The sequence below is a fragment of the Peromyscus eremicus genome, chromosome 6 (assembly GCF_949786415.1).
Source record: "Peromyscus eremicus chromosome 6, PerEre_H2_v1, whole genome shotgun sequence".
Lineage (NCBI taxonomy): Eukaryota > Metazoa > Chordata > Mammalia > Rodentia > Cricetidae > Peromyscus > Peromyscus eremicus.
The window spans coordinates 74,884,422-75,028,600 of NC_081421.1; the positions used below are offsets into that span (position 1 = coordinate 74,884,422).

The following is a 144,179-nucleotide window of genomic DNA, read 5'->3' on the forward strand; positions in this document are numbered from 1 at the left end:
CACACAGGAGTGTGTAAACATAAGACTGGCCAAGTCTGAAGGAGCTGTGTATTCCAGCAACATCTTTTCCTGGTTTGAATGACGCTGTAGTTTAGTAAGGTAATATCATTTGAGAGGTTGGGTGAAGAACACAGGAACTTCTCTGTACTTTTGCAGGTCTGTGGTAAACACATATAGCATAAAACTTACCCTTGTAGTTAGTTCTACACGCATAGCACTACAGATTGGATCTTGAATGTCCCACACAGGCCCATGTGAAGAAGGCTTGGTCCCCAGCCTGTGATACTACTGGGACATGGTAAAACCTTTGAGGGGTAGAGCCTGATACAAGGAAGTCAAGTTACTGGGGTGCGTTGTTAGAAGGGATGCTGGGACCCTGCCTTTCCTTGTTCTCTGTTTCCAAACTAAAATTTTAGAAAATATAGTCAGAAATCAAATTCATGAGTTGTCCAATCCTTCCCTCAACTTATCACACAAACTAGATAGAGATCATTGACCTTTGTGCAATTTCCCATGACAGATCATTTAAGGGTGTGTTGAATGTGAATTTTTCTGATTAGAGAGGCATATGTCCAAAGGTGAAGGCATGGGGTTCAGGTAATTTGGATCATCCTGGCCCATGACTAGAGGCTTAGAGCAAGATGGAGAGGAAATCCGGGCCCTGTTGAAACTGACAGGCGATTTCAGTAGATGATGGCATTCACGTGGACCTAGCTGTTGGTTGCACAGAACACGAAATATAACACAGCTTGATAATAATATTCAGCAGGAAAAAGAAGTCTATGTTTGGAAGACTTGTTTACATCATGGTTTGACAGTTGGTCTCTCAGACCACCCATATTGAGGTCTTAGGGCTCCATTGTACCTTCACCCACAGCGTGGACAGTACTTCATACTGGTACATGAACAGCCTAGAGTGGCTGAGGGGATCTCCTCCTCTGTAGCCTAAAGGGAGAAGGGGAAGATTGGACTCCATGGGGTTCAGCAGAGGACGCCATTGTCACCTCCCCAGACTTGTCACTGAAAAGTATTCCAGAGGGGTTGCTGACAGAGGTGACATGGCTAAAGCATCGTCAGCTGGGGAGTAGCTTCATTCTTGTTCTTGGAGAGCTAGGGACAGACTTTGAGTGAACCTCTGAACACTGTAGGCAAGACTTCTGTTTGTGCTTTTTTTTTTTTCTGGTGAAGGAAAACAACAACAACAACAAAAAAAAACTCCTTCAAGCACTCCGCATCTCTCGCACCCCAGGATGTGGATGAATCAGCTAAGGAGTATCCCAGTCTTCTCTTCAATAGCAGAAAGCCTCTTTCCCATCACCCTGGGGCTCAACCTGTTGGTGCCAGCCTAAGGGAGGGGACATGGCACCCTCTCCACTCTCCTTGTCTTTCTCCCTGCTTTTCCTCCTTTGTTTCTGCTGTTCTTCCTCCTCTGTTCAAACTTCACTTTCCTGCCTGCCTCTCCTGTGATGCCGATTTGACATATTAATCATTACAGCAGCCACTGAATGCTCCTCTGTGCTTCATTAATCCAGAAGAAAATACCATCAGCTGGTGAGTGCTTATTTGCCCTCCCCAGGGCCCTGGATCCTGGAACTGTCTCCGTTTCCATGAGTAACAAAACAGAAGGCAGCTTTTGTGGAAGGCCACGGTGACCCGGGTGCTGCATGGACACGGGAGGCTGGGAATGGGGGTGGGTTGTAGTCCTTGAAGTTGAAGGCTATTCATCATGGACCCTGGCAGACCTTGGGCTGGTCAAGGACTCCAGTGGAGGTCAACTGGTAAAATCCCATTAGGGTTGCCAAGACCAGAACAATGTGACTTCAATAAGGTTAAACTTTGGCGTTTTTACAACTTTTAGGATGATAAGGTTTTTAGTCACATGTGGAAAAGAGCTAGAGAGGGTCTGTCCAAATTCTCCTGGTCGGACGTTGGGGTGTGGTCGAGCCTGGCCCCTGGCCAGACTCTTGGGGCTACCTGCTGAGCGTGGGCCAAGCTTCCCGGCTACACCTTCTGCCCTGCACGTGGACAAAGCCTGTTCTCCCATCTCTGGCCTCTGGAACTGATAGGAAAATGGATCTGGCAGCTGTTCCAGACAAGAAAAGCCCTTGGGACAAGCTGACTTAGATGGAAGAAAATGCCCTGGCCAAAGGTGTCACCCTGCCCTTGGAGTTCCACCATGCCACCCACCACAGTAACAGCAGGGGACGGGGTTTCATTCCCAAGGGAATCTTTCTATTACTGCCCTCCCACGTGGGCAATACTTTATTGCCCTCCTGGGTCTGTCCATCCTTCCACCTTCTCTGGAAAACCATTCCTAACCACGTCCTTCTTCCCTCCCCGAGGGAGATTTCATCTGCTCGCTTTTCAGTTCCACAGAGCTTGGGACATGCTTCTAGAGCAGTGCCCGCCTCTTCAGGTGGCTCCCTAAGAAAGCAGAATGCTTGAGAGAATCTGTGGATGGGAAAGAAGGCGTATTTGGCTCATGGCGTCTGAAGTTTCATTCACGCCTCCATGGCTTTGGCCCTGTCGTGAAGTAGAACGGGGCAAGAGCCTGTTGTAAAGGAGCTGATGGTGACCAGGCCACAGCGAGAAACAGGAAGAGGCCAAGGTCCCAGCTTCTGAGGACACACCCAGTGACTTGATTCCCTAACACCGGGCTCTACCTCCCCAAGGTTCTGCCATGGCCCACTCCTGTCCCAAGCTGAGGACCAAGGCTTCATCATAGGGTTCTGAGAACTTACCCCAGCTGATCTGCAGAACCCTGTGTAAGTGGAAAAGGATGCTGCCAAGGATGAGCTGTACAGATGCCTTCTTGTGGGTGTGATGTAGCTGGTGGCACAGGCCTATGACCCCATCCATCACTCAGCAGGCTGAAGGATGAGGACTGAGAGTTCAAGGCCTGTCTGGCCTATAGAGTGAGTTCATTTTCAGCCCAGGCAACTTACTAGACCCTGTTTCAAGACTGTAGGCATACATGGCCACCCAGGCCTTGTTTGACCATGAAGTGTGGAGTTGAGTGCCTCGCACATACTGGGACCCATGAGCATTGAATGAAATAGTGATTTGCCAGACTTGGAAGAGGACTTCAGTGTCATGGTCTCCACTCATGGTTCATCCGTACTGATGAAAAATATCATTCTAAATGGGTCACTTATTTCCTGAGGGTGAATTTTTTTTCGTCAGCTCATATATTGCAGCATATGTCATAGGATGTCCATTTATGTCAATTTCAGATACATCAGATGGGCACATCTATGTCTCTGGTATCATCAGGTTGACTCATTTAGAAAATTTACTCAAATTAGAAAACTCAGATCAATAGCCTCAGTGACACACTTGGTCTGTGTCGGAGGCAACATAATGCCCTTCAGAAATGCAGAGATGTAAGCTCTCTGGCCCCGGAGAAGCAATCTCACAGCCAAAGACAGATATTCAAGGGCAGAGAGCACTGGAGTCCTTGCTCACATGCTGCCTGTGCACCACCACGTGGGGCCGTGGAGATACAGGCATGGCGTCTTTCCATCAGAGACTGCAGTCCATCTAGGGTATTTCCTTGACGAAAACCACCAAAGCACAGCTGAGGTGTGTAGAGGTGTACGCAGCCGTGGCTCCAGCACCATGGTAGACCATGGTCTACCCACTGCCGTCTGGCTTTCTGGGCTCACAGGTTGGTGAACAGGCAGTTCAGAGGAGGAGGAGTGGTCCATGGCAGAGCAACTTTACACATGCTGGCGCTCAGGTCTCAGGGACTCCGGAGGTCACTTTCTTTTGGCTACAGAGCTGGAGTTCATTTTCTGGGCCCAAGATAGACCTGAACCATCAGGATTCTAGAGAATGGAGCTAGGTCCCTCGTTAGGCGCTGGGACCACTCCCTCTAGGGATCCGTGAAAGAGGGATATTTGATAGGCCTAAATTCTAGCCCAGCAGATCTCAAGGAGGTCATGACCTCCTTGGTGGGGCGGGGGGTGGGGGGGTGCCAAATGACCCTTTCACAGGGGTTGTATATCAGATGCCCTGCATGTAAGATATTTACATTATGATTTATAACGGTAGCAAAATTACAGTTATGAAGTAACAAAAATAATTTTGGGGTGTGGGTCACCACAACACGAGGCGCTGTATCAAAGGGTCACAGCATTAGGAAGGCTGACAACCATGGCCCTAGCCACTTTGGACTACAGTGGACCCAGATTGTCACCTGCCTCAGCTCAAAACCAAGCTAGAACCTCTGTGACTCTCTAGGTGTCAAGAGTGAAGGGCTGGTCACGAATCGTCAGGACTTTGGGGGTGATTCTACCACCTTTCCTCACATAGGACCCCACTGCCCCCGGTGTTTACCGTATGAGCTCAGCAATGTGTATTCAGGGAAGATGGAGTGCTGGGGTAGAGGGGTGGAAGGTCAGCCCATGTCACTAGCGGGTAGGGCTGTGGGTCTTTTCCGATGCTTGTCAAGAACCTGGACTGGGAGTAACATCGAGAACAGCCCAAGGAGGCACCGGAAGGGGATCTGCTGCTGTGACTCTCAGACCAGTTCTCCGGATCACAGGCTCTCCTTGCCGTGGGGAAGGAGACATTCTTGCATGTGGCATACCTGACCCCCCACATTTCCCTCAGCATGCCCAGATAAGCATTCTCCTTTGCCCTCCTGGCCACTCCTCGCTTGTGAAGGAGGAGTGTGACTCACATCTCTGAGGAAGGCAGTTAGGTGAGCCTAATTCAAATGCCAGGCAGATGCAAATAGCCAGCTTTTCTATGAATAGCATCTCTGTTGTTCCCGGGAGGCCAAGCTGCTGCATTCTCATTCAAAGTACATTTGTGCTCCCCCCCCCCCCCCCCCCCCCCCCCGTTTATGAGCTGAACCCTGGGCTGCCTACCTTTGGCCCCTCAAGGCCAGCCCCGTGTTCTTTGTTCCCTAAAGTCTCCCCAGAGTGAAATATTAACAGGTGGTGGGACTAAAGGGCCTGGGAGCCTCTGAAGGCAGGGCTGGTGAAGAAAGGATACCTGGAGGGTGTGTTGTTCACTGACCTGGAATTTTCCATTCCTCTTAAGCTCACATGACCAGGGCGGTGTTTCCTTGAAGTCACAAAATTAAGATGGCTGCAGGGTTGGCATGTGCTAAGTAAGTAACTGGACGCTGACCACAGCTGTTTACAGCGTGTGGTTACTAAGGAGACGAGGGTCTGTGATGCTGTGTGGTGGAAATGAGTAGGCCTGCATGTCAGGAGGCCAGAGACCTGGCTGTGGCTGGGCTGCCCTAACAGCCCGAGGAGTCCTGGAGATGCCACGAGATGCCCTGTGTTTCCTTGGTGGATGGCAGCCTTGGATCCTGTCCTGCTCTGACTTTAGTGGCTGAGCTCTGTTTATTCTGGGTTCAGAGCTGCAGTTCTTTGTCACCTCTGAGATGACAGTCTTCTTGCCTCTCTGCACCTGTCTCTCCATGCCTGCCTTCCTGTCCTTAATTCCTTTATCTGAAAGCAGAGGGCCCCTAAGCCAGGCTACAAGCTGATCATGTGTCTTTGAGTCTCAATGACTTACCTTTGACACTGTCAAGGGCTGCGTCTTCTGAGCCATGTGACCCAGTCCTAATCACTTGGTTTCTCTGGAGATCAGTGTCCTCATCTGTCATGAGGGAACTATGCTAGGGCTTTTGTGAGATTTACAGGCAGGACCTCTTACATGAGGGCTGTGGGAGCACAAGACAGCATCTGTTTTAACGTGAGGGCAGGCATGCACAAAGAACTTGTTCCTCTACCAAGGATTCCCTCAGACTCTTCCTGTGAATGGCAACCCGATGCCTCATCGGCTTCTTTTTCCTTGTCCCGTGCAGCGCCCGCCCCTCTCCAGAGCTTTCCTCTCAGTTCTGGGGTCCGGGGGTTGTAGGCATGTGACCTGTGCTCAGGGCCAAGAGGCTCCCCTCTCTGCTGAGATGGAGTGCTGCCTTTGGAAATCTCAGTTTTCCAGGCACTCTGTTGGGGAGCTTAGCTCTTAAACCACGATTAACTGACTAGGAGTCCCCCAAAGCGGCTATAACCAGCGCCACAGACCAGACTACGCCAGTTTGGACTTGAGGTTGACTTCCAGAACCTGCTGAGTATAGACTTACGTTCCCTGGGCACTGCAGGTTATTTTCAGAGTGTCACTGTCGTGCAGAATTAGAGGATGTGGGCATTACTAAGTACCCTATACACTACCTTATAGACATTTTTAAGTTTATTTCTGTAGGATGCAAGTCTCTGGGCACATGGCACAGTTGATTGCTGTCTGGGGTTTAGAATGAAGTTGTCCCATTGGCTAGGAATCTTGGTGCGAAGCACAATGTGCCCAACTGAAAGTGATAACTTAAGTCCTAGCACTCACCCACTTTTTCCCAACTTCTAGTAGGGCATGTTCCATGGCTCTTTCACCAGTGAAGCCCCAGAACCTAGCAAAAGCCTGGCATTGCTGAGTCTTGAGTGCCTCTGAATCATGGCAGGGTCCTTCTAACTAAGGACGCCTGGTGTAAGTAGTGACCAGCGGTCTGATGTCAATACAGAGAGGTAGGTAAGTGCTTGGAGCCAGGTGTGGTGGCACACGCCTTTAATCCCAGCACTCGGGAGGAGGCAGAGGCAGGCAGATCTCTGAGTTGAAGGCTAGCCTGCCTGGTCTACAGAGCGAGTTCCAGGACAGCCAGGGCTACACAGAGAAACCCTGTCTCAAAGCAAACAAACAATACTAAAGAAATAAAATAAAATTAAAAAAAGTCTTTGGAAGCAGATCAAAGTTCTGAGTTTGCCCAATCTCTTAGCAGATATATGATCTTACCTTCCCTCTCTCTGTCTCATTTTCTAAGTCTGGAACACAGGAGCCTAGCAATCCCTACACCCCTAGTGTGTGGTTTAGATTCACTGGAACGCTGTGTAGGCGCCTATATCGGTGTTGGACAGCAGGTGTAGAGGAAGTATAGCCTCCTGGACAGCCCTGAGGCTGGGTGTCCCCGGCCCTCCCAGGGTGCCATCACCAGGCTAGTCCAGGCATTCTGGGCAGAGAGAGAGCTTGATATGGATTGAGTGTTTTGTGGCTGCGATGATTTGTCTGCTCCTGGCACCCATCCACACACAATTACTGAGGCCTCAAAACCCATCAGGCACTCAAGCCTTCAGTACTCTTTGCGTTTCCCAGAAAAGGCAGGACTTCTGTAGGTACGTTACAAATGCCTCCTACAGTTTAATGTTTCCCGATACCTAGGGCTTGCTGGCCCCTGTTGCTTGGTCTTGGAGACCTGCCATGTCCTGTCGCTGATCTCGCACTATCAGCAAAGGCAAGGGAAACAATGGCCTCCCCACAGGACTTTGCCCTCCACAAGCTTAGGGACCACAAGGGCTACCAGCCTGGCCGGAAAAAGAATGCCTGCTGCTTTGGAGAATGTTCAGCTGAGAAACTGTAGTATATACACACATGGGTGTGTGTGTGTGTGTGTGTGTGTGTGTGTGTGTGTGTGTGTGTGTGTGTGTGTTTGCTGGCCTTTTGTACTCAATTTGTAGCCTAAACAGTCCTTGAATTTACCATCCTCCTGCCTCAGCCTCCCTGGTACTGGGATTACAGGCCCTCGTAGCCATCAGCCAGTCACCTGATGGCATGTGTCTGGATGGCCCATTATTAGCAGTATCATCATGAATGGGAATTTATGAAAGCCTTTTTCAGATGAGAGAGAGAAAAGCACAGGAGTAAATTCAGATTGGAGGGGGAAAGTGGGAGGGAGTTGGTGGCCCACGTCTAGTTACTCTGCAGCGGTGGGTAGAGTGGACGGAATGGCATGGACACAGACCTGAGGGTCACACTCCAGGTTTAATCTCAGTTTGTCCACAACTTGTCATTCAGTTGGACAATGTGACAGTTCACCAGGGTATTCCTTTCTCTCCCTGTCATATGTGAACAGTGTGGAAATGATGTAATTGTGATTGGAAACAGCGGCACATCTGGTAGTCCTGACCCCTCAGGAGGCAGAGGCTGGAATCTGAGGCCAGTTTGAGCAATACAGTCAGACCCAATTTCTTAAGGAGAAAGGCGGGTGTGTGTGTGTGTGTGTGTGTGTGTGTGTGTGTGTGTGAGAGAGAGAGAGAGAGAGAGAGAGAGAGAGAGAGAGAGAGAGAGAGAGAGAGAGAGAGAGAGCTGGGAGGGTAAGAGTACCTCCTGCTCTTGCAGAGAACCTAATTTTAGTCCCAGCACCCACATGACAGTTCACTGTGATTCCAGTCCTGTGACTGGAATTCCAACTGCCCGTGATCTCAGTCCCTGGGGACCTAGCTCTCTCTCCTGGCCTTTGCAGGCTTCTCCATGTACATGGTATACATAAACTCACAGGCTCACACACATGCACATAAAAATAAATAAAAGCATGTATAAATCTTAGGGCAAAACGAAACCAAATCAAAACAAAAAAGGTCATGGATTAGAGGAGTATAGATAGGACCTGGTGGATGGGACCTCCACAGTCCCATATTCTGGTTCTGAAGCCTGTTTGTGAGGAAGGAGGCAGGAGAGATCTGTAGAAGATTAAAACCTGGTTTCCACAGGACAACAGCCAGGGGGCCTGTCCTTTCCTGCCCAGGGTACAGGACTTCATGGCAGGCATTGAAGAGTTTCTCCCACTATAAAACAGCCTTGTCTCGGGTAGGAGGGTGAGGAGGCTGAAACAGCCCAGGCTATGGAGAAGTCAGGTGAGGTATGAGCCGACGTAAAAGGCGCCTGGAGAGTAGAGTGCAGCAAGTTCAGTTGCCGAAGGGAGAGGACAGCCATGCTGGGAAGAGACCCAGCGAGCAGAGGCCCCTTCAGCTGGGCATCTGAGCCCCAGCGACTCCCCCTCCAGGGGAGCTGAGTGTCCCCTGTAATGTGTATGCTAACAGGCAGACCCCACAGAGCTACTGGGGCTGGGAGTGGGGAGTGCAGGGCGGGGGTGAAGGGCCTTGGTAATCTAAATAAATCATTGTATTTTAAGGCAATTTACATAGGTCTTCCCTGAGTTATGATGGGGCTGTACTCCACTCCGCAAACAAACAAAAAGACCACATAGTATGTTGAAAATAGTCATCCCTACCTCACCACACCTACCCTTCCTGATTCTGGCTTAGCAGCTCACCGCACTGTCCCTGATCTCACTAGCGATCTTGAGACTAGCTGGTGACTCTGGTGTGTCGCCTCGGCCCAGAGCTGCAGAATATGGTGGGGCCATCCAATCACCTTCCAAGAAACCAAAGACCAGAAATTTAAGAACGTTTTCTCCTGAGTGTGGCATACTTCTGCATCACTGTGAAGTTAAAAGATGGCAAATTTTTCTGGACAAGCCTGCTTTATAGTGGGAGAAACTTTTCAATGCCTGCGATGAAGTCCTGTACTCCGGACAGGAAAGGACAGGCCCCCTGGCTGTTGTCCTGTGGAAAACAGGTTTTAATCTTCTACAGATCTCTCCTGCCTCCTTCAAGTGTCAAATAAATCATCAGGAGGGACTATGTGCATTAAAAAAAGAAAATCATGCAATGTAAAAAAAAAATGTAAGTAACATGATGTAAACGAACAGACAGGACTTGAGGGCTGGAGACGATGGCTCAGCAGTGGTTAAAGGCATGTGTTGCTCTTGCAGAGGACCTGGGTTCAATTCCCAGAACCCACGTGGCAACTCAACCACCGGTAACTCTAGTTCTAGGGGATCTGACACCCTCTTCTGACCTCTGCCAGCACCAGGAATGCACATAGTGCTCAGGCATACATGCAGGCCAAACCACCACACATATAAAAAAGAAATGAACAAACACGAACATAAAGTCATCGTCTGATTCCCATTTGCTTGACCAGGCTGCCCTCACCTTAGCCTCACCCTAGTCCTGTTGGGTGTTTTAGCCTGGCAACTGAAAGGCTTTGTTTTGGGTTTGTCTCTTGTTTATTTGAGACAGGGTCTCACTATGTAGCTCTGGCTAGTCAGAAACTTTCTGCGTAGATCAGGTTGGCCTCGAACTCACAGAGATCCGCCTGCTTCTGCATCCCAAATTACCCGAATTAGAGGCTTGTGTTACTGTGTTAACCCACTGGTTTTTTTTTAAAGATTTATTTTTACTATTTTAAAATTGTGTGTATTTGTGTATCTATGTGAGGATGTTTGTATGCATGAGTACAGGTGGCCTTGGAGTCCAGAAGAGGGCACTGGAACCCCTGGAGCTAGAGACAACTCCCATAGTTGCTGGGAACTGAACCCTGGTCTTCTGTAAGATCAATAAGAGCTCTTAACTGCTAAATCATCTCTCCAGCCTCCAGGACAGCTTTCTAATGGAAGCATTCCTAAAAAGTCCATAGTTATGGATCCCCAAGCTGTGGTGGCCCCCAAATGCCTCACTCTTTGTTAGGGTGGAAATGATACCGTTAATAACTCTAGGATTTTTTTCTTTGTACAGGTGTGTGCATACTCCCTCTTCACACAATATGCACACAAAGCATACCCCACAGGAATGTGCTCGGAAAGGGGTGTTGGCTTGGACCTAGTCACTTGCAAATGGTTTCATATATCTTCTGCTTTCTACCTTCTTGTTGGCCAGGTATTGGAGGTTGGGCATTCACTCATGTGTGCAATTAGTAAACATTTATCCTGCTCTTATGCTATCACAGGTATTTGCTTGGTGCAGAGAAAACAGGTCAATTAAACAGGCCCTAAACTGGATGTGCTCCAAACCTGATGAACAACATATTTGAACAAAAATGTGGGTAGGATGTTAGGGGATCATCGGGGGGTGTGGCAGTACACTCAAGCAGAGTCTCTAATGGGCTCTCAATACGGTGAAAGCTGGGGTGACACAAGGGTGCTGAATTCTGCTGAGGGAGAGGAAGGAAGACGTTTCATGCAGAGGCAATGTGTATATTAAGCCGCGGCTCCCTAATGCCCTCTGCGTGCCAAGGGATAATAGGGCCATGCCCTCAGTACCTCTCTCCAGGCTATCTGAATAAATTCCATCCATGCAAAAACAATGGACCTTAGAGAAAAGTAGAGCTTCCTGGCAAGGGCATCTCAGTCCTGGCTGGCTAGATGCCCATGAAAAGTGTGTGTCTAGTAGTCTGCCTGTCCCTCCTACAGCATTTATCACGTGCTGTAATCTCCAGGGTCCTGTTTGCATCCTCACAAGACTATAAGCGCCATGACGTAGGGCCGAGTCTGTCTTGTCCACTGTTGTGCCCCCAGGCTCAGCACAAAGTGGTTCATGGTAAGTGCTCAATGAAATATTTATTCAAGGGATGAATAATAAATAAGTGGGAGGGGGAAACAGCGAGGCCAAGGACTTGCAAGTCACTTAGAATCTAGATTGGCTTCTTTTATATTCCTTTACTGTTACCTATTTGTTGCCTTTAGATGTAACCGAAGCCCAATGAAGACTTCAGCGTTTTATTTTTAATTGACAGATAACAAATTATATTCGGTGTGCTAATCTGATGCACACAGTAGGAAAGGAGCAGTCCTGGGTGATGAGCATTTCCATCTTCTTGACCATTCACCACTGCTTTGCGTTTGGAAACCTTGAACCCCTTTCTCTGTGTTTTAAAATGTATACTAAGCTGCCAGTTACAGTCACTCTATCTTGCTATGGAACACTAGAACAAATTCTTTCAATCGGCCTGCATTTTGGTACCCACTACCCAACACCCCTCTCCATCCCCTCTCCTCCCGCTTCTTGGCCTTTGGTAACCACATTCTATGCTCTTCCTTCCAGGAGATGTACCTTTACAGCTTCCATGCACGGATGGGAACAGTGGCATCTGCCCTTCTGCCTTATTTCACTTAACACGATGTCCTCTGGTCCCATCCATTTTGTTGCGAATGCCAGGATCCCAACAAATCAAAGCCACAGCGAGACGGCGGCTCACCTCTGTCAGAATAGCTACCACACAGGCAATACATGACAAATGCAGGCAAGAAGGCAGAAAAGAGGGCTCTTAGACAAGGCTGATGGGGATGTAAATTAATACAACCATTTATGGAGGCCAGTGTGGAGGTTTCTGGAAAAAAAAAATTAAAAATAAAAATGACCCAGCAATCCCTCCTAGAGATCTATGCAAAGGAAATGCAATCATCATAGCAAAAAGTTCATTGGGTTCTCATGTTTATTGTCCCACCACCCACAACAGCCAAGATATTAAACAAGATTCCTATCAACAGATGAATGGATAAAGAAAATGTTGGATATATGCATAATACACACGTACTAATGACTTTCCTGCCACTGTGGCCACAATACTTGACAGAAGCAACTTAAAGAAAGAAAGGTTTAATTTTTCTCATATTTTTCAAAGAATCTTAGTCTATCATGGCAGAGAAAACGTAGGGAAGCAGCTTGAATGTTGATGAGAGGAGTGTAAGGTGCAGGCTGTTCACACTCTGGTAGGTCAGGAATCAGAGAGGGACCAGATGTCCTAGACCCCCACTAAAGATTACTTCTACCAGTTAAACGCCACCTCCTACAGCTCCACAACCTTCCAGCATATTTATTGTGTGTGTGGCGGGACAGGGCATGAGTATACCTTGACGTCCACGTGGTGGTCAGAGGACCAGTTGTAGGATCCATTCTCTCCTTCCACCATGTGGATCTGGGGCTCAGACCTCAGTTGTCACTCCTGACAGCAAGTGCCTTTACCCACAGAGCCATCTACTAGCCCTGTAAAACCCCGGTTAATTAAATGTATAGATTGGGAGAGCTAACCTCATAGCCCAGGCTGCACCTAAGTAACGAGAGACCTCTCTCTTTGCTTTCTTGCCATTCAAGTCCCTATGGAGAGTCACTCCTTGCGAGCTGAACCCACGAGATTGATTGACCGTTATACTTTATAACATGAAAAATGTGATAGTTAGCATTGCAAAATATGGTGGTTTGAATGAAGATGGTCCCCACAGGCTGATATGTTCAAATACCGAGTCCCCAATTGGTGGAATTGTTAGAGGAAGATTAGGAGGGGTGGTCTCATTGGAGGAGGTGTGTCACTGGGGGCAGGCAGGCTTTGCGGTTTCAGAAGCGCACAGCCTTCCCAGTTAGCTCTCTCTGCCTCCTGCTTTGGGCTAAGGGTGTGAGCGCTCAGCTGCTGCTCCAGCTGCCTGCCGTCATTCTTCCACTCCGCCCTTAGAGGCTCTAACCTCGGCAACTATAAGCCCAGTTAAACTCATATATATATATATATATATATATATATATATATATATATATATATATATATATAAATTTCTTTGGTCATGGCGTTTTGTTCCAGCAGTAACTAAGTTCTAGAAAAGTAACTAAGACACAAATAAAACTGCGAAATGAAGAGCTGTATTAGTCAACCGTGGCCAGTACCAATGCAATAGTTGTAGGATAGATTTAAATATCCCACATGAATGTTTCTTACTTTTCCAAACACTTAATTGATACTGTAATGAGGAAAATGCCCCCCTTATGTGTATGCAGGTGTGTGTGTGTGTGTGTGTGTGTGTGTGTGTGTGTGTGTGTGCGCGTATGTGTGCAGTGCATGTGCGTACAGAGGACAGGGGACAGGTTTAGGCATTCTTCCTCAGTTGCTGTATACCTTATTCTGTTTTTAAGAACATTTTTCTCATTGGCCTAAAGTTCACCAAACAGTCTAGTCTAGGGTGGCTGGCTAGCAATGTCCAGGGATCCAGTCACCTCGCTCTGCCTCCCCAGAGCTGGGTTTATAATCACATGCCACCATGCCCAGTCTTTTATGTGGGTTCTGAGAACTCAAACACAGGTCCTCATGCTTATTCGACAGTTACTTTACCAACTGAGTTGTTGCTTCAGCCCTTAATGAAGCAAATGCTTTAGTTATTAATCTGCAATGTTCAAAGACCATAGCCTCCACAGCACATGAGGCTCGAACAGCGTAGCAGTGAGAGCTAGAAGTCCTGGTAAGAAATAAATCCTGCACATGGTCTTAGAAAAATGCCAAGTGCCAGACGGTGGTGGTGCACGCCTTTAATCCCAGCACTCGGGAGGCAGAGGCAAGCGGATCTCTGTGAGTTTGAGGCCAACCTGGGCTACAGAGCGAGTTCCAGGACAGGCTCCAAAGCTACACAGAGAAACCCTGTCTCGAAAAACAAAAAACAAACAAACAAAAAAAGCTAAGAATGTGTCTCTTTACTTTTTATACTTTTTTATAAATCTCTGGTCAAGTTATTTACTCTCTCTGGGTTTCTCTTCAATGCAATAGTAAGACCTGTTGTGCTTACTGAGAGAGAAACAGACAGACCGACAGAGAGAGACAGAAAGACAGAAAGAAACAGAGAGATCAGACAACTTCACAAACCACAGACACTCCAGAAATGTAAGGAATTGTCTTCATCGTCATTAACTGGCTCCTCGTCCAACAAAGAGATAAGAATAGTAATCAAACAAGGTGCGAAACTGTTGAAAGTCTAAGCACATAGGGTGGAAAAGCAAGTTGCCCTTCTATAACATTTGCTCCTCTGCCAACCCGGAACTGGAGGCCCGAGGAGCTGGGGAACGACAGCCTTCGAAAGGCGATTCTGTCCCTGGTGGATGCACTTAGCTGTCTTTGGTGCATATTTCACCCTAGGCCCTGTTACAAGGCTTCCTGATGCCATCCCAGGAAGGTGAGCCTGACTGTGATGGACGCTTAGGAAAGAGAAACCCTCCAGCTCCTGCTGCGCTTTCCCATGCCAGCTGTGCTGTGCCGCTGCTGTGCCTCTAAAATCCGCAGGTGGGAACTGTTCAAATACACCTCCCGGGGCCTCTGTACCCTAGAATCCAGAGTCTGGATCACACACTGTGAGTTCTAGAACAAACACCTTTTGGATTCTCTCTGGTCACAAGCTGCTAAGGAGCATCTCTTCATCTTAAGGCTAAACCCAATTGGGAAGTTTTCAGTAGAGTAAATAGGTGATTTAAATAGGGTCTGTTTGTAAAGAAACATGAAATGTGCGTATGAATGACTGCATGAAGCCGTGACTATGGTTAGTATAAATATTGGGGAGGACCAAATTCAAGTAGTGGGATCTAGATGTTTTATTCTGGAATCAGACAGCATACATGTGGGTGACGAACTGGTATATAAGCAAGGAATTGGGGCCAGATATCAAAGAAAACATTCTCATAATCTAAAAAAAAGTTAAGGAATTCTTTTACACAGTGAAGTCCACCAAAATATATATCCTCTCCATGGGAGAGCAACCAGCTGAGTTCTCTCTCTCCCGTCTATCTGTCTGTCTGTCCGTCCTTCCCTCTCTCCCACTCTTCCTTTCTTCAGTTGTTTTTACACCTAAAGCTTTGGCATCCTAAGTGCTAGGAATCAAAACGTTTCTTTTGAAGAAAGATTTTGTATTTTTATTATCAATTGTGTGTGCACTCGAGTGGGGGAGGGCAGTTGCCTGTGGCAACCAGAAGAGGCTATTGGATCTCAGGGAGCTGAAACTATGTGTGGCTGTCAGCCTCCTGACATGGGCACTGGGAACCAAAGTCAAATGTTCTTCAACACAGCATTTCTTCACTTCCCCATAAGATTCTTTTTTTTTTCTATTTGTGTGTGTGTGTGTGTGTGTGTGTGTGTGTGTGTGTGTGTGTGTGTGTGTAGGTCAAAGGGGAGTCAGCTCCCCTGGAGCTCAAGTTTCAGGTGATTGTGAGCTACCTTATGTGGGTGCTGGGAATCGAACTCTGTTCCTTTGCGATAACAGGACGCTCCCCTACCCACAGAGCCACCTCTCCAGCCTGCAAAAATGTGTTCTTAATAAGCAATCCTGGGGCTTGTGAAAAGCACTCAGGGCAAGAAGTGAACACTGGAGACACGAATACTTGAAACTGCCCCCAGGCAGCATGGCATCCCTGTGGACCTTGTCCTGAGTGTGGCATGTGTTCCAAAGAAGCTGGTGTCCCTTCAAAACAGTGACCTGCCAGGCCCTGTCGCTCTGACCCGCCCTGGCTGCTCAAGTCGAGGCAGTATTCCCATCTTGAAGATGAGGAAAGGCAGGCTCCAGGAGTCCAGGTTACCCGGAAGTAGAAGCCGGAAACTCCATCTCTCACCCACGTGACTTTCCTCCTCAAGCGGGTTCTGGTACAAGGATCTGTAATTCTCTTTGTGTTGGTTTTTGTTGTTTTGTTTGGGATTTTCTTCCTCCTGTATGTAAAGAGTGCCAAGGTGAGCTGAAAAAGACAGGTTCAAACCAGTTCAGGTATGCTATCAGGAAGCTCTGTGAGAAGTCCCTGAATTTTCTCATTGCAGACCCCACCTTTATCTACAAAAGCCACAGGGTTTCCAATGCTTCTAAGGTATGCTCATGGGGAGTCGGTGGAAAGAGAGGCTATTTGGGGGACCTTTCAAACTGATAAGGGCTACTGACCAGGGACACTTAAAATGGCAACATGCCCCTCCCTTCACAACCCCTCTTCCTTCCTCCTCATCACTATTCTTAACTGTTTTCTCCCTCCCAACAGCATCCCCATCATCTCTGACATCACACCGTCATCACAGCCATTATTAACACCCCATCACTACAGTCACCATGACCGTGTTCACCCCTACCACCGCAGTTACCATCCCATGTACAGAGAACTTTTTCATGTGATGTATTACATTTTGTTTATGAACGTTACCCACGCCTGCCTCTACCCCAAAGAATACTCTGTGCTAGACTGGTCTCTGGTAACGTGAAGTAGATATCAAACTATGCAACATAAAAACAAAAGCAGCTTGACATGGAGGTGCACTCCTGCTGTCTCAGCACTTGGGAGGCTGAGACAGGAGGATTGCAAATTCCAGGCCAACCTGGGTTTGGCCTGAGATCATGGCTAACGGGGCACTCTAGACCATGCCCTCCGCACAAAACCCAGAGAAACTCACCCCATTGGAGACCTCAGGCTTGAGACTCCAATGATCAGCAAGGGAAAGGCTTGGTAGGAAGACAGGAGACTTGTTTTTTGGAAGCTACAAAACTACTCAAGCAACTGTCCTCACTCCCTAATTACAGCCTTGCTGGGGAGGTCTGGAAGGGCTCTAGAGGCCTCGGGGCTTATAACCAGCTCTGCTTAGGTAAGAGCCCTGTGCAAACAAGCCTCTGGAGGCCACCGACATGTAAACAGCTCTGCAGCTGACAGACACAAGCTGGGAATAAAACAAGTGCCTGCAGATCCCGGAGTCCGGAGCCAGCCCCGCCTGGCCTCGGGCCAGGGGACGGGATCCCAGAAAGTTTGCCAATTCACCCGGGACCTGAGAACAAGTGATGTGAAAGGAGAGAGGCCGGTGGGAAGAATGGGTGTGGGACCAGCCAAAGTGACTTCCTCCGTGTAAGGGCTGGGAAGGCTCCACCGGAGGAGTGTGTCGCTTACAGAGCCCAGGGAGTGAAATGGACTAGAGACAGAACACCCCCAGTGTGCGGTGGGGCCACGGGAGCAGCCCAGGCTCCCTAAGGAGCTGGCATTGTCAAAGGCAGGGGATAAACATGCCCCTTTGTGTTCTCCACAATTACAGCTGGCAGTGGATTTGAGGCCTCTGCCCGGCACCATAAAACTGGTTAAGACAGCACATACTATGTTTTACGTATTTTATCACAAACAAATGCTGGGAGTGATTAAAGGGTCTAGGTAGGATGACTCCAGTAATAGGGTGTCACTTAAAGGGATTTATTTATTTTTATTTTATGAGTATGAGGAGGACTTGCCTTTAAGGATGTATGTGTACCACGTTCATCAGTGGTGCCCATGGAAGTCAGAAGAGAGCATCAGATCCCCTGGAACTGGAGTTATAGACAAGTTGTGAGCTCCCATGTGGATGCTGGACATTGAGCCTGGGTCCTCTGAAAGAGGACCCCTTAACTGCTGAGCTATTTCTCCAGCCTCTAAGTACTTTCTTATCTATTAAAAAAATATTGCAAGTCAAGTCTCACTAGGAATGTCGGAGCTGAAAATGCGTGCCCAGCTCTCCTCGTTTGGGTATTTACACAAGTACCCTTGTCATGGGGAATATAAGTAATGGGTGTCTGTTTTATATGCTTAGTTTAGATTTATATATCAAAATCTTTTCTTTTTTTTTTTTTTTTTTTTTTTTAAGACAGGATCTTACCCTGGCTTAGATGAGCCAGGACCTCACAGGAAGCCCAGGCTGGCCTCAAATTTTTGATCCTCATGGCTGAGTGCTGGAATTACAGGAGTGCACTTCCATGCCAGATGTGGCTTTATATCTTGAGATTTATTTTTATTTTGTGTTTTTTTTCAAGACAGGATTTCTCTGGGTTGCTTTGGAGCCTGTCCTGGAACTTGCTCTGTAGACCAGGCTGGCCTTGAACTCACAGAGATCTGCCTGCCTCTGCCTCCCGAGTGCTGAGATTGAAGGTGTGTGCCACCACCGCTGTGCATGGCTTTATATCTTTAACTCCCATTACAGACACCATGGGGGCACTAAGGAAGCAAAGGCAGGTGTATCTCTGTGAGTTCAAGACCAGCCTGGTCTTCATAGTAAGTTCCATGCCAGCCAGGGCTACATAGTGAGATCCTGTCTCAGAACAAAATAACCCAACAGTAGCCATGGCAGCCATAGCAGCCATGACTACAGGACACTTGTCCCTGTGACTTTCACCAAGTCTCCCCATTGCCTTCAATTCTGTAAAAAGTAACTTTGGGTGGTATTTCCCCCGTACTGTGGTTTCCTCCAAAGAAGGGACTTCCTTCCTGGAACTCCAGCTAGGATCCCTGTGGCCACTCTAAAAAGAGATGATTTCTATCCTCAGCCGATGGTGTTTCTGTCACTGACTCTCATGGCCCAGGTAATTTATAAGGAACAGAAGTTGGGCTCCTGATTCTGGAGGACAGGAAGTCGAAGCATGGGTGCTAATGTCTACTGGAATCCGACAAGGGCCCTCCTTCTGAGCTATGACAAAAGTTGTCACATGGTGGAGCAAACCAAAGTGTCACCCAGAGTCCCCCCCCCCCCCATCATTATTGTCATCGTGGCACCCCAGCCTCATGATCCAATCTAGCCCTGATCACCTCCCAAAGAAAACCCCTCCCCATGGATCCTCTGGAACTGGAGTCATCCACAGTGTAAGTCTCCATGTGGGTGCTGGGAATTGAACTCAGGTCCTCTGCAAGAACAGCCAGTGCTCTTAACCTCTGGGCCATCTCTCCAGCCTCTAGAGCAGTGGTTCTCAACCTTCCTAAAGCTGCAGCCCTTTAATATAGTTCCTCATGTTGTGGTGAGCCCCCAAACCATAAAATTTTATTTTCATTGCTACTTCATAACTGTCATTTTGCTACTGTTCTGAATCAATAATGTAAATACCTGATACGCAGGATAGCTGATATGTGATCTCTCTAAAAGGATAGGGTCATTTGACCCTCAAATGGGTCTCCACCCAGGTTGAGAACCAATGCTCTAGAGGTTGTTTGTTTGTTTGTTTATTTTTCAATAAAAAATTTTTTTGAAAGTCAAGGAGTATTCTTAAAACATGAATTTGGGGAACAAGTGAGGTGTTTTGGTGTTTTTAATGTGGGTTTGGTTTTTGTTTGTTCACTTGTTTGTTTCCTTGGTGACACTGGGGAGTGACTCTCGGACATCTTGCATGGGAGACAAGCACTCTACCAGCCCTGAATGTAGGGATCAGGTTTTTAACGCATGGATTTGGGGACATCGACAGACCTTAGCCCTTTCTAAGTGCTGACTCCCTTACACCAGCCTGGCGGCCTTCCTGCCTCTGTTTTATTTTCTGTTCTCACCAGTCAAGCCCAAATGAGAAAAGAACAGGGCTTTTCCAGTTCAGTTAAGAAAAATGCTGTTGATGCTGAGATGGTTGTGTCAGCAAGCCCCCCCCCCCCAAAGCATCCACAGGCATCGCCTCCCCTCCGAACAGGTATTGCCCTGTTTTCTAAAGGGATTATGTATTATTTTCCTTTCAGAAGTTTTACAGTGATCTGTTGTTTTATGCCAAACTAGATACCCCGGGGCTGACGAAGTGAGTTTCTAAAATACGAAACGTTTTCTACTGACTTCATCATGACCACAGATGTGTTCCTACAAGAAGAGAAAAATCTCCCAGTAATCACAGATGCAGCTTTACCACAAGAGGAGGCTAAGCAGAGGCCAGTCCTGTGCAAATGGAATCACCGCAGTTCTGGCAGGAGTCTACCTGCCTGGAATCAAATCACAGGATAGAGTGATTTGGACCCCGCTCTGCTTCTAGCAGCATTAGAATCCTGTGAGGTAAACTAGCTAACCTCTGACCCTTTTCATTAATCATACCTGTTTTGAAGGGCTATTGTGAGGCTTATGTGACTTGGTTGTAAAGTGCTTGGCACATAGTAGGTCCTCATGAGAAGAATACAAAGAGCTTGCTGTGTGCCATCTGTTCCCTAGGGGCTTTCTCCATGCCTGCAGCACACAGCCAGAGGCTGACAACCCTGTGCTCTATGACTTCACTGATAACCCTCCCTACCAGTTCTGCCCCACCCTGTGCAGTTAAAAAAACACAGGCTTGAACTTCCATCCAACTACCCTTCATACCTGAGCCACCGCAGGAGAGCATTCTGGTTTTTGTGACCTGGATTCACAGGTCTCAGGCTTGCCTCCAGCTCCCTATGTAGCTGCCTATGGTCTTGAACTTCTGATCTTCTTGCTCTCACCTCCTGAGGGCTGATGATAGGTATGTACCTGTCTGCAGGGCTGAGGATCAAACCTACAGTCTCAGTACTACCCTTACTGAGCTCCAGTCTCGGCACTTGAGGATTCTCTCCTGCTGGTTGCTTCTCCGATCCTGGGATCATGGGGTTTCTTATCCATCTTAAGGTCACTGTGTTTAGCAACTAAAACCACAACATGCCCAGATATATCTGAATTTCAGATAAAAGGACACAATTTTGATATAAGCATGTCCTGTGCAGTATTTGGGGTGTAAAGGCATTAACTCATCGTCCTGTGCTTCTTCCTGGAACCCCACTCACAGCGTTCTCCCTGTTCCGTTGGAGATGGGCTGGGCACACCAGCAGGTGCTGCTTCCTTTTTCCCTTACAAAGCTTTCTTCCCTGCACTCAGTGCTCAAGCGCTCACTCTCCAGCTCAGGCGGCGAGCATTGACAGGGTGGGTGGGTTTCAAACAGCCATATGTGCATTTTCTCTAAAAAAAATGGAAATGCATGCATTTATTTCTGCTGAGGTCTGTAAATATTTCATCTGCTGCGCCAGTTCAATCAAAGCTCCCAGTTCCATCCTGTTGCAGCTGGCAAGTGTTTGAAGTGTTCCGCTTTTAAAGCAGATATTTAACTTAATTGGCTGCTAGCCCATCAGTTGGAGGTACTTGTGTTCACCTTGGTGAGAATGACAAAGGAACACTTGTGCCTAACTAGCCCACTAGTCACCTGTGGTTTTTTTTTAAAGATTCCTTGGCTTATTGTCCTTCTTATGCTGCCAAGGTCAACGACTCTCAGCAAGTTAAATGTCAACCCCCACTGCACTAAAAATGTCTCATGAGTCTCCATCTTCAGTGAAAATACCTGCAGAAACACTGGAAACAGAAAGCAGGGGGTACTAGAGGGCAGGAAATTGAGGCAAGCTAAGTTCAAGTACAGAGGTTGGACTTGAACCCACTGATAGTGGAACAGATGTCTGGGTTGCCCTGGGGATGTGGGAGTCTTGGGAGAAGTGTTGGACCCAGAGAGGCAGGGAGGGGGGCATCCAGGAAGGGTTAGAACAGTCCTTTCTATCATGAGACATTTGCAGTGTCTGGAGTACCCATTTGCTTGCTTGCTTCCCTGGAGAAACAAAGGAACCACACCCGTATCCAGACTTTCAACCACCTGCCTGGTCACTGCCAGTGTTGTACACTAGAGTCTAATGTACGCTACTAGACCCTGCATAGTGGTTAGGGAGAAGCTTCCTGGGTTTGATTCTGGCTCTGCTGCGTATTAGCTGGGAAAGTTACTTGTCTCTCTGTGGCTCAGAGTCCTGTATAAAATACAGATATGGTCAGTGTCTGCCTCATACGTATGGCCAGATGTGGATGGAGTTGCTAGGAGATCAGAGCTCATGTTTGTCAAGTGCTTAGAGCAGAGCCTACATGTAGTAAGTACCAAGTCTCTGGGTTTTATGTCTGTCTGTCTGTCTGTCTGTCTGTCTCTGTCTCTGTCTCTGTCTCTGTCTCTGTCTCTGTCTCTCTCTCTCTCTCTATATATATATATATATAGATAGATAGATAGATAGATAGATAGATAGATAGATACATAGATACATAGATAGATACATAGATACATAGATACAAAATAAGTATGTATTTATCACTTATAGATGCATGTGTTTGTGTCTGTGAATGTGAGTGGCCAGCTGGTTCGCAGTCACAGTTGTAAAGGTGTAGGCTCTTTGGATGGGTACCTTTAAGGAGAACTCAGGAAGGGCTCTGGGATGTCTTTGATGAACGCTTAGCAGTTCTGTTGATTTTTGCCCTTTATCACACAGGCTACAGTCATGGGCTCAGTTTGGGACTTAGAAGCCAAGTTAGCTCCTGTGTCATAAACGACCATGACACCTGCAGAGTGCCTGGCTGAATTTTACTCACTGTAGAAATCCAGCAGGCAACCACCCAAAGGGAGTGGACAGGTTCCTGGATCTGTTTCCTGCGTCTCTGAAATGTAGCTGTGTCCAGTGTGAAGTAGACGGAGACACCATCAAGGTTAGAGGTGGCTACAGGGATTGGATGGGGAAATGTGGGAGCCCACAAAGGTTTCCTAGTGAGATCTAAGCTTGCTTTACACAGTAGGGCTGAATTAGGGGATGGCTGGACCATGTGCATGGTTACCAGGTCTCTGGGATGGTCTGCGCTTGGCTGTGCTGGGGGGAAGTCTTTTACTCCACCCCTTGGCATTCCTTTAAAAAGCCCCTTAGAAGAGACAGAAGGGCCTGGTGGGTTTGGACCCAGGCCCTCCCAAGGCTATCCTATGTTTCTAACTGTCTCTCTCCTCTATATTTCGATCTATGTATTCCTCATTTCTCCCTGCTCAAGAGTACCCTGGGGGGAAAAAGTGGGGGCAGGTCTCCTTCAGGGAAGAAGCCTCTTTTCTGAGAAGGATCTGGAAAAGGCAGGAAGCATCATCCTCATGGATGCTGTGTGGTGTTCCCAGCAGAGATCCCAGGCTACCTCAGTTTTTCAGGCCCCTGGATCTGACTGACAGCCAGGATTCTGTGTGATGGGTCAGCAAGCCCGGCATTCTCCCTGTTCCCCGTCTGGCCCAACTTTGTTCCCACTGAGACACCGAGACGACTGCTCAAACAACACAGAGGGGAGGCCGTTGTCGCTCACACAGCTGGCCTGGTGTCGAACCAAAGGGCCAGTCTTTGTCAAAAGGGCCTAGAGGGAATTCTGCAGGTTGTGCTAAGATCTTTTAAGTCCAAGAAGCTAGAATGGGGTGACTTGCCAAGTCAAAGAAGCCAAATGCAGATAAAGGATTCTAAATATGGGGTTGGGGAGGTAGCTCAGTTGACAGAGTACTTTCTTAGCATTCACGAAGCCCTAGGTTCAGTCACCAATTCTTAACAACCAGGAGTGATGATACACCTGGAGTCCCAGCACTTAAAAAACAGGAGGATCACAAGTTTAAGGCCAGCCTTGCTCATAGTAAATGCAAGGCCAGTGTCGGCTAGGAGACCCTTTCCCAAAAACAAACTTGGAAAAGGCCCCTGATACGGGATCAGGAATGCGAGAGCCAGATGAGATCAGAGGAAACACCAGGTGAAGTGGCACTTGCCCTCAGTGGCTGTGGCCAGTGCGGCTTGTAAGCCAGTCAGATGAGTTCTTGGCGAGGTGCTCAGAGACAGAAACCCCGGCGGGCGGTGGCGGCACACGACTTTAATCCCAGCACTTGGGGAGGCAGAGACAGGCGGATCTCTGTGAGCTTGGGGCCAGCCTGGTCTATAGAGCGAGTTCCAGGACAGCTAAGGCTGTTACACAGAGAGATCCTGTCCTCGCGGGAGGCGGGGGGAGTGGGGGTAAAAACACCTCTCTTCCTTGACCTGTAGACATGATGACATTTAGCAGGGGAGCCACCACTGTTTGGCCATGTTCTGCAGGCAGTGATGGTTCCTTCTGTCCCTTTCTTGTCAAGGACAACTGAGTCCCTTTGGCTGGTACAAAAAGACCTGTGAGGGACATAGGTTTAGAAGGAAGGGAAGAACCAGCCACATGTGAACAGTACATCAACTACTTTTTTGTTACAGCCCCCCGAAAGATTATGAGCTTCTGAGAGTGAGCAATCAGTGCTGACTCCCCAAGACTAGATGGGCAGATGGGCAGAGGCAGCCGAACATGACAGGGACTTTAACAAGTGCTGTGTGCCCCTGTGATGGTTACTCTTAGTGTCAACTTGAGGGGACTTAGAATCACATAGAGGAGTTGAGTGTAGCTTTGAGGGTGTATCCAGAGATGGTTAATGGAAGGATTGTGGACAGCGCCATCTTGTGCGCTAGAGTTCGAGTCTCAATGAAGGGGACAGAAGACAGCTTCCTCTGCTTCTTGACCACACATGCAATGTGACAAGCTGCCTCACACTCCTGCCAACGTGCCTTCTCCCCTATGATACTCTGTAGCCTTCAAACTGAAATAAACTATTCCTTCTTTAAGCTCTTTTTAAGGTATTGTGGAATATTAGTTGAAGATATGTTACATTTGTTTAGGCTGTGAAACATTTTTTAAATGATGCAAAGATGTGTTGCATTCTTTCATGTTGTATTTGTTTAACTCTGTGAAGCTGTGTTACTGTGCCTGTATAAAACACCTGATTGGTCAATAAAGAGCTGAACAGCCAATAACAAGGCAGGAGAAAGGATAGGCGGGGCTGGCCAGCAAAGAGAATGAATAGGAGGAGAGGTCTGAGGAGAAGAGAGAAAGAAAAGAAGGAGAGAGGACACTGGGGGCCAGCCACCTAGCTACATAGGAAGCCATAGAGTAAGAAGTAAAGAAAGGTATATAGAATAGAGAAATGTAAAAGCCCAGAAGCAAAAAGTAGATGGGATAATTTAAGTTAAGAAAAGCTGGGCTAGAAACAAGCCAAGCTAAGGCTGGACATTAGTAAGTAATAGTAAGCCTCCATGCATTTATTTAGGAGCTGGGTGGTGGGCCCCCAAAGAGCTAAAAGACTAAAAACATCCGATGACAAGGTATTTTCCCAATGCTGGCCTGGAGTTAGTAGGATCATGGCCATGTTGACTTAAAATTTGCCCTCCAAATTTTCCAAGTGGTAGAGTCTGTTTTTGTCTTATTGTTTGCTGATTTGTTTAATTAGATTTTTAATTATGCATATTTATTGTCTTTTAAAAGTTAAAACCAGCCAGGTATGGTGGTACATGTCTTTAATCCCAGCACTTGGGAGGCAGAATCAGGCAGATTTCTGTGAGTTCAAGACCAGCCTGTTCTACATAAGGAGTTCCAGGATATCCAAGGATGCATGATGAGATCTTGTCTCAAAAAATAAAACAAATAACAAATTTAGAAGTCATACTTTATGTATGTCTGTTGCTAGAGTTTTCCTGCCTGGCCCACAGTCAGGACAAATCTCTTTCACCTGCCAGTCCCACAGCCGTTCAGACCCAACCAAGTAAACACAGAGACTTATATTGCTTACAAACTGTATGGCCGTGGCAGGCTTCTTGCTAACTGTTCTTACAGCTTAAATTAATTCATTTCCATTAATCTATACCTTGCCACATGGCTCGTGGCTTACCGGCATCTTCACATGCTGTTTGTCATCATGGCGGCTGGCAGTGTCTCTCTGACTCAGCCTTCCACTTCCCAGCTTTATTCTCCTCCTTGTCCCACCTACACTTCCTGCCTAGCCAATCAGTGCTTTATTTATTGACTAATCAGCAACACATTTGCCATACAGAACATCCCACAGCATATGTCACTACCGTTTACTTATTAACATGATAATAGAATATTTTGGTATAGCTTTAAACAGAAGAAAAATGGGAAATTTTCAGGTTACAAAACCCTGTCCCCCCCAACAAAGAAAAATCACCTTTCCTAAGTGGGCCAATGGGACAAATGGATTCAGTGACTAGTAGTATCTAATGGTATATAGCAGTGGTTCTCAACCTTCCTGATGCTGTGACCCTTTAAAACAGTTCTTCATGTTGTGGTGACCCTCAACCCAAAAATTATCTCGTTGCTACCTAGTAACTGTAATTTTGCTACTGTTATGAATATTGTAATGTAAATATCTGATGTGATATGCGATCTCTGTGGGGATCACAACCCACATGTTGAGAACTGCTGGTCTATAACCTTAGACATTGGCCTTCTTTTAACCCCATTGACCACTAGAGATGCCTATTTGAAGGATGGAGTCTATTTGCTTCTGTGGTGGAGTGGGATTTTGAGGCTCCCATAGATCTCTGTTCTCAGAGCCTTTGTGGTTGCAGGAAGGGTGAGGCTGCTGGGGATGCAGGGCCATCCATGAACTTTCCATAGGCCACTGGTGTCAGATCATGGGATGTCCTTTGTGTTCTCAGGAACATGCGGAGTGACCTTCCCAGGATGTCCTATTGTTGGGCTGTACATAATAGAGATAATGTGACAGAACATTGATATTCCACTGGGTCTGCCCAGCTGCATCCTACGCCATCAGCTCCAGTGTCCCACAGCCTGGGGAGCCACAGATGACAGGCAGCTGTGAGTCATCTGTTGTGTAAACAGTATCAGCTGGCAGCTCATCATCCTTCTGGGATGTTTGCCTTAAAGTTCCACGGGGGTGAGGGTGGGGTGTGAAGGGGGTGTATTTATAGTTTGTGCTATAAATAAGTCATCTTGGGCAGCTGCTGTCCAATTGACTTTTTGAGAGGGTTAGATGATCTCCTGGAAGGGCCTCTTTATTCCATCCCTGAGCTCTGCTGGCATTTCCCCTCACTTCTGTGGCATGTGGAAGTCCCTATGGCACACACCTACCTGCCCCATCCACCCTTCTCATGTACACCTTCTCTTTCAAATGGGTAATAGACTCTCACCAGACCTGCCCCAACTCAGAGCTATGTGGTAAATGTCCCTGACACATGGCTCCTTGGATAGAGTGGAAAGCCAGGCAGGGTCCCAACCTGCCATGGAAGATTCTGGGATGCCCATCTTCCTAGAGTGGTCTTTGGCACTGGCAACTAACTTCACAGATATTTGGAGGGTAACATTTTGCAGCAGTTAATGAAGAAATAGCGGGTGACCTGGGCTGGTATTGTGAGAGCTGAGCTGCTACCCTGGGTTGGGGAAAGTGGCAACAGCTAACACAACCACAACATTGGCCCTTTGGAATGGGAACGCCATGTGTGGGAACCTAGCTGATGATGCTCAATCATGTTTGGAGAGTAGACGGTGGGAACTAATCAGAAGTCCCTCAGCAGGGGCTGGAGAGATGGCTCCGTGGTTAAAGACTGGCTGCTCCCGTAGAGGAGGGGATTCAGCTCCCAGCACCACCAGGGGCTGCCTTCATGGATGGACGAATATGCTGGTGGATTCATAATCTGATGGCGTTATTGGGAGGTGGTGGAGAGTACATGATGCCTGGCTGGAGTAAGTTCTTGGGAGCACACCCAAGAGAGATGTGTCTCATCCCCAGCTTCTTTCTCTGTTCTCTCTCTCTGTCTCTGTCTCTGTCTCTATCTGTGTGTGTGTGTGTGTGTGTGTGTGTGTGTGTGTGTGTCTGTCTGTCTGTCTGTCTGTCTCTCCCCCTCCCTCCCCCAGCCTCGTCTTGGCCTATCAGGATCCGGGGCTTTGATCAAGCCTGCTGGTTCCATTACTGGCTATATTAAAGTATTACTTCTGGAATTTTCTCTAGTTTTTATGCCCAAACTGCTTTTACTCATTCTTATGTCCATCTTGAGATACAGAGATACAAGGCCAGAGCCTAGACTTGGCCCTGTCTGTGCAGGGCCACTAGCCATCCATACATGGCTACTTGTACACTTACTGTCTGCCCATCTCCCCTCTCCTGGGGTTCTACAGCACTTTGGGTACACACCAGGCCTGAACCAAGCAAGATACCACACGTGGTGAGGGCAAAGGCATAGAGACAAGGTCCCTTCTGTGTTGGGCTAGCAACTGTCCTTGAGAGGTCCAGGCCAGAGGTCAGCAGGCGTCATAAAGCCTTACCACAAAGTCGTGTGGAATGGCAGGAATCTGGGGCAGAAAGTCTTCCAGAGAGAAAGGATGTTCTTTTAGCCTGGAAGCATTTCTGGGGGCTTCCTTGTCTATGGTATCTGATCAGGCTGACTCCTTCCTCCCACACCTCCTCAGCAGAAACAGTTGATTTTCCTTCTCTCTCACCCTCCCCTTCCTCTCCCTAACCTCTCGGAGGCAGGATATGGCTTCATCTCAAGGTGATGAGAAGACACTCACCCGTAGGAGTTCCCGCTGACTATTGGTATCGGCAGTAGGGGCTTCACGGGCAGTGTTTACCCTGCCATCACCGGCTGCAGTTAAAACTGTAGAGACAGGAGGAGCCAAGTCCTCCCCCAGTGTCCCACCTGGAGCGTGGGATTTCAGTCTCCGTTGTCCTGGACTCAGTTGTCAGGTGGGGCATGTTTCAGAGCAGGACCAATGGAGTACGTGAGATGAGGGTTAAACCCTGAGCAGAGGGCTTGCTTATGCTAAGCCGCTGGAACCATCACTTCTACCGGATGCTGGCTGTGCATCACCAAAGGCATGGGAACTGGAAGCAGAAGCTTCATCGCCAAAGGCATTTCCCCTCTGCTCCTGCTCTGGCCAGGGTCCCAGGAAGTGGGAGGAAAGGAAGAATGGTGGCATTCTGCCCTTGAGGCCTAGGAAGTCACACTGGTAAGCTAACCTTCTGCCCTGTCCAGAAGATCTGCTTCTGGCCCAGAGCTCACCTGACTCTGACTCAGAAGACGATGTTTCCTCTGACCCCTTTTCATCTGTAAAATTCCTGCCCCATGGAGAGATAATGCCTGTAAGAGGTTGACATGGTTGCCTGGTCCAGACACTGCTTATTATTGTAGTAGTTAATTGTCATTTCAGTGAGCCGAAGGTCTTAAGGGATGAGCATAGTTAACCCCGAAAAAGGAAAGAAAGATTGAAAATAATCTGGAAAGTGCCTACATTTGTGGTTCATGCCTGTCATTTCAACAGGTAGAGGCACCTTAAGAGGTAGAGACAGGAGGATCAGGAGGAGTTCAGGGCCAGCGGTAGCTCTACAGTGAGTTTGAGACCAGCCTGGGCTACATAAAACCCTGTCTCCCCTACACACAAAAGACTTACTTTGTTGTGTGATATGTGTGGTGTGTTTGTATATGTGGTATGTGTGTGATGTGTTGGGTGTGTGTGTGGTGCATATGTGTGTATGTGTGGTGTGTGTATGGTGTGTATATGGTATACATGGTGTACATTGTGTGGCATGTGCGTGATATGTTGGGTGTGTGGTGTGTGTGTGTGTGTGTGATATATTGGGTGTATGTGTGGTATGTGTGTGATGTATTGGGGGTGGTGTGTGTGTATGTGGTGTGTATGTATGGTGTGTGTGTGATGTGTTGATGTGATATGTTGTATGAGTATGTGTGTCGTGTACGTATGTGCGTGTGCGTGCACGTGTGCGTGCGTGCGTGCATGTGCATGCGAGTGTGTGTGTGTGTGTGTGTGTGTGTGTGTGTGTGTGTGTGTATAAGAGAGAGTATGAGACAGACTTTGGCTGTCAGGTATTTCCTTGACTACTCTTCGCCTTATCTTTTTGAGATAAGGTCTCTCTCTTAACCCGGAAATCACCAATTCAACTAGGCTGCTTGAGCCAGTAAGCCTCAGGGATCCTGCCTCCACCTCCCGAGTACTAGATTGCAATCGAGGGCCATCATGCCTGGCTCCCTACCCATCCCCCACATAGGTACTGGGAATCAACCTCAGTTCCTCATGCTTATGCACACACTTCACCAGTGACCCCTCTCTCCAGCCCCAGCATGTTTCTTCATGTGTGGTCTGTAGTCTAGACTTCTGGTTTCTCCGAGCTACAAGTCAGTAAATCCTGCTTGCAACCCTATTGTTAGGAAAAGAAGTTCATGCGTGTTTAGGTCTCCACATACTGCACCCCCACCACACTTTTGAGACAAGGCCATACTGTGTAGCTTAGGCTAGCCTCAGACTCCTGATCCTCCTGCCTCCACCTCTGGAGCCCTGGACTAACAGGCTCACACAGCTATGCCAGGCTTGTTACTCATATTTTAAAGATGAGGAAACAGGCTCATTAGGGTAGAGGCAGCTTGTCCTAGACTTTCCATTTAGCTCCACAGGGAGCCAGGTCTTAGCAAAGCTCCACCCTTCCTCTACCTTGTTGCCATGGTGCCTCACAGCTGCTCCCTGCAGCATCCCTGGGGCCTCTGTCACATTCCCCTGACCCAGTGCCACCCCAGGGCTGGTGAGATCATGTCTTCCAAAGGCGCCACCTTGGTTCCATTTTGCAGTTAGACTGAGACCATCATTTCAGGAACCTCCAAGTGACAAATCCCAGACACCAAGATTATGAAAAGTCACAGCATCTCACTGGGATCTTGATTGCATGAAGTCACCCGGCAGCTGATGCTGGACACAGCCACACCTCTGGACAGGACTCCTGATGATGCTGTCAATGTCGCTGCTTCATCTTCTGTTCCTCTCTCTGCCTCTGTCTGTCTCTGCCCCCCACCCTGTCTATCTCTCCCTCTCTCCAATTCTCCGGAAGGACAATAGAAAGCCTCAAATGGACAAGATCCCATAGAATGCATATTCATCACAAGAAGGCTCAAGGCTCAGAACAGAGCGGTTTTCCTACAGGCTAAGCGAGCCTCCTGCCTAGTTCCAGGACTGTCAGTGGAGCAGTGGGATGCAGGCTAGCAAAATCTCAGGATTGTTGACAATGCTGGAAGGCCAATGCTGGGCCTGACTTCAGCTGGGAGAGTGGAGCTAAGAGCACTGGAAGGAAGCAGTTCTTGGGTCCAGCTTGCCAAAAGTATAGCCCATCACTGAACCTCTGGAGAGACGCTGTGATGGGCAGAAGGGCAAAGGTGTGTGGTAGGCCAGGAGGGGCTGTGCTGCAGTGTGTCTGGGCTTAGCATTTCCCACTATCCAGCTAGTCACATGCCAATTGGCAACTTGTTCTGGAGTGTTCCTTCTGTACTGGTTGTGAGTTTCACAACACTTCTACATCTGGGACCTGCAGGCCCCGATTCCATCCATCCCTGGGGAGCAGTCACCATTGCCACACTCTCCACTGGCTCGAGACGCTTCTGCAGATTGGGGGCTACATCTCAGTCACCTCTGAGTCAGGCATGCATTTGTTTAACATGATAATCAAGGAATCTCTCATGAATAAGAAACTGGCCAATGCAGAGATATTAGCATTTGGTAGGTAGGGAACAAGTACCTGTGATGATCGAGATGTAAGCTCTAGTTTCTCTTTTTCTGAACATTTTTGTTTGATTGGGTTTTGTTGTTGTTACTATTACATGCGGTATTATATATCTCAGGCTTCAAAGTTACTATGTAGCCAGAGGTGACCTTGAACTTCTGATCCTCTTGCCTTTACCTCCCAAGTGCTGGGATTACAGGTGTGTGCCACCATATTCAGATTCAAGTTGGGTTGGGGCTTGAACACAGGACTTTGTAAATGCCAGCCAAGCAATTTAACAATGAAGTCACACCCCCAGCGCCCTAGGCAATTTTGAAAGTTTGAGGAGTTATTTATGCATGGACAACTAAGACACAAATGATTGATCATTCCCACTGAAGTACAAGGTGGTACCTCACTGTCCTTCTAGGAGAGCCAGTATAGATCGACACATCTTAGAGCAGGCTAACCTTTATGCACCCCTCCACCTGGTGTGTGGTGCTGATGTTGAGTCCATCTTTGGATGCTACCCCTTATCTAGAATGATGCAATTTTCTTGGGGAGAACAAACACAATTATCAGAATGACTCTCCAGACACATCTTTCTCAATAGCTTGTTTTCTGCCCTGCATAGAGTGATGAGAAATCATAACCTTGAATAGACCTTTGTCCCGGGTTCTTCCCTTTCTTCCCAATGGGCTGGAGAGAATGGAATGAAACTCTTGCTTATTCTCAGCTACTGAGTCTAAGCTCACACAGTCAGGTAATCTACAAACACAAAGTCTCACCTGGAATTTCTTCAGCATATATACCTTATTAAAAGAAAATTTTCAGAGCTGGGGGCATGGCTCAGTTGAAAAATGTTTGCCATGCAAACAAGGGGACCAGTGTTTGATTCCTAGCACCCACATTAAAAAATGCTAGGTGTGACAGTATGAACCTGTAACCCCAGTGCTGGGGAGAAGGCGGCCAGGGGTGTGGTAGTGGTGGGGGGAATCCCTGTGGCTCATTGGCTCACCAGTCCAGCTCAATCAGTGAGCTACAGGCTCAGTGAGAGACTCTGTCTCAAAAATGCTAAGTGGAGAGTGAACAAGACACCTGTGGTACTTTGACTGGGAATGGCTCCCGTAGGCTCATATGTCTGGATACTTGGTCCCCAGTCGGTGGAACCATTTGAGAAGGATTAGGAGGTGTGGCCTTGTTAGAGGAGGTGTGTCGCTGGGGGTGGGCTTTGAGGTTTCAGAAGCCCATGCCATTCCCAGTTAGCTCTCTCTGCTTTGTGCTTATGGATAGAGATGTGAACTGGCAGCAACTGCTCCAGTGCCATGCCTACCTGCCCGCTGCTGCCATGTTCTCCACCATGACGGTGATGGACACCAAGCCTCTGGAACGCTAAGCTCCAAATAAGTTCTTATTGCCTTGGTCATGGTGTCTTATCACAGCAGTAGAAAAGCAGCCAAGAGGATCACCAACGTCGGCCGCTGACCTCCAAACACACCCGATGTGGATCACACAGAGAAAGGGAATTTCAGAGCATGCTGTGTCACAACTATAAATTAGGTAGTGGGTTTTCTTGGATTTTGCTTTCAACCCTGGGTGAACTGAAGGTCTGTCGTGAGGAATTGCCTCCCCAAACTCATCTTCAACATTTGAGCCTGGTGATATGATGTGTTGACAGAGGTATGGGTATTTTCATCGGCTTTGCTGGACCCCTCGTGATGCAGATATTTGAAGGACATTTTTAGCAATTTCCCCACAGGACAGCAAGCCCTTAGTGGTGGCCACGGAATGAGGGAGGGGTCTCAATGAAGCTTTGAAAGGCAGCCATTCTGCATATTAAGGAGTCCTGTGATGGGGATTTCAGAGAGAGACTTGCTGAGGACCAATGAGAAAAGATGTTCACAATATGGAAGTCCAACTCCTGGGAGGAGATGAGTGACCTTCTGCACACAATCATGTCCTCCTGTCCTGGTTCAGCCTGACCCGGAAGTCACTTTTCCCCTAGCTTCTCCAGTGACATCTGAAGATCCCTTTAAAAGATGTACAGGTTTAAAATGCATCTGCCATTTGCAAAGATGGCCTTCCAGTGATGCTAATGTGATACTTATATCTGTATGGAAGTTTCTAGTAGCATGTAGGTCACTTGTGCTAACTTAACTCATGATGAATGCTTACAGCAATCCATGTAGTATGCCCTGTTCATGTTTTGGTTTACACAAAAAAAGGATCCAGAGCTCTTTCTGCTGTATGTTGGGTATATGTCACACACATGCACAAGCGCACACACCCACGATATACATGACCATTTCAGCCTTAGACCCTGGGTGTCCCAAGAGGACATGGCACACAGGGTAGCAAAGCTGGAGAAGTATAAGGAGCATGCCAGTTGCCAAGTTGTGACCCATTTGAGCCTTTAAGTGGCCACAGGGAACCCTTCTGGTTCTCAAAGGCTTAAAGAAAAAAAAAAAAAAACCATTGTCTGGCTTGCCTGGAGCTGTGGTATGTTTTCTCTTCAGCTAAGCAATAATGGAAGATGGTGAACTCAGGCCAATTCAGTGTCCCTCAGGAGCCCTTCTGGGCTGTGGTGTTTACACAGGCTGAGAGAAGAGCTCTGCTACCGGCCGGGTGGACAGAGAGGCAAGCAGAGCGCCACAGGGTAGGTGGCAATGGTGATGGAGCCTGGTGGTGGGAATATGGTCCCTCTGGCTCAGGTTTGGAAGAATGGCAGGAGAGATGGCCCTGATTTCCTACCTCGGTGGCTAAGAGCAGCTCAGGATACTGTGATTAGTGTTCTCAAAAAGGAGAGAAGAAAAAACAGATGCAGTGTGTGCAGGTTCATTTCCCTCTGTTTGTCCACTCCGTCCGCACACATCTGTGGAGCCATGTGGGAAATGCTGGGGTGTCTCAGATCTTGTCCTAGAAGAGAGCAAGTCCCTACAGGGAAAAAATGTCAACATGGAACTGCAGGCCCGAGTGCTAAGTGCCACTAAGGAAGACTGAGTGAGGCACAGCAGGAGTCGGGAAGGGGCAAGGTTGGTTCTAAGGGAGGGTACTCACAAAGGCTTCCCGGAGGAAGGGCTGTCCCAGCCATCTCAGTACACAAAACTACCCGCAAGTCACGGCATACAGCTTGAGGAATCCAAACAAATCAGAGCAAACCTGGGTGGGCAGCACCCAGATCAGAAAACATGGCTGGCCAGGCATGTCGGTACACAGCTTTAATCCTAGCAGGCAGATCTCTGTGAGTTCTGGACCAGCCTGGGCTACACAGTGAGACGCTTTCTCAAATAAAATGAACCATAGATACCAGTTCCTGGCTGCTCTCAGTCACTAGTCCTCACCTCACTGTCTTAGTTGGCTTTTGTTGTTATTGTTGTTTTTTATCAACTTGACACAAGTTGGAATTATCTGAGGAGAGAGACCTCAGTTAAGAAAATGCCTTCGCTGGGCGGTCGTGGCACACGCCTTTAATCCTAGCACTCGGGAGGCAGAGCCAGGTGGATCTCTGTGAGTTCGAGACCAGCCTGGTCTACAGAGCGAGATCCAGGACAGACACCAAAACAACAAAAAACAAAACAACAACAACAACACAATGCCTTCATGAATTTCCCTTAGGCGAGTCTGTGGGGGCATTTTCTTGATTGCTAACTTACGGAAGAGTTGTGCCACCCCTTGGCAGGTGGCCCTGGGTGGTATCAGAAAGCAGGCTGGGGCTGGGGAGATGGCTCAGAGGTTAAGAGCATTGACAGCTTTTCCAGAGGTCCTGAGTTCAATTCCCAGCAACCACATGGTGGCTCACGACCATCTATAATGAGATCTGATGTCCTTTTCTGGTCTAGTGGGCAGGCAAAATATGCAGACAGAACATTGTATACATAAGAAATAAATAAATAAATCTTTTAAAAAAGGAAAAAGAAAAAGAATGCAAACCGTGCAAACTGTGGGAAGCCAGCCAGTAAGCAGCCTTCCTCTGTGGCTTCTGCTTCAGTTCCTGCCTCCAGGTGCCTTCTTCCTTAGGTTCCTGCTCGCCTTTCCCTTCACGAAGGGCTGTAAGCTATAAAGTGGAATAAACCCTTCCCTCCTCAAGCTGCTTTTGGTCATGGTGTTTGTCCTAGCCACCTAACCATGACACCCACCAAGGTGCAATCGCTCCCCTGACTCCTAAAGGGTTAGTTTTACATTTTTGGAACTTGTAGACAGAAGCCATTATATATGTGTTCCTTGGTGGCTGAGATGGAGCTGGAGGGGCACACGGGAGTCCAGGGCAGACTCTGGGAGAATCTTCAAGCGGACAGAGAACTGAAATTCATGGGCAGCACTTGGCCTCAGCATTGATAAAGCATTGACACCCAAGGTGGAGAAACGGGCATGAGATGCTATAGGGAAGGAGGTGGGAGCAGGAAAAAGAGAGCCTTCCACACTGGCCAGAGGCGCCGGTCTGCCAGCTGGAACCCTGGGAATCCAATCTGCCTGGGCATCAGGTATTAGTCACTTGTTTCTTTGCTGTGAGCAGACGCTTGAAAAGAAGCAACTTAAGGGGGCAGGATTCACTGTGGTTTGTGTTTAAGAGGGGAAACAGTCCACGGTGGAAGGAAAGGCAGCACCAAGACCACGTGGTGGCGAGTCACATTGCAGCTGCAGCCGGGAAGCGGAGAGAGCCGAGTGCTAGTGTCTGTGCTTTCTCCTGCTTGCCTTTTTATTCAGTCCTGGACCCCACTCCATGCAATGGTGCCACCTGCACTCAGGGCGGGTCTTCCATCCCCAGTAAACCTCTCTGTCTGCGATGACATATGTCTGCAAGCGTCTCCTGGGTAACTCCAAATCAAGTTGACAGTGAAGGTTAACCGTCAGTCAGTCACCTAAAGATCATAGGACCCACATCAGTCCAGTTTAGGACTTCCTTAGATGACTCCAATAATAAGCTATGTTTCAAGCCAATTCCTGGGGCCACCGGAGCCGCTAGGGCTTTCAGAAAGAGTCGTGGCTCACATTGACTGCCAACTTGACAGGGTCTGGCATCACTTAGCAGACAGATCTCTGGGCTGGGCATGTCTACAGGGGAGCCTCTAGATTCGGGTACCTGAGATGGGAATACCCACCAGCTGTAGGTGGCATCATCTGATGGGCTGGAGACTCTGAAGGAAGTGAGCTGAGCATCCCTGTTCCTCTCTCTGCTCACATTGCAGACCCAATGTTACCAGCTACCCAAAGCCCTAGCTGCCATGCTTTTGCTACCTTGATGGACTGTGTATCCTCAAACTCTCTCCTGTATTTTGACACAACCACAGGGGAAGTAACTAACATGGCAAGGCCTTGGCAGAGTTTTGAAAGATAATGCTAGCTTGTCTGTATCCACGATGCCAACAGGGAGGGGTTTTAGTTGGGATGCTGTGGTGGTGGTCCAGAGATCTCTTGGTCTGATATGGAAGGGGTGGTGGGGTTAAAGCCGAGAGGAGCGCTTCAGAGGGTGCTTAGGAAGTAAATGAACCAGATGTGTCGGTCACCAATCAGATACAGGTGATAAGACTATAGAAGGACTCGAGGACGATCTGGGCTTCGGGCGTGAGTGGTCTCCAGAGAGGCGAGCAAACTTGTGGGCAGGAAAAGCAAGGTCAGATTTTCGTCGGGTTCATTTATCTATAATAACATCATGCAGGCTTCTCTGCATATCTTTGTGAGATTATTTAAGCATTCAGCAAACACTTTTGAAGTGCTGACTATATATTTGGCACTGTTCCACATCAAGCCAAAAGAGAAGAGAACATGAGAAATTCACTGTTAGTGTGTTAATGTTTCACAAAAATGTTGACCTTCCAATCCTTTCAGTTTACAATATACATTCAAGGCAAGTCTCTTGTTAGGTTAGCTCCCAGAAGGGCAGACATGGGTGGGTCGTGTGCAAGGGAGGAGCAAAGGACGGAAAAGAACCTTCTAGAAAGGGCAGTGGTCACTGTTACCTGTGTCAGTACCACGATCCTTACAGCAACTCTGTATACACCATTGTCTACTTTTGCTGGCTGAGACAGGTTCTTAGTACGTCCCCCTGGCTATCCGGGGACTCTCCATATAGATCAGGATGGCCTCTAATTTACCGAGGTCTGCCAGCCTCTGCCGCTGCCTCCAGAGTGCCTGGATTAAAGGTCTGTGCTGCCACACCCAGGCACGTTATCTACATTTTTATCAAAGAGAAAATGAATCCTGGAAGAAAGCACCTCATCCCGAGGCTCCCAGCTGATTAAGTCACGTTGGTTAAGAGGAAAACTCTGCCTGGTTAAGTCTCGTTGGTTAAGAGGAAAACTGCCTCTCTGCAAACCAGAGTAGGGAGTAAGCAACCCCTCACTGTCATATGAGGAAAACAAGGCTGTGAGTAGCTTGATTCAGGGCCCAGGATGGACTAGCAAACCGGTGACAAAGTTGAAGTGTTGGGACAGGTGCTTGTTTGTGGCTCTGCTCTGAGGACACACTGGGACAGGTGCCTGCCTGTGGCTCTGCTTGGAGGACACACAGGCAGCCACAGCCACCTGGGAGGACCCTGTTGTTAGGATGGGGTTCACAGAGGTCAGGCTCAGGGTCAAGTGTAACTGTGGACTGTTGCCTTGCTGAAGAGCCCGGGATAGGACACGGTGGAAGGAAAAGGAGAAGATAGACCTGGGGCTCTTAGAAGCACAGCCTTGACCTTGAATGCTGGATTTACCTTCTTAGGAGTTGATTTGTTCTTGGGGGAATCTACAAATCCGGAGTCAAGATGAGCACAGATGTCTTTAGCAATGTGTGATCAACAAAGTAAGAGAGATTTGCTTTGAGAGGGATGAAGAAAACATCAAGGAAGGACTGGAGGCCCACATTACACCCAGAGAAATATTTAGCCTGAGTCTCCCTCCTAAGGCCTCCAGAGTCCTTCCCTGGAAGAATTAATTGAGCTCCCAAAGGATCCTATTACAGGGGTTGTCAGCACCTGTGTGCTAAGGAGGACATGAGTGATTGGATTGCCAAAGTCTGGGAACTGAAGTCGGACAGCATGGTGGGCAGGAAGAGCAAGGCTTAATAACCACAGTGCCCACACCTGCTCTCCGAGGGGCCTGGGACTCTTAGTCCAAACTTACAGATTGAACAGACTTGCAGGGCAGGAGAGGGAACACTCCACGCCTGCATCTCCTCCCAGGGTGCCCTGTCTTTCCTTTGTCCTTCTCTGATCGGGACCTCCTGCTGCTGCTTCACACAGCTGGCCACTGAGAGCCCACTAATCTCGCCCTCCTAACCCCCACTACTGACTGGAAGCAGTTAAAATCCTTAAAGGGAATGTGTCCTAAAACACAGTCTAAGAAAATGACTGCAAGCTGAAATGCAGAAGGGCGACTGCCTGCATCATTGTACACACTGGACGGCCAGCCACGAAGTTGGCCTGGTGTGAGCAGAAACCCAAGAAGATAAGAGGGAGGAGGCAAGCCAGCCTGAGCCTGCTGCGGTGGGGCATGCTCCTCTGTGCAAACCCAGGCTCTCATAACAACAGGGCACCTGGGGCTAGAGCTAGCCCAGACTGAGGTCAAGTGTACTCCATGACACTTGAGGTTGGCATTCCCAGGCTTTCTGCCGGCCAAATGGGCCTCATTTGGGTGGGCTGCATCCTCTGGCGCCATTGCTTCTCTCCCAGAACTTGCTGGTGGCAGCCCCTGAGTTTAGCTGATGGAAGCTATGTTCATTTCAGCTCAATTCTGTCTGGACTGTAAAGTCAGCTGGAGGTTGGAGAGTACAAACCGAATTGCATCTTGGGATCCCACATCCCCTGATTCATACAGGGGACCCTTGGAGGAAAGTGGCAAGGGAGAGTCCCACGGTTTCTGTTTTTATCGGCTCCATCACCACCATAACCAGGAAGGCACACTTCTGTGTTCTTTATCCGTTATTCTCATTATTGAACAGGAGAGTCAGGGGATGAAACCCTTCGTGGAGTTTACCATCACAGACATGATTCTCAACAAGAAAGCTGCAAGAAAGGAAAAAAACAGCAAAATAAATAAAGAATTTATGGCATTCTAAGGCTTTTGTTTTTGAGACGGTCTCACTTTATAGCGGTGGCTAGCTTGGAACTCTCTATGTGTAGACCAGGCGACCTCAAACTTGGAGATCCACCTACCTCTGCCTCCCAAGTGCTGGGATTAAAGGTATGCTCCACCACCACGCAACTCTAAGTCTTTTTAAAGCCCAAACTCAATTATGACTTCTTCTGGAGAGGCCTCTAGCTCCCCAGAGCTGGGTCAGGGGTCCCTATAACAGTCCCAGAGTGTGCTCCGTTCCTATTCCGCAGGACTTACTGTCATCTAGAATAAACACCTATTCGGTTGTGTTTCTTGTTTGCTAGTCACTCACTGAGCTCATGGGGGCAGGGCCATTGCCCACCTCACTCACATGTCATCCCAGCACTCAGGGGAACCTCAGTGGATACTCAGGAAACGAGCCAACAGCCAATATCAACATCTCCCAAATGTTGATCTCAGGCAACATGACTGGGTAATTTTGTGGACTCAATCAGAAAAGATGTTTCCAGAGAACAGGCGGAGACAAGGCTGTGGTGTAAGCAGGCATCGGACACTCATCACATGCTCATACAGTGTCAGGCCCCGTCAGCACTGAGAATACAGTGGGTGGGAAGAAGTATGCCCCGCAGTGATTCAGCAGCTTCCAGGATGATTCCAGTTAAACCCAGGGGCCTGGGGAGATGGCTCAGTGTGTAAAGTGTTTGCTGAGCAACTATGAGGGGTATGAGATACCAGGCATGGCAGCACGCACCTATGACCCCAGCCTTGGGGGTCAGAGACAGGCAGATCCCAGGGAGGTTTGATGGCTAGCCGGTCTACCCACAACAGCAAGCTCCAGGTTAGTAAGAAACCTTGCTCCAAAAATAGTAAGGTAGAGAAGCCATTGTGGGAAATATGTGGTCTAAGCCTCTGGCTTCCACATGTACCTGCCCAGGTGAGTACACTTGTAACACTTGTGTACACACATATATGCAAAACACAACACACACACACACACACACACACACACACACACACACACACACTAAAAAAACCAAAACTCATAAAGATCTTCAGCATAAGAAAGACTCAGGAAATGCAAAATATTGTTGGAAGAAACTTACAGAATTAGGAAAGGTTATGGCATGAATTATGAAGGAAGAGTGGGTCATACTCGGGGCAACTAATAGTTTGGAAATCTGGGTGAAAGACTTACCCACAGGATAAGTCAGAGCGGGAAGGCAGAAGGCCCTATGGCCAGCCCTCCTTCAGAGCCACCTCCGAGCAACCAAGGTAGTCATGTAGATGCTCAGGAAATCTGGCAAGGCCTGGACTCCCAGACCATCCAGGGCCACACAGCAAGGCCCTGTCTCAGACACCAACTAACTGAAAACTCTATGTACTAATGTTTATAACAGGCTTTTTGATAGCAGTCCAAACCTGGCGACATCTGAGATGTCCTTCAATGGGTGATGAAAAACAAGCTGTGTCACACATCTATGCCGTTGAACAACACTTAGCAGGGGGCTCTGGGGCAATGGAACATTCTGGATCTTTCTTTTGCCCGTGGTTACTTGAAGGGCCAATTCATACAACTACTTGGGCGCATCTCCAAAGAGTTACACAGAGTCAAGGAAAAGAAAAACAAAACCCCAAACAAAACATGAAATAGAGGGTGGGTTAGTGTTGGCTAGGAGCTAAGGGGTGGTGGGGTGTGGAAGCACAGTCAGTAGGCATGAGGGGGAACGTGGGCTCCTTGTGACTTTTTTGTTTGTTTGTTTGTTTGTTTGTTTGTTTTTGTTGTTTTTTCGAGACAGGGTTTCTCTGTGTAGCTTTGCACCTTTCCTGGAACTCACTCTGTAGCCCAGGCTGGCCTCGAACTCACAGAGATCTGCCTGGCTCTGCCTCCTGAGTGCTGGGACTAAAGGCGTGGGCTACCACCACCCGACATGACTTATAATAGTGTGTTTCTTGGTTGTTTTACAAGATTGCCATCAGGGGACATAGGATAGAGGCAAGCTCTCCACCATTCTTACTACGGTGTGAAGTATGTATTATCTCCAAATACAAGCTTAAAGCAAAGTCGGTCTCAAGGCACTTCCTTTGTGAGGCATTCCTGACAGACACCATGAAGATGGCACATGGATCCAGACTGAAGAGTGGCTTCAGGTGTGACTGCGAGGACAGTGGGAGGGAGATTTTCTGTGCCAAGGGAACAGCCTGAGTCTTTCTTGAGTCTACACTTGCATTAAACCTCATAGATCTGTATACCGAAAAGAGGTACCTTTAATATATAATCGTTAAGAATAAAGAGAAATTTAATAAGGCGCGTACCTCCTTGGTGGTTTATATAGCTGAGCTGTAACAAACACAGCAGTTGTAACAGCTGTCACTGTCATTGTTATTGTCGTGTTTCACTCACATTCTTTGATCTGCACAGGAGCCTGTGAGGGGGTGAGGGCAGGGGCCAGGAACGCCATCTTATCCTGAGCTCAGCTCAAGTCTTCAGGCTTGGCAGCGAGTTCCTCACCTGCTGAGCCCTCTCGGTGGCCTGTAAGCCCCATCTTACGGTGAGAACATGAAGTTAGAGAAGATAACCTCTCTTCCAAGCTCTTATGGTGTGAACTTGTCATCCTTGGAAGGATAAGTGAGTTTTTCCAAGGAGGGGATAAGCCTCAGAGGCCAGGGGAGGTGGCCATTGTACTATTCAAAGGATGTTTTGGTTACATTTAGAGAAGCACTTCCCAAAGTAGCTGAGGCATCAGTGGTCCTGCAGTGTGTCTAAGCAGGACAGCAGGCAACACCCTGGAGTGCTTCATCTGTTGCCCTTGGCTTTGGCACATAAAACCATTTGCTTTGGAAGCCATCAGTCGGGGTTGAGGGTCAGTCTGGTGACAAGTATCCCTTCCAAGGAGCTCCTGTCTTCCTCTGGCTCCTCTAGGGCGTAGTCCAAGGTCTTCGGTGAGGCTGTCAGAGCCTGTACAGTGGGTTTCCTCCTGTTCTGCAGACACACTGGGAGCTCCCTCTGCCTAGAAATTCTGTGCCCCAGACATCCAGCCGACCCACTCCCGTCTCATTCAGATCTTTATGTGCACATTGTCTTCTCAGTGAGGCTACCTAGTAGAAAGTTCACCGCTGCTGGGGAAGGGATGCTGGTGACGGCTCTGTCCCTCACTATCACCTCTCTGAAGTGTGGGCTAGCTCTCAGGGCCCCTCAAGCCCCTGGGTTCTGAAATTCTGACCCTTGTAGCTATCAGAGACTCCTGTTGAGCTCATGGGCAGGGCTGGGACCAGCTAGCCACTCCATCCTTAGTGACAAAAAGGCACAGCCCCAGCAGTGGGTACTAGAGGGAATGCCATATCATCTGATCCATAGCTGCTTGATCTTTTGACAATGCGCGTTGAGGACATGTCCATGAAGGACGTCACTGAGGTGGGGGAAGAATGCAGCCTGTTGTCTGGGCCCAGAACACAAAGGCGGGTCTGTGCACACGTGGGCACTCCCGGCCCAGGCTGGATCAGCTGCTCCCGTTTCCTCCTTTGCCATCACAATACAACTACAGAGATACAGTTTGCCCTTCAACCCCCGCTCCAGGAGAACCAGGCAGTGGGATTTCTGCCCACTGGGTGCCCGCTGAGCACAGCCAGTAACTCCAGCCTCCCGGCCCACTTGGCTCCTGGTGAGTCTAGAATTTCAATTGCCTGCCTCTCCCTGACCTCATTAGCTGTCCCCTCTCATCTTCTCTTTCTCTTGTCCTCCCTGGCACACGTGTGAGGGGCAGATCCAGGGTGATCTGGACTCCGCTGATTACCAGGGAGCCAAGGCTGGAAGCTGAGTCATTAGCTGCTGGGTGGTGGCCAGCTGTGGAGCAGGGTCACGCCAATGGGGCTTTACTCAGGCTGGGAAACAGCAGCTGTCCTGGCCTACCACCCTCATCCTAGGACACTGGACCAGGGACATTCTAGCCAGAGTCCCTACTCTTACCCAGCATGGGGACAAAGCGGTGACAGGATGAGATGGCCTGAGATGTGACAATAGACTCCAACATTACAGGCGAGAGAAGTAGCATAGGCAAAGGCTATAGGCCTTGTGCATCTTAGTTTCCTCATCGATAAACATCCAGGAGAACGTTCTTACACCGACGGACGGTTGTTGAGAGCTTTCTACGGACCCTGAAGCGGTGCTCAGCATGTGTCGACCTAGAGTTAACCCTGAAGCAGTAAGCTGTGCCACCATGCATCAGTACCCAGCACTATTCATGTGCGTATCAACTGAGACCCTTCTATGTGTGAGACACTTCAGAACACTTGATAAGCCAGTGAAGAGACAAAAATCCCTCCCATATGTAAGGTAACCTTCCCTCCCTCCCTCCCTTCCTCCCTCCCTCCTCCTTCCTCCTCCTTCCTCCTCCCCCCTCCTCCTCCTCTTCCTTTTTCTCCTTCTTTTGACAGCTTCTCACTTCTAAATGGAGAGAACTGAAAACTGTGAGCTGTGTTAAATGAAAGGGCACAAAGTACATGAGAGGGTAGTGTGGGAGTCTGCTGGAGTCCAGCTCCGACCTGCTCCCACCTTTCACAGGGTTCTTGGGTGGAGGAGAGAGGAATGAGGAAATGATAGATAGAAAGACAGAGACACAGGATAGCTTCGGGGGAGCCCTGGGTCAATACTCAGCCTCCCAGGCCTTTATTCAAAAGGGCTTTTTATAATATGCCAAGGGGAGAGGCAAAAGACCTCCCCCAAAGATCAAAGCACACTGTACAGCCAAGTATAGACCCTTCCAAACACCTGGTAAACACTCCCCTGGTCAAATCACCCTATTATGCAGCCCTGCTAGGTAAAGCAAGCTCAGATTCTCTGACCCTGAATAAGGTCTCACTAGATAGCCTCTGTGAGTCACCACAAGATAGAGCTCAGAGGTGGGGAAGAGGACTGAACCCTGGGAGTCAGGGAAGGCCCATGTTTAAGCAGGTGGCCTGGGAGAGTCTTAGGAGATGATGCTTATGTAAAGATTTGAAGGAGACAGAGGGTGATGTGCCAAGTGGGTTTCTGGGGGAAGGATCTTGTAGGCAGAGGGGATACCCTGTTGCTCCTTGGGGGTGGCAGCTTACCTGGTGTGTCTATAGATTGGGAAGAGGTCCATTTTAGTGGATAGAATGCAAGAGAGAGTCTGAGGGACCAGGATAAGGACATAAAGGGGTCTGCTCACTTGAGACCTTTGAAATACTATGTCAAGCCTGCACTGAATGCCCAACAGAGTCACTTAGATAACGGAGCACATTGAGTGCGGGTGGCTAGGCTGTCTTACAAGGTGTCGAGGTTCTTCACTCCCTTAACAGGTTCTTCTAATTTGTGAGTGTGTGTGTGTGTGTGTGTGTGTGTGTGTGTGTGTGTGTGACAGGTTCTTCTAGTGTGTGTGGGTGTGTGTGTGAACTGAGTGTCCTCCCTATTCCTACCCTTCCCATCACCGAATTGGAACTCAGCAATCCCTTGTCACTCGCTGGCTCACCTGCAGCATTCCTGGCGGGCCAGCGTGCATCGGGCAGCCCTGCTCCTCCCTGCACTGACGCTGTTGCTGGCTTCCTCCTTGACCTCAGAGGTCCTCTCCTGACTGGGGTTTGCGCTCTCTCTCTCTCTCTCTCTCTCTCTCTCTCTCTCTCTCTCTCTCTCTCTCTCTCTCTCGGCTCTGCCCTGTGTTTAGCAAAACCCACCCCACCCCCTCTCTCTTTTTGTGTTTTTGTTTTTTGAGACAGAGTTTCTCAGTGTAGCCCTGGCTGTCCTGGAACTCACTCTGTAGACCAGGCTGGCCTCAAACTACCCACCCCTTCTCTTGATGGGTATCTTGATGGGTGTACAGAAGGATCATTCCTAAAATCCCAATTCTTGCAAAGTCCAACAGTGATTCCCAGGGCTGATGATGGCCTCCTGTTTCTGGTTCTACCATGCTTAACAATTATTTGGAAAAATAATGTGGCAATGTGGCTAGTGTTAGTAGACTATGATACTAAAGTGCAGATACCCCTTGATTTGGGAACTTCATGTTTAAGAATTTAGCTAAAGAAAATAGACCTGACTAGAGAAATACCCTCATAGGACAGGAGGTATTCAGTTGGTAAAGCACCCACCTAGCATGCAGGAAGCCCTGATTACTCTCCAGTACTGCAAAGACTGAGTATGGAGATACCTGCCCGTGATCCCAGCACGCAGGAGGTAGAGCCAGGATGATCAGGAGTTCAAGGTTATCCTTGATTGCTTAGGGAGTTGGAGGCCAGCCTGAGCTACATGAGACTCCATAAGGGAAAAAGAAAGAAAGAAAGAAAGAAAGAAAGAAAGAAAGAAAGAAAGAAAGAAAGAAAGAAAAAAGAAAGAAAAGAAGAAAAAAGAAAGAAAAGAAGAAAGACAGACAGAAAGAAAGAAAGAGAGAAAAGGAAAGGAAGGAAGGAAGGAAGGAAGGAAGAAAGAAAGAAAGAAAAGGGAAGGAAGAAATAAAGAAAGAGAAAAAAGAGGAGAGAAAGTGAGAAATTAGGAGGAAAGAGCAGGTCATATCAATAAAAATGTGCATCATAGAAACATATATAATATGGAACACAAAAATGGTAGCAATGATTATTATTTATTAAGTATTTACTAACGATCAGGCATCATTAAGTTGTTTATTATGATTATTTCATCCAATCCTTGCCCTATCTCTGTAAGAAAGGAACAATGATTATCTAGCAGCATGGTTCTCAACCTGTGGGTCACAACCCTTTCACAGGGGTCACCTAAGGCCATGGGAAAACACAGATGTTCACATCACAATTCATAACAGTAGCAAAATTACAGTTATGAAGTAGCAACAAAAGTAATTGTAAGGTTGGGGGGGTCACCACAGCATGAGGAGCTGTGTTAAAGAGTCTCAGCCTTAGGAAGGTTGGGAACCACTGATCTAGCAGGGGCTACAACTGCCATGTGTGTAAGAGAGGGTTCTCTAGAGGAAGGGAACCAGTGTGTTTTAACATATTAAAGGGGGATTTGTTGGATTGGCTGCTTGCTGACTGGGGAATGGAGTCCAGACATACAATACCATCTGGGAAACCCAGCGATGACTGTCTTCACCCTGGGGAGTCGAGAATCCAGTACCTGCCAAGTCCATAAGACTGGATGTCTTAACAGTCCCAAGTTGGTGCTAATGGCTGGAGAATTTCTAAAGAGCCACTGGTCTTCTGTCCAAGTTGGAAGGCCAAAGAAGCTGGATCCTGATTTCAGCACGGTGGCCGCGGCAACAACAGGGTTGATGAACTCGTGAACAAGATACAAAGGCGAGGAGGCAAAAAGCCAAAGCTTTCCCTCAGATTTCCCTGCATCTGGGCTGCCTCCAGAAGATGCTGCCCACACTCAGGCTGTGGCTTCCCACTAAGAATAACCTAATCAAGAAAACCCCTCACAGTCACACCCACAGGCTAACCTAAACCAGATTATCCCTCACAGGTGTCTAGAGGCTTGTCTTTCGGACGATTCTAGATCTGTCAAGTTTATAATATCAGCCATCACAAGCCTACCCCTTAGCAACTTCATACCCAACACATCTCCTTATGCTGTGTTTAATTTCCAAATGACGTTTACAGAACAAAAGTAAAACTTCAGCTGGAGCTGCCTGCTGACTGGGGAACGGAGTCCAGACAGAGAAAGAGAAGACCATGGTAGCCATCTTAGTCGAACTTAGCTGCTGTCCAGGCATTATCTTGTAGTGCTTAGAGATTGTAGCTATTTTTGGAGAGTCTGTGGCCAGTACAGAAACTCCATGTATTTGGCCACACCCTTGGCTGAGGTGCGATCAGGTCAATGTCAGTCAAGTCCCTGGCCACCCAAACTCTCAAGTTCCTCTGGAAATCACTCCTAACTATGGCGAAGTGGTCGATACTGTAACAAATAGGACAGTGATAGTGGTTTGTTTGGGGAAAGAGCTGACATGAAATTACCCTTCAGAAGTGAGCTTTATTAGGAGAGAGGTCTCACAACCATGGGAGCCATGATCTGGCCCTGGGATGAGAGATCATCATAAAGGGACAGTACATTATATCAGCGACAGCATGATGGAACTGGGAAGGGAGAGAGGGAGAAAGGTTTTCCTCCAAAACCTACTGGAAGCCTACCTAAGCGGGCAGCTAAAAGTCAAAGAGATGGGGTGATGGGATGATGGGATGATGAGATGATGGGATGACTGGATGATGGGATGATGGGGGCATGGCCAGCAGACAAACTGAGGAGAGCACAGGAAAACACCTGACCAGATCCTTTCAGGGTGGCGGGACAGCCTGTGTCACAAGAGACATAGAGAGTAGAACTATAAATGGGCTGTGACATCACAAGACAGCCTGTGTCACAAGAGGCATAGAGAGTAGAACTATAAATGGGCTGTGACATCACAGGACAGCCTGTGTCACAAGAGGCATAGAGAGTAGAACTATAAATAAGGGCTGTGACATCACAGCATGTCATAGATTTTTACTCTATGTCTCAGAGAGAAATCTGCAGTGGGGCGTGGCCTGACCCCTTCAGGTTTGGGGCTCTGGCTACTTATAGTGAGACACTGTGACGCCAGTCCCCCACATAGTCCCGAGCTGTGGAGGTATCCTTTGCCCAGCTGTCCAAACTCACTGACCCACTCCACTGAAAGCTATCACAGCACCTTTACTGAGGATTTGGTTTTGAACAGCAAATCTACGTGAGCATTCCAATTCCCCTGAGCCTTTGAATCTCTTCACCAACACTAAGCTAGGAGTGTTAGACATCTCCAAATGAACAGCAGGCCATCTTTTGACGTGTATGTCAAAAATAACAGCCAGCCAATCAAATACACTCTTGGCACCTTCTTTTTAACACCACACACACACACACACACACACACACACACACACACACACACACACACTACATACATGTTTTGTCTGCATATAGATTTGCATCACACACATGTCTGGTGCCTGTGGAAGTGAGAAGAGGGTGTTGGATCCCCTGGGACTGGAGTTACAGATGGTTGTGACCTGCCCTGTGGTGTTGGGAACTAAGCCTGGGTCCTCTGGAAAAGCAGCCAGTGTTCTTACCCACTGAGTCATCTCTCCAGCCCCCTTGGCACCTTCTTTTAATTACATGAGCTACAATATTAAACTAGAATCTCTGCTCAATGAGGCCATACTGATAAACTCTTCCTGGTCTAGTTTGATTTTTTCCAGCATTATCCCACTCCCCCAAAATCCGTTTCCACCCATATTCCCTAGATTTCCATTTGAAAGCATTAGGAAACTCATTACATTCTTTAGGGGTATAGTGCAGCTCCTCACGGACCATGCTTCCTATCTCACCGCTAGAGACCTGACCAGCTTTGAGTACGGTTGTAGTCTAGGGGCAAATACGGTTGGCCTCTGTTTAGGCTCACGGATTAATTCTGCTCTCAACATTGGTCAGAGAAGCTTCATTTTGCAGCGGGCATCGGTCAGTGTAGAGACTCAATGGTCAAAGTACTGACAATAAGTGACTGCCAAGTCACGGCCTTAAGTGAGACGTTTCTATCACTTACCCGCCAATGCTCAGGGGACACTGTGGAAGAGAAGGCAACAAGAATGTAAGAGCCAGAGGATGAAGAGGAAGGAGTGCTACAAGACCCTGGACGTGCACGGTCATTTGACTCATGAGCTCACAGAAGCAGTGGTGACCACAGAAGACCTGCAAGACGGGACTGAAAGGGGACAGGATCGGCCCAGGACACCCAAGACCAAGTTCTCAGCACAAAGGAGACTTACTTGCCCCAGAGGGACAGAGGGCAGGAATAAGAGACAAAGACAGGAGACAGAGGATTTGGGAGAAGGGGAAGGGAGGGAGGAAGGTCTGTGTTGTCCCAGAGTGGGACAAAGGACAGCCTCTGGATAGAGAGGAGACAGACGTGGCCCATAGGAAAATAGCAGTTTGTAAAGGTAAAAGGGGATGTATTTAATTTTAGTTGGGCATGTTAATTGGGTGAACCAAAGGGGGCTTTTGATTGCTGGACATTTAATACGTTGATAGCTGGACCTTGGTAGTCAGCCTCAGGAGGAGGAAGTGGCCATAAAGGGACTAGACCTCGGTGGCTAGCTTTGGGAAGGTCATCTAATGGTTGTTAGCAAGGCAGAGGGAATGGGAGAAGGGCACGGCCTACCAGAGCCATGTTTGCCGTGCTTGGGCTGACTAGAGTCCCTTCAGGAACCCACCAACACCGCCGCGTGGATAGAGGGGCACATGCGGCCCCTCTCCTAGGAACTATTGATAATCAATGGCTGTGTGGAGGGCGAGTCATTTTTCTCCAGGGGGGTAGCCGCTGGCAAGGTGCCTGTGACCCCACACCCCTTGGGGGGATAAAATGAAGAAGAGTTAGGATTCAGTTCAATGCTAGAGTGCATGCCTAGCTTTTGTAAGGTTCTAGGTTCAATTCTCAATGAAACAATTAGTAAATAAACATGTTATATTCATAGTGGGACATCACTCATTACAAGGGAACACGATCTCAACACCCACCTCACTGGAGGAACCTTGAAAACACACTAAGTGCAAAAAGCTGGATGATCCCACCTGAGATGCAGAGCTGAAGATCTCTATGGAGAAGTGCCTTCATGGTCACCTTGAGTTAAAGAGGTGATGGGACGGGCTGAGGAGCTAAGGGACACCTGACAGGGAAGGCGTCTCTGCTTTCCAGGTGTCCTGTCTCCTTCCTCCTACAGAACAGCGTCCCACTGCCCAGTAGATCTGTGTCCTTTCCCAACATGATCATTCAAGTGACTCACCCTTCTGCAAACACCCAGGCAATTCCCTGCCTCCGTCCTTTCTTGTGTTCCCTGCTCTGAATGCCTGTTCTTTGTTTACTGATCAAATTGCGCTCTTACTTCTAGATCCAAGTCTGATGCCCCTTCCTCCCCTTCCTACGCACTCCTCTACTCTCTCTGTTCCCCTGAAGGAACATCAGCATCAGAATGTGTCTCCCGTCCTCAGTGATCCCCCTGCACCTTTATCCTCTGTAGCTGAGTGACAGTGTTATCCACTCAGCTTATTGTGGGCAACTCTGTCTCTCCAAGGCCTGTCGACTCTTTGGGGATCAATATAATTACCAGAGACTTTAGGGTAAACACGTTAGGCTTTGCCAGCCCCCACGAGCTGGGCTCTGCCACCCCTCCCCAATAAACTAATTGAAGAGATGGGTAATGATGAAAAGCAAAGAGAAGGGACTTTTTAAAAGAATTTTTAAAAAGTGACATCCTGACCATCATTACGTCAGCTCTGGTCTGGCCTGGATCGTGGTCTGATGAGTCGCTAGACTGTACGATTCATTCCTGGAGGCGAGTTCCTCCTCTGACTGGTACCAGGGCTTCAGCCTTTTCTTCCCCACCCCCAGCATTAGGTTCCTGGGAACCCCTTTCTCTGGGCCTATTGTTTCAGAAGTCTGAAAATTGAAGGGAGAGACACAAGTGTCTCTTCACACGGTTCCTTTGCTGCAGGGTGGTTACAATGTAACAATCTGCTTCCTCTCTGGGGTTCCAGGGAACAATGATGGCCAGGGCATTTTCCTCACTTGGTGGGCTGTGCTCAGCAGAGCTCAGCATGACAAGTTTGAGACTCGAATGTGATTGTAAAGATAGTGTGCCTCTTTACAGCAACGCCCCCCCCCCCCCCCCCCCCCGCCATTTTTTAAGCCTTGTCATCCCTTTCCTTTGCTTAGGGCTACTATACTTACTGGTCACATTTGCATCTCTGCTTCTCACTGTAGCATTCCTCAGATCAGCTCCAACACTGCTAAATGTCAGCAGTGCTGCCCAGCACCCTGAGAGCAGGTTACCTCTGTCCCTGGAAGTGCCGGAGGGCTGGGGAGGAAGCTCAGAGAGTCCTTAGTTCCTACTTTCTTCCACTGAGTCCCAAGTGAGCTTTCTTCATTAGACCTTTGCGCTTTTCTGCTTGACATAAAAACATCCCCACCCTTAATAGCTATATTGGTAAACTGCAGAGAGAAGCAACGGATCTTTGAGCAGAAAACTGGTTTTCTTTCCAAGATGTGACTTTCAAAGTTCTGCTGTCCCTTTGCACAGAATTCTCTGTGTGTCAGGGGCAGATGTTTTCCAGAGGAATACATGGCCACATTTGTGATAAGAGGCCCCAGAAGAGGGCCTTGGCTAGACACGGAGTGAGAGCTAATGTTTGTACAAGGAAGATGACATCCCAAGCCCTGGACCACAGTGTTGGTTTGTCCTCCTGTTCTCGACTAAGACTGAATGGAGAATTCCTGCCTTACTGACCGGTTAGTGAAATCGTGCCGGAATCTTCTAGATCTTAAGTGTCATCCCAGGACTGTCAAGTACCTTTGGATTGTTTACCTTTAGTTAAGACTCTGCTTGGAGCTGATGAGACGGCTCAGTGGGTAGAGATGCTTGCTGCCAGGCCTGCTGACCTGAGTTTAATTCCCAGTCCCTACACAGCACAAAGAGAATCAACTCCTGTAAAGATGTGTACACACACACACACACACACACACACACACACACACACACACACACATTTTTAAAAATTTAAAGACTCTGGTTAAATGAACGATTAATAATTATAACTAATTATTAATTCATTTGACCAAATGGGCTGGAAGAACAGTCAGACCCTCCGTTGGTTAGTTGGTTCTCTGTGTCTCTTCCTAGCCACCATCTAATCTGTCTCTGGTACACAGAGCTGGTGAGTGCATCCATCCTGTGAAGTTCTGTTTATGTTTGAAATTATGTATTTTATGTTTCCCTAATTAACTACTGACTCTGTGATGAAGAATTTCATTGTAAGATATATTCCGTGAAACTTTTTAGATTCTCATTTACTTTAGAAAACAAATGAAGATCTTAATCTAATTTTTATGCCAGAATGTAAACTTTGTAAGGTCCTAGAGCATACCTCCCATGTCCTGACCCTCTCTCTACTCTCATACTCATTGAGATCTCTCTCTCTCTCTCTCTCTCTCTCTCTCTCTCTCCTATCTGAAAGACTCTCTTGCTGTCTCTTCTCTCTTTTAAAAATATTGTATAGTGGCTTATTTATTTATTTTTAGTTTATGTATACGAGTGTTTTGCCTGACTCTGTGTCTGTACACCATATGTTGCATGCAGTGCCCCCAGAGGCCAGAAGAGGGCGTCAGATCATCTGGAACTGGAGTTAAAGTTGTGAGCCACCACGTAGATGCTGGGAACTGAGTCAGGATCCTCTGTAAGAGCAGCAAGTGCTCTTCACCTCTAAGCTATCTCTCCAGTCCAACCACCTTCTCTTTTAATTAAGTTCTCCTTCAAAGTTTTCTATTCTGTGTGGTATCTAATCTCTGCTCCAGTCTCCAAGGGTGCTGATGAGTTAATTTACTTCTGATCCTTATAAGTCACAGTCCATATTTCTTCAAGTCTAAGACGTACATGACTGCAAGAGTCTACATGCCTTATAGACCATCAAGTAAAAACACTTAAGACTTCAAGAATGCAGTGTGTTTGTTAGGGCTTGATTTTAAAGACGTTTTCAGTATGATGCAGTGTGCATCTCAGAATCGTGAACTGTATTTGAATTTTGAAGGGACTCTTCTCCAGGCAATGCCTTGGTGTCTCCTATGGTGGAATGCTGGCCATCTTGGTGGGGAGAAAGGCTTGAAGTCACATGGGGCTTTGGCTATTAGTTGCCTGTCTGTGAGTTTTCCATTACTGCTATAACAAATGATGACAAATTTAACGACTTAAAACAACACAAACACATCAATTTACAGCGTGGTAGGCTGGAAGTCTGCCATGTGTCTCACAGCTAAAGTGGAGTTCTGGCAGGCTTGCTTTTCTTTATGGAGAAGGACTGGGTTCCCTGTCTGTCTTCGCCGGTGTCGGAAGGCCCTCTGTATTTTCTGTGTAGGGTTTATTTCTCCACTTTCAAGGCAGAGGGTTGCATCTCCTGGACCCGCCATAGTCAGGTCTCTCTCTGACTCTCTCCTGCCTCCCTCTTCCCCTCTAAGGATCCTCATAACGACCTTGAGGCTGTTATAGCCAGTATAACCTTCCCATTTGAGGAGCATCTGATTATCAACTTTAATATTTTAATCTCCATAACTATGCAATCCTCACATTCACAGGTTCTGTTGGTAGAACACAGACATCATCTGATGTCATCACACTACAGAAGTCACAGCATGGCAGAGCTTGAGAAAATCAGGGCTGGAAGAAGACACCAAAGAAGCCACAGTCAAAAACTAGCTTCTTTTGAGTTGTGACCTTCTCATATTATTAGACAAGGAACCAGAGAGCAGTAAGCGACTATTTGTGGGGTTGATATCATGGGCTGGGGTTCCAGAAGCATGGACAGAGAAGGCACTGTCCCTTGGGCTCAACACAGCTGGAAGGAAAGGAAACCTGGAGAGGGGGCAGGGAGAACGGGAAGCAATCTCAGCCAGGACTCCATTTGGAGCTTTTTTTTTTTTTTTTTTTTTTTTTTTTTTTGGTTTTTCGAGTCAGGGTTTCTCTGTGTAGCTTTGCGCCTTTCCTGGGACTCACTTGGTAGCCCAGGCTGGCCTCGAACTCACAGAGATCCGCCTGGCTCTGCCTCCCGAGTGCTGGGATTAAAGGCGTGCGCCACCACCGCCCGGCTCCATTTGGAGCTTTAAAGGTGGGCAAAGAGCTGGACATTTGTACCCTGTTAGATGTGGATTGTCCATGAAGGGAGATGTGATCTTGATGGATGGGGGTTCTCTATTCAACAGAAGCACTTCTTGGAGAGGGCTGTCTGCCAGCATGTTCCTGGCCAGTGTGGGGAATAAGCCCAAGACTTCTCAAGAAGCATGGGGTGATGCAATGTGAAGCCCACTTGTGGAAGTGTTTTGGTATGAGTCAGTGGTCAGTGAACGAAAGGGTATTCTCAAGGCTTGAGAATAAACAGGGAGAGTCCACCGGGCATGGCTAGGAGGAGGAAAAAACGCCATTGAGGCAGGGAGGAGATTCAGAAGGTATGCCTTCTCATCTCCCACCTGCACCCAATCCCTACAGAACTCAGGCTTCTTGTCCTAAGCATCAGGAAGACGTTCAGGTAAATGGTGTCGACTGTACCTAACCCCAGGGTGGCAGCCGACCTGCAAAATCCGGGACCTCTCCACCCAACAGCCGACCTGCAAACTCAGGATCCTCCCCACCCGACAGCCGACCTGCAAAGTCAGGGTCCTCCCCACCCAACAGCCGACCTGCAAAGTCCGGGACCTCTCCACCCAACAGCCGACCTGCAAAGTCCGGGACCTCTCCATCCAACAGCCGACCTGCAAAGTCAGGGACCTCTCCACCCGACAGCCGACCTGCAAAGTCCGGGACCTCTCCACCCGACAGCCGACCTGCAAAGTCCGGGACCTCCCCACCCAACAGCCGACCTGCAAAGTCAGGGTCCTCTCCACCCAAGGCAAAGAGGAGTCTACAAGGGAGTCCTGGCTAGGGCTGCAGCATGGATGAGACAGTCCCAGCCAATCCTGAGAAACCAGGCAGAGGACAGTGTGACCCCCCTCCACAGAGAGATTCCAAATCCTTTGGGGGTAAAGATGATGCTTCAGGGTTGTTGAGAGGATTGTTGTTTAGATGGGTTAACCCAGTAGCTGGTATTAAAATACATCATTTTCTCTGCCTTCTCCACTCCTGGTGGCTAGACATCAGCAGCCTGCCTGTGGGTCTCCTTTGTAAAGTGGGACCGACAGATGTGTTGTGAATATTAAGAGAAAACAGGCATACGGAGCTGATTATTTACCTAGGACATGGGTCATGGCATCTGTTCCTTCTTCCCTAGGATGATACATAGGTTGTACCATAGTTGACAAAGATTTTTTTTCCAGCTTCTTATAAATGTAAGGAAACAGAAAGCAGGCACTGTGTAAACAGGGAGCAGAAAGGAGCCAGCCCAGCAAGGCAGCCAGCAAACACAGTAGTGACGTACCAGGGCCTCTTGGGTGTGCCTGCTTTCTGCCCTGCCCGTCACTGCGTTTGTGCACCCCTAAGTGGCACCAGGAAACCCATGCTCAGGTGTAGACACCGTTCAGATAATGCAAGAGAGGCCCAGCACATGCAGTGTGTCTCTGCAAACCGGCCTTGCTGGCCAAGGAAACCCACAGCCTCGAGGTCGGGGGATGGGTGGGGGGGTGGGATGGGCTCTGAGTTAGCTTCTTGTAGACAGCTGACTTCGGGGCCTGCTTAGGTCAGACTTTAGAGAGAGAATGAGAGAGAAGCACATCTATTCTGCTGTCCCAAGGAACAGTGTCTGCCCTGGATTTAAAGGGCACTGCAGTACCTACCGGCCACACTTAGAAGGAAGGCCCTTGCTGTTTGTAGCCATGGTGCCAAATGCCCTGGAATCTCACTTAATCCTCACAACCAGCCGCTCTCACAGTGCTCTGTCCACTTTACATACTGGGAAAGAAAGACTCAGAAGTGAAGAGAAGGTTGTTGCCAGTCACAGGGCGCAAGCGACAGAGCAGAGCGTGAGTCTGGTTCCATCGGAACAGCGTGCTCCCAGCAGTCGTGCTCCTCTGTGAGGTGTGCTCCCAGCAGCCATGCTCCTCTGTGAACTGCGCTTCTCTGTGAAGCGTGCTCCTCTGTGAAATGTGCTCCTCTGTGAGGCGTGCTCCTCTGTGAGGCGTGCTCCTCTGTGAGGCGTGCTCCTCTGTGAAGCGTGCTCCTCTGTGAAGCGTGCTCCTCTGTGAGGTGTGCTCCTCTGTGAGGTGTGCTCCTCTGTGAAGTGTGCTCTTCTGTGAAGCGTGCTCCTCTGTGAAGCGTGCTCCTCTGTGAAGCGTGCTCTTCTGTGAAGCGTGATCCTCTGTGAAGCGTGCTCCTCTGTGAAGTGTGCTCCTCTGTGAAGTGTGCTCCTCTGTGAGGTGTGCTCCTCTGTGAGGTGTGCTCCTCTGTGAGGTGTGCTCCTCTGTGAAGTGTGCTCCTCTGTAAACGCTGTAGTTTCGTCTTTCAGAATCTTCCTGTCCAGGGTCTCTAATGAAACTTTTAGGGAACATATTTTCTAAGTCCACCTGCCTTTCCCCAGTCAAGCTTTTTCTTTTTTTTTTTAATTTGGAGCTGAGGACCGAACCCAGGACCTTATGCTTGCTAGGCAAGCACTCTACCACTGAGCTAAATCCCCAACCCCCAAGCTTTTTCTTAACCTTTTTATTTTCTCCATTTTGTGTTTTGTTGTTGTTGTTGTTGTTTTTGTTTGTTTGTCTGTTTTTCAGAACAGAAGGGAGCTCTGTTCTTTTTAAAGTTTATTTATTTATTTAATGGGTGTGTGTGTGTATGTGTGTGCTCACACTTGTGCCCTGGGATGCACGGGGAAGTCAGAGGCCAGCTTTCTGGAGTCAGTTGTTCCCTTCTACCTTGGAGCAGAGTCTCTCGTGCTGTTTCTGCCACGCTGTGTACTCCAGGCTAGCAGGCCTGTGAACTTGCAGGTAATTCTCCCGCCTCTGCATCCCATCTCACTCTAGAACGGCTAGGATCACAGATGGGCACCACCATACCTGGTTTTTTACATGGGTTTGAACTCGGGACATCAGGCTTGCACCACAAGCGCTTTCACCCACCGAGCCATCTTGCTAACCCCCGCCTCCCGACCCCCGCTTGACCTTTTAATCATTGTATGTCCATAACAGATGCTGTTGTGTGCGCACAGAACCAAGTTAGGCTGGCTTGGGTAAGTGAATTCAAGGATAAGTCACACCCTACCCAAACCCTCCAAACCAAAGCTAGAAACACAAGAGGGCTTGGCTCTGCAGGGTATCATGGTGCCCGTGCCCTGCCACACAGGCTGCTCACCCAGCCCAAAGAATGAACGGATTGTTGTCTATGCTTTCCCCTTTCTGTGGCTCCAGATGTTGTATTTAATTTTCAAAGGTGAAACACTGCAGCATAAATGTGGTCATAAGTCAGGAGAGTGTGTGTGCGCGCGTATATACATGTGCATCCATGTATTCATATGTGAAAGGCAGTCTATCAGCACCAGCTAAAAACGTGAAGCAGTCCATCTGTACTGGAAATTGAGGGCACCATATGCTTGCATTTCTAGGTCTTCCTAAGAATTATATAAGCACCCACAAAGCCAAGAGGGCAGGATCAGGGCCAGCCGTGGGACACGTTTCCAATGAGGAATGCTGAGGAAAGGCTGTCCTTGAGGAGACCTAGCTTGCCAGCCCATGGAATGTTCCCAGCCTTGGGGTTTAAACAAAAACGGCATTCAAAGGTTGAGTGCTCTGTTGAAAGCAATCTGTCTCCTTGCTTTGTCTTGGGGACTTATCAAGGTGAACCCTGGCCCAGAGAAGCACTGGCTATTGAATTGAAAGCTGGGCACTACAGCCAGGCAGGCCCGGTAATCCTCCCAGCCATCTCTAATTAGCAGGCTCTGGGGGCCCTCAGGGTCACACGGTCCAGGCAGAGGTGAGATAAGCAAGAGGTCTAGTCTCCTCACTCCGGGAATAGTGCTGCAGAAAGGCATCCTGGGAGGAGGGCTGTGGGAGGTAACACAGCCCGGCCATGGCCACGAAAACTTATCAAGGGCTCCCTGTGTGCTGGCCCTCTAGAGAGGGACCTATCTGATTGGCGCAGACCCACTGTGGGCCTCTGCAGCATTCTTGTCTAGAAAACCTTCCCTTATTACCCTCCACTCCTGCTCTCTATTCTACTTGAGTAAGGCCCCTGTACAGAAACCTGAGACTTAAAGTTTCATTTTCAAATTATGCATCATGTAATTGGTTTAGTGGGTGATATTCATCATTTAAAAAAATACAGAGAGAAATTAGACTGGAATAGAACAGGGGTGTAGCTGGGTGCACTCAAGATAATAAAGGTAAGCATGGTCATGTGACTGTGGCATTATGATCTAAGAAAGTAACTTTTTGGTTTTTCTTTCAGGACTAGGGATTGAACTCAGGGCCTTGGGCATGCTAGGCCAGCACTCTACTATGTGAATGAACGAAGCCTACAAAATTGTTATAGGTGAAACAACATGGCGTCAGAAAGAAGCGGTGACAGAAAGATGTGAATAGATGAGACAAGATGGACACGATGCCAGCAGCCATTCAGTGTAGACAGTGACTCCGACACATCTGTCGTATTATCGCCTGTGTTTTTGTGTCCTGTCAAGATTTTTTTTAATGAAAAAAGTTTAAAAGCACACATAAACACAGAACAATATTTATGTTGCAGAAATACATTGAAATTAAAAACTAAACATTAAGAGAGCTAGAGAGAGGGCTTAGTGGTTAAGAGTGTTTACTGCTCTTACAGAGCATCCGGCTGGGTTCTCAGAACCCACATGGCAGTTCACAACCATCTATAACTCCAGTTCCAGACGATCCCATGTCCTCTTCCGGCCTCAGCGGGCACTGCCTACATGTGGTGCACAGGCATACATTCAAGCAATACACCCCTACAAATAAAATGAAAATAAATAAATCTAAAAAAAAAGGAGCAGCAAACCACACGTACCTGTAGTTTCAGGAGATCTGATGCCCTCCTCTGGCCTCCATGGGTACCTGCATGCACATGGTGCACATAACCTCATACAAGCGCACACACACACACATATGCATACATCTTTTTAAAAAGATAAATATCAAATCAAAAGGGCTACTTGTGAGGATAGGGAGTGGACATAATAGTGGAGCGCTTGGTTAGCATCTGTGAGGGCCTGGATTTGATCCCTAGCCATGCTCAGCCCCTCTCCCTGTGGGGGATAGGGAAGATTAACTAACTATAAGTTAGCAGAATGGGAGTTTGCCATGTATCTTAGTTAGGATTTCTGTTGCTGTGAAGAGACACCAGGACGAGGGCAACTCTTATAAAGGAAAAACATTCAATTGGAGTGGCTTACAGTTTCAGAGGTTTAGTCCATTATCATCATGATGGGGCACGGTGTCATGCAGGCAGACATGGTGCTGGCTACATCTTGATCAGAAGGCAACAGGAAGTGGGCTGCCTCACTGGGCATGGCTTGAGCATGTATGAGACCTCAAAGTCCACCTCCACAGTGACACACTTCCTCCGATAAGGCCACACCTCCTAATAATGCCACTCCTTTTGGGGGCCATTTTCTTTCAAACCACCACAGCATGACAGGAAAAAAAAAATAGGAAAAAGAACTGGAGAAATATTTGGCTTTCCAACATTCCTCCAAAGCCCTCCCCCATCACTTCCTACATCCAGAGGAACACGGTCAGGTCAGGTCAGGACTAAGTGACAAGGTGCATTTGGCAGGCAGTCAGTGGGGCCTTCTCAGCATCCACCTTTTTCCTTCCAGTCCCAGGGCATGGTTCAGCTCTTCCTTTGGAAGCAGTCTTTCATGGATTTACCATATATCACCTTGAGACATGATCATGGCTCTCTCTTCCCTACCACACTGAGAAGCAGGGGCTGTGCCTGTGTGTCCCCAGCCTACGGCACTAATGTACTCTGTAAGAAGAGCTATGTAGTGAGAAACAGTCTGTGCTGGTGGATTGTCACCTGTGTTGTCTTCACAGAGCTCTGAAGCGGGCAAAGTGCTTTCTCCGTCTGGTCAACAAGGGACTGGGGGCCAGGGAGGCCGAACATCTCAAAGTCACACTATTATATGGAAGTAGAGCTAGGATCCGGTCCGTCCACAGAGACAGTATTCTCAGTCACTGCCCCATACTGTCTTGAGGGAGGGATGGGGGAGAAATGCTGGACACTCCCAAGCCAAGGGCTGAACTTGATGATGTTGGTTGTGAGTGTTGTGTGGCTGAGGAGGGTGGGAGTAATCAGAGATACTGAGAACAAAAGAGACGAGTGTGACGCTGACAGCCACTGATGGTCTCTAAGTGATGGTGGTCAAGGCCAAACATCTCCCCTAAATTGTTCAGGGGCTAAGATGGCCGGGGCTCAGTTCTCTCTCATGAGAACGATAAGGGTCTTGTTCCTTCAATCTCCCCACCCATTTCTTTTCCATTTTGAGACAGGATCTCCTGTAGCCCAGGTTGGCCTCAAACCTTCAAGGATGGCCTTGAACTCCTGATCCCCCTACCTCTGTCACTCGAGTGCTTCTATTACAGATGTGCGCCACCACCTCCATCTTCTCTGACAGATGTGCACCACCACCTCCATCTTCTCTGACAGATGTGCACCACCACCTCCATCTTCTCTGACAGATGTGCACCACCACCTCCATCTTCTCTGACAGATGTGCACCACCACCTCCATCTTCTAAATTGGTCTCAATCACTGGTTCTCAATTAAGAGCAATTTTGTTCTTTAGCATACCTCTGGTAATGTCTAAGATAATTTTCATGGTTACAGTGTGGATAAGAAGCTTATGTGTTGGTCAGTCTTAACTTGACTGTGTTGAGATGTAGGTAGGAGATTGGTAAGTCACACGTATGGGTGTCTTTGAGGATGTTACCCATGGGTAGGGAGAACTGCTCTGAATGTGAGCAGCACCACTGTAGCATGAATCTTAAAAGTTCTTATTAATAAAAACAAACCCAGGGCCAGGTACTGGGGTGAATGCTGGAAGATCAGAGATGCAGAACAAGCCACAGCTTCCTCACCTCGCCAATTCCTCAGCTGATCCTGTTTCCTCAGACTGGAAGCTTCTGAGTCCTCATCCAAATGGATCTCAGCTGAACTGCTGCTAAAAAGCCTAAATGTTTAACCAGCCTAAAAGCTTAACCTCCCTAGTTCCTGGTTTTCAAGCCTTATATACCTTTCTGCTTTCTGCCATCACTTCCTGGGATTAAAGGCGTGAGTCATCATGCCTGGCCGTTTCCAAATGGATCTCTGCCTCCCAAGTGATAGGATTAAAGGTGTGTGTGCCACCATTTTCTGACCTCTATGTCTGTCTAGTGGCTGTTCTGCTCTCTGACCCTAGATAAATTTATTAGGCTGCACGATATATTGGGGAACACAATATCACCACACACCACCTCCTAGTCTGGGGACCCAAGGGGAGTAAAGGGGAAGGAGGAAGAGGGTGCAGAGCACTGGTGTGCTGCTCTCTGTGACTTGGTGGCCATGAGTGAAGAAGCAGCTTGGTTCTCTGTGCCTTTCCATCCCAAAGTACTGCCTTGCCACAAACCAGAAGCAGGGAGCCAGCTGCACCAGGACTGGAACCTCTGAAACTGAGGACAAAACGATTCTTTCCCTCTTCCTCTTAAGTAATTTATCTTTAGGTATTGGTAAGAACCCCTTTCACACACACACACACACACACACACACACACACACACACACACACACACGGCTGATGACATCTAGCAGGTAGAGACCAGGAGTCTCTAAGCATGGCATGGGAACCAACAGGAAAATCCTCAACAAAGAATTTCCCCACCCCAAAATGTTACCAAGGCCAAGACTGAGGAGCCCTCTTTAAACGAGTTTTTCTTGTTTGTTTGGTTGGTTGGTTAGTTAGATTTAGGGAGTTTTGTTGTTGTTGTTGTTGTATTAGGTTTGGAAGATATATCTATTGAAAACAGAACTTTAACTGTAGTAAGACAAAAACTATTTATTGCTTATTAAGCTTTATTTAGTGAGTGCATGCATGCACATGATGTGTATGCCAGGTGCCTTGCAGGTCAGAAGAAGACGTCAGATCTCCTGGAACTGAAGATGATTGTGAACTCTCATATGAATGCTGGGAACTGAACCTCAGTCCTCTGCAAGAGCAACCAGTACTCTCAATGGCTGAGTCATCTCTACAGCTCCCCTCAAACCATTCTTTACCCGAAAGATGCTTCTGAAATTTCATCCACTCTGCTTCCTCGAGTGCCTTAGCTCCCATAGGCTCTGAATCCCGGGCCTTGGCACACATAGGCTGTTGTCAAGTGGTGCCTGAGTGCTGGGCTGGGGAGTCTCACATAATGGCATTTATTTGAGAGCTTGTTAGAGCCAAGAGCCATTGCACCACACTGCCTTTCCACTTTCGGACGCTTACTTCACCAGTGCACTTGTTGGCATTTTAGAGCGGCTCTCGGGGAAAGCCCATTTTGCCCAGTCTGTGGTATTTGACAATTTCCATGGCGCAACTATTCCAACCTTTGCCAATTTTCGTGTTGCCAAGGTGAAGCTTGCTGGTCTGCAAAATCCATAAAACTAAATAAAACAAATGAGCTGCTGCTGGTACAAGCTCTCCCACACCACTGCTTAAGCAGCCCCAGTGTCTCGTCGTCTATATTCTCTCTTTAGCCACACAAAGGCTGTATCCATTGAGTCAATGGCTTGGTGAAATCAACGCCGACTCTTCACTCACACAATAGCTCACACTGAGCATTTCTGCTCAGATGACTATTGCACACATGCTCCCACCTCACTCCTGTACAGTGGCTGCTCAGGATTCAGCCCCCTTCTGTTTGCGGTTTCCTCTCTTCCAGAGCACTGGTTCTCAGACTTCCACCCTCACTGGACTCACCCAGAGAGCTCAAAAGAGAGTTTCCCTTCCTCCCTCCTTCCCTCCCTCCCTCCCTCTTTTCCTCCCTTCCAAGACAAGATCTCAGTATGTAGCACAGGCTACATCTTGAACTCCCTGCATAGCCTACAACAGCTTCGAAATTGCAATCCTCCTGCCCCAGCTGCCTACGTTCTGGAATTGCAGGTGTTCACCATCACGCATGGCTAAGAATGCACCTTTTCTAGCAGGTGCCCAGGTGTTGCTGATGCTGGTAGATTAGATATGGTTTTAAGAGTCATTACTCTAAGGCAAAGGCTCTTAACCTTGACTGCACACTGGCTGGAGTCACCTGGGAGTTTTAATAGGTTCTGATGCCTGGCTTCCGTTCCCATTGCCAAATTTCTCTGTGTGATTTCAGTGTGCAGCCAAAGAGGAAATCATGCTAAGGAGTACCACACCACTGTTTCCTCCATCCCCCAGCTGGTGGATTTTTTGTAACAGTTTGGATATAAGCAACCCTCTAAAAGGCACATGTGTTGAAGATGAGGTCTATATCTGGATCTAGTCATTGAGAGCCCCGGCTCTCAGTCATGAGAACTCTGCCTTCTTCAGTGGCCTAACCTATGGATGGATTCGGAGTGTGGTGTTGTTATAGAGAGGCGATGGAAACTTCCAGAGGTGGGGCTTAGTTGAAGAAATAGACCACAGAGGGTGTGTTGCTTGGGGCTGTATGTTGTCTTAGGCCCCTTCCTCAATCTGTTTCCTGTCAGCTGAGGTAAGTTGGTTTGGTCTATCAGGTACTCCATTCCAAGTGACCTGAACACATCTTTGCTTCTGGCTCACAGCAATGGAGTCAGCTGCAAATGGAGACCCCATGAGCCAAGATAAATCTTCCCTCCTCCATGTCATGTGTCCTGTCACAGCCAAGACAGAAGGAGAGCATAGTTCTGTGTGAATGGGTCTCTTAGCTAGGGTTCTATTGCTGTGAAGAGAAACCATGACCACGGCAACTCTTATAAAGGAAAACATTTAATTGGGGCTGGCTTACAGTACAGAAGTTGAGTCCATTATCATCACGGCAAGAAGCATGGTGGTATGCAGGCAGACATGGTGCTGGAGAAGGAGCTGAGAGGTCTACATCTTGATCTGCAGGCAGCAGGAAAAGAACTGTGAGCCACTGAACCTGAGCCTGAGCATCTGAGACTTCAAAGCCCACCCCTGCAGTGACACACTTCCTCCACCAAGGCCACGCCAGGCCACAGAGTCTAATAGTGCCACTCCCTACGGGCCACACACTCAAACACCTGAGTCTATGGGGGCCATACCTCCTCAAAGCACCACACTAGCAGTGAAGAGACATTATGACCGTGACAACACTTATAAAGGAAGGCATTTAACTGGGGCTTGCTTACAAGTTCAGGGATTTAGTCCACTGTCATTATGGTGGGAAGCATGATGGCACATAGGCAGACATGGTGCTGGAGAGGTAGCTGAGAGTTCTACATCTGGACTGTCAGGCAGCAGGAAGAGATAGTGACTGGGTCTGGCTTGAGTACTTGAAACCTCAAAGCCCACCCCCAGTGGCACACTTCCTCCAGCAAGGCCACATCTACACCAACAAGGCCACACCTCCTAATTGTGCCACCCCTTATGAACCTATGGGGCCCATTTTCATTCAAACCACCACAAAGGGCTTGTGGCTGAGCCTGGGCGTGATGCACACATGTTAGGCTAGCTCACATCCCATGGCCTGGAAGAGTCCCTGGATGGGACCTCCCGTAGGTTGGGAAATGTGATCCAGCCGGCTGCTACAGAAGGAAAGGGGTGGGGCTTACTAAGCAACTCTCTGGCGGCTATCACCATTGCTGTTCGGGGAACAAGCACATGTAGGCAGACCTCCAGATGGGTGAACCTCCAAGTATGTGTGGCTATCACCATTGCTGTTTGGGGAACAAGCACATGTAGGCAGACCTCCAGATGGGTGAAGCTCCAAGTATGTGTGGCTATCACCATTGCTGTTTGGGGAACAAGCACATGTAGGCAGACCTCCAGATGGGTGAAGCTCCAAGTATGTGTGCCGACGTTAGTGTGGGGAGAGTTCAGATTTAGGGCGAGCGTGTTAGGGTAAAACCACCAAGGGCAATATGGGGTGTTTTTATATCCATCCCCCAGATGGAACGTATGTCAAAACTAAGCCCTACAGACAGTGCTCATAGTGCCAGGGCTATGGAATGGAAGTGGGTGGTGTGTGTGTGTGTGTGTGTGTGTGTGTGTGTGTGTGTGTGTGTGTGCGCGCGCACGCATGTCCATATACACACGGGGTAAAGACCTGGCGTTGAGGCTCTCACTGTTTTGCCGAGGGAGACACAGAGACGCTGCTTCCTTCCTGTAGTAAAGGGAAATATTGCTTCAGGGCAGCCGTTGGCATCCATACCCTTCCTGTCTGTCCTGTCACTCCAGGAAAGGTTTGAAACCTTGCCGTGGGTTTTAAATGGAGCTATTATTCATACTATAAAAGGATTCTTTGCATAGTGAGCAGCCTCTTTAGACATTTCTGCTTTCCTACACACAGATTAACTACACTGAGTCAGAGCCCTCCATGCAGAAAGGGAAGGAGGGGACAGAGGGGGCAGGCAGGGGGGGAGAGGGAGGGACCTCTGCTTTCAGAAAAGCTGATCTGAGAATGACAGCGTTAAAAAAAAAAAAAAAGATACCACCATCACGAACCGTGGCAACAACAACAAAACTCTAAACTCTCTGACTGCTAGGGAACAGTTAACAACGCAGAGGCCCAGAAGCCATCCTCCATAACCTGTAGGCGGTACCAGACCTGCCATGGTCACTGGGAAGCCCTGTCCCAGGCAGACTGCCCCTGAGCCCAACAGGAGAGGCAGACTGAGCTGTTCCGGGATTATAGACTTCATGCTTCCCAGTTACACAAGTTGCAGCCTGATAACTCAGGTCCTGGGGCGAATTCATTTGAGTAACTGTTCAACAGCCTGTGCTCAGTTTCCGAGAAACTTTCCATGCTCTGGTTTTAATGCCAGCTCTAACTCCCTGTTCTTTGTTTTTCAGAAAAACACTGCCCTTCTCTGGTCCTTGTCCCCAGCACTGGCTTCTCCACCAGTCAAAACTTCTGGTATGCTTAGGGACAAAGCATTAGCATCCCACATGCACACCCTTCCTAGAGGTATGCGTACGTGCTTGTGTGCGTGCATGTGTGTGTGTGTGTGTGTTTGTGTGTGTGTGTCCAACAGGAGGCCCTGTCCAGTGGATGTCACAACATGCTCTGCTTCAGGCTTGCACCTTAGGGTAGTCACAGAGTGGTTTTGGGGGAAAAGTATGACACACCCCCTTCCCGATTTGCCCTGTCTTCTCTTCTGAGCTACATGACACTCTGGACAAAGGTCTCTTTGCCCTTCTCTTTGAGTATTGGCCATTGCACAACACTTTCTCCTCGGTGAGGCGGAGCTGAGCACAGAGCTCACAGTGCCCGTGACTACACAACCAATCGGGAACTCTGGTTAGAACAGGATGGAGCACAAGTCAGCTATCCGGTGGGCCATCCCAGACTCACTGGGCTTCTTACAGGAGATACCCAGATCAACCACAGTGCTTTGGAACCTGGGCCAGTCCCGGGTATGAGATAACCCAGATGCCTCCATGTCTTGGTAGATCTTGTCTTCTTATTGACTTTGACATGATCCTCCACTCTAACTCCATATCCAGTTTTAGGCACTGCTCATTCTCAAAACTGAGAGGAGGTCCCCTCCATCACAGGCTGTGGTACCCTGGGCACAGATCGGGTGGGGTAAGCCCTTCCCTTTGACAGAGTGACTCCAGTGAGCATCCAACTTAAAATTATGGCTGTTTAGGCATTGTGTGCATGTGTTCTGTTATACTATGTAATTACATAGTATAACTATATGATATACACACACACACACATATATATATATACATACATACATACACAGATATATATACATGCACACTCTTACACACACACATATATAAATGAGGGATCGATCAACAAACAGCCACACTTGGATCTGGGCTATTGGAAGACACCAAGCCTGTGGCCTCAGCCACTTTATTGGAGCCCACACCCTGGTGATTGCCCCAGCATGGGGGAGAGGTCGGTATAGCACCCAAGGGATGGATGGCATCACTGCCCAGACAGAGTACGTTCATTTTTGCAGGTGCTCGAACAGGCTTGCATTTTAGGACTAAGATTCAAGTGAACGGTCTAATTTCTGAATACATGAAGATGTCCAGGATGCACGTGGGTTTAGGGAGGGCAGATGAGATAAAGCTAGAGATCATCCCAGCAGGAATAGAGCCAGGAGAGAGAAGGGCATGAGGCCATTCCTAAGAGGACCAAGGATCAAGGAGCAGGTAAAAAATGAGGAGCTAGAGTGAGCAAAGTTGATGACGGCAGGACAGGAGCTGTTCCGGAAGTGGTATGGCTGGTGGCATGGATGCTGCTGAGGCCAAGGAAGATTAGGAAGTGTCCATTGATGGACAATCAGGCCAATGGTGACTTCAGCTGCATGGTTTCGGTGGACTGGTGTTATGGGGGCGGGGGGAATGGAGGAAGCAGAGTTCCTGGAAAATGAGCAAGGAGAGGGAAGTCATCGTGTGGCCCAGGAAGTGTTCGATGACCACAGGAAGAGTGGGAGCTCAGGATATACAAGGCCAACAAGACTCACATTCAAATGCTGAGAGGACTGGTAAAGCACGCGGAATGTGGGCCAGGGCCTTGTGGAACATTAGAAAGAGTGGTCGGGGCAGGTTCGGAGGCACATCTGTAGGGAACAGAGAGCTGGTCACTGAGGTCATCCTTAGGAGCTGTTTCGGTGATGTGCCAGGGAGATTCCTGATTGGCTGTCACAGTCGAGTGTAAAGAGGAAGAGCTGGTAGCCTAGAGCTCGGTTTCACAAGGTTGGGAAGCCCCAGCCTCTAGGAGAGTTGGCTTTGACATCTGCTTACCCTGACCAAGGCTACTTAGTTTCTTTCTCTATTTTACTAAGGCTTATCCAGTGACAAGTGGTTGTAAAATAGAAAAGGGCAGAGATGTCCTGGCGGACAAGGGCAGAGAGGCTCAGAAGCCCTTCTCCCTCCAAGGTGTTCCCCAGATTAGAACAGTGGAGAGGTTCTGACTGGCAGCAAGCTGTCCTTCCAGGAAGTCCCAAGGTTCCAGACTGACTTAAAAACCTTAAACCTGGCCGGGCGGTGGTGGCGCACGCCTTTAATCCCAGCACTCGGGAGGCAGAGCCAGGCGGATCTCTGTGAGTTCGAGGCTAGCCTGGGCTACCGAGTGAGAACCAGGACAGGCACCAAAACTACACAGAGAAACCCTGTCTCGGAAAAAAAAAACAAAACAAACAAAAAAAACTTAAATCTGTAAATACCCCTGACCTTCATCATCATAGTGTGCTCTCTCTGGCCCACACCCAGGAGTGACAGAAAACAGACACGCCAAGTGTCAGGGTTGGGACAAACAGGCCTGTGGCGGTCTAAGCGCATAGGGAGGACTCCCTCCTGGCAGTCACCCTAGAGGCTCCCAGCAGCCTTTGCCTGGTGCCCTCAAATCCCAGTGTCCTTGGCTTTGTTCCATCCCAGTTTCATGTCGGTTTGAGAGACAACTCTTGTTGAAGATGACTCGCTTGCAAGCATCGATCAGCAAAGAGTTCAAGGCAGGAGATGGACTAAGACACCCCCTTCTCAGTCTTTCAAGGGGGGCGGGGGGCATGTGGCATTTGCTTCCCCCCACCACACTTCAGAGCAGCACATACACCTGACTGATGGACTAAGGCTTCTCAGAAAAACACACGTCATCTGGCAGATGACGGCCACCATTTGGAACCAGAGGTGAGCGCAGCTTGTCATACTTCCTCAGGAGTGGCAATAACAGCCCCGCTTGGGACTCAAGGCCCTTGAAAGCAGTAAGTGCTACTCCACAGGACCCTGAAGCACAAGGAACCTTCTGGCACAGAGCCACATCTGGAACTGCTGTGTGTGGTGCTAATTCAGGGCGGACTCTAAGACCGAGCCCCAGAGTGCACAGGCCAGGTAGGCGCACAGTCTTTCCCACTGAAACAAACTGGGGCTGAGGTTCTGGGAGCTACACTGGATTTGGAGAGCAAGCAGGAAGGCCCGAGGGACTGAGATTTGCGTAGGCCTCAGCTAACTGAGGTCAGGAAATCACTCAGGTGAAGTGTCTGTCCCCTGCTAAGAAGCCAAGAACTAAGGAAGAGGTGACGCCCTGGCTACAGTAACTAGATAGTGCCTAGGAAAACGGGTCAGGGAAGCTTTTACATCCGAAGAAGGGACAGCTTCCTCTTGGCCTCTGGCTCTCCGATGTGGGTGTCCGTCACCTGGGGAGCTTATTAACCATGCTGCTGACAGCCTCATCAAGCCTTTCCTAACAAGCCCCAGGAGATGCCTCTGAGCTGATGGCCTCGGGATCCACACGTGGAAACACACAGCTCATCATGCACAACCCGGTCCCCAAGAAGTGACGAGGACACAAGGCAGACTCCATTATAATAGCCATCTTTATTTGTAAAAATCCAGATATAAAACGTAGTCTTTCAGTCTTTCCAGGTTTTCCTTTTTTACAAAAACAAAAAGGCACATATAAACCTTGCCCACTGTCGTTCCTGTACAGGGTGTTTTCAGGCAGCCCTCCCCCCGCCCCCCATGACAGCTACATGCTTCATTCCAGGACGTCTGGCTCCCCACATGCTTTGGCGCTTTCCTACCAGGGTAGAGTTCCGAGCTCCAAGACTTGAAGTACACAAAGAGGGGGTGGGGGTGGGTGCAGTGTGGCACGATGCTCCACATGCTCCACGGCGTGCAGGGCAGTGGGTTAGTAGTAGGTCTCCTTCTCCACCCAGCCTGGGAGAGAGAGGGGGAGAGAGGGATACATACAGTGAGTCCGCTTTCGGGAAAAACCAGGACAGTGACTCCCTAAGGATAACTCTGTGTGTGTGTGTGTGTGTGTGTGTGTGTGTGTGTGTGTGTGTGTGTGTGTGTGTCTGAGGCCTCAGCTGTAGCTAATTAGCTCTCTCCAGGAATACTGTGTTATTAGGTTTATGTCAAGATTTTTTTTTTCTACGTTACATTATGTTTGGTTTGTACGTTTTAAAGAGAAACCACGCTCTGTATTGACCTTAATTCAGTTCTCTATGTGGGAGACACGGCGGCTGTAACCGACTGAGAAGGCAGGCCGGATGTTCACTTACCGCCAGGGCGTCGCCTGATGATGAGCTTCCGCACTTCGTCATACACGAAGATGAGGAGGGAGTAAGGGAAGGCACAGAACCACCACGTAGGTCTGGAGACAGAATCAGTTACCGGGTTAGACACACACAAGCCAGCTCAAAGGGAGACAGAGAAAGCACACGTCATCTCCAAAACGAGGAGGAAACCATCAGCCGACTCACAGACTCCCCCTCCCCTAGGCCTGGAGCTGCAGAAGCCAGCCTGCATTGCATGAAGGCAGCCCATTTGCCTTGAGCTCTGCTTGCCTGTGAATCGAGTTGAGCTGACTGTATTTTCTGCTGACAGTCTGGGAGTGACTGGACACTTCCTTTCTTCCTTTCCTAAAGTGCTTAAGCTCCCAAGTGCATTTGTCTCCCGCCTTGGCATTTGCAGAGAACTGCCAATGGGGGTCAAAGCCAGTTTATTCAGACCCTACACTCGGTCTCTGGCCATGGAATCTGGGAGGACCAGCTGTGTGTTTTGAGTTCCCAGATCTGGGGAATAATAGAAGTAGAGCCCTGACAGATGAGAAAGGTCTTCAGGGGGCCTGGAGAGGCTGCCACAAGGTCCCCAGCAGAGAGACAGGCTCTGGGCCGCCTCCTGCAGGCACTAGGCTTCCTTGACTACGGGCTCCCGGGTAAACAAAGGAGGAAGGATGCCCTGCCAGCTTTGCAGTCCCCGCCCTTCCTATGTGCCCGAAACAGTGGAAAGGTGACCTCACTGCCTCAGCAGGGGCAGGAGCACCGAGGCTGTCAGGAGGAAGTCAGCTCACAAAAGATCCAAAGTGCCTGGAAGGTGGCGAAGTCCCGAGGCCCTGCTCCTTCTCACCGGGACTTCTCGGCTAGCTGTTTGGAAACCCGTGACCCCTTCTACCCTCTTCCCATTCAAGACTCAGGCAAGAGTCTTGACATTTCTTGCATCTGATGCTCTGCAGGGTACTATGGAACACTGTGACCAAAGCCATAAAGACTATTACCTGGAGATCAGAAATAGCAAGCCAACAAAGAGATATGAGAGCCCAGGACCAGGAGGGCAAGACCACATGGAGATAAGCTCCAAGGACTTCAGCCCCAAAGGACTATTGGGTTTGATGGGTTGGGAGAGAGCATCCTTACCAAAGACATAGGCAGAGAGGGTAATAATAGTGAACTAGACTACCATGGGCTTGGGCAGGCTGGGAGACACACCCTGGATGCCAGCCCCACCTTGCACCATAGACTGACTGTACACACTTGATGTGGCCAAAGGGTATGGTTTCAAAGATGAGATCAGTGGAGGGAAGTGTTGGCAAGAGGCCAGGAGGAGACATGGTCCAGATGAGTCTGAGCAATGATGGGGGGGGGGGTGGGGGTGGAATTCAAGAGACTGATGCTCTCAAAGGACCTTGTGTTGGAAGAGCGCCATGCTCTGCAGCTCAACATGTTTAATCAAGTTGTAGCTGCTCAACCTCAACCAGTTACCGGACAGCAGTGGACACATGTGGAAGTTTCCACTGGCTGCCAGACTTCATGGTGAACCCTGTACGTAAGAACTGAGACCTAAGAGAAGCACAAAGTCATTCTCTAGGCAAAAGCCAGTCTACTTCTGAACACGGAACGATGGAGATCTACTTTCTAAACTGCTCAGCTCCACCCACAACTGCCTGTGAGGTCAAAGGAACCCTTTGGAGCCTCCAGGAAGGCAGAGAGGTGACACGTGACCAGGGCGAGCAAACAGACTGGGGCCTGAGCCTCCAAAGTCCAGAACAGCTCTAGGTGGCTGGGCTATGACTGGGCAGAAGACCCGAGGGTTCAACAGTTTGCTGTTGAGCAATTTCAAGGAACCAGAGCTTGTGCAGTCTCGCCTTAGGCCAAATCCTGGGCCCTGGCATGTCTCGATCTGTTGGTCTGGTTTACCGTCGGGCCTGGCTTTCCTACCTTCCAGCGCAGAGGAACTCTTACACACACACCCCAGAAGCCCAGCAAGAACAGGCACTCACACACGACATGAGGGGAGAGCCACACAAACTATGCCCACACCCTCTGGAATGCAAGAGGCCCAACTTACTTGAGGGGATACATCCTAAGGGCGGCGCCCATCCCAGGGCAGTAGGACAGGAAGGCAGCGAGGGCTGTCTCTTCAAAGAGGCCAAATATTAAGATCTTGTTCCTAAGATTCAAAGGAGACCAAAGTTTACAAGTTGCAAAGGCAGATTTCTCTTCTAATGCTCTGTGAGTGTGATGGCAGATCAGCACCTAATGCACGAGCTGTCAGTAAGATCTGAGGGGCAGGATGGAGAAGGCTGAGCATTCTACTCTGTGGGTGTGTGTGTCCAGCCTTTTGACATGGCAACATGTCTACCAAGGACAGGCTTGAGAACTGCAGGTGGTGGGGAGGACTAGGAAAAAAACAAACAGAAAACTAAAACTAAAGCAACTCTAAGTAAGCTTGAAACTTCAGGTTGGGTTCTATTCATAGGTATCTGGGGTTCGATGCAGGCTGGGCACTCCTGGTGGACAGTTCAGGAACTCGGGCATGGGTGTCAGACGCTCGGCTTATTGTGAAGGTTCGTTTAAAAAGTTACCAGGTCCTTTCTGTGCCCTTTACAACTTACTTCATCCCCTGCTGGAAGACAGAATTCCTTCTGGTCTTGCAGATGACCAAGTCGGCCCACTGCACCACCACAATACTGACGAAGAACGCTGTGTGGCAGGTGAACTCCACGATCTTCCTCTGCTCGTAGGTCTGAAAGGTGAAAGCACGCGCCTCAGCCCTGGCTCTTCCCCCACACGGCCAGTGGCCGCGCTGCCCGTCCTCGGGGTTGGAGGGGCACTGGCTCCCACCCCAGTGAACCCTGGTCCTTACCCACTGCTGCCCGTAGCTGTCTTCCACATCGTTGACCCAGCGGTCATCCCAGGTCTCTCGGATGCCCAACAGGTGAAAGGGGAGGAAACCGTTCTCGGCCAGAATCACAAAGTAAGTGAAGAAGAAGCCCCCCAGGGCCTGGATCATACCTATGGTGGAAAAAGCACCTGAGTGTTAGCCCTCACCCAAGGCCCCCCGTCTCCACACGCTTCACCCCAGCACCCCAGCAGCCCCAGAGCATGGAGGGCAGAAGTGGGGGTGGGTTTCCTGGATCACTGACTGATGAAGGCACAGGAAGACATGCCAGCCACTGTCTCTTGTGGGCTGAGGGCTGGAGGGGAGCATGTGGAACACACTGGGCTCAACGCCCCTCTGCTCCTGAGAGCTGGAGGACACAGAGGTCTTCCTCTTAAAACACTGGCTTCTCTCACACCATTAGCTTTCCTACTTTGTAATCTAAGAAATCATGATCTCTTTCCTACCTCAAGACTTCCACACATCGTCACTTTGCTAGCTCCTGAGGTACCTTGTGACAACCCCTTTTCTCCTGTCATTCAACCCAGCAAGGACACCCCAAGTTCTCCAGAGCAGAGCATCTTTCTCTCAAAACTAGGTCTTCCTCAAAGATGTGAGGCACTCTCAGTCTACTGCTCTGCTGCCAGGGGTTATCTCATGGAAGCTGGTCATAATTTCTGTAAGATGCTAATCCATGTTACCTCTCCCAAGCATTCACAGACCTAACCGCTATTGGGATCAAGTCACTCATGGCTCTCTCTACGTTTTCTTGAAAAAGAAAGGCATTAAAAATTAGGGCATTTGGATGTCCTATCCCTCAGATCTCCTGATGGCTGGTCACTCTGCTGGAGCAGAAACCAGTGGCAGATGAGGGTGGGGAGAACCATCATTTGGAGAAGAACCCACAGAGCAAACCTTTGATGTCAAACTCTATCGCAATGAAACAGAGGAATGCGACCCACCCTCCCCACCCAGAGAAAGCGGCCTGAGTGGACAAGTACAGACCCAGGCACCTGATATTCCACAGGGTGGGTGACGAAAGCTGCTCCCAGTGCTTAAAGAACTACAGTTTGCACAACAATCACCAGTCAGGCAGCGAAGAGTTCCCATGGCAGGGAGACTCCAGTCTGGTCCTCATCTCCCTCTACTGCACACTCAGAATTGAACCCAGGGCCTGACTCTGTGACTGAATTGTGTCCTCATCCGTCCCTCTCCAGTCTGAACCCTGTCACAGCCTATCCCAGACAGAGAACATCCCTTCAGGCCCTTCCTGGCGCCTGCTCTACACTGGGACAAGGCTCACCGATCTGTCCATAGGCCATGCTGATCAGGCGCTCATTCACAAGTTTGTCGGTTTTGGGATTTCTGGGTTGTCTCTTCATGATGTCGCTCTCAGCCTGTTCATAGGCCAGGGAGATGGCGGGAACCTACCAGAGGTGAGGAGGGACAGAAGTGGGTATCAGGAACTTTTATTACAAAGTTCTTGCTCCCTCTTTAAAATAAAAAAAAAATTTTATTCATATGTGCATGTTATGTTGAATGGGAGGCCCAGCAGGCACTCTTAACCGCTGGGCCATCTATCTAGCCTCCTGCCCCCTTTTTTCTTAAAGTTTTTTTTTTCCTGTTATTTTTTGTTTTTATTTTAAATACATGGAAGACTATTAGGGAATCCAATGATTCCCTAAGTAAACTTGTACAAAAGTGGGAACTCTTCTGGTGAGAGAATATGGACAATTGCCCTGATGACAAGTCACACGGAGCCAGTGATGCCGAGGCTTGGCTAGTCGCTGAGAATTTCTTTTCATACACCAGCTCATAGGTCCCAGGAACAACGAGAGCTGGTAGCAGCCTATGGGGACATGTCATCACTACATTCATTCGTGGCCGTGACACTCACATACCATGTCAGTGCCCAAGTCAATGCAGAGGATGGTCACAGTCCCCAGGGGCAGTGGAATGTTCGCAATAATAAATATCAGGAAGGGGGTGATTTCCGGAATGTTACTGGTGAGGGTGTAAGCAATGGATTTCTTCAAGTTATCAAAGATCAGGCGACCTGGAAAAGCAAGATGCTTTCATTAGACGGCTGAAGAGACAGACAAGAAACTGAACACGAGTGTGGAAGCACGCTGCCTGCCTGCTGGGGGGCCCTTCCAAGTGCTCTCACCTTCCTCTACTCCAGTCACAATGGAGGCAAAGTTGTCGTCCAGGAGAATCATGTCAGCAGCTTGCTTGGACACATCTGAGCCAACAATCCCCATGGCGACCCCAATATCTGCTTTTTTCAAAGCTGGAGAGTCATTGACACCATCCCCCGTGACGGCCACGATGGCACCCTGCCCAGAGGAGGAGGAGATGGGTTAATAAAGCCCCATTTCTTTGCAGGGATAAAAAGGGAGAGACAGTCAGCGGATGATAGTTCCCCTCTCTCCCACGGAGGCTGCACGGAGCCTCGGAACTACCTTGGCCCCGTGCTCACACGGACCCCACCCACAATGACAACGGGGAGAAATGACAAGGACAGTCTCCCCATTTAGCCTGGACTACTCAGGGGAATGACCCCGGTGAGTGGCATTGGGCAAGCCCCATTCCTGCAGGTACAACAACAGTTAAAAATTAGGGGAGGGTCTCCTGGCAACCGCCACGTGCACTAAAGACCCTGTGACCCCATTCTGCTCCTCCTAGGGACTCACTGAGGCTTAGCTCTGCACTACAGTACGAACCGGCCACAGGCTTCTATCACTCCTGCATGGCTGAGTCACTCTTCCTATGCCTGGAGCTCCCTACCACACAGACACAAAGAGCCTGTTCTCTCCACTTCGGCCCTGCTCCCACGGGACCGTGGGGCCCGATGCGGCTCACTGACCTGCCTCTGGCAGCCCTCCACGATGATGAGTTTCTGCTGAGGAGAGGTCCTGGCGAACACAATCTCTGTGTGGTACCGCAAAATGTCATCCAGCTCCTCGGAGGTCATGTCCTTCAAGTCACTGCCATGTACGACACAGGCCTTGGCATCTCTAGAAGCAGGGTCAGGGAAGTAACAAAGGTCACCGTCCATTCGGCAGCACTTCAGAAAGGGAACCAAGACCCAGAGGACGCCCCACCACTTCAGAGCTGGTCTCATTCAGTATTTACAGACTGCCACGCAGGGCGCCACACTCAAGGCTCACAGCCACCTGTGGCCGGCCTGCTTGCTGCCTTCCTCTCCCCAACTCCATCCGACAGACGGAAGTGAGGCACACTTTTAGAAATGGCAGAGCTGAGAAAAACCTTTCCTACCGTCTGCTTTTTAATGTGTGTATGTGCATGCGTGTGCATGTATATATGTATGTACAAGCGTCTACACAGGAATGCAGACCAAGCTGTACATGTGGAGGTCAGAGAACAGCTTCGTGGAGTTGTTTCTCTCCCTCTCCCTTCAGATGTGTTGCAGGCAGCGAACTCAGGTCACGAGGCTGTGACAAGCACCATGACCCTCTCTCTGAGCTCTCTCTGAGCGACTCACTGGCTTCGACTATCCACATTTTACTTGAATGCTAGCTCCCTCCTTGCCTGAGTTATCTGAACAATTGTTCTTCCTCATTCACTTTCTCCGTGTGGACCTGGAAACTGACCAGACACTAAGAGTCCAGTGGCGATCAGCGTTGGACCAGAAGCCAGCCCAGACTATTTATTATCTGACTGCTCCAGTTCTGGGCACCCTGAACACCTCTAAGCCTCTACCTCCAAGTTCTGCATGACATCGTTACAACAAGCACTCCAAACAGCAGGCACCACGTGGGTTAGTGTGGCTTTCTCCCTTTGAACAACAAGGTCACGTTCTGGTGGTGCAGGTGCATTCCCCACTCCCCTGGTGCAAGCCAAGAAACCAGTCCAGAGCCGAGAAGAGCTTCTACTTAAGCTTCCTGCTGTACCTGGGGTTCACCTGGTTCACTGGAATGTTGAGGCGGGCAGCAATGTCTTCCACAGTTTCGTTGCCTTCTGAGATGATGCCCACACCCTTGGCAATGGCTTTGGCTGTGATTGGATGGTCTCCTGTGACCATGATGACCTGAAACAGGAAATCGGATACTACGTATCAACTCACCAAAAACATACACATGTATTTACAGAAAGAAACCACAGCCCCAAATCAAGATTTTATGACACATGGTCACATCATATTTCATGTATCATCTCTTTTAACAGAAACGTAAAATCCAATTTTACTAAAACCCCCCAGAGAGACAGAGAGAGAGAGAGAGAAGAAAGAAAACCTAATCTTGGTGGGTGGGACTGTAAAGGCAAAGGTATGTACAGGCAGAGGTGTGTCTACTGCTGGTTAGTACTTACATACTCACACAATTCTGAAGAACAGTTACAGATTTTAACTGTGTGTATATGAGTTTGTGTCGAGGGGAGAGGGATAGCATGGTGCAGGAGTCCTTGAAAACCAGAGGCATCAGACCCCCTGGAGCCCGAGCCACAGGTGGCTGTGAGCTGCGTGATGTGGGGTGCTGGGTTCCACGCAAAAGCAGTAAGAACTCTTAACCACTGAGCCATGTCCCCAGACTATGTTCCTTTTTTTCCAAACTTCAAAAGAAACAAAGCGCTGGGAGAATAATTTCTATCAAGCTTCTCAATGAAGTATTTTCGTAGGTGTGAAAACAGCGGAAGTGACAGGGTAAATACAACACCACGTGAGCCCTTCAGAGAAGACAGACAGAACAAGTCACTGAAAAGTCACGTGAAAACACCAGAGAGGCGTTGTCTGTTCTTTATCCAACACTCTAACAGTTATCTGATCCTTCAGGGTTGCACCTGAGGCTTTGGAAATGAGAAACTGATAGACACTCCGAGAGCGGAAGTAGCTGCCTAGATCCAGGAAGCATCCACAGGCAGGGCACCAGGGCTGTGATGGAACCAATGAAACACCCGGGCCCTACCTTAATTCCAGCGCTGCGGCATTTGCCCACGGCGTCGGGGACAGCAGCTCGAGGAGGGTCAATCATGGAGATCAGACCCACAAAGCAGAGGTTATCCACAGGGAAATTGACTTCATCAGTGTCAAACTGGAAGCCTTCCGGAAACTGTTCGTCGGGCAGAAGGAGGTGGCAGAAACCTGCAAAGGACGGCAGGGTACCCGTCAGGGTTTCCAGTGCTGTAGGCAGCAGGGGACCATTGCAGCCCATCATCCATCATGACTACCTTGGGCAGGGTGTTTAATGAGAAGAGGCTAGTTTATGAATAATACAGTCAGTGAAAGAAAACAAAAAATGGCTGAAGGACAGAACCCACAAGGAAGAACTACCAATGGACAGGAATATTCAACGTGGGGAACACTGGACCGACAACACTAGTCTTTAGTACCAGCCCACCAGGCAGCCCAGTACCTATGCAATTATGTCTAGCTACCTTATCAGGAAAACTGAGGGCATCTCTTCCTGTCTAGACATGAATTACTGAGCACCAGTGTGGGCATTCATAGGAGCTACTTTGAAGATGAATGCAGAACAGACATCCTGCTGTAACTGGACCTAGAGAACTCAACTTGATCAAGTGATTGGTTCTCAATTATCCCACCAGGAAGAATCAAATAATGGATTTGTAGCTATCAACACACAAAATACTGTAAGTGCCACTTGCCCAAATTCAATGGACAGTGGGCAAAATGAACGTCTAAGCCTCAACAGCTGCCTGGCTACCACAGACAGGAAGCATCCTGGCTTTTAGTTTGCTGCTGGTCTTATGAGTGGAATGGTCGCTTCCCATGGACCATGCACAGCCATCCCAGGCATGACTTAGGCACACCAAAAATGGATAGATTTTAATTAAGCTTACAGACCATGGCCATAACAACGAGTTTAGCTAATAAAGCTCTCACCCTATCCCTGACCCAGAACTAACCATCACGTGGCCACAGGTGTTAAATCCAGGCCAGGAGCAAATCATCAAGACTCTGTTTCCCAAGATAACCATTATGTCTCTACCACTTTCTGCTTTAAACAATATAAGACAACAACAACAACAACAACAACAACAAAAAGCAAGATGGCCCCAGAAAGAATTGACACAGAGATAAGTAACTGCTGTGGCTGTCTAGCACCAAGCTGTGCTCTGGAGACATAGGCAATCAATCACCCGCATACCTAGCACTCGCTCCCCAAGGCCTCCCAATTCCAGGTAGGCATTCTGAAAGGCGTCTTTCAGCTCATCGTCCAGCGGCTGCTCCTTGCCGTGGAGGAGGATGGAGCTGCAGCGGTCCAGGATCCTTTCTGGGGCGCCCTTCATTACCAGCAGGTGTTTAGGCTCGGAAGTGTTTGGGTTCTTGTGAATGGACAGCTGTGAAGATTATTTAGGAAGAAACATTAGGTGGCTGCACGTGGCAGTCCAGGGAGAAAAAGCAGGCTCTCCTAACTAGCTGGTATCTACTATAAGACAAGCTAAGTTCTTTCTGAACCCGCAAAGCTCTCATGGCACATGCTGAATGCTACATTAGAAGAAAAGAGCGAGCACTGTGCTGTACGCCTAAGTTCACATGTGAACACACATCTACGTGTGTGCTCACAGAGGCAATCTCCCAAACTCTTGGAGAACGCTGGCTAAGGCTAGTGTACAGATTCTCCCTCCTGTTCAGCCCCCAACTCCAAAGTCCCCAACAGTATTCAAAGAGAGGTTTCATTTTTCCTACTGATTTTCAAATAATTGAAAGGGAGACATTGTCGAACCTGAGCAGAGACTATCTCTTCCTCTAGCTCATCTCCCCCAGCCTCCCCGCTGCCCCGTGAGAAGGCCCCAGATCTACACACCTGGTACTTGTTGGTGGAGTTGAAGGGAATCTCCACTATCTTGGAGTACTTCTCCCGCATCTCCATCACAGAGCCACAGCAGACCTCGATGCACTTTAGGAGTGCCGACTCAGAGGCATCGCCTGCAACTGCCCGCTGGGAACAGAGACACAGTCCGTTAATGCCCCGCAAAGGCTGATTCACAAGGCATCACGGGAAACCCAAAGAACTCTGGATGTCCTCCAATCTTGTCAGTGGTGGAGAAAACAGGCGAGGAGGGACCCAGACCAGGCTGTTCACGGTGCCTCAGGCCAGTCTAAGCACCTTCCCCACCCATGTCAGCTTCAGGTGAAAGGGTGCCGGAAGGCACCACTGGCACACCCTCCTAACCTCCTGCAGTCTAGTTTTACCTTCCTCAGGCCTGCTAAAAAGACTCACAGTCAACCCTATTCACAACTGAACATATCCGGTTCTAAGTCTGAAAAAACCAAAAAACAAAACTAAAGCAAACACTTCTACCATCGCTCACTGGCCCAGACTTTAATAAACAGCTCAGGGTTCAAAGCCAGGAAGACTGTGTCAAGGGCAAGGCAAAGGGCTAGAGCTCTTAACCTAATTCTGTTGTGCAAACAACAACAACAACAACAACAACAAAAACCTGGGTTGACTCTCTCACCAGCTCTGGTAGTAGCATAATCAGCTGGCATTTTATGCAGTCTTCACTTTGGGGACACACACTTACGTTTTCCATGATCTACTTCCTTACACTGTCACACAGCTACCTTGACTTCCTAGGCAGTTAGTTCTACCTGTCAACTTCTACACAGGCGAACATCTTAGACCTCTGACAGGAAAGCCTGGACACTCAGGTGAGCAAAGGGATGCTCACGAGGACATCTGTAACCCATGGTCCTTCTGGGACCGCACTGTCTGTCACTTGAGCCACACAGGCCAGTCCCAGCCATTTCAAAGTTGGTGAGTAAGTAGTCCAGGAGGCCGGTACTGCGCTTGATCTTATTTCTGCATCATTAGTAAGCAAGCTAAGAACGAGTGAGATAAGAGAAATAGCTCAGCTATTTTAAGAACATAAATGGCTTAGGGGATTTACTGGAATCTGGTTATCTGAACATGGCAAACACAATTACAGTCCAGAGCAGTCTCACAGCCCCTTTGGTTAGGTGCTATCACAGGAACGAGGGGAAACCTAGTCTGCTTAGGTTTTCCACCAGGAAAGAATCTCTCTCCTCGTCCCGTCTCACTCAGGTCAGATTTTTACTTTATCCATATGGACTGTGGCCACTGGAAGCACTTGGGGGCTCTAGGCAACACAACGTTTGCGATGCAGAGCAAAGATTCCTACAAAAGACCTCAAGCATTCTGCAATGAAGTTGTTTTTCTACACACAAAGGTAAGGTGCTGTTTAGAAAGGAAGGTGGCAGTTCTTCCCTGGTGATGATATCCTTACCCCCACCCCCACCCAAACCAGCAAGAGCACTTCTGGGGTATACCTTAAGAATAGGCAGGTTTTCTTGGTTTGCCTGAAACACGGCCCTGTTACAGAGACCAGCAATTCTGGACAGAGCGAACCAGGTGGCTGACGTCTTGTCAAAGGAGACACCTGATGGAAACAAGAAAACACGACAGGAAAATGGTGTGTTGACTTTTAAAAAAATTAGTTGATTTATATGTGCATGTTTCTCTGTGTGTGTGCGCTTGCATGCATGAATTTATGCGTCCCATGAGCATGCCGGTCCCTCAGAGAGGTGAGAGGCACCAATCCCCAGTAACTGGAGTTACAGGCAGTTGTGAATCGCCTTGACATAGGTTCTGGGAATCAAACCCAGGTCCTCTGCAAGATCAGCAAAGCACCCTTAACTGAACCATCACTCTAGCCTCAAGACTTGCTAACTTGAATGCTGTGTCATTTATAAGTTCTATTGAAGTCTGTCCCTGCCTCCCCAAATCCAAAATGAGGTATCTCACTTCTTAATTAAACACATTAGCTTGTAGTGGTTCTCAATCATATGCGTAGAGCAAATTAATTTTTCTTCTCTCTCTCCCCAACAATAAATAACAAACTAAAAAAACAAAACACTGTCATGAGCTTGATCAAAAAAAAAAAAAAAAAAAAAAAAAAGACAAGCGGGGCTGGCAAGATGCCTCGGAGGCGTGGCGAGGGCTCTTGCTGCTCAGCATGATGATCCGGACTCGATCCTGGATCCTACAGGACAGGAGAGAATGGCCTCCTGCAAGCTGCCCTGACCTCCACACGGTGCCAGAGCACACCTGGGCCCACACACGCACACAATAAATAAAGCAGGGCAGGCAGGCAGGTGCTGGAGGGGAGGTGGGGCCCGGCCTTACCACTCTGATTCTCCGTGGTGTCAGCTTCGTGGATCTGATTGTCAAACCACATGTGGGCCACGGTCATCCGGTTCTGAGTCAGAGTTCCAGTTTTGTCCGAGCAGATGGTAGACGTGGACCCCAAGGTCTCCACAGCTTCCAAGTTCTTGACCAGGCAGTTCTTCCTGGCCATGCGCTTGGCAGTGAGCGTCAGGCACACCTACAGGCAGGGCGGGCCAGAGAGGACATCACTCAGCCAGGCTGGAGTGCTACAGAAACTCCACTACATCCTAATACCGAAGAAATTTATTTAAAACTCAATGTCTCCAACCTTCTCCTGAAGTCATAATGGTAAAACTTCCTGAAGATGGTGGAGACTCCCTCCCACCCACCCCCAAAACAATGTAATAAAAATAACAGAATTTATCAAGTCAATCCTCCATACTGATCTCCACGTTATTATTTTCCTCCACTGTCCTGAGTTGGGCTACATGATAACTTGAGAACACAATGTTATGTTTTGGGGTTTCTGATAAACCTAAGCTGATGTTTTCTCTGTTACATCTTACGTGATGTGGAACCAAAGACCACACAGACAAATCCAGAACATAAATACAGAAGTTGGAAACAAGAGGCTCATGGTCAAGCCCTGCACCCATACAAGCTGATCTGAGGGATGGTGACTGCTGCGGTCCCGGGCATCTTACCGTGACAGTGGCCAGCAAACCTTCCGGCACGTTGGCCACGATGATCCCAATGAGGAAAATGACAGCCTCCAGCCAGGTGTACTCCAGGATCAGGGAAAGGATGAAGAAAGAGACCCCCAGGAACACGGCCACACCCGTGATGAGGTGGATGAAATGTTCGATTTCTTCAGCAATGGGTGTCTGGCCGCCTTCTAGCCCAGAAGCAAGTGTGGCGATTCTGCCCATCACAGTTCGATCCCCAGTGTACACCACGATGCCACGTGCAGTCCCTTGAGAGAAGGGGAGGGTAAACTGTCAGCCGGAGGCCAGAGAACGTGCTCAGTTTTGAAAGAGACAGAATACACATGTGTAGACTTCTGTCCTTGAAAAGGGCCTAGCTCTCCGGGTAACTTGCTGTTTTAAAGCAGAGTCCTTGATGAAGGGATCGTGACCCACTGCCAGGAGAGCAGGAGTCAGGCTGGGGGGGGGGGGGGCGGCGCTGCTTCCTGGACTTTCAGGTGAAGCTGAGGGAAGCTGTCAGAACAGAGCCAGCAAAAAAGGGAGGAATTGTGCCTATCTTCTCTCTCTTTCTGTTACCACCCACAGTAAATACTAAGCACGCCAGAAAGTGCCTTAAATAGCCTACCTTCCACACAGTTGGTTGAGAAGAAAGCAATGTTCCTCGTCTCCAAGGGGTTCTCGTTGGTGAAATCTGGGGACCGCGTCTGGGGTTCTGACTCACCGGTGAGTGAGGAGTTATCCACCTGTGTGTAAGAGAAAGTGTAGGGTGTTACCCGGGCTCACCACAGGCTACTGTGACCCTCAGCTCCTCCTGCCTACTGAGCAGAGCTGACCAGGAGAGGTCTCCTGGAAACCTACCTTGCAGCCGTTTGCAGAGATGATTCTGAGATCAGCAGGAATCCGGTCTCCACCTTTCACCTCCACCAGGTCCCCGACTACGACATCTTCTGCGTTGATGCTCATTTTCTCGCCATTTCGAATTACAAGTGCTTGCTTTGGAAGGGGAGACAGTTGACACCATTAGATGATTCCCAACAATGCAAGGGTAAAGTTCAAAATAAGAAAACCAAGTTACAAGTGAGCATACCCCAAGTTACCAGAGTCTACAGCAAAGATATCGTTCATTATACAAAAAACACTGCAGCTACAACAGTATTCCCACTAGATACTGCTTAGACAACATCACTTCATACTCAGAATATCTTAACTTCCCATTAATTTATGTTGTGAGAGCTGTCAATCTCTCAGAAAGGAAGGGCAGAGAAGCAGGTACCTGAGGGACCATGTTTTTGAAGGATTCCATGATCTTGGAACTTTTAGCTTCTTGGTAATAGGAGAAACAGCCAGTTATGATTACTACAGCAGAGAGCACCACACCGAGGTACAGCTGGAAGGGAGCAGACAAGACCCTTAGGCCTCACGACTCTCAGCAGAGCAGTGGGAATAGTCAGTATTTCAGACTAAATAAAAAGCAGATCTGGAGAGGTCACGGCTGCAGAAATAGGGAACTCACATCTTCACGTTTATCTCTCTGGAGCTTGTGAACGCGTGTGCATGCGTGTCTGTGTCTGAAATAATTACAGACCTCCAGCCACTAACTTGAGGCTTTTACAAATATTCTAGGTGAATCTCTTTCTCTTGCTCTATTAAAACAATGATACCTTTCCAAGAACTTCTAAAGAACAGACTTTTCTAGGCCAAGCATAACAAACCTAAGCGAAGAGCTGAGCTCTGCCATCTACAAGTGGCAGCTGAACCTAGACCAAGACCTTAGCAGAGCTGCTGCCACCCAGAGCTCTGAAGGACCCAGAGTGGAAGAAGGGGTGAGTGTCAAAGGGAGGACAAGACAGGTCCTGAGGCAGGCGACAGCGCTCCGGGGACCACACAACTTACGTCATCATTGGGCGGCTCCTCTTCTGTAGCACTTCGGATGCCGTAAGCCAAGAAACAAAGAATGGCCCCAATCCACAGCAGCATGGAGAAGCCCCCAAAGAGCTGCCGACAGAATTTGACCCATTCAGGAGTGGTGGGAGGGGGGGTGAGGGCGTTGGGGCCATCCCGGGCCAGGATCTCAGCAGCCCTGGCAGGTGTTAAACCCTGAGGAGCAGAGGGGCACACATCAGACAGACCACACCAGTACTTACCAGCCATCATGCTCTCCAAATAACAAGTCCACAGTAGGATTAGGAAAGAAACAGGCTCCAGCTGCAGAGCCAGGTGAAGCCTGCCTAACACCCCCACCCCCACCTGCTTCCCCAAAGTAAGCAAGGGATTCCAGCAGACAAACAAAACCCATTCCCTTAGGAACCTTTAATACCCTAAGACCTCATTTAAAACTCCTTTTAAAAGGAACTGTGGAAAATCTGAATCAGGTTGATTTTTTTCCCTAAGTTTTAGATTGGAAGGGATCTGTTTTAACTGACTGGTTCAGTTTTGCAAGTTAGGAGCTTTGAGAGTTTTCTGTGCGTGGATCCTAGAAGGGGGAGGGGAAACCTACAAACAGAGCAGGAATAGTTTCCTGCAGGAATAATCCAAGCTGGTACTGAGTTAACAGCCAAGCTGTGACTACAGAACGCCATTCTCACAATGGTAATAAAGGCCCTGGCCTGGCAGTGAAGGGCTCACCCACAGGCATCTTGCAGCTAACTCCTGGGAAACCTATCGGTTGAACAGTGTTCACTAACAGGCCTCAGAACCTGTCCAAGTGGCAGACACAAGACTCACATTAAGAGGAGAAAACAGTATTGCTTTTGTACTACCAAAACATCAGGTTAAAAAAGACAGAACACAATTCTGTCTAAAGTATCTGTTTCTATGTACTTGGTGTTGGCATTATTTTTAACACTGGCGTCAACTATGAAGTGTAAGGAAAGAAAAAAAGCATCGGTTTAGAGAAAAAGCAAGGAATCACTCCACATCCTCATCTACCAAGTCCCTGCTGGGCTATTCACTGTTGGGTTAATAAAACAATGACCTAACATCTGAGCCTAGCTACACCCCAAGCACTGGGCTGGGCCCTTTAACTAGCCTGCCTAATTTCACAACCATCTCTTATAGGCTACTAACCCAATTTATAAGTAAGGGGCACACAGCACCAGAGTTAACTGACTTCGAGTCCCAGATAGCCCGCTGACATAAGAATATAATAAAAACAAGACATAATGGGCAAGACGCTTAGAGAAGAGACGGCCTGGCCCCCACCATTGGCAAGAGGGTCTGAGTGGCGCTGAGGTCCCTCTCCGAGCCCAGGGGCAGGTGTTCCAAAGGCCTCGGACTGTTCCACTGAAACAGCAGCACCCATTCCAGTCACTCCACAGACTGTGACTGTAACAGTGAGCACTACCTTTTCTCAGACTATTCTTCTAGTGGTGGTAGAAAATGTAGTCAAAATCCTTTAGATCACCAAGATACAAAACACATTCAGCGGGGAAGGTACTTTTGAAATTCGTACACGTGTTGTAAACATACAAGAGGGTGACCAATGTCCTGGCACACCACCATGAACCAGGCAAACACGGACAGAAAGGGAAGGGGCCTGGCTTTGGAACCACCTTCCAAACCGGGTGCTCACGATAATGCACTGGTTTGCAGTACTAGAAAACAGGGACGTGAATGCCCACTCCCACGAGGCTTCGGGGAAGTGAGGTGTCAGCATAAAGCCCACGTTCTGGGCATGTCACTCGGCCAATGGTGGCTGTCAGTACGCTAGTCTACAGCCTCCAAGGGCAGGCCCGAGAGATGGAACAGAACACAGTGGGGAAAAGTACAATTCGGTACGGCAGGCTCTGAATGGGTACGTACTCGGCTCAGGTCTGTTCCATATTTACGATGGAGCTCATCAAGGCTGAGCTTATGGTCGTCCTGAAAGAAAACAGAAAAAAAGTAAGTACACACCCCAACACCAACAGGGAGAAAAACCACCCACACCATCCATCCCTATCAAGCTCATCAAAGAAACTTTCTTCCCACAACTGCATAGGCTAAGCATCCATCTAATGGCTTCCTCGGGGACAGCCAAGGCTGGGTGACAGAGGTCCACCATCACCTGCCACATCAGATCAGAGAAAGTCAACAACTCCTGGAAGTCTAGACGAAGACCTCATCTGTCCAGGTTGGCTCTAGATAGGTTAAGCCATAAAAGCCTCCTTAGCCTACCAAGGCTGCAGGTCTCCAGTACTCAGCATCCTGCAGAGAAAAGCCAAAGACTGTGGTACCAACCACACTTCCATAGCTGATGGAGAGTGGATGAAGAACCTGTTTAACCCTTTAACAGCTTTTAGAATGAAGACCAGCATCAAACTCTACAACCGTGGAAAGAAAACTGCTGTAAACAGACGCTATGATTACTTTATGCCAGTTCTCTGATGGATGGTCAGGGTGCAGAAACACACACTCACAGGTGTAAGATGCAATTATTATTACTATTATTTTTGGTTTTGTGAGACGGGGTTCCTCTGTGCAACAGTCCTGGCTGTCCTGAGACTTGCTTTGTAGATCAGGCTGACCTCGAACTCACTGAGATCTGCCTGTCTCTGTCTCCCAAGGGCTGGGATTAAAGGTGTGAGCCACCACTGCCCAGCTTGGGACAATTAATTAAGAGAAATCATAAACCCAATTTTCCTTCCAGCACTTACCATAGAAACTTCCTTCTTAAGTTCATCCATGTCCCTTTCCTTCTTGGCCTTTTTGCCCTTTTTATCGACATGCTCTGATACAGCTGCAGGCTCATATTTGTCTCGTCCAACCTACAAAAGGGAGGAGGAGGAGGAGGAGTGAGCTCTGGATAGCACCTGAAAACCCAAGCTTCTGCATTGTGTGTGTGTGGGGGGGGATGCTGTAGGGACACAGTCGGTGGGCACAGTCACTGGGTTAATACTCATGACAACACAGCCTACGAGCGTATACTGTGCAGTGCATAAACAAGGCCATCCATAGTGGATGACTGACATCAAGACATCTTGCATCCACCCTAGGCCATGAAGAGCAATGGGGAAGTTGTAACAGGCTTCAAAGAGCTTGCCAGCGCAATCTGCATTTGAGGTGAACAGAGGTTACAATGTTAAATCCCTATTCTGCAATCTCCCACCTAGCCCACTGAAGGAATGAAACCATGTTTCCATTAGTAATCTTGAGGCCAGTCCAGTACCTAGGAGTGTTTGCATGGGAATCAGACAGACAGAGGCTGAAGTCCTGGGCCCCACTACCCACCAGTTAAGGAAGTTTGAGAAAAGTCACTAACTCCTAAGGGTCCATTTCCCTTTCCACATGGTAAGAGCAGACAACCTAAGTCAGCATTTTTGAGTTTTTAATGATACATCTATTGCCGGTCACTCTGACATTATGATTAAACTCTCACTGCAAAGACTTCAAGCAATGTTTAAACATCGTTAGTGCTCACAGAAAGCCACTAACCACATTTCATTTTCTCACAGAAGTAAAAAAGTCTGAAAGTCCCTAAAATTTTTAAATAACACACACACACAGAGAAGGGAGGGAGGGAGGGAGAGGGAGGGGGAGGGGGGGGAGTCTCCACCCCATTCTGTAACCTTAAAATAAAATCCCCAAAATGAAAGGCCCTGGAAATGTTTTGACACAAGCAGGATGCAGGAAAAGCGTGTGCGTTATCGCATAATTCACAGGATCCACCTACGCCTCTCAAAACTGGAAGAATTTTTAGAGAAAATGTTGATTCTATAGTTTAAATTTAGATCATTCCACTCCCCCACCCTGTTTAAAGAGCTTGAGGCTATCTGCATGAAACCTGAACTTAGTACTCCAAAACCAGTCCACAAAGCAAGAGGCCTCTCCCCTGCAGGCCACCTCTCCCCTGCAGGCCACCTCCCAGGGGAGGGGAAGCTGATACTCAATGAATGCTTGGTGGCACTTGGTTGCCATTGTTTCATGGGTCTCTCTTCTAATTTTAAGTGGTACATTAACAGCTATCCGAGCAATACCTGGGAACGTTCCTGTCTACATTAGAATCTTGCTGTCCCAAATGAAAATAAAACCCCAAAGCATGTGTTTCAGTCATTATATTGTAAATTCGTTTGAGTTTGGAAGGCTCCATCCAAAGAGAAAGCCTGCTCGGATGAGTGGGTGTCGGGAGACGGGGCTATTTGTGACGAATGACTTCTTCAGAGAGCAGGGCACTTGAGCCCTCCTCTTATCTGTTCAGAGTGGAGCAGGGCTGAAGATAGTCCACATTCCTGACATTCTCTGAGCTCTGGAGCAAGCACAGCTCCGAGTGTGTCCCTGAGGGTGGCTCTGGTGCCAGAGGTAAGACGGAAAGTCACTCCACGTGTTGAATAAAAAGGAAATGGAGGGCTTTCACCGGAGACGAGGCACATTCCTTTACATGTCTAATGGGAAGAAAGCACAACACTCTAAAGCCATTTCACAGACGCTGACTAAGGGCTCCTTCATGTGTGTGGCCAGTCTGTGCTGGTTTTTAAAACACAGCTTAACCCATTTTTAAGCAAGTTCAGTTTCATGGAAATATGCTTACACAAGAAGCAGTGTCAGAGTCCCCCAGGCTCACTGCCTCAGACTTCTAAGATTTTCCACTCCAAAAAGGAGGAGAGAAGTGTTGGCAAAAGCCAGCCCTGGGCATCTTCCAAAGTTTATCACCCGTCACAAAAGCAGTGTTTGCCTCTACCTTCACAGCTACTGAGAGTAAAGTTGGGGAGTCCACATTTCCTAACAGACAACCCCCTTTATAAATTTGTGCTATTTAAGGCACAGTTTTAAATGGGGACATCTGCAAAAGGGACATGGAAAGTATTAACATGTACAATTACTTCTTCAAAAATCTCAATTTTTCCAGTAGGCAATGTTTGTCTAAAAGAACTAGGCAGCTTATCCGATTCAGTTCTTGCCCACAAATAAAAGAATTTAACACTAACTCTTCCTGGTGTGGATCAAGAGATACTTAGGTTCCTAAGGGCACCAAGAACTGTAATTTCAAAGCTGAAGAAGTATGTGTTTGTGGTGTAGGGTAAGACAACATTTTCCTTATTATTTCTTTTAGAAACAAAGGTCACAGCAGGGGAGTGGTGAGGTGTTTCCTCTGTAGACTTCATTGACCTTCCCACTTGTTTGGGCACTGGGCATGTAATTTCTCCTTTCTCAAGGCTGATCGCTTTCTAACTCAGGCTCATGGAGCAACACAGTGACTAAGCCCGGTGATACTCCATCGAGTGGCTCCCTTGGGTGGCTCTGAGGAAGAACATGGACGGGGCATTCAACAGTCTGTGCCACCCTCAAAAGGGCAGTTGGTTAAAAGCAGGGTTATTAATTTTTTCCATTCTAATTTAAGAACTAGGAAGTTAAAACAAGAAATACTCCATGTGACGCTTCAAGGCTGGCTGTGTCATTATTTCAACCTTCCCAAAGATTCTCCAGGAAATTTGCTATTGTTCGCTTGGGACAAAAGGAAGGTATGTTAGAGATGGAAAGAGAAAATCCTGGACAGGAGCAGCAAGTCATAGCTATGTAACAGGATTTCATTGAAAAACCCATGCTGGCCAGTCCTCACAACACGGGAACAAGAAATCCCCATGACCTTTTAGAGTAGAGAATGTTCCTTCCTCTTCTTTAGTTAATTCATCACTTACAGGAGGAAATGTGTTCAGAGAAGGTAGACTTGACCAGTCATTACAATAAATATGATGATCACACATCCACACCACACACAGTGCAGCGGAAGTGACGATGTTCCTCCTCAGCAGCCTACCACTGGAGGCCTACAGAGGCACCAGAGCTATCTCTGCCCTGTGCCCTTCACAGCTCCCAGGGAACACCCAGGGTGACCTCCTAAGGCTTCTGCTCCCCACCTACACTTCTGGTTCTACAGCCAGAGAGCTCAGGAGGCCTCTTCCAGACTTGTGAAATTCCCGCTGTACTTGCTTGGAAGCCCAAGATCCCAACATGCTTTAGTCAGGTCAGTGGATGGTGCCGTTAACTGTGGCCCATGTCATGACTCTAGCCCTGCCACCCGCCGGCTACATGTCCTTGAACAGTCAGCCTTAGTCTCCTGCTCTGTCCTAACTATGAACTTACCGAAGGCATTCTGACGGTTTGGCTGGTCGAATCTGAAAACAGAATACCTAACAAAACAACAACCCCTGTGCTGTTTCCAGAGCTGAAAACAGAAGCTTTGGACTAGCAAGAAGGGGTTACGAACACGGAAAAGTAACTGCCCGGACCGCTGCCCAATCACAGCTGCCCAAGAGTGCTGTGGAGACAGCATCTTCAAACTCAATTTGGCAAACTCCATCTTGGCAGGAAGTCAGAGACAAGCTGATCTGCCTGGTTGCTACAGTGGGCTCTGCCTAATTTTGGCCAACTGTTGTTAGTAAGGGGAGGGGGGGGCGGTTTGCATCCCTCAGTTTTCCCGATTGTCATGTCAAACCTTCACATGCAGCTCTGTCTGCAAAGGTCCTCTGCACGGTGCTGTACGGAGGTCACTGTGCTCACCTCGTCACTACACACATTACTGCCATTCCTTGATTCCTACAGAAACAGCTTTTGGAGGCATCTTAAGGAGAGTATCAATCTGGCCTAGTTTGCCACATTTCCAATTGCTGCTAAGCCTATGTGGTTTAGCTGGAGACAGGAGAGCAGTACCAAGGCCTGAGCTGGGGGGTGGGGGGCGACAGCAGACAAACGGAAGACAATGGACAGACAGTCAGGGTCCTTTAGTTGTTCTCCAGCCCACAGTGACACTTTCGGAATGGCAATTCTCTTAAGAGTAGGTAACGGCCAGGCGGTGGTGGCGCACGCCTTTAATCCCAGCACTCGGGAGGCAGAGCCAAGCGAATCTTTGTGAGTTCGAGTCCAGCCTGGTCTACAAAGTGAGATCCAGGACAGGCTCCAAAGCTACACAGAGAAACCTTGTCTCGAAAAAAGAAAGAAAAAAGAAAAAAAAAAAAAAAAAAAAGAGTAGGTAACCAAGGGGGCACCTCCTCACCCCCATTCCATGCCTCTTTTCACTCCTGGAGACATACATGCTGAGGAACGTACTTGAGCAAGGCCAGAGCACTAGGTCCCAGCATCTAAACTTGAGCTGTAGCCCACTGGCCACAGGGCCGAGAACAACCACAGCTCCTAGCCACTGGATTCCCCCATCCCATGGGAACATTACCTAACCTAACCCTCCTCCCCAGTGAATTCTTCTCAACCTGCCAATCCATCCCTTCTGCCAGAGTGGATCCATGATCGTTTGACAAAATAAACATTGTAAAGTATGTGAAGAATCACTCTACTTTAGATTTTCTTCACGTTAAAATGTATTTAGTTCTCTCACTTACTAAAAGCACCAGCCCTATGGGACACTCTACCTCTCCAAAAGGCCAGGATGAATCGAAATCCCTGCAGAGGGGGCCGTCAGTTTCCAGTTAAGTCCCGACCACTCTTTACCGGGTGGCTGGAAGCCTAGGAAGCACACGGACGGGGCGGCAGAGGGCAAAGTGCTGGAGGCCTAGGGAAACACACCCGGTGCCATGGAAGCATGCCAGGGAGGGTGCCTCAGCTCCCCAAGTGCCCCAGGGCCTTAAATAACATCAGGACAACAGACTGGAAAGACAAACACCCCGGCCCACGGATGACAAAAACGTTACAGTGATTACTAGTCCCCAAATAATGAAGGCTCCACAGATAAAGCCCGAGCTAACATCCATCAGCTTTTCAGATCACCAACAGAGAATATGAGATCGCTGTTACTAAATGGGGTTTGAAGAAAACTCACTAAGAGCCAATGCCCGGATATATTCCACTGTCAAGTCACAGAGCAACTAGAGAATGAGGCTATTGGATTAAAAAAAAAAAAAAAATCCCTTTGGCTCAGGACCCAAACGAAACCCAATCAGGGTGAAAGCGTGTGTATGTGGGGGGCGGGCATTCCTCTTTTCTCATCGACAGAACCTGTTATCCCAAACAGCAAACAAATAAATGTTAAGAATGTCTTATGGATTCCTGACACCAGATTTCAGCACAGCTAATGAGGTGAGTCATATGCAGAGAACAGTCGCTCTGACTCCAGCCAAAGAACACACTTCCTCTCACACTCTCAATTCAAGGCAATGTGAGAAAGTTCAGACCTGACTCGGTTACTTTCCTCTCCCCCCTCCCCAAATACATATATATAAACGGAGGTGTTTTAAAGGTGCTACATTGTGACACTCCCTTTACTTCACATCAGCACCCACCAGGCACGTTCTCAGAGGAATCTAGACAGGGCTGGCAGGACCAGAGAAACGGTCTGCCCAGTGCTTTGTTATATAAACCCAGGCACTCTGATTACTGTCAGCCTATCTAACCTGACACTCGGATTTCTTCTTCGGGCCTGCTGGCTGGCAGGGGGCCCTGGGCACTGATGTTCCGGCTGAGAAACGGCCATTTCACCCAGTGAGGCTTTCCAAAGGTGAAAAATGACCACTGATCGTGGTTAAAGTCTTCACTTAAAGTGAAAGCTGATGATGGAAAATCCAAGATGCTACTCCACGGATCTGCTTGTTGGGCAAAGGTTAAGCAGAGTTCCCAATCATATCGATGGATACCTCCCTTGGAGGAGCGGTTAACAGTTTCTCACTCTTTTCCATCTCTAATGTTTCTCAGGGGAAAGGAAATTTGTTCCATAGCTTTGAAAGGGCCAGGGACTCAAGAGCAGCAGTTTATGAAGGTCTGTGTGGCTCATAGCTCTAATGACTTAGTCCCAGCAGTAGGAGCTGCAACGCACAGTGGTATGGCACCCACTCCAAATAAACAGTATGTAGATGACTCCACTTGAGCCTCAGGGTGAGGACTCTACATCTGGCCAGACCAGAAACTAGAGCAGAGCTTTTGCTTTAAAAAAAAAAAAAAAAAAAAAAAAAAAAACCTGCTTGTCTTCAAATGAAGCAAAATTTTGACTTAGTTCTTCATACAAAGTCCTTCAGGGCTGTTTGGTTAATGCCTCCCTCTCATTACTGAGCTATTCCGAAAAGAGCAGTCTGATGTGAAGGGAAAGTCACTTATCTGTGCACTTGTTGCTAAGTAATCCTCAGGCAGTGGATTTGGAGAGTTCAGGGATGGAGTGTTGAGTGCCAAGTCTCTGCTTTAACGCCGGACCTACTTTTTATTCTTCAACGTGATTTCAAGTTTTGGCCCTCATCTGGATAAACACCCTACCGGATCTTTATAAAGCTTTTGGGGATGGGATGGGGGCTGTTCTCTATCTTCTTGGGTTTATAGAGCAGCCTCCCCATGTCCCTCTCTTCCACCCGAAGGTGAGTCATCATTGTTACAAACTTGCCAGCAGAGAACACTACAAATTAACCAACAACAAGCAGCCAAGAGGATGCAGCCTGACAGCCGCACAGAGAGAACCTTTCAGGCAGGGAACTGTTACACTCTTACACCATATGACTGGCTGCCGAAAGGTGGAAGCAACCTCCCACCTCCGCTCTGCTCCCTGGGCCTCCCAGGACCAGCCCCAGAGCTCCTGGCAGGGCTGGGCCACTTTCCATTGTGAGGACTCTGCCTTACAGTGTTTTTGAGTCTAAAGTACTTGCTTTATAGCAGCCAGTGGGTATTTAGTCACACTTTCGAGTTTAGCTCCAAAAGGGCAGCTGATAATGTTACCATACAACCAGGATTTCTGCTGACATGTGTACCCCCTGTGTCACCTGAACCTGAACCTCTCTTCCCTGCCTGGCCTTTAAATCACTACCCAAAAGCTAGGATTGCTTTTCTAGGTAACTAAGTTAATATTAAACTAAACCCAGAACTGCAGTGAAGGGCTAGGGAAGACCCTTCCCTTTCCCATCTCTTATAAACTCAAAAACAAAACAAACAAACAAAAAACCCCAACCAAACCACAACAGCAAAAACCCAGAAAATCTCCTGCATTTCTAAACAATTATGATGTGCACCTTTGGTGAGCTAAACAGTTGTGGGTGGTAGGCCTCAATGAGGATTTAAGCCGAGTCACTGGCAAAAACACTCAATAAGAAAAAAAAGTGACAAAATCCTATTTTATCCAGGAATGATTCAGCAAGCTGGTCCTTCACTTTCATACCAAATGTTCAGGACTCCGGCTTAGCTGGGAAGAATCACCTGAGAACATCACCCACAGCTAAACCCACGGCACTTGAGAAAAGGGGAGTGGGATCACAGTGACCTTAAAATTAGCTGCGGTTAAGCTTCCTGGTTAACCAATCATCAAAAGGGCTTTAGTCATCGCTCCACCCACATTTTAATCCCCATGTGGAAAAATCCCAACATTTCAGTATGAAATATTCCTGACCAGTTCAGCCATCAAAAGTCACTGGGAAAGACATGCACACATACATGAATGCACGTAAGCACCCTAACATCCGATTTATCAGAGTACTCCAAATACCTTAGTGTTGTTACTCTAGACACTGACTAGGGTTCATAAAAAACTTATGTTCAGCTTCCACTAAAGACTCAGTTGGACTGTTACTGTACCACTCCAGTGCATATGTGAGACTCGGCTAGGCCCATGGGCAAGACTTAAAGATCTGCCTGGCTTATTTATTATTACAAACACCCCAATTTCTTCTGAAGGATAACTTCGGAGTTCTGCACATAAAGTCATGCTTAAGAGGCAGATGTATGTGTAAGCTTGAGAGCAACAGGTTGCTCAGCACCTGTTGTCACTAAAACAACCATTTGACCTTGAACAAGTCCCTTCACCTTCCCAGGCTTCCCTCTGTCTCTGTACTCCCTAAAGCCACTCAAGGTCTCCACCTGACAAAGATACTTTTTGAGGGGAGAGGAGATGAAAGGGCGGGAGGTTAATGAATAAATGGCTTATAGGAACAGCCTAGATGGTATGTAGGATGGTGTGATACACAGAGGCAGTTTCTGTCCTGAGAAGTGGAGGCCAGGCAGGCAATCAGCTCTTTGCTCTGGTGCTGCATAACCCAAGGCCCGCACTGGGCACTTCCACGGTCCCTATTATCCCTATCTGGCTCAAATCTTATAATTATCTCCTCCTAAATCCATTTAGTCTCCAGAGATTTTGCTTCCCTCTGCCCCATCTCGGTATACACCCAGGTGCCTTAGGACCTGCCAAGTGTCTATAGCCTGTCTGCTTGGTCAGCCCTGAAGAGGATGGAGTAGACTCTCACACCTGTATTCTCATGACTGGAGCCTTTTTAACCTAGGAACTGATATTTTCAGGGTTATTTGGGGTTATAATTTTTATCCGCTGGATTTGAGCTGCTTTGAGGTCAGGAGCTAATTCTTCTGAGGTGGACAGGAGTCATCAAGGTGGGAACTCAGCGTTGGTCGTGCCCTGGGTCCCTCAGTTCCTTTGGGAACCGCTCTTGGGTGAGATAGCAGTGCAGGAAACAGGCATGGCCTTTCTGACACCACCAACTGCCCAGTCTCCAGTCCTTTGTCGGATTGACCGTACCCAGCGGCCCTGGCATCCTTCAAGAATCATCCCCTGACATAAATCCACACACCCCTCTCAACGTTAGGTCGGCAACACCAGTTACCAAAGGCGCATCCTGTTGTGGAAAGTGGCCCATGTTAAAGCTCTCAAAAGTATACCTTAAAGGCTATCTTAGGGTTGTGAAGTCACACCCTTTCTGGCACTAGCTTCGCAGGGCTGGCTCTACCGTAAGGGGAAGCCAGTTTTTTTTCCTTTGGAGGAGGGCAGTCGCCTCTGCGGGGAGCTGGCCGAGCCCCAGCGCCTCCAGGAGAAGGGAGTCTCGACCCGGAGGCTGCCCTCGCCGGCGCCGGGCCGTGGCTAGAACGGCCACCACGAGGGGGCCCTGGCGGAGCTCCCCGGGGGAAGGGGAGGAGCGCTCCTTCCCCTGGGCACGGAGGGAGGAGGGAGAAAGGAAGCGCTAGGCGCGCGGTGAGGGCGACCGGAGGGCGCAGGCAGGGCAGACGCCCGGCTTGGGGATGCCTCCTCGGGCGCTCCCCGTCTCCGCCCGCCGCCCGCGCTCAGCGCCCGCCCCTCGCCCGCTCCTCCATTGCCAAGAGCCGGGTCTCCAAGCCGCTTCCTCCCGGGCCCCCTCCCGCGGCCCGGGCTCGCCCAACACTCACCCCCTTCCCCATGGTGGCGGCGCTGCGGGCCCCGCGCCGGGTCCTGTGGCTGGAAACTAGAAAGAGGAGAGAGCAGCTCCCGGCCGGGAGAGCGTGGCCGGGGGAGCCGAGAGGCGGGAACTAGGGCTGCTGCGGGAGGAAAGAGGGAGGACGGCTGGCGCCCCGGACCGAGGCCGCCGCTGCTGCCGCCGCTGCTGCCGCCGCCGCCGCTGCCACGTGTCCGCCTCCTCCCGCCGAGGCTCCGCGCCCCAGACCCAGCCGCAGCTCGAGCCCGCGCCTCCTCCTCACTTCCTAAAATATGCAACCTGCGTGATGGCTCCGCCCACGCGTGCACGTCACTGTTACCGGAGCAACCTGACACCGGCTCCAGCTGGCTCCGCCCCCGTCTCTAACCCCTCCCCGTCGGGCCCGGACTAGCGGCTGCCAGCCCGGGGCTCCCGGCAGGAGGGCGCCGGAGCCCGGGACGCGCGTGTCCGGGTCTCGCGAGGGCTGCGGTGCGCGTCCGCCTGCAGGACACCGGGGACTGGAGTGAGCAGCCTGCGGAGTAAAGCACAGAAGGTCCGCAGTGGGTGCGGCGCAGGGGAACTGGGCTAGCCCACTCACTCAGCTTAGCTTTTCTCCAGCGTCAGGGATCTCAAGGGGCCCGGGTTGGACTGCAGCTCCGTGACTCTGAGAGACTCCTTTCTGCGTAATGCAGACCGGCGTCCGTCTGCTGATGCCCTCCCCAGGCTCTCGGTGCCTTCCCTTTACTTCTTTCATCTTGGGGTCCTCTTACTACTTCTCACTCCTCCACTAGAGAAATGCTTCCGAACACACACACACAGACAGACAGACAGACACACACACACACACACACACACACAAGCGCGCGCACACCACATACACTTCCCTCCCTTCAAGACCCCAAAATGACTAACCAAAAAAAAAAAAAAACAAAACAAAACAGCCAGTAAGGAAATTCATTCACAGCGCCGTGTGAATGAAATGAAACGTTCTTGACAAGAGGAGCGGGGTGGTAACCTGCTTGTCCAAGAGATTCTCCTTTTTAGGGTAGAAAAACCTGAAACCCCAAAGAATGCCCATCTTTAGTAAAAGAGGTGACTCAAGGGGGAGATGTTTTGAAGACCTGTCTGTGTCTCGCACCTCCCACCAGCATAGCCCCTCCTCCTCCAGGGCATCCTAGGCTACCCAGAGGGGCCCATAGGTCTCACTCCCGTTCCAACCCACTCAAGCCCCTGGCAGTTCCAGGGTGGGGCTTCTCTCTCTAGTTTCAGGCAGCTTAGCGGGCACTGCAACCGCTGTAGTTCAACATTTTTTTTTTTTTAAAAAGTATTATTATTATTAACAATGTCAGGAAAGCCAGCGCTCTGGGAAGTGCAGGATTCAGAGGAGATACTCGCTTTCCATCTCTGGAAACTCCTATGAGAAGCAAGGAAAACATTAACTCCTTAGTTAGAGTTATCTATCAACTTCAAGTGTCAATTCTTCCTAGGGTGTGGGGCTCCCAAAAAGAGGAGGGTAAGGGAAGGAGAAACATCCAAACAGCTAGCCACTGTTAGTAGTTAAATTCCACAGAACAATTCTTAGCACTTCTTAGAAGCAACTGTTGCTTCTAGGAGAATGCAGCCTTCTATCTCCTCCAGTGACTTAATGAGTTCAGGCCTAAGAGAGCAAAGGGACTGTAAGCAGAATTCAAAACCATGATTCTGGGGAAAGAGCCCCCCAATGCAGAGCAGCAGTCCCAACCTTGTTAGTTCAACAGAAGGCCACAGAGTATTAGCTACTTCCTGGCCTGATCACTGCTACTGTGCAGAAGGCTTTGCTTGCTGGAGATCTTAGTTTAAGATTAACTACCCCTACACCCTGATCTAAACACTACAACAAAATGTAGAAAGCACAAGCCTGAGTTGTGGTCTCTTTATTCACATCGTCCATTCATTCAACAAAATAAGCCCTGAGAGGTCAAGGCATTGTCTGGTCTCCAGAGCAGTTAAGTTGGCAGCTGTGGGTCGCTGATGTCCTTTCAGGAGGCCGGGAGTTTCTAGTTGTTTTCAAGGGTGGAGAAAGGGCAAAATACGTACAGATTTCTAATTAAACCCTGTGTGTTGCTTTTGGCTTCATACAATAGTTTTTTTTTTTTTTAACCTGCTGTGGGGTTCTTATGGAACCCATGGCTCCAAATGGAACAGTGGGAAACTGGGGGGACTTGGCTGCTGACTTCGGGAGCTTGGCTTTGAAATTGGAAATTTCATCTTTGAACTTCATAGTTTGGTGTCTGAACATAGAACCAATTTCCCAGGGAGCAAGCGATGGAGAGACTCCCTGCCTGGTTGAGATGTAGAGCTGTGGATGTGGGTACAGAAGCAAGTGGAAGCCAAGGTGTGGATTAAGAGGGAAGTGTGGAGGTCTCAGGTTTAAGATACACTATCAAGGGAAGAGGACTGAAGGTCTCTTCTTGAAAGGGACTCCCCTCCTGTTCTTAGGAGAGACTTCTGAATGGAATCTTAGACAACAAAGACATACATGCTCCTCATTTTATGATGAAGAAACTGAGATTCAGGGAGTGATGGACACTGGACCCCCTAGATACTGACAGGACATTTGGATACCTTTTCCAGGTCCTAGTCCCAGCCTGGTACAGAGAACAACTGTGGATGAGGGGAGAAAGAGCCAGCCACCTAGTATCTCTCCTCCTGGCTTCCTAATGTATCAGCTCTTTAAAGCTGCTAGCTTTAAAGTTAAATGGATGGGATCAGACGCAGCATTTACAGACCTCAGGGCTGCCAGGTGTGGATGCCTCCAGGAGGAGGCTCTGATCCCAGTGAAGGAGAGCTGACCCAATCACTGTGAACAGAGTCAGCAGATGTATGAAAAATATGATGCAAGTCAGTGTTCTGAGCCAAGAACATTAGCACTTAGAGTGAGCACTTGCAGAATTGAATAAACACAACGTTGCAATTAAGGACTTCAGAAGATGGCTTGGAGCCCACAGCTAATTAGCATTTTCTATAGGAAGCAAATATTTGGGACATCAATGACTAGGAATTTGGGATGATGAGATTTTTCCATGGCCTCGCTTGCCCTAGAGTTAGCATGTAAACAATTATAAGTGTCCCTTTTTATGCTGTACCCGTTCCCAGGCTCCCCAGAGAACCCCTCCCCTTCCTTCAAGTCAACTGTGGTTATCACCTGAAAGGTTCTTCCTAGCTCATTTCTACCCCTCCATGGGAAAATCCATCTCCTCTGCTCTCCTGTTTGATAGATTGTTGCCTGCTTGTTTTTCAATTTAAAAAAAAAAATCACTCCTACATTTTTATTTAGGGGCACAGCATACATGAGGACCACTTGCAGAAGTTGGTTCTCTCTTTCCATCATTCCGAGGATCGAACTTAAGTTGTCAAGTTTTGCAGCAAGCACCTTTACCCACTGAGCCATTTCGCCACCCCATTACTGCCTACTTTAAAACCACAGTCCATGCACATTGCCAGCCATCCCAATCAGCAGAGAACTAACTCCAGCTCCTGTAAGCTTTCCTACCAAATTCCATTTCCTACCTCAGCTCTTAATTCCTTTTGAAAGCTCCTTGGTGTATCTTTGGAGAGCTCTTTGGTATATCTTCACGGACTAATGGCTGGCGAAGACTTCAAGTTCTACCTCTGGGAACGTTGAAGATTCAGCATATAATTGGTGACCGTCATAGATTATTGCCAACCACAACGGCACCCCTCTCTAATTCACCATCCCTCTAATGAAACTGTCACTTAAGTAATTTGTTCTTATTAAGGGCAGCGTTTTAAAAATAAAACAGTAACAGATCTTTTAGCTGTTTCTTGTGTGTTCTACTTTGGTTCCTGAGTTTACAAGTCAGGGTTCTGTGTTCATCTCAACCTCATCTCGTCCCCAAGCACTTGGAAACAGTGGCATGTCCTTGCAGTTAGAAATTCAACAGCCATGGGGGAACAGCAAAGACAGATCAAACAGTGACAAAGAAGGGGCCTGGGACTTGCAAATCCGCCGTTCCTGGAGTTCCGTTTTCAGCTGGCAGCATCTAGGTGCGGCTTCGGGCAGGCTTACTCAGCATGGTCAGGCCCTGAGTCAAGAAGATCAGTATGGGTGACTGTCCTTTACTTCTGCCTGCCTTCCGGAGGGTAAAGCCATGCCCTGAGGAAACCAGTGCCATCTCTGGGCTAGATGGGTTTGCTATTCTTGGCCTGAAAATCTACACAAAAACCATCTAAAATGTTCTGTGGAGGTTGGTCCTACAGAGAGCAAAACTCTTCTAGACATGCCAAGACACTAGACCTGTGTGTTGGGGAACACACAAATGTTCTTCTTAGGGAAGAGCTACCTTCAGAGGAGCGACCAAAGAGCCATCTTGAAGTAATGTGATTCATGTATAAAAGTCTGGAAGCTTTTGTCACGGCCATAGAAGTAACAGAAAAGTAGGTCAGGTATGAAAATAGCAACCAGCTCAATTCATTCCTAGCAGCTTGTGTTTAGCCAGGAGGCTGCCATTTTGGTGATGGATGACCCCCACGTGTGAACTCTTCTGAGGAAGTCCCTAGGATGTGTTCCCTCTTTTATGTCCTCTCGCACAAAGAACCTTGTCCAACACATAACTCTGGTACCCTTGGATTAGTTAACCGAGATAAGAGCCATTTTATACAAAACAACACCCCTCAAAGCAAAAACAAAACACCAAACGTCTCCAGAATAACTGTTACTGGATCTCTAGGCTTATTACAGAGTCTGACACAGTGCCGGGTGTTAACGTGTAAAGACTAAAAGGAACGCTCCATCTTTGAAGAACTGACCATTGAGCATGAAAGAAAGACATGCAAGGAGACATTAGTGACGTGGTGAGAGGAACTGGATCACAGCAGAGCATCACCAGAGTGAGGAGGAGGAAGCAGCCAGCTCTGCCCAGAGAACTGGGAAACATCCCTGACTGGACCTTGAGACATCCAAGTATATTCGGGAGGATCAGGGAAACTCAAATAAAACACAGCACGTGGGTAAATTTTCAAAACATAAACCTGGTCTGCTGGAGGATGGACTCACAATTCACGGTTGGAGCCTTGGCCAAGGGGGAGAGCCGCAGAGGGTGGTTTCTTCTCTGTGGAGGTGGTAGCATACAAACTGTTGAGGACTTAGAAGCTATCCAGGGCCTTGAACTTTATCCTGGAGGCCACAGCGAGATGTGGCAGGGTTTTGAGAAGGGCTGTGTCTTTGAATAGATTTCCTTGGCAGAAAAGAAAGCATGCTTAGTTTTCACATCCACCCCTGCTTATCATCGCTCCCCTAGTCCTGTTGAATTCAGACTCTCAAGGTATCTGTTTCTGCCAATACCTTTGTGATGGCTTACTCATTTTATTTTCCTTTTTTTTTTTTTAAAGCACATACAATGTCTCTTAATTTCCAACATCATCCCCATTACCCACTACTTCCTCCCAACAGAGCCTTCCAAATTGCTGAGGATGGGAGAGAAAACAAACTGGAATAGAGGCATACTTTTCACAATCAGTTAATGCAACCCCCTCAGCCCCAAAAGACAGCTCAATTGGATGGGAAGACCAGGCATTTTTTTTTTTCTGGTTTCCTGATATGTGTTGTTAAATGAAACTCCCAAATAGACTAAAGCCTTTCTGCTGCTGTTGTTGGCATTGTCAGAAACCAGAGCTTAATGCAATTGCAGTGACTAAAGACAATTTAAGCCACCTGGCAACCAATCTCACAATAAAGATTGGAATTACAGGGGCTAGAGAAAGGAAGGAGAGTCCAAATTAATGAATAATTCAGCCTCAATTGCCCAAAGAGCTCAAGTAATATTTGTTCCCTGTGGCAATGAATCTTAGCATTTCACTTTCTTGAAAGGTCCTTGCCAGCTTGACATTTGATATTTGATTGCAGACAGGACAGTAGAGGTAGTGGTGGGGACAGTGATGATGGTGACAATAATTAGGGTGGTGGTACTGATGTTGATGATAGTGATGAGGTGATGGTGGAGATAATGATGGCGGTGGAGGTAGATGGTGGTGATAGGGATGCTGGTGATGTGGTAGGGATGCTGATGATGGTGGTGGGGATGCTGATGATGGTGGTGGGGATGCTGATGATGTGGTAGGGATGCTGATGATGGTGGTGGGGATGCTGATGATGTGGTAGGGATGCTGAAGGTGGTAGTGGTGGAGGTGATAGACCCCAAATTGTTGATCAAAACAGTATCCCAACTACATACCTTTCCCACATAATAATAGTGTTTTCATCATTCATAAAACGATCTGATTTATTAACTATATCACTGTAGGGCTATAAGGGCTTAAACGCGTTGACACAATATACATGAGACCTAGCATATTGTCACCATTAGTAATGATTCCCAAAGTGTAAAGAATTATCTCGATTCCAAATGCCTGCTCAGCCCAGGAGACATAAGGGCACGAGAAGGGTGAAGATCCACAGATGTGGATGTAAAGGAGCAGGAAGTGAGTGCAGAATCTACTTCTGCTTTCACCCTCTCCCTCCCATCTCCATCTCTCATCCAACAAACCTAGCTGCCGACACCCAGCCAGCTGGTCTCCGCCAAGTCAGGTGGCCGAGCTCAACCCAACACCCTGCCTCTCCCAATAGCTCCCAAACCTATTAAGGACCAGGGGAATAAGGCCACCAAAATGTCACAGCTGCAGTCCAGACAAGAGATTTTCACCATCAGAGTGAGAGACCTGAAAATCCAGGGTCCTCACTGCAGGGCCTGATGCCCAACAGCCTTAGGGGGAAAAAATGCTTTCACATTGCCTCCAAATGCAATTTAAAACCTTTGTCCACTTTTGTTTCTTCAAAAAAGAAGAAGACGAAGAAGATGCCATCTGCTAATAAAATCACTAGTTAGCTGAGGAGTTATTCTAACTTCCTAAGAGCAGGCCCACAAGGGAGCTGAGTTCAGGCCTATCACTTTCTGTTCCAGGAACCAGCAGCCAGGCCATGCCAGGCAGGTATCCTGCTTGGGGCTGGAGCTGCAGGCCAGGGACACAGTTCCCTCCCGTGGCTCTAATCTCATAAACCAGAAGTGCTCAAACTCAATATATTCTCTTCCCCCTCTCATTTTTCATAATGGAAAAAAAAAAGGCGCTGTGAAAGTTTTGAATTAAGAAGCAGTTGCCATCTGGGTAATTGAATTCTGCTTGAAGCAGGCCACCTGGTTCACATCAGCTGCTCTTGGCAGGTATGGCAGTATCAGCACAAACCCTGCCTTGACTTCTAAACACAGGCTCGCCGGCATTCCGTGAGCAGCAGAGAGACTTTAATTTCTGAGTAATGACAGCCACCTTATATCATGTTCCCTCGATGCACGGGAGAGTTCCCTGGCTGCAGACCTTGAGAATCACAACACGAAGGGCTGGCCTTGCCTGTTCCTAGGCTGCCTTTATAAAACAAAAACTGAAGAGCCGGTTCCCTTTGGCTTCCTGTTTGGACATCCACATCAAAGAAACACGAGTGGCTTAAATCACATTGCTCTCCTTGAAGAGTCAGGGGAGTTGAGTGTTTGTAATTCTTGGCTAGTGGAGGAGGAGTGGACAGCCCCCCCCCGGGGGGGGGGGCGGTGTGTGTGGAAGAAGTGCCAAGTCTCCCCTCCTCTGCTGCTTCCTATGGTGCTGGCCACCCCTGTTCCCCAAAGGAGATATGCTTCTGAGGCGTGCACAGCATGTGGGGTTACAGTCCAGACCCCCCCACCCCCGCCACCCCCAGAACCACACACTTAGAGAACACAGGAATCAGAGAGCTAACTGTGGGACTTCCCAGTCGGGGCCCTCTGGGCCGAGAATATCTTGTATTTACATGGAGTGACATTGCTCATGTCAAGAGGAGGGGTGAGTGAGGACAAGGAGGGAGCAGGGAGCAGAGCTGCTGGGAACTCGGATGGCCCCGAGCGAGTCCTTGTGTTTCCTCTGTATCTGCGGTATCCATAGCAGAGCGGGGTGTAAGGAACCAGGTGGCTTTGCAGGTGACATCTGGCTCTTTAGTTGGGAGAGGGCCTCTGTGTTGGATGAAGCTCTTCTCACAGGTAGTTTGCATGTTTGCAAAGGAGCTTTGGGAATAAGATTCTTACACCAGGAATCACCCGGCCCAGCCAGCCCCCTTATAGGGGACAGGATGAGGCTGACAGGGTAGAAGAGTTTCCCTGCCGCTGTCACAAGCTGATGCTTAATTACAAACTTAGATTCCCACCCTTTTCATTTCCAGCCGCCATGCGGCTTCCTTCACCATAGGGCAACTAGAGAAGAATCAGCTTTGAGAGCAGAAATGTTTTGCTTCTAAACTAAATGGAAAAAAAAAAAAAAGAGAGAGAGAGAGGGGGTTATCTAAAACATGCAATTTAAAAAACAAAACAAAACAAAACAAAAAAACAATTCCTTTAAAATGGAATTTTCCATGATGGTCTAGGTATTCAAATCTTAAAAACCTGATTTCTCCAGAGAGATGTATCTACTGGGGTTGGGGTGGTGGTGAGTTCAGGGTCAGCATGGGCTAAATAGCCAGAATCTATCTCAGAAACACAAAACAAAGTGGAAACAAAACAAAAAGGTGAGTCAGGTGTGATGGCACACACTTTTAATCCCAGCACCGGAGGCAGATCTCTGAGTTTGAGGCCAGCCTGGTCTACATGGCGAGTTCCAGAAGGGCCAGAGCTGCATAGAGACTGTGTCAAAAAGAAAAAAATTTGAAATCTCTCTCTCTCTCTCTCTCTCTCTCTCTCTCTCTCTCCTTCACAAAGAACTGTATCTTAATGCACACATACATGCACACTATACTTTTCAACGGAAGAATATTCAATAAAGCATCCTTTCTTTCCTACTTGATGGCAAGGTAAAATTAAGTTAAATACTTTGCAGGGTTTCTCGGTTTGGGGAATAAAATCATCAGGACCCGGGCAGTGCATGACTTTAATCCTAGCACTTGGGAGGCAAAGGCAGGGAGAACTCTGTGAGCTTGAGGCCAGCCTGGGCTACATCCCCAGAAAGCGTCCCTGCTGCTTCTTTCCTGGGAGAAAGACCGCTGGGCCCCACATCACACCTCCAGGGAGGTGCTCCACACTGCGGACACCTTTACTCAGCTCCACTTCAGAGTTTCCTTGTTCTCACAGAAAGAGCCAACAGGAGCCTCTTGAGGAGAGCAGCAGCCAGGGTGAGAGGTGACATGGAGCTGGGCTAAGCTTGGCACATACATACTGGGGCTTGAGAGTGAGGAGTGGCTGTTAGTTAAGCCTAGCCTGGTCAGGACCAACTCCCAGATGGCTCACTGATGATCCCGAAGCCTTGGATCTCCACTCTTAATCCAATAAAGGGTCACTTGCTTAAATTTAAAACGATGTCTCAATATTACTTCATCCACAGTATCCTGTCCTCAGGCTTTTAAGTCCATGAATTTCTTTCTTAAAATGAATTTTGTCTAATTGGACTCTTGGAATATTCATCTAGAGCAGTGGTTCTCAATCATCCTAACGCTGTGACCATTTAATACAGTTCCTCTTGTGGTAGTGACCCTCCAACATAAAACTATTTCATTGCTACTTCACAACTGTAAGTTTTGCTACTGTTAGGAGTTGTAATGTAAGTATCTGATATGCAGGATATCTGAATGTAACCCCAAGGGGTCACGACCCACAGATTGAGAATCACTGAGCTGGAGTCACTCACATTTTAACTGTGTCTTTACCCTTCTTTCTCTTGACAAATGACACTATCAACCCTCTGTATTCCTGCCGTTGCTGCATCCATTAGCCTAGCCTCTCCTTTGATGCAGAACAGCTTCTTCTCTGGTCTGGGATCATCTAGTACTCAATCTTCCCACACTGGGATCCATGCATAGTGCCCAGAAAATCAAATCATATGCTTTGGAATATGGAGGGAGTGCTGGGGCTGGGGGAGATACTGAGTTTAGGTCTAATTGCTGGACAAGGTATGAGGAGACTGGAGGAACCGTGAGTCCCAGAACCCCAGGCACAAGGGCTGTTTTCTTAGCAATGGACCTGCCCTGTTTCAACACAAGTATCAGTTTGGCCATTCTTGTTTGATGTTTAAAGGCTGTTTTTTCTCATCATATCCCACCAATAATACAAGATCGGGTTTTGTAGGAGATCCATACTGTGATTGCGGAAGAGGGCTACCCACACCCACAACGAACATCAAGAAAACAAGGTTCTCCCAGGAACTTCTTTTGGGGGTCATTGAGACATTGGGAAAATATAAAATACCCAACAATACTTACTTCTCACCACAATACATTTCTGGAAACCACATGGAAAATCCTAAAACTGATCTTCCCCAGGGGATCTGTGTTATAATTGGATGCTGCATTCTTGACCAAAGACTTGGCATCAGATAAATCACAGATACTAAATATGTCACAGAGGCAAAGATTCACAGTTTAAATCAGTAGTTCTCAAACCCAACTGAGCATCAGAATTGTCAAAGGAGATTGAACAAGAAATGCTGATGCCTACTTCCATCTGGAACCAGTTGAAGCCAGATTTCCATAGGTGGGTCCAGGTAACTTTTTTTTTTTAGAATAATATATTTTTATTTATTAAAAACCAGGGGGCGGCGGTGGCGCATGCCTTTAATCCCAGCACTCAGGAGGCAGAGCCAGGCGGATCTCAGAGTTCAAGGCCAGCCTGTTCTACAGAGTGAGTTCCAGGACAGGAACCAAAACTACACAGAGAAACCCTGTCTCGAAAAACCAAAACAAAACAACAGCAACAACAACAAAAAACCAGGAACAAATAAAAGAAACAGTGAACTAGTGGTACTGGTACTTAAAATATTAAAAGAGCCACATGCAAAAAAACACGACAAGGTGGGGAGAAAGTTGATGTAATTCTATTTTAATGTTTAAAAATGGCAACAAATAAAAACAATTTGGATGAGAAAAGAAAGAAAATGACCAGATAATTTTGATTCTCCAAGGAGAAATTCAGACCCCCCCCCCCCCCCGCATTTGTTGGACAGTTCATCTCACCTACCAGCAAACTGTTGCTTTCTAGCTCACAGTCCAAGGCTGAACTCCTCAGGGTACAAAGTCCCAAAGCTGATGACTAGTCATTGGACATTCATGAGAAGTCCCCAGGAAATATGTCTTGGTGTTTATAGAGTTTATCTGGGAGTCTCTGAAAAGGAATGGACACAGTCCCTGTGGTCAAGGAGTCTGCGAAGGGAAGAGCATGCTGCTGCTGCTGCTGTGGCCAGGCAGCTTGTTATCTAGAAGCGTGGGAATGCTGCTTCTGCAGCAACAGCATTGGTATCTGAAATCGTCTCAGCCAGATAAACCACTGGAAGCTCGCAACCATTTCAGGGTTCTTCTCTTCCCCTGGCTAAAGCTTAGGCGGTTGTCACAGGGGAGCCCAAGCTCTGCCTTCCTGGAGGTACAGTCAGGACAAAGAGGGAGTCATCCCAGAGGTGGCCACCCAGGCAGAGTGGCCTGGGAAATCTGCTCTGTCAGGGCAGGAGCGCGGTTTCCCTTTCGGATTCCAGTTCTGGCTAGGAACCATGATTACACACAGGGCGTTTTTACAGCATCTCACTGTTCTCCCTTTAAAATAGAAAGGTAAGACTGATTCCCTGTCTACCTCCAAAAATAGGCTCAACCCAATTTTTTTTCCCCACAAAACAAGGCATTTTTAATAACATTTTTTTTTAACTTTAAGGGTGATGAGCAGAATTCAGAAATGGTGGAGGAATTGTTATAAAAGAGAACAAATAAAATGCACCCGTAGTTAGACCCAAGAGATCATAATCATTTTAAGTACAATAAAATACAAATGAAGACTACTATTCTCTATCTGTAGTTTCCTGTGCTTTTTAAAAATAAAGACATTATAGTGAACGTTTCTGAATATCAATAAAATATGGTTTAAAACCTACAGACTTGTGGGCCCAGAGTGTTCAATTTTTTGACAACATCATGGTTTATATATTTGCAGCAGGGAATAGAATGTGGATTTCTGAAAATGCAGGTGAGGAAATCATACATTTTTTGCTTTCTTTTATTTACAACAGTAAATACACTTTTTTTTGGGGGGGGGTGTTTAAGAAAAGATCTCGCTGTGTAGCCCACAGTGGCCTGGAACTCATTTTGTAACCCAGGCTAGACTCAAACCTGTGGGAAATCTGCCTTAGCCTCCCAAGTCCTGGGATTGTTGGAGTAAACCACCAAACCTGATACAGTTTGAAAAAAAAAAAAAAAGCCACACAAACAACAGTTGGAAACAAACTCAGAAGCACAGAAAATGAGATTAAGAAAAAAAAATCCAAGGCAATTTTATTTTTAAAGGTCAGTTCGTTCGCTTGCAGGGAAGCAGAGAGCATGCAGTAATTGCTGTAACTACATTTCCATCGACTTCTTAGTGGTAATTTTATCTTTAACACCCCCTACTGGTTTGTCTGATGCTTTTAGGGTTATTGTTTCCTTAAAAATTCTTTCCAAAAGTTTTTGCTAGTTGTCTGCCATCTTTCTACTCCCATCTTCTTTATTCTCCCTGAAAAAAAAAAAAAAATTAGAACCTGATGTAACAACACAAATCTATAATCCTGGCACTCCAGAGGTTGAAGCAGGAGGATTGTTGAGTTCAAGGCCAGCTTGGGCTACGTGGTGACTTCAAGACCCTGTCACTAATAACTATAATAATGATGTGATAACCGAGAGAGGTTGTAGTAATGAAAACAGAACAATTGCATATCTCGTCATACAAATCCTTTTCCCACACCCTCTCCCATCACGTGCAATAAACAGGATTCAGAGCTTCATAGTCTGCTGCGTTACTCATTCATCCAAGGTCATTGCCGTGGTCTTACATTTCTCCCTGACCGGGGATAATTATCTTAAGATAAATCAGGAATGTGTGGATTCACAGGGTGTTAAAGCAGGGCAGGGACTTCTTATAAATAAAGTTCCAGGCAGACGGAACTAGATAGCCCTTAACCTAGAGGTTGTTTCTTCCACCCAAGGGTTTGATAGCAGCCTTTAACCTGGGACCTTGATTCCACCACAAAGGTCACTATATGATGACAGGAAGCAAAAAAAAAAAAAACCTGCTGCGTGGTGCTTAATCTTAACTGTGAGCCTGGTAGGTTTTAGAATCACCTACAAGACAAACTTCTGGGTGTGTCTGTGAGGAAGTTTCCAGAGAGGTTTAACTGAGGCGCCGCCGTTCCGTGGGCTGGAGCTGAACCAAAGGGAAAAAGCAAGCTGAGCACCAACATTTGTCTATCTCTGCTTCCGGATTGCAGATGTCACATGGTCAGCTGCCTTCTGCTCTGTGGTGGACAGTACCCTTGAACCCGCCCCAATAAGTCCTTCTTTCCATAAGTCACTTTCACTGGTCATTTTGTCACAGCAAAGAGGAGAGTAACTAATACAAGCTGTTACTCATTTCTGCTAGATCTGGGCTCTGTCCATTCATCAAATGACATGTACTGGATGCCCACTCTGCCTTACTACTGATCTAGGTACAGAAATAAGACAGAGTCGTGTTTCCAGCCCCACAGAGATGAGTGACCACAGCACAAACATGAATGAGCAGGAAAACGCATAACGACATCACTTAACCCAAAGAGAACCATGAAGCAGGATGGCATGCAGAGTACCCTGGGATCAAGGAGAAATGCTCACTAGGTCGTGAGGGAACGCAGTTTCGAGGACGGATTCGACATTGTTTTTCATGTGTGTGGATGCCTGTGCTTCAAATCTTCTTGGTACCAGGCTCTCATGACTTAATCTCAGTGCCTTTCCTCCACCCTTTCAGCTGTGGGACCCCAGGAAGGCGTCTCAGAGACTCCCACAGCAAGCCATATGCTATCCTACTACTTATAAATCCACACTCTATAATGGTCTTTCATTCCGGCACCTTCATTATGGAGAGTAGGATGAAGTTGGCAATGAAAGTGATTTCTATTTGTTTCAACCACAATAATCTCCCCTTCGTTTTCAATCATCATGGGAAAATATTGAATGGAAAGTTCCAGGAGTATGCAATTCATTAACTTAAATAACTTTTATTACAGTACTTTGCTTTAAGGTTCTACTTTGTTATTAGTTGTTGGTAATCTCTTACTATGTCTGCTTTATAAATTACACTTTATCATTAATATTTTTCTATAGGAGAAAGGAGTGGACATAGGGTTTGATGCTGTCTGGGTTGCAAGCATCCACTGGGGGGCTTGGAATGGATCCTTTCAGATAAGAGGGGCATATATCTTTTAATATGCATAAGATTTGCATTTAGGTACAGCCAACTTCATTTTCCTATTTGGGACTCTGCTGAAATTATCTCTTTGCAGAGGAAGAGCATCTCACCACCCACAGCAGCTTCCTCCTTCACCCAGAACAGAGTCCCAGAAAATAAAGTTCCTTTGACTGTTCTAGAAAGTCCAGGGACTGAGATGGGTACTTTGCTCTTTAGCCGTGATTGATGAATGGATGTGTTTTTTTTTACACACCACCATCAATTGTCTTTGATCTCCTTGGCTAGTGTAAGCTTGGCCATAATTTCCAATCATTCAAGACATTTGGGGAGTTCTCGGGTCTTTTCTTCTCTTCATTGTAGCTAATTTAAGTATCTGTTTCCTTTAGATTCAAATAGCCGTGACTGACTCTCCTTGCCAAGTCCTCTGCCATGATGGCTTATTACCCTGCGTTAGGGATGGAGAAGGCGACACTCGGTGGGATTAGTGGCTGTCTCAAAGTCAAAGGAAGAAACATATTCAAGTCTTCTGACCCTAGCATATGGGACCGCAGGCTAGAGCTCTCCACCTGTCTTTCTGGACACAGCGTTGAGTCACATCTTGAGGAAATCAACGTCAAGTGTAATGTGCAGGTAGACATCTTTGTAAAGATTTGTTTCATTGGAGCCACTGGTCCCATGAGAAACCTACAGTGAACATGCCCATGGCATAGGTTAAATGTGACTACAGACAAGGGGGTGAACCCCTCATGTCTTGACGTCCTCACCGCTAATGTAACTCTGAAGAGGCCACAGAAGTTTAAGTAGCACATATGGCATAAAGTTACATATGTGTGAACATACATGATACATGTACATAAAGGACATAAAATGGCGACAAATGTTAAATTATTAGCATTATAAACAATATACAGGACTGAAGCTCCAATAATTTATTAAAAAGAAGAAAAGATCTACATAAGTGATTGAGGAAATTTGGTATCACTCTGACAGCATCTGTTCCTAGATTGTTTTATTGATTCCATTATAATTCATATCAAAATCTCTAGTCAGGCATTTGTGGAATTACAATAAACTCATTTTTAGTTTTCTATGGAAGTAATAAAGGCTTTTGACTAATGAACTCTGAGAAAGAAGAGCAAAGGAATGGGAGCATTCAAGTGAACGTGACATTTGAGAAGGATGCCGTAAGCGCAGTTGCGAAGTTTAGGTACAGAACAAGCAAATAGACCAGCAGAGAATCCCCAGTCCAGAGTCCCATGGAAAGCTAGTGCTGTAGAGCACAGACATAACACAACACATAACAACAGCAGCCGTCCTCTTCATTGGATCAGCTGTGACATGTAGGAAACCTTCGAGATCAGACCGGTTGACCACTGATGTTCCCTCACAGGAGGAAAAGACAGGGGAGGGGGTGGGGTGGCTCATTAGACCTTCACATGAGAGTCCAGCCTTTCCTTCTTGGACCTCCCAACCAGTTGTATGTCATTCTGCCCAAGCTTCACATGGTCTCATCGTCTTGGGAGTAGATAGTCTGTGCCAGGCCAATGGAAGGGAGTGACTATTACACAGCCATGGGAAAGTCACCCATCATTGACATTAGGAGTGGTGGTGTGGCTACTCTGGAATCACTAATATATCTACAAATAATACCTCACCCATGCTCTGGAAGGAAAAATAAAGTCATTAACTCTCCAAGTTGGACTTCGGTGCGATGGTACTTTGGTTTGTCATTAGCACGTTTCCCCAGGGAAAAGGTTAACAAAACAGTGAGAAAGAGCTTAACAAGCACATGGTAGACGGGCAGTGTGGTAGTGTGAAAAAGAATGGCCCTCATAGGCTCATATATTTGAATGTTTGGCTCCCTAGTTGGTGGACAGTTTTGAAAAAGATTAAGAGGTGTGGCCCCGTTGGAGTAGGTGTGGCCTTGGTGGAGGAGGTATAGGGGTGGGCTTTGAGGTTTCCAAAGCCCTCACCTGGCCCAGCCTCACCTTCTCTGCCTTCTGCCTGTGGGTCAGGATGTAAGCTCTCAGTACTGCTACAGTATCAAGTCTGCCTGTCTGCTGCACATTCTCTGCCATGATGATCATGGACCAATCCTTTGAAACTATAAACAAGCCCCCAAATAAATGGCTCCCTTTATAAGTTGCCTTGGTCATGGTGTCTCTTCACAGCAGTAGAACAGTAACTTATTTGGAATACACTTTGGAGAAAGTCTTAAGTGGAAGAAAAAAACAAACAAATAAGTTCTATCTTGACCTTTTAACAAAACAACCTTAAGATGGATTAATGTCAAAATACAAAAGGACCGCTCTAAAGCTAATAGGAGAAAAGATGGGGCTGTCTGTCTGCCCTTGGGTGGTAGAGGAATCCTTAAATAAAGCTCTAATCACAAGCTTTCAAGAAACAAATGGTTGAATTTCACAGTAATCAAAAGTGAAAGACTTGAGTGCAGTGAAGGACATCCTAGACAAAGTGAACAGCGACAAATGGCTGGTGACGCTCTGGAAGATAACTGCCAGGCCAGAAACCTTCAAAGTATCCATAGCAGCATACACGGAGAAGTAACGGCAATCAGCAATAATAAGATAAAAAAATGAATTTTTAAAAAGGACAGTAGGAGCTGGGGAGAGAACTCAGCTGGTAAAGCGTTTGCTGTATAAACACAAGGGCCCAAGTTTGATCTGCAGAATGCATGGGAAAAGGTGGGCCTGGTCGTGAGTGATTGGAATCCCAGTACAGGAAAGATGGACACAGTGATTTTCTGGCCAGCCAGCCTGGCCTAATCAGCAAGTTCCAGCCACTGTAAGGCCTTGTTTTAATAAAAACAAGGTGGACAGCATCTGAAGAATGACATCTGGAGTTGACTTCTGGTTTCCACATGTACACACACACACACACACACACACACACACACACACACACACACGACAATGGGCAAGACTAGACAAGTCACATCTTATGAAGAGATGATGTTCACTCTGACCAGCAGTCACAGGGGAGTACCACAGGGCACTGCTGAGAGGCCGCTTCACCTCATGAGCCTGGCAAAACCCACGCAGCCAGCCAGGAGCACGTGATGCGAGGCAGAAGACAAAACAAGGACTCTGAGCACTGCTGAGGGACAGCTTTCCCACAGAGAGAGCGACCCAGCAGACTTCACAGAAATTACACATGCATGCGCCTGTAACTTAACAGTCTCTTTCTTGTGCGCGTACCCCAGAGGACCTGGTCACTAGCAGAAACTGAATATTCCTCTTTGTGGGAATTTTCTCTGACATCTGGGACAGTGCAAATACAGCAAATTTACAGAGATGTTCAAGAAGTGGTGTTTCAAGGCGAGCACACATTCTAAAGTATATAGATAAACATGTCTGGTGTGTGACGGAATAGAATTGGGCATGCAGAAATATAAATTAGATTTACATGGAACACATGGATAGCTTTCGTAAACAATGTTTGAGTAAGAAATCAAACAGGACTTATAGCCCCATTTGATTTACATATTTTAAAACAGACATACACACATTCCCTTATGAATGCACATTTGCCTAAACAAACACAGGCAAGCTGGGCTGGGAGACTTAAATACACCAGGCTTGGAGCCTTAGCAGGGAGCTCCTCATAGGGGCTGAGGACGGCAGGTGTCGTAATTAGATTCAGTTGTCACCTTAACACACCTGGGAGTAGAGAACCTCACCTGAGGGACTATCTCCATCAGATTGGCCTGTGGCCATATCTTTGGGGGCATTACTATTACTATTATTATTATTATTATTATTATTATTATTATTATTATTATTTGGTAGGGCTAATTGGTGTAGGAGGGCCCAGCCCACTGTAGGAGGTGCCATCTCTAGGGAGCTGGGCCTGCTTGGGCTCTGTTAAGATAGGTGGCTGAATGTGAGCCTGGGATCCAGGCAGTAAGCAGTGGTCCTCTACAGCCAATGCTTTAGTTTCTGTCTTCAAGTTGCAACATTGAGCTCCTGTCCTGGCTTCCCTTGCTGAGGAGCTACAACCTGTAAGCCAAAGAAACCCTTTCCTCCCCGTATTGCCTTTGGTAATGGTGTTGGTGGCAGCAACAGAAAAGCAAACTAAGACAGCAGGTGGAAAGGGCAAAAACAGAACAGATGTCTACACCAACTAAGACGCATATGCTGAGGAATGATTGCAACAGTTTAGGAAGACCTCAGAGACTTCAAGGAAGAGAGAGTTTGTCAATAAACTATGGGTAAAGAAACCCATGCATATGAGGCTGGAGAGCTCAGCGGTTAAGAGCACTTGTTCTTGCAGAGGGTCTGGATTTGGTTCCCAGCACCCAACGTGATAGTGCATAACCATCTATAACCCATTCTGGGGAATATGATGCCCTCTTCTGGTCTCCACAGGTACTGCATGCACATGTTGCATGTGCACATATGTAGGCAAAACACCACACACATAAATAAGTAAATCTAACAAATTTTTAAAAAGAAATTCGTGCATAAAGGTGACAATAACTTACCACAACTACAAGAAAACCCTCCCACTGAGAGTGAAATTAGAATAAAAGTGCGATGGAGTTGGGAATAGATATGATTGGTATACACTGTGTACATGTGTGAAACTGTCAAAAACTAAATACAATCTATTTTTAAAATGTGATAGAAGAGTCCTACAATGGCATTCTTTCTTTCCTCATTAATACAAAATAATATCAAAACTGGCTCTACTCTGAAACCAAGTCAATGGCAGTAACCATTTGGAACAATTTCTGATATCTGATATATTAAAAATGTGTCCTTATGTTGAAAAATGAGGCTACAGAGTTGTATGGGCTTCCAGCATTTGTTTTAATTTTTGAAACATCTTTTTTTTTTTTTTAAAAAAAAGCAAGTTTTCATGTATCATAATTGAGTGCTTATGTTACTTATGGAAAATTATGGCTTTATTTTGATTCAGAAATGAAAGAGAATGTAATAGTAAACAAATCTACCTCTCAGGGGCTAGAAATGGCTCATTGGTTGGGTGTTCTTGCTGCTTGTCCAAAGGACCAGAGTCAGGTTCCCAGAACCCATGTTAGGCTGTTCACAACCACCCATTACTCCAGCTCTAGGAGATCTGATGACCTCTTCTGGTCTCTGAAGGTACTTACACACATAGGTACATACATATATCAACACACACACACACACACACACACACACACACACACACACACACAAATAATTTAACAAAACTCCGTCTCTTGGATATTTCTGACATGCAGAAGTCGATTACCTAGGCAAGAAGAGATGACATATTATTTTTATAGGTGACAATATTGGGTCTAAAATGACAGAATGAAATTCAGTAGGGTTAAGCATTAACTCCGGCACTTAGATTCAATAACACTAATGCCTCCATTGAGAATGAGCGGCCAGCTCCGCAGTGGTCAATGAGAACAGGACTGTAGGGTGGTGAGTTGGAAGGTTTCATTTTAGTCGGTGCAATGTGGCCTCTGCAGAAGTTAGCACAGGCTTTGACAGCATCAGTGAAATGCAGAATGCATGCACAGGTAACCTCACTTACCGCAGTCATTTGGATGATTGCATACAATAATAAATATCAAAGTCTTTTTATTTCTTAGTGTTGGGGCTGATTGTTTATTTTTTATTTTATTTTTATATTTATTTTTTTTAGTTTTTAAGTCAGGGTCTCATGTAAGACTTCAAACTCCCTATTTAGTCAAGGATAACCTTGAGTTTCTGATCCTCCTTTCTCCACTCCCCAAGTACTAGGTCACAGGCATGGATGCAGCATCATAACTATTTTTGTGTGGGGCCTTTGTGCATGCTACATGGCTCTACCAACTGAATTACATCTCTAGCCTGCTTTGGATGGTTATAAAAGTCATGCATTTTGCCAATGAAGACATGAAAAGATGTTCACTATCATCAGCCGTTGGAAGCTGCAGACCAATGGATAATTAAGTACCACCCACACCAACTAGAATCACTGAGGGAAAGAAGAGGGCAGGGCTGGGGTAACAGCTCAGCTGGTCAAAGTGTTTGCCACACAAATACAAGGTCTTGAATTTGACGCCCAGAATTCACATGATAATGCATGCTTGTTATCCCCATGCCGGATGATGTAGACAGAAGGATCCCTAGGGCTTGCTGGCCAGCCGACTAGCCTGAATAGCCAGTTCCAGGCCAAGAGAGAGACTCTCTTTCAAAAAAAACCAAGGTGGATGGCAGCTAAGGAATGACACCAGAAGTTGACCTCTGACCTCCACATATACAAACACAGACACACAAGGACAATGACAAGTAAGAATGTAGAGCTCTTGAAACATAGGTATATTGTGGGTACCAGTGTAAAATAGAGTGGCCCTTTGGGGGAAAAACCAAAAACAAAAATAAAACCAGTTTGGGAGTTTCTTAGAAAGTTCAGCACAGGCTTGCTCAATGACTAAGCAGCTGTCCTCCTAAATTAGATTGTACCGATACATTTACAGTTCCATCAATACGCTAAGATCGATGAACTCCGTGAATCCTATGGTGTAAAAACTGTATCGTTGCTGTGGAAAAGGATCTGACAAAAGCGATTTCAGGCAGGAAGGGTTTATCTGCTCTCACAGTTCCGGGGCGCAGTCCATCATGGTGGGGAGCTGCAGGCAGAAAGCAGAGCACCCAGGGCTGCTTAGCTGTCTGTCTCCTTTTTATTCAGTCCAGGACCCCAGCCCATGAAATGGAGCAACCCATGTTCAGGGTGGGTCTTCTGACCCTAATTAACCCGATCTGGAAGCTCCCTTATGGATTTCCCCACCTAGATCTAGGTGATTCTGTGTCTTGTCAAGTTGATAATCAATATTACACAGCCTGATGTTCATCAGAAAAAGCCAATCTGCACAAAGAGCCAGCAGAAGAAAATAAAAAAAAAAAAAAAAACAAGGAAGAAAACATAAACAAATAAAAATGCTCCAAGTTCCATCACCCAGAAATAAACTATGGTCACCATAGGGGGAAATGCCATTCCGGGTATCTCCTTAGGTTCACGTCAAGGACAACTCTACAGTATAAGGGAGAGAAACAATGTTTTACTGTGGTGTCGTGTGCTACTTTTCCCATTATAAAGCAGAGTTTGCTTGAATTTAATGGAACAAGCATCTTATTTTAAAGAATGACTGAGAGCCGTAGCTCCTGGATCCCACTACTCAGGTCTGTAGCCTCCATGTAAGATCCTGGCAGGTTCTGTAAACACCCAGTGCTTCTGCATTCTCCTTTATTCTACACAAAACAGGATGTATCTCACGGTTTGTTGAAGGACCAGCGGCCTCAGTGAAACGATCATGCAGAGAGGCCAGCAGAGTTCTTGGCACACAGTGAGCATTCACTAAGCATCTATTATTAACTTACAGTGACTCGCTCCCTGCCCCTGCCCCCCCCCCATCACCAGCCTGAGACATCTTTAGGTGTACAGAGTGGGAAGACCAGAACAATGACAAATTCTAAACCTTGACATTTAAGAGTGGTTATGGCCACTGGGAAAGAAGTGAAAGGGGGGAGACATCCTTACTATGTTTTAATAAAACATAAAAACTCAAGGATTCACAGGGTATGTAGTGCAAAGAGGAACCACGACAGAGCTGAAATGGTTTAGTAGGATGGCTAATGTCCAAGAGGTTTCAGAGCCCCAGAACCTAAGGATATGATGCAATTAATCAAAGGATTCCTCAGATATGGGATAATCCGAGATTATCAAGGTTGATCACATTTAATTATTAAAGAACCTAAGAGGAGAGGGGCAGGAGAGTCGGACAAAGAGAAGGGACATGAACACAAAAGCCAAGGAGACAGGGACTGTAAGGGGAGGATGGGGAGACAGACAGACAGAGAGAGGGACGAAGGAAACACAGAAGGATACTGTGTGGCTGACATAGATGGAGAAAGGCAGGAAGCCTACCAAGGCACCAGCCTTTAGAGATTGGAAAGGGGAAGGACATGGATTCTTCCCAGAGCCTCCACAAGGAATACGGCTGTCCAATCAGCGGATGTCTGGGCTTCTGACTTCCATAATGTGTAGCAACAAATTTGTTGTAGAAGCCATTCAGTTGGTGCAACTTGTTTTCTGAAGGACAACAGGAGAGTGGTGTAAATTATGCAATTAATACCAGGCAGAAAAGACTTTCAAAAACACTGCTAGAGGGAATGAGACTCTGCTCCCTCAGTCTTTCTTAGTGTGGTCAAACACAAGTAACATGAAATGTACCATGCTGATCAATTTTCAGTGTCCAGAGCTGTGGTTTCATTATTATTGTGTAGTCAGCTGTTAGCAGAAGGTCTCTCCAGTACCGCCCGGCTGCACGGTCCCTCAGTCACTTTTAATAATCATTCAGTTTTAATTATTTAAATAAAATTTTAAATTATTTAAAATTTAATTATTTAATTAATTATTTAATAATTAATTAATATTAATTATTGATTTCATGGCCTATGGCAGGCTTCTTGCTAGCTAGCTCTTCTAACTTAAATTAACCCATTTCTATGAATCTATGTTTTGCCACGTGTTCTGGGTCTTTACCTGTGTCCCATTACATCTTGCTCCTTGGGTGGCTGGCTCAAGTCTTCCCTGCCTCGCCTTTATTTTTATAAATGTTTATTTTTATTTAAAAGGGGTTGATTATAAATGCTATCTCTTTCTAAAGAAGAAAAGGGGATATTATAGATATGGTAGGATGAAAGGGTAGATTATTGAATCTACATTTAAAGAGCAACAACTTGTTTGAAATGTTTTACATTGCTGTGGATTTTAGTTTATTGATACAAATTTAAAGTTAATTTTGTTATACTGTATGTATATTTCTACTCTTGTTTAAGGTATTATGTTTATACAGTTCATTTACAATTGTAATATATAATTAAGAAATACAGATTAATAGTCATCTAGGATCATCAAACTCATAGTCATGTTAGTTAAGTTCTTTAGGTATATAAAGGTATATTTCAATCAGGTAGGTAATCTTCAAATACTTCAAAGACTTACAGAATATGGTATATAATGTTTTAAGAACTAAGACTTTTCTGGACAATGAGACATATCTGCTCTTGGCAGCACCAATTACTTCAAAGAGGGTGATGGGCATTGAAGAAACTCATTATGGAGTTTGCTTTCTTTGTGGCAAAAGTTAGCTACTGGGCAAAAAAGTGCCCTTGCCTTGACTGGTTGACAGTATGCTGTATAAAGTGGACATGAAGGATCCATAGGAAGGTAACCACTGAACTTTGCCAAAACAAGGTGAGATGGTCCTTCAGGTTCCTGCTTTGCAGAGGAAACTGCCAGACATTTTATAGGACACAGGAAAAAGTGACTGAGATACTAGACCTATGGGCTGAAGATGGATGTCAGAATGTTGCAGAGGAACTTTGGATGACTGTTAAGACAGGCAGCTGTCTGTCATTTCCAGAATTTTGGAAGTTGCTTACAATGCATTTCCCACTTACTTAGGTAATATTATATCCTTCTGGGGCCTTTGATGTAGATGAAGACAGATAGTTATAATTATAGTTTTCCTTAGTTATGATAAAAGATAAATTAAATATGAAACTTTAGACTCACAAATATAGGATAGATAGAATGTTTTCTTTAATTTTGCCAAATACAAATAGACTAGATATTGTAACTGTAATTCCTGCTTGATAACCATTCTAGTATATATAATTTTACTATGTTAAAGTTAAAACCTTCCTTTTTGATTAGACAGAAAAGGGGAAGTGCTGTGGGATGTGCTGTGGGATGTTCTGTATGGCAAATGTGTTGCTAATTAGTCAATAAATAAAACACTGATTGGCCATTGGCTAGGCAGGAAGTGTAGGTGGGACAAGGAGGAGAATAAAGCTGGGAAGTGGAAGCCTGAGTCAGAGAGGCACTGCCAGCCGCCACGATGACAAGCAGCATGTGAAGATGCCAGTAAGCCATGAGCCATGTGGCAAAGTATAGATTTATAGAAATGGATTAATTTAAGCTGTAAGAACAGTTAGCAAGAAGCCTGCCATGGCCATACAGTTTGTAACCAATATAAGTCTCTGTGTTTACTTGGTCGGGTTTGAGCGGCTGTGGGACTGGCAGGTGAGAGAGATTTGTCCTGACTGTGGGCCAGGCAGGAAAACTCAAGCTACAGGGATGTCTTTCTGTACTCTGTGAATATGTGTTGCTCTGATTGGTTGATATATAAAGCCATTTGGCCTATGACAGGACAGGATGGAGCCGGGTGGGAAAATCCAAGGGAGATGGTGAAAAGAAAAAGGAGAGGCAGGGGAGACACCATCCCACCATCCAGGGAGCAGCATGTAATGGCACACAGGTAACACCATGGAATACATGTCAAAACAGATTAATAGAAATGAGTTAATTTAAGTTATAGGAGCTAGCTAGTAAAAAGCCTGCACCATAGGCCATATAATTTACAATTAATATTAAACCTCTGAATTATTATTTTATAAGTGGCTGCAGGACTGTGGGTGAGAGAGATTTGTCTGGACCGTGGGGCTGGGCAGGACAAAGGAAAACTTCTGACTACATTATTGCTTTACATTTATGTATTGCATGCGTGCACGTGTGTGTGTGTGTGTGTGTGTGTGTGTGTGTGTGTGTGTTTGTGTGTGTGCATGTGTGTGTGTGTGTGTGTGTGTGTCTCATGGAGGAGTCAGCACACACTCGGGGAGGTCAGAAGATGTCTTTTCCTGGACAGTGTGATAATTGTGTTTTTAATTTTGGGAAAATTGCCATGCTGTTTGGCACCTTGTCATATTATTTTGCACACCCACAAACAGTGCATAAGGTTTCTGTATTCTCTGCATTCTCACCAACATCTTTCTGCTGTTTTCTCTTCTCGTAGCAGCTACCACAATGGATATCAGGTATCATCTCATTGATTTCTATTTTCCTGCTGGTTAGTGTTCCTGAGCATTTTTTTCAATGTGTGTCCTGGCCATTAGCACATCTTTTTTTTTTTTTTTTGAGAAATGCCCTAGTTTGCTTTCTATCACTGTGATAAACACTGTCATCAAAAGCAACTTGGGAAGGAAAGGGTTGATTTCCTCTTATAGCTCATAGTTTATCATGAAGAAAACTCAAGGCAGGAACTCAAGGCAGGGACCTGGGAGGAGGAGCTGAGGCAGAGGCCGCTGAGGAACACTTTACTGCCTTGCTCCCAAGGGCTTTCTCTGCCTGCTTTTTTATACAGCTCGGGCCCTCTAGCCCAAGGGTGGCAGCACTCACAGTGGGCTGAGTCCATCCACATCAATTATTACTCAAAACAATGCCCTCCAGACTTGCCCACTGGCCAATCAGATGGAGACATTTCAATTGATTGTTTCCTCTTCCTAGTTGTCCCTGGCTTGTGTAAAGTCGGCAAACAAATTAACAACAAGAGCAAGACCCAACCGTCACAAATGTCTATGCAAATCCTTCCCTCATCTTCTTTTTGTGGAGACAAAGCTTTTTTTTTAGACCACCTTGTCACATGGAGCCCATCTTGGCCATGAACTCTGAATCCTTCTGCCTCAGCCTTCAGAGTGCTGGGATTATAGGCATGCATAACCATGCCCAGCTGTTTGGCCATTCATTAATTGGGTACTTTAGTATTAAGAATTTTAGGAGCCCTTTGGATATTGATTCTTTATCAGAAATGTGATTTACATATATTTTCTTCATTTTGTGGATTGCCTATTCAGTTTATTGATACTGTCTTTTGATGTGCAATTTAAAAAATTTTTTTTTGAGTGAGCTTTGCTGGATGTAGTGGCACACACCTTTAATCCCAGCACTTGGAAAGTCAAAGATGGGCAGATCTCTGTGAGTTCAAGGCTAGCCTACCTACACAGTGAGTTTCAAGCTTATCCCAGGGCTATACAGTGAGACCCTGTCTCCAAAAAATTCAAGAAATCTCATTAAAATATTTGTTTTTATTTTATGTGTGTGAGTGTTTTGCCTGAATGTTTGTGTGTGCATCATGTGTGTGTAGTGCTCAAGGAGGCCAGAAGAGGGCCCCAGATCCCCTGGGATGGGAGTTGGAGGAGGTTGAGTCACCATGTGGGTGCTGGGAATGGAACCCAGATCTTCTGCAAAGAGCAGCCAGTGCTCCTAACTGCTGAGTCGTCTCTCCACCCTAGGAAGTTTCATTTTAGATCACATTTGTGAAGTTTTTGACTCATTATTTCTTCTAGCTGTACTATGATTTAAATTTTTTAATTACATTTATCTGTCTATCTATCTATCTAATCTAACCTAATCTATTTATTTAGTGTGCATGTGTGTTTGAGTGTGTATGTGTATGTGTGTGTGTATACATATACATGTAAACATCATTGTGTAGAGATCAGATAACAATTTGTGAGATTTGACCCTCTCCTTTCACTATATAAGTCTTAAGGATCAGACTCAGGTCATCTGGCTTGGCAGCAGGTTCCTTTATCCATGGAGCTCTCTTGCTGGCCCCAGTTGTGAGGTTTTAAGTTTTACATGTAGGTCTTTGATCCATTTAAAGTGAAAAATTTTATTATGTAGTGTCAGGCAAGGGTCCATTTCTGTTCCTTCATCTGTGGAAATCCAGTTTTCCTGATACCAGTTGTTGAAAAACGGCCCTTTCCCATTGAATGGTTTGGTATAGTCTTAGGTACTTCTTATTGCTGTGATAAGACCAAGGCAACTTATAAGAGAAAGCGTTAAGTTGGGTTCCAGAGGGTAAGTCCATGACCAGGGTCCATGACAGGTCATTTCAGTAGTCCTGAATGAATTTGGCATTACGAGATGGCCATGAACCTATGGGGACAAAGGCTGGAAGGTTAATGGCTTAAAACTGATGTGTTTGAGTGTCAACTTGACAAGGGGTGGAGTTGTGAAGGTAAATCTTAATTGCCAACTTGATGAGGTTTAGAATCACCATGGAAACAAGCTTCTGGCTGTGTTTATGTGAGAGTGTTGAGATTGGGTTAATTAAAGTGGAAAGAACCACACTAAAACATGGGTGGCTGCTGTGGAATAATCCTCTTGTACACTGTAAAGATCTATCACTTGAATTGGTTTAATAAAATGCTGATTGGCCAGTAGCCAGATGGAAAGTATAGGTGGGGTGACCAAACTAAGGATGATGGGAAGGAAAAGGTTGGAGTCAGGAGTCACCAGCCAGACACAGAGGGAACAGGAGATAAACATGCCATGCTAATAAAGGTACTGCCATGTGCCAAAGCATAAATAGAAATATGGGCTAATTTTAAAGTAAGATTTAGCTAGTAACAAGTCTGAGCTATTGACCAAGCATTTAAAAGTAATATTAAGCCTCCAAGTCAATTATTTGAGAAGTGGTTGCTAGGTATTTGGGAACAAATGGGAAGCAGAGAAATGTCCAATTACATATGGCATTTCAACATGTGGCTGAAATTTCCACATAAAACCTAACAAAGCTTAAAAAAGGATTCTAGACACACAAGAATGCAGTCAAGCATAGCTTCTTAGTAGCTGCATTTTCTTTGGTGGGCTCTGTTTGCTAGTGGCAAGCAGAGGCATGGCTCCTTTAAGAGACAGCTTCCTGACTTGGTGCTAGTGGCAAAAACAGGTGGCTTTTTAAAGATGCCCTGCTACCAAACACTTTAATGGTGTTTATGAGCACCTGGAGGCATGCTACTTGGTGGTGGCATGTACCTATAAACTTCCCAGATTTGGGGCAGTATCCATGGCCCTCAGAGCTGGGGGTAAATGTGTCTCATCCATGAGAATAGACTCTTAGGGAACTGAGGGTGAGGAGCCAGCACCAGCATGCCATGATCTAAGTTACACAGCAGTTGTTTTTTTTTTTTTTTTTTTTTTTTTCTCATGCAGACAGAAAAGGTTACAGATGAGCAGTAAGGACAGATTCAGACAAAAAGATCCCATAAACGGGTCACAGTGTTTAAAAAAAATATATGTAGGCTTAAGAGAAAAATAATAGAGAAAGTCCTTAAAAAAGGAATAGAATAATTAAAAAAAAATACAAAAAACCATGTAAAGATGGAAAATACACAGAGTCTGGATACTGTATGTTATTGTGTTGTCTTTGAATTGTTTGGCTGCTGAGGAAGGAGCAACAGCTGCTAAGAGACATTTGAATATAAATGTTGCTGGATTAATCCAACCTATATGTATTTTAAAAAAGTCTTGATTTCCAAGTTTAAGTCAAAAGATACATTACCTTGGGGGAGAGGTTTTGCTTTTATTTCCACAGGAAATGGAAGGCTGTGGATTCATTCTTAGTTAAAGAAAATCAGATTTGATTGAGGAAGAACCCCTGAAACCCTGACTACAGACATAAAGAAATAAACCTAGAAGAATTACAAGACATGTGATATATATTTTACCTGCTCAAACACATAACAAGAAAATAATCTTTGGCTGACTTGTGCACAATGCACAATCTATGCTTATACTAATACAGATCTATTACCTTTAAAATTTATATATTTTCAGAGCAAAGGAACCAGACACCAATGAAAATGATGGCCCATGTGATCCAGCATCCAGAACAGCTTCTGGGCTGCTGACTGAGATGATCCAGCTTCACAGAATACTCCAGCCAAGACTTAACAATTATCCTAAATTTTCTCAGGGTCCCCCAAAGATTACCAGTACTCCCAATCACCAGGAAGTAGTCTAGAAAATTATGCCCACATTCCCTAAAAATGGGTTATGGATATTTATCATCATTTAAGAAGAAATGGTTATAAGTTGTTATTGATAATAGTCAGGAAAAAAGCTGAACAAAGAAGATTAAATTCAAGGATCTCATTCTAAAAAGTAGGGGGGGGAGGTATAGAGATAATAGGATAAAGGGGTAGATTATTGAATCTACTTTAACCTAAAAAGTGACTATTAATCTTAAATATTTTATATTGGTGTGGATTTTGGTTTATTGATACCAATTTAAAGTTAATTTTGTTATACTGTATGTATATTTCTACTTGTTTAAGGTATTGTGTTTATGCAGCTCATTTAAAAACATAGTGTATAATTAAGAAATACAGATTAATAATCATGTATAATAGTCAAACTTATAGTCATGTTAGGTATGTTTTCAAGGTCATACACAGATATATTTATATTGACAGATGGTCTTTAAACACTTCAAAGACCTACAGAATATGGCATTTAATATGTTTAATAAGGCTTTTCATGACAGTGAGACATGACTGCTCCTGGCAGCACCAATCTACTTCAAAAAAGATGCTGTGTATAGGATATTTTATTTGTGCTAAAATGTGATTTTATTTGTATGTTAATAAAGTTGCCTGGAGATCAGAGGTCATAGCCATTAAGCAGAAGTCTGGCAGTGGTAGCACACGCCCTTAATCCGATCACATGGCAGGCAGAATCTCTGTGGGGTCAAGGACATAGCCAAGCAAGGTGACCTGAACTTTTAATCCCAGTAATTAAAAAAAATTAATAACCATAGAGACCTGGAGGTTTGTATAGACAGGCAGTGATGAGGAAGTCATGTGGTTGGGTTTAGAGCCAATGAGAAGGCAGAAAAGAAAGGCAATAAAAAGACAGTCACACAGGAAGAAGGTCTCTCTCTCTCTGGGGAAAGCAATGGCGGTGAGGTGGTCAAATAAGGTAGTAGTGGCTCTTGCTAGGATCTCTTGGCTTTAACTCTGTATTTGGCTCTGTGTTTCTTATTTATTAAGACTGTTTAGAATTCTGTCTACAGCTGGGCATTGAAGAAACTCCATATGGAGTTCACTTCCTTTATGGCAAAAGTTAGCCACAAGGCAGAGAAACTGCCCTTGTCTCAATTGCTGACAGTTATTGCCCCAATTGGACCAACAGGACCCAAGAAAGGGAACTGCTGAACTTTGCCAAGACAAAGTAGGACAGTCCTTCAAAATTCCCTGCTTCACAGGAAAGTCTGTCAGATATGCTAGCTGGATGCCCCAATGTTGCAGAGGAACCTAGGGTGACTGTCCAGGCATCCTGGTATCCCTGTCATTAAGTAACATTTTATCCTTCTGGGGTCTTTGATGGAGTTAAAGACTAAATAGTTAAACTTATAGTTTTCTTTAATTGTGATAGAAAGCAAACTAGGTATAAAACTTTAGACCCACCAAAATAGGATGAATAATTCAATGTTTTCTCTGATTTTTGTCAAATACAAATAGACTGGATATTGTAACCCTAATTTTTACTTGATAACTGTTTTTGTTGTATATAATCTTACTATGTTAAAGTTAAAACCTTCCTTTTTAATTAGACAAAAAGGGGGAAATGCTGTGGAATAATAATCCTCTTGTACACTGTAAAGATTTGTCACTCAAATTGGTTTAATAAAACACTGATTGGCTAGTAGACAGGCAGGAAGTATAGGCAGGGTGACCAAACTCAGGATGATGGGAAGGAGAAAGGTGGAGTCTGGAGTCAACAGCCAGACGTAGATGGAGCAGGAGATGAACATGCCATGCTAATAAAGGTACCACCATGTGCCAAAGCATAAATAGAAATATGGGTTAATTTAAAAGTAAGAGTTAGCTATTAACAAGCCTGAGCTATTGGCTTAGCATTTATAAGTAATATTAAACCTCTGAGTCAATTATTTGGGAAGTGGCTGACAGATATTTGGGAATAGGCAGGTGGGAGAGAAATGCCTGGTTACAAGTGGCACCATTTCACAGTCTGGGTCCTGGGTGCCCAAAAAGGAGAAATCAAACAGCACCAGCATTCATCTGTCTGTGCTTCCTGACTGTGCATGGAATGTGACCAGCTGCCTCAAGCTCCCACTGCCGTACCTTCCCCACCGAGATGACTGTGCCTTCAAACTGTGAACCCAAATAAGCCCACAATTCCTTAAGTTACTTCTTGTTGGGTATATGACCACAGCAACAATAAAAATAACTAATACAATATGGCATCAGCTTTAGTTCAGGTCTTTGTTCTGGGCATCAGAACAATAAAGACAGTTTGTCCTTGGGCTTATCCAACTGTATCCACTTGATTCTACAAGTATTTACTTAATATCAATAGAATTTCAGGCTCCGACTCGTGAGACAAGACTCCAGTGTGGAGTAAAATAACCTTGGTTTCTGCTTTTTCCTGTCCACTTAGCATGACACTGAATGTGTTCATTATTTCTGCATCTCCCATCTGGGAGAGACATTCACCAAAGCCTAATCCAGAAATCTCTACTGACTTTTCTATAATCCTACAATCTGTCTCCATATGGACCGATATCACTTGTCCCCTCTCTGATGTTTCCCTGTAGTCTTTGCTTTCAAAAGACGCTGTTCAGTTCTCTGATGGAGGTCCACTTTCCTGGGCTAACTCTCCAGTTGCTTTTGTTAAAGACATCTTCAGCTTGTATTTGAAATTTTGTAAATCAGAAGATTTAGATGACTTTTAAGGAAAGTGTTAAAAAAATAAGAACATATTTGGGGGGGGGGAAATGTATTGGTTATTTAAAGAGAATACAACTAAGTAAGACAAAAGTTCTGGTGACTGTCCTAGAGGCCACGAAACTTGACTTTCCACACTTCAGTGATTGCAGCCATCAAACTTGTTTTCCCCTCCAGCTAGGTTTTTGGTCCTATGAAGGCAGACACCACAACTTGGATCTTTCCTGCCCCTGCTCCACACACGGGGCTGGGAACCAGTGTCTCAGGAGCACTTCCTGTATGCCGACCTGCTCTCAGCAGGGTCACTTATCTACTGGCATCCTAGGCACAGTGGCACAGCGGCTTAGACCTGCAATCCTCTTAAGAGGCTGGAAAACATACTTTCTTTTAGAATTAAGGGGGGAAAGGAACACCGCTTAATACAACGAATGCATAGCTTTTGTCATTAGCAGTACAGTCACAAGAGATAACTTTTTATATTTTTGTCTCTGTTTTTATGGAAGAAGAGGCAAGGAAAGCAAACGGGCCCCTTGAAGGTGGTAGCACAGCCCCGACTCCATGTGGCTTCCCACTCTTGGCGAAGATGGAAGCTTTGGAATGGCCCTTTTGTTTATGCTTAAAGAGCTCGGAAAATTGTGTCATCTGCCTTGTCCTGTCTCGCTGGACGCTACGACAAGAGGAGCCCCGAGGGTGCTCAGGTTGATCGAACTGAAGATAAGTTTCAGTTAAGAGGTTCTAACTCCAAACATGGAAGACAAAAAGAGAATGCAGACAGCCTGCTCTCTATCCCAATCAAGCTTTTATTTCAAAGGACTATTTAAAGTACCTGGATATGAGAAACACAAAGCTCTGTTTTTAAACCTTAGGGACATGAGAAAAAGCTTGAAATGAAACCCTTCCTCCCCAAAGCATTAGCTATCCTGCGGCTGCTGAAGGGCGGGCTGTGCAGGGAGGAGAGCTCTATTTATGCCTTGTCCCAGGGTCAGGGATGGCACAAAACGCTATGCTGCCTGGGCTTCCTACAAGTTGCAAGCTGTAAGCATTTTCCCAGTGAATCAGGCTAAGATGCACAAATGCAGCCTCAAAGCGAGAGGGCTCCGAAGGGCCTCGCATACTCAGCTGGGTGAATGTGTGGTGGTGGGTCAGGATGGACGGAGCAGACTGGGGAGGTAAAAAGATGTTGCTAAGCAACCAGCTCCAGGGCCTTTGTAAATGTGGGTGTGTTTGGTTTGAAGCAGCAGCTGGCAGGCATCATCTTCCCCTGTCCCTCTCCCCTTTACCCTTTTGCCCAGAATGAAGATCTGGATTATAGTTCTCTGCCGGATCCTGGGAGGACAATAGGAACCTGGTTAGGGCATGGAAAGACCGCTCCAGGACAGCGTAGATCCGGTGGAAACCCGATCTTTACATTCTAACTAAGATCGTGGGCAAGTTTATCTAATCCCTCTGACACTCCAGTTTCTTGGATGTAAAATTGAGGACATAAATCTTTTATAGGAATGTTGTGAAGAGTTGAGAAAATGTATGCAGAGGACCCCTTATGGTACCGGGAACCCAGAAGAGTCTCAGAGGCAGAGTGGGAAGAGCGTGGGCCGGGGCTCCAGATTGCCTGTGTCCTCATCTCGGCTCTGCCTCTTAGCTGCGGGACCGCAGACGCAGCGCTCACACTTTCAGGGGCTTTGTGGCTTTTTCATCTAGGAATGGGTGTGTGTGTGTGTGTGTAATTTATTTACCTGTCGGGGCTGCTTTGAAGATTCAATGCAATATAATGCAGCATGAAGAGCAAGCACTCCGTGGATCCAACAGCTATCTGCAGCCCTACATGTAGTGTGTCTGCAGAACAGGGGAGTGTTCTAGAAGAGCTGGCTTGCATGAACTTCTAAGGACTTTCCAGCTTAACAGCAAAGGAAGTGGAAGAGACTGAGATTTGGTACTATGGGAAGTGAACAGATATGTTAGAATCTGGATTCTTCTGTGAACAGTGTGACTTTGGACACACTGTAAGCAACCATTTTATTAAAGGGGTATACCAAGGGTGACTAATTAGTGCCAATAGTATGGCTTCTGGGCTTGCTTAAAACTTTACCAAGCTGGAGCTGCGGTTTCTGCATGGGGCTCAGCAGCCTCCTCCCAAGCTTATATTTGTCATTGGCAAGATTCATTTCCTTGTGGTTGTAGAGTTGAAGTCTCCATTTCCTTACAGGCTGTCAGATAGTTTGGAGTTACTGGTACTCACAGCTCTAAGAGGATCCACACCGTTTACCACGTGGCTCCTTATGACGTCAAGGCAGCAATGGTACATGGTCCTCCTGCTCTGAACCCCATGCTTCTTCTTTACCAGCCAGAGGAAACTCTTCAAAAAGAGTCCAGGCGATTAGGACAGGTCTATGACCTTTCTTAAAGTCAACTTATCTGGAACCTTAATGACATGGACAAAATCTTCATATAGAATTCCCAGCATTCTTTCTGGAATGAGTAGAGGAGGGTGGATGAACAGCAAGGCTAAGACTCTTGGAGGAGAGACAGTCTGCAGACCCCCTTTTCACATCCTCATGCTAATCTATTCATGCTGCTAGAAGAAAATACCTTGGGAGAGGAACTGGTAAACAGCTGATTGTCACTCCTCGTGGCTCTGGAGGCCGAGAATTCCGAGATCCTCGTGGCAGCATTTGGTGTGGAAGGCCTCACTCTGCCTTAGAGATCAGGCAGAGCCCCCATCAAAGTTGCCTCCCAAAGGCCCCACATCCTAGTCCTGTCACAGTGAGGATTTGGTTCCAACATCTGAATCTGGGAAGGGTACGAATAATCAGCTCCCCGTCTCCCCCAGATCCTAATCCTAACCCTTGAGTTCTGTGACCCAAACATCTCTGTGTTTCCAGATTCCAGCAGAGTTCCTGGTAAATATTTCTCCTATACGTCATGCTTGAATATGTTCGTAAAGAGAACTCAAAATCATTTCTTCTCCTTTCTTTTTTGGATACAATGACCAGATTGATCCAAAGAGTGTTGTTATTAGCAGAGCACAGGATAACGTCGGAGCTAAGCAGTACAGATGAGTGTGGAGGAACCGCCCGATCACAGCAGGAATCCACACTTTACAGGCAGGGCATTGTTCTTCAGTCGCAATCTCTGTGTATTTTTCACAAGGCAGAACGATTTTTCATGACCTTGTTGGCCGACTTGGCCAGCAGCTGACTCTGTGAGTTTGTGGGTCCTTTGGGGTATTCCTCAATTAATCCATCAGTGTGGCCGCCTGTCTCTTTCCTCGTTTGTGCTCTGGCAGGACTTTATGCCACTTCCCACTCATTTGCAGGAGGAAAGTGGACACATTGTCTTTATCCTTGTCCAATTAGTTCATTAAGAAATGTTGGATGAGGCGGGGCCAAATTCACAGCCCCAAGGTAACTTCTTTAAAGCTGACAACAGTTAATCAGCACTCTTTGATAAAGGATCGCTTCACCTGTGAGGAGTCAGCCTCACTATTATGTCTCCAAGCTTGTTATGAAAGACTTAGCGAAATGTTTGGCTGAACCTAAGCAAGGCAGTGCAAAGCCATTCAGTCCTTCTCCAGGATAGGAAATGTAGCTACAGTTTTCCTTCCTGGCCCACAGTCAGGACAAATCTGTCACCCACCAGTCCCACAGCCGCTCAGACCTGACCAAGTAAACACAGAGACTTATATTGCTTACAAACTGTATGGCCGTGGCAGGCTTCTTGCTAACTGTTCTTATATCTTAAATTAATCCATTTCTATAAATCTATACCTTGCCATGTGGCTTGTGGCTTACCGGCATCTTCACATGCTGCTTGTCATGGCAGCAGCTGGCAGTGACTCCCACTCAGCCTTCCACTTCCCAGAATTCTCCTCTCTCCTTGTCCTGCCCATACTTCCTGCCTGGCCACTGGCCAATCAGTGTTTTATTTATACAGAACGATATCCACAGCAAATCTCTTGTAAACAGGTCTTTGCAAATGTCAGGAAAATTCTCAGCTATTTGAAGATCTGAGATCCTTTAATCTTCAGATTTATTGATCACCTTCTAATATTTTCTCAGTAATTAATAATATTAACTGACTCTCCCGTTGACCCTGAACTGGCAAGTACTTCCACTTCTTTGTCTGTGGTTGAAGGTAATTTCCACACAAAAGAGGAAATAGATGTCCTGACTGGTGCTGGGCAGTAGGGCAGAAGTGAAAGACAGGGTCCATGTTGAAGGACTGTTACTGGGGTGCCTGGTGCTTCTGACCCATTTGTTGCTTACACTTGGAGTTTCCCCAGCTTTCCTGGACTCATTACACTCTGGGTGAACTAGAGTTCCCTGCTGACAGGAAAAGATTGGGGGCCTCTATTTATTGGTGTTGCTAGTAAGCTCCTAAGGTTTCCCTTGATGGGAGATCAGAGGCCCCCTCACTCCGCACCCCTCAAATTCCTTAACCTGTGATGATATGAGAACAGATCTATACTTCACAGGTTCTTAGGTCTCTGAACTTAAAAAGGAAGAGAAAGAGTGAGCGAAAATTCTACCCTTGGTGTCCTCAAGCTGAGGACAATGCTTCCTGTCTTCCAGTATTCTCTTCAAACACCACAGCCAGTGTGACCAGTAGACCATAACAGAAATCTCTGTAGATGCTGGGGAGATGGTTCAGTGGGTAACGTGTTTGTTACCAAGCATGTGGACCTGAGTTCAGATCCCCAGCACCCATGTGAAAAGCCAGGCACAAGCGATGTGTTTGTAACCCCACTGTTGAGATAGACCCCTGCAGATCCTAGAGCTCAGTGGGTAGCAGGTCTAGCTGAACTGGTGAGCTCCAGGTTCAGTGAGAGACCCTGTCTCAAAAATGAAGGTGGAGTACAATTGAGGAACACAAACGACATTGATTTCTGGCACACACACATACTTCTACCCCACCCACATGTTCACACACGCATGAAGCCTTCCCTTCCCACACACCCCAGAAAGAAGTCATGGTGTACCATTTCAAAGATGAGGATATAAATGTCATTGTGGGTCTGTCTTGGTTGTTGACTGACTATTGACTCTCAACAGTCGCTGCTAGGAGAAGGAAGCTGGCCTACAAGCATTCTATCGAGAGGCTCATGTAGTAAGGAATCAACGTCAATGAGAAGCTTTGACAACAGTCATAGTGGCGTTTTGGACCAGACAGACCCTCTCATCCTGGGCAAGCCTTCAGATGGTTACAGTCCCAAATGATATTTTTACCCAAACCTCAGGAGAGACCCCAAACACAGGACCTAGCCACATCATCGAAGGGTTCCCAATTCTTAAAGGATCCATGAGACAACAATGGTGGATGTTTTGAGCCGGTAAATTTTGATGTGATTTGCTCTGCTGCACTAAATAACTTCCTTAATGGGAGATGATGACTAAAGACTGGATTTTCATAAAAGAAGTGGGTAAGAGCTAAGTTTCCAGACAACAGTGGAGACTGGGGTATTTTTAAGATCAGAGCACTGCAGGAGGATTGTCTTCCTAAAACCCATACAGGGATCTAATAAAGAGTCCACATTCTGCCCCCCTGCTCGCTTCCCAGAGGCAACGGCTGATGCCACATCGGGTTCGATTTCAGCTCTTTTCTTCAGCAATTATAGGCACACAGGCACAATTACAAGTCCTGATTTATGTATGTACTGTTTGGCAAATTTTATTTTGCTATTTCACAATATATCATAGCTTCTTTCTCATGCCAACAGACGTGGCTCCAGGGTAATTGTTCTAAAAAGTACACTGCATCCCAGTGTGGGGCTCTATAATCCACTTCAGAATTGCTTCATGTGCATCTATCAGAACGTCTTACTGATTAGTGTGTTTATTTGTCGTTGCACATGACGCCACAATAAACATTTTAGGGGACACCTACAGACACCTCTGTGGGATAAACTTCTAGATATGAAGCTGGTAAAAAGGTGTTTATACAGAAGTTTTGGTAGCCGGTGCTCAGTTGCCCTTTACCAATGTTGACTTACTTCTTTTTCCACTGGCTTTCTCACATCCTAACACATCAGTAATATTCTGGGCTTTTTTTTTTTTCTTTCAATTTGATGGGAGATAAAAATGCAACTTGTCTCCATTTGCATATTCATGATTTCTGTTAAGAAATCCTCACCATTTGAACTATTCTCCCACACATAAGAAGCCTTCCTTTTGGATGTTTTAAAAAGTTTTCTTGATAATGGTTTTGAGTAATCTTTGGTGCATCTGGAAATGGCTTTTTGGGTTTATACTGTTTAAAGTCGTTGAGGTTTTAGAATCTGTGGCTTCATATCTTTTGTCAAATTTGAGACCCTTTTAGTCACAACTGTCCAGGTATCATTTATTCTCCTACCCACTTCCTTCCTTTCCTGAGACCCCAGTGACATGTTAGAGATACTGGTACCATCCCTCTGACCCCTCAGGATCTCTTTCTCCACCCTTTCCTCTCTCTTATTTACATGGACAACTTTTATTGGTCTATTGAGGGGGTTGTATGATTTCAGTTCTATTTTTGGTTCCAAAATTCACATTTGGATCTTCTTTATAGTTTCTATTTCTCTGTTGAGGCAGTCCACCTTTCTACTCATTTCAAAATATTCTCCCTTCTTGGAATATTGTATAAAAGCTTTAAAGTCTTTATCATAAATTTCAGAATCTGTAGCTCCTTTGCACTCCTGGGTTGGCTTGTGCGAGTTGAGACATGATGGTCACACACACACTGAGGGATGAAGACAAAACAAAGTATCTCTTACAAATGCCTACATCTTTGAAATATGCCTACATCTTTGAAATACCGATTTTCTTTCTATTGGGGCTGTGGGTGCACACGTGCACATGCAGAGGTCGGAGAACCATCCGTGGCCTTGGTTCTTTCCTTCCTCTTTATTAAGGTGCAGGGGCTCACACTCAGGTCATCAGGCTTTCAAAGCAAGCACTTTACCTACTCAACTGTCTTGAATTGAGGTTGCAGATGCAATTAGGGTTGTTTATGTGCTGGTTTTAAGTTACGCTGTATTTATTTACACACATTCTCTCTCTCTCTCTCTCTCTCTCTCTCTCTCTCTCTCTCTCTCTCTCTCTCTCTCTGTGTGTGTGTGTGTGTGTGTGTGTGTGTGTGTGTGTGTGTACGTACACATGGGCACCCATGTGGGCCACAGCACATATGTGGAGGTCAGAGGACAATTTGTGGAAGTCAGTTCTCTCCTTGCACCGCGTGGATCCCAGTGACGGAAGTCAGGGTGTCAGGCTCCGTGGCAAGCACCTTTACCCACAGAGCCATCTTGCCAACACGCCACCAGCATTTCCAAATCAGAGTGCGTTCCTTGGCTGTGGGTAGAAAGGGACGTGACACTGTAAGGGGCAGAGGAATATTGCATTGCTGGTTTTGAATATGGAAGAGGGGGTTCCTGAGGGGAGGAATGTGGGGTATCCCTAGAAGCCAAACAGATTCTCCTGAGAGCCTCCAGCAGGAGCCAGCTCCACCAGCACACAGCCTCTTGCTGGTAAAGCTGCTTTTGGATGTTTGACCTATAGATTCCAAAAACAAGGTAAGCTGTAGCCTGGCACAGTGGCACCCGCCTATCACGCTAGCACCTCAGTGGTGGAGGGCCATTTGCGTCAGGAGTTGGAGACCAGCCTGGGCAGTGCAGCAACCCCCCACTCTAAAAAGATAAAAGAGTGTCTTTTAAACCCATGCTTGTGGTCATTTGTCCCACGATCCGAATCATTTTGGATTGTGTTTTTCCTCAACATTGGACTATTGTGGTGAGACGCTGGCTTCGGGCTGCATCTTCTGGGTTGGTGTTTTGGTTGTAAGCGGTAATCACTCCGCACAGATCTGGAAATTCTGCCAGCCTTCTGCTTCCATACACTGGCACTTCACCATCGGACTTGCTCCCTGTCTTTGCAGCTCTTTGGACCGTTCTGGTGTGTGTGCAGTCTGGGACCTGGGAAGGGTTCTGTTTCTCCTAAGTCCCTTTCTCACAGGCTTCAGTGTGCTGAGATCGCATCTCCCGAGCAGGACTGGGTTGGGATGGAGAGGTGGGGGGCATTCATTCCCCTTTCTGTGTTCCTCTTAGCCTTGTGCGCTTCTCGGCTGCTCCTCCTTCCTACCCTGTGGGAAGGGAATGTGTTTACCTTCTGCACCACATGCTTGTGAATGTGGCCACAGCAGTGGGAGAACAGAGAGGGGCATCCTCATCCTCATGGGACCACCCATCTCCATCAGAGAAGGAATGTTCCTGCCATGGCTAGGGGGTGACTCAAGGTTGCCATATGAAATAGTGGAGAAGAGAGAGAGGGGGGAGAGAGAGAGAGAGAGAGAGAGAGAGAGAGAGAGAGAGAGAGAGAGAGAGAGAGAGAGAAAGGAAGGAAGGGAGAAAGGAAGAAAGAAAGGAAGGAAGGAAGGAAGGAAGGAAGGAAGGAAGGAAGGAAGGAAGAAAGAGAGAAACCCATTATGGGGCTGCAGACACAATTCAGTTAATAGAGTGTAGCCTATTGTACATAAAGCCCCGGGTTCCATCCCCAGCACAACATAAAACTAGACATGACAATGTGTGCACTCTGGAGATGGAGGAAAAGACCAGAAGTTCAAGTTCATCCTCAGCTACATATTGAGTTCAAGGCCTGCCTAGTCTACACGAGACACTGTCTCAACAAACATGAACACACTAAAAACATATTCTGGACTACCCCCTCCACTGTCCTGGTATATACTGTGCTCTTAGTGAGAACTGGGGGGCTCTCTATCCACACCTGATCCTCATTTTCAAATTTATAGTTGGGGATAGGAATGAGGGACAGACAAACAGGACACTTGTGACTAGTCAAGCGACATCGAGAACTCTGGTCTTCTTCTACAACCCACCCACCGCCACCACTCATTTTGGCGGTCCCCACACGTGTTCTGGTGGGATTCTGTCACTTCCCTCAGTGGAAGAGAGCAGTCAGATGCATTTTCTCTGGTATCTGGAACTGGTAACTCAGGCTCTCCCCTGGGCAGCTGCTGACTGATGATTTCCTGTTCAGGTTTGTCTCTCCAGGGCTGCCTGGCCCACCTTGTTCCTGGACGCCTTGAGCAGGAAAAGGCCACAGTCCAGCATAAATCAATCATGCTGGAGCAGTGCCCTTCGCGAGAGTCACGTGCCCACCCTTGCCTACCGTGGGACCTTTATTGGAAGAGCAGCATAAAGGTCAAACCCTGTCAAGATGTTCCTGCATAAAGACATGAAGAGAGGCTGTTTATGGCAGTGTTTCGGAACAGCAAAAGGACCCTGCTCTTCCCTGCGAGGGAGAACCATGGCAGCCCTTAGCATCCAAGCAGGTACCCTACCGTAAATTCTTGCCATGCTGCCTTAGGTTGAAATGCTTCTCCTTTTTGGGGAACACATGAGAACCTTTAGATGGTGTGGCTAGGAGAACGGCCTTTTTCTCAGGCACGAGGTCCTCTTCCTCATGGAATAAATGTGCCCAGCTTTGGGAAAGGCTTCTTAGACGAGGCTTCTTATTGCCACCCAGGGAAGATCCCAATCCCTGCTTGAGTTCAAAGCTCACTGCGCCTACGCTGAGGGAGACTCCCGGTCTTCCTCTGGATGCATTTCATTTCCTCTTCCCCATTGCTCCCTACAGTTGTTCAGTCCTCCACCGCCAGCGCTCCACTCTCTTGGCTTTCAACCTCTTTGCTTGGGATGGTTCTGTGGCGAGAAAATCTCTCCAAACTCCTGTTAGCAAGAGTGATACTTTTTTAACTAAGAGCCACTGATTCCCATCGGACAGGAAAAGGTGGGGTCAGGATATGCTGGGGGTGGTGATCATGCCGCAGAAGCCTTCCTCCCCCAGTCGTCACGTGGTTCGGGGCCTGGACATCATGGTCCTTATGAATCAGCTGTCGATTCTGAAGTGGGGCAGACCTTCTGCATTTCCCAGATACTTGTGGGAGAGCATGATGCTACCTGGAAAGCCGCCTCTGAGATGGAGATTAGCAGGCACACATGTGATGGGAAGAGCTTGTGAGGATCAGTGAGATGTTACAGCAGTGGGTATTGGAGACAAGGAAGCTTGGCCAAGGTGTGGTCTCTGCAGGGACATTAGTCTAGAGTTGCCTAGAGTCTAGGTGAGGGAGGCCAGGCATCTGTCAACCAGCTCTAACAGTCACTGGCCACAAGCTGCCCAGCAAGGTTATAGGACCTTGAGCAGGTGATACCTGGAGCCAACATGCCTCCTGTCCAAGGCGACAATGGAGACTCTCTGGCCCTGGAGGAACAACTGTTGTGTACCACTGTGAAGGCACCCGTGGAGATCCCTGACTAGCTGCTCTCCGGTAGATGTACCAGCTTGCAGCCCTCCTCTTCACCTTCCTGCTCAGAAGGGACCCTCGTAGCCCCTTCCCACTGTCTTGGCCTGGCTGTCAGCTATTGTCGCCTCGAGATTCTCAATGCACCACGAAGGGTTTTAAGGCTAGCATTTCAGGATAGACGAGGTTCCAGCTATATTCCCTCATAGATTCCTGCCGCATCAGAGACTCCAGTGCCAAGAGAAAAACCCCACCCAAGCTCGAGGCTAGAACTGAAGTCTGGAAAGAGAAGGTTGTCTTTCTTTCAGGGGACAAAGGCTTTGACACTCATTTATGGGCACTGCCTTAAAAGGGGGGAAAAACCCTTAAGGAACAGAAAAGCTGAGTTATAAAGGAGTAAAACCAGGAAGCACCTAGGACAAGCTGTTTAGTAATCTAAACATGTTGTGTAGTGAGAACTTTAAGCTCTGCTAGATTCGGTTTTCACTCCAGAAGGCCTTCACACTTCAGTAAAAACAACGGCTTATTAGACTGGTTCACGTGCTTGAAGACTGCTGGGGAAGGGGCTGGAGATTCTGGGAAATGAGGAGAAAGGGGCAGGAATTCCCGAGACTTGGCATCTGTTGCCGTTTTCCCATTGAAATGTTCTAGACTCCTGGGCTGGGGTTGTTGCGTGATGGGAGAACACTTGCCTAGCTTGTAAAAAAATTCATACAGCGGTGGCCGTGTTACCCAAGAAAAGCTTCAGGAAGAAGCAGCCAGTGGGGTTGTTAGACAGTGGCCTGGATGTTCCCTGGGCGATGTCACCGTGGAACTGTGGGGCTGCAGCACCAACCATCACTGCTTCTGGACATCACACTTCCTGGGCCACGCTGAATGGCGGCTGGCGCTCAGGGAACAGACATCCCTGTGTGAGGTAGAGCCTTGCACCTGCAGCATTGGGAAGCCCAGTAGTGCTCAGGCATGTGAACTGAGGCTTCCGAAGGGTGCGGGGCGTGGAGAAAAACTGTGACAGCACTGACCTCAGGCTGGGGTGTTGGACAAAAGCAAGCATGGGAATGTAAGGCCACAGGTGCACCACAATGGGGCAGAGACCTGAGAGGAGGCACCGTGCTGCTGCTGGACTGAGGTATATGCCAAATATGATCAGGGACAGAGGAGTAAAGCCCTGAGATTAACAATCTAATGCACAAGCTGAAGAAAGTACAGGGAACAAAGACACCAAATGCAGTTTTGCTGCTCACTCGAGGGGCCCGGAGAACCAAGGGCATTGACGATTGCCATAATGTTTCCTCCAGCTCCACGCCACGCCAGAATTTTCCATATGGTCTGTGTTCAGATATAAGGTTGAAAATGGTATCAGACGTCCCTAGAAAGGACTGTGTGGAACTGCATGGGGCGACCTGCACAGGGCATTTTATACGGCTGGCTGGCTGGAGTCAGCTCACGTAGATTCTGAAGAGATGTCTCTGCACGTAGTCTCTCCTCGACCCTGTGCTAGAAGGTTCTGATAGCTTCATGCACTGGACAGAGACCTGTCCTGATAAAGGTCCCCAGAAACTGCACAGCACCAACCAAGTGATGCATTCCACCCAATGGGAAGAACCCTATCCCAGAGGATGAACTAGGCCAAGCCCCTGACTCACCACAGGAATGTAGATGTTGTGTGGCAGTTTCCTCTGAGACGGAACCGTCTGCCTCCAAGGGGAGTTTGTTAAGATGTGGGATGTCCTAAGGGGAAGTGAAACATTTCATCCTGCAGGGAAAGCTCCCCAAGCTCAGGGAATGAACAACTTCATAACTTTAGGAAGTCCTGAAACTGACCAGATACACTGGGTCCCTCCTTTCCCAAACACATGTAAGTTGAAGGGACTGCTGAGAGACACTCTCAGACACTCTCGGCTGTGCTGGCTAGAAGAAGACTTCCAACCAAGCTGCCAGAAAAGAAAAAAAAGAAAAAGGGAAAAAAGTAACACATAGGAGAGTGACTCAGAAAGGACACTCTCCAACCTGCTGAGCCGCCCGCAGGCTGTGCAGTGTGCTCCAGGTTCCAGCTTTGTGAGCTGTCACCATGCTAGGGTGGGCTTTGGCGATGCAGCTGTCTTGGAGTAGTTTCCGCTCCTGTAAGTGACCCTCCCCCATACTCCTGTAAGTGACCCCTCACTCATGCTCCTGTAAGTAACCCCTCCCCCATACTCCTGTAAGTGACCCCTCACTCATGCTCCTGTAAGTAACCCCTCCCCCATACTCCTGTAAGTGACCCTCCCCCATACTCCTGTAAGTGACCCCTCACTCATGCTCCTGTAAGTAACCCCTCCCCCATACTCCTGTAAGTGACCCCTCCCCCATACTCCTGTAAGTAACCCTCCCCCATACTCCTGTAAGTAACCCCTCCTCCATACTCCTCTAAGTAACCCCTCCCCCATACTCCTGTAAGTAACCCCTCATCCATACTCCTCTAAGTAACCCCTCATCCATACTCCTCTAAGTAACCCCTCATCCATACTCCTCTAAGTAACCCCTCCCCCATACTCCGGTAAGTAACCCCTCATCCATACTCCTCTAAGTAACCCCTCATCTATACTCCTCTAAGTAACCCCTCCCCCATACTCCTGTAAGTAACCCCTCATCCATACTCCTCTAAGTAACCCCTCATCCATACTCCTCTAAGTAACCCCTCCCCCATACTCCTGTAAGTAACCCCTCATCCATACTCCTCTAAGTAACCCCTCATCCATACTCCTCTAAGTAACTCCTCATCCATACTCCTCTAAGTAACCCCTCCCCCATACTCCTGTAAGTAACCCCTCACCCATACTCCTGTAAGTAACCCCTCATCCATACTCCTCTAAGTAACCCCTCCCCCATACTCCTGTAAGTAACCCCTCATCCATACTCCTCTAAGTAACCCCTCATCCATACTCCTCTAAGTAACCCCTCTCCCATACTCCTGTAAGTAACCCCTCACCCATACTCCTCTAAGTAACCCCTCATCCATACTCCTCTAAGTAACCCCTCCCCCATACTCCTGTAAGTAACCCCTCACCCATACTCCTGTAAGTAACCCCTCACCCATACTCCTCTAAGTAATCCCTCATCCATACTCCTCTAAGTAACCCCTCATCCATACTCCTCTAAGTAACCCCTCCCCCATACTCCGGTAAGTAACCCCTCACCCATACTCCTCTAAGTAACCCCTCACCCATACTCCTCTAAGTAACCCCTCATCCATATCCCTGTAAAGAACCCCACTAAAACTCATTAGCTCACCAAGTTGTACTCGGGTAGTGTCCTTACTTAGTCTGTTATCAATTCCCTTCCCTAGGGTGAGTAGACAGTTTATTCATGTCTCTCAAGAAATAATGTCATATAATAGTGTACAGTTGAGGAGAGACATTCTGACCAAAAAGGAGAGTGTGTAGGGCTGAGAGAAATACAGATATGTTAGTTCTGTGACAAATACCTCTCCTGTAGGAAGGCCTTACATTACCCCCACTCTCTCCATCCCTGGATGGCTTCAGGCTACTTTCTGGTCTGTTGGTACCTAGAGGGAAGGGGAAAGGTGTCAAATGTACCAGGAAGCTACTGGCTACTATATGCTAATACATTTAGGTGGTCATAATATTCTACTGGAATGCATGTGTTTGCAGTATCCTAATGCCTCCCTTCTACCTGTCATCCATCTATCAGAATTGCTTTCACTGTTATGATGGCCGACTGTGGGCATGCCTGTGGGGGCATTTTCTTGATTGCTAATGGATATGAGAGGGCCCAGAGCCCACCGTGGGTGGCGCCATCTTTAGGTAGATGGGCCTGAACTGTGCAAGAATGCTATCGGAGGGAAGCCAGGCTGTAAGGGAGTAAGCCTGTAAGCAGCAGTCTTCTGTTGGGTTCTGCTTCAGGATCTGGCCCTGAGCTCCTGCCTTGGCTTCTGGGCACTATGGACTATAAACAGTAAGTTAAAATAAACCCTCTCCTTCCCAAGTTGCTTTGGTTGTGTTTATCCCAGCAACAGAAGGCAAACTAGAATATGCATATGAATCATTTTCAACTCATATGTATGTATACACACACACACACACACACACACACACACACACACACACACACACACACCCTTGTGATTTGCTGAATTGCTCAGAATCCTATACAGGAAGGCCAGGCCTCAGGGCCACCAGGTGTAGGCTACTCGTTATCTGCAGCGCTCTGAACAAAGCATACAAGAACAGTCTGGTGTATGAAAGATCCTGGCTGTCTAGTTTCTTACGGGAAAGCCAGAGAGTAATGGTGTGCTTTACTCAGGGCTAGGGACTTTTTAAAGCCCAGTTCTTTCTGATAGAGAAACCTAGCTTTTTCATGGTTCTTATCCTTCTGTGTACATGTAAATCTCCAAGGAATCCTAGAAAATGCCCCTGACTGTGATCCCAGCCAGCACCAATCTCCTGAGACTCCCTGCAAGTACAGGTGGCCTTGGACTTCTGAGTCTCTTAGCAATTCTCTCATCCACAAAGCTGAAATCCAGCAAGTTCACCATACTGCCTCCCTCGCACCCGGGACAAGCCCTCGGCTCTGGTCTTCTGCTCGCTGTCTCTGGCTTTGCAGGAATAACCTAACCCTCCTTGATGTCACAAAAGTCACAACAGAGACCTTTGAAAACTTAGGGAGACTCATATGGCAAATGCATGCAGGACATAGGCCAGGCAGGCTTCAGTGGTGGCCGCACCCAAAGGATTCTGATGTTCCCGTTAAAGCGCAGCATGAATGGAACAGCGGAGAGCAGAGAGCCATTAACTTACCGCTTTGTGATTGTTTTCTGTGATCCCAGCCAAGGGGTCGGGAGCTGTAGATGTGGGGCTCACTGTGTTCCTGCAGACTGCCTGCTTTAAGATGGGGAGAAAATTTCTCTCCTCACCTGAACCACCTTTTCCTTATTTGTAATGTGTGTGTTTGCATGTTTGTGTGTATGTGTATGTGTGTGTGCATGTGTGTGTATGCGTGCATGTGTGCATGTGTGTGTATGTGTATGTGTGTGTGCATGTGTATGTGTGTGCATGTGTGTGCATCTGTGTGTATGTGTGTGTGCATGTGTGTGTATGCATGTGTGTATGCATGTGTATGTGCACGTGTGTGTATGTGCATGTGTGTATGTGTATGTGTGTGTGCATGTGTGTGCATGTGTATGTGTGTGAGCATGTGTGTGCATGTGTGTGTGCACATGTGCATGTGTGTGTATGCGTGCATGTGTGCGTGTGTGTGTGTGTGTGTGTGTGTGTATGTGTGTGTGCATGTGTATGTGTGTGAGCATGTGTGTGTGCATGTGTGTGCGTGTGCATGTGTGTGTATGTGTGTGTGCATGTGTGTATGCATGTGTGTATGCATGTGTATGTGCATGTGTGTGTGCATGCATGCATGCATGTGTGCATGCGTGTGTGAGTGTGTGTGTGTGTGTGTGTGTGTGTGTGCTTGTATGAAAATTGCATTTCTTTAGTTACTCTGTGGTTGTGATGCTGCTCCTGTCTCCAAACCACC

General features: G+C 47.3%; 1 protein-coding gene across 1 annotated transcript; it reads right to left on the reverse strand.

The window, feature by feature from the left end:
* Positions 1-69,291: 69,291 nt before the first annotated feature.
* Positions 69,292-96,994, reverse strand: Atp1a1 (ATPase Na+/K+ transporting subunit alpha 1). The gene is made up of 23 exons (XM_059265967.1): positions 96,756-96,994; positions 87,329-87,439; positions 86,496-86,555; positions 84,588-84,791; positions 83,968-84,081; positions 83,553-83,687; positions 83,320-83,437; positions 82,695-82,963; positions 82,009-82,207; positions 81,153-81,262; positions 79,666-79,800; positions 79,006-79,198; positions 77,803-77,978; positions 76,792-76,928; positions 75,744-75,894; positions 75,045-75,213; positions 74,779-74,933; positions 74,181-74,304; positions 72,863-73,011; positions 72,612-72,742; positions 72,065-72,166; positions 70,000-70,091; positions 69,292-69,652 (listed from the first exon to the last, which is right to left on the reverse strand). The coding sequence occupies exons 1-23, from the start codon at positions 96,765-96,767 to the stop codon at positions 69,624-69,626; spliced, it is 3,075 nt and encodes a 1,024-aa protein (XP_059121950.1). The 5' UTR covers positions 96,768-96,994; the 3' UTR covers positions 69,292-69,623.
* Between the last annotated feature and the right edge of the window lie 47,185 nt (positions 96,995-144,179).

What these genes read in the sequence shown, in the direction of transcription:
- Atp1a1 (XM_059265967.1), bottom strand. An exon ending in GCCGCAGCGCTGGAATTAAG is followed by an intron (nt 76,929 to 77,802) that starts GTAGGGCCCGGG and finishes TTCCTGTTTCAG; the next exon opens with GTCATCATGGTCACAGGAGA. An exon ending in GTCTTCCAGCAGGGGATGAA is followed by an intron (nt 72,167 to 72,611) that starts GTAAGTTGTAAA and finishes TTTGAATCTTAG; the next exon opens with GAACAAGATCTTAATATTTG.